Genomic DNA, 144179 nt, shown 5'->3' on the forward strand with positions numbered 1-144179 from the left:
CTTGCCTAAAATTAGCTGGGCGAATCTACCGTGTTCAGTCCTCAGAACTAAAAAATATATAATCAGCCTGAGAATTCACTCCGCTCCTCAACCTAACTGCAACTTCCACGGCTCCTGTGATGTTTTTCTGCACTTTCTGGAGCGCACGTAGATCTTTCTATTGGGGTGAAGCATTCATGGCAGGAGAGCAGCCCATGAATTGCTATGAGCTTGTCACCGAGGCTCTCGCATATGCGTATGTTAACTACAATTGTCCTCATAAAATTAAATAAAAGCACGCGTTTATTATTGTGGCGCTCCAATTAAGGGACAGCTGGTGTTCCTATTACACTTGCATTAGATCGAAACTGGTAATTTAGCTGCCCAGATGCACGTTTTTAAATCAAAATATAAAATTTCATCGGCTTTGTCCATTTCCCATTCACAAGTATCTGGGACCCTACCTTAGGGCTTTTGCTATCCTTCAAACTCCGTCGAAGAAGGGGAGCTATTGGCACGGATCAACCTTTCCCTGTCTGGGGTTCTTAAAGGGAAATAAAGGATTGGGGCTTTTATAGAAGGGAAGTCCCACGAAGGCAGCTGGTGAGTATTTATTTATTTATTTATTGGCCTTCAGTGAGCCGGACACATTTATTGACTAAGGTCGTTTTTGAAATTACCTGTCTCACTTTGCCCGTATCTGCAGTGACTCTAAGCATACAGCTGTGAACCACACTGCATTTCTCATGGGCACTCCAGTTTCTGAAGCTCCAGAAACTTTGCCGCCTCCCTGCCCCCTCGCCAGGGATGTGTGCGAGCTCTGTTTGTTTTCGCTTTTGTAAAACCTGAGCGTTATGATTTGTCCTCCTTTCCCTTAATAAAGAAACGACAAAGAGCGTTTGCAGCGGGGGCTGGGCCGCCGGGTTTGGGGGGCGAGGCGCCACACCCCCTGAGAATAAAGCCCGCGCGGCGCCCTCGGAGAACCACGCACGAATGAACGGAGCACACAAAGAATACATTTGGAGACCGAGCGGCGCCCAGCAGGAAGAAAGTGCCCGCACTCGGCTCGGGAGCGCGACTTTTGGCGCTCTTTGGGAGCGGCGGGAAGGAGGCGAAGGACAGGCGCCGGTGGGCGCGGGAGCGGGGGCGCCCGCCGCCTGACTGCCACCGGGTCCACAGCGGCCAGCCGGGGCCAGGAGCCGCGCGCGGCGAGCCAGGTGAGGTTGGCGGCGTCCGGCCCCGGGCGCGCGGGCGCTACCTGGCCAGGCGGGGCGGGGCCGGGCTGCCGAGGGCCGGCCCCGCGCTCCCACCGCCCGCGCGCCACTCCACCGGCCGGCGGAGTTGCGCGCGAGTTGCCGTTTGGGCGGCCGAAACCCCCTACCCCCCGCCAGCGGCGCGGCCGCCGCGGCGTGTCCCGCTGGCCGGGCGCCGGGCGCGGGACACAGAGAGGGGCGCGCGGGGAGGACCGGCGGCGGCGGCGGCGGCGGCGGCGGCGGCGGCGGGCTCGGCCGGGCGGGGTTGGGGCCGGGGTTGCCATGGCAGCCAGTTAGCCCGGGCGGGAGCCCCACGCCCGCCGCCGTGAGGGAGCCGGGAGCTCCGAGGTGTGCTCCGCGCGCGGACTGAACCAAGAGCCCGGGTGGCGGAGGGGGGGGCGGTGGCCGGGCCGGGCACCCCCTGTGCCCCAGCGCGCCGGCCTGCCCTGGCTTGGGACCCCTCCTCACCGACCCCCTGCGCTGAAAATCTCCTGGCCTCGGGGGCCTGAGGGGAGGTTCGCGGGAGCCCGGGAGCGGGGGAAAGCAGGGGGGGGAGCGCAGGGATCGTCGCCTCCGTCCGGGAGTCCCCGTGCGCGTGTCTCTCGCCTTGACGTTTTACACCCCACAGCGGCGACTCGGAGCAGGGTTGCACGTCCCAGCCAAGAAGTTCTGTAGGTGGGGCGGGCTTTAATTTGCTTATATCTAATGATTTCAGGAGGCTCGCTTTAAAATGGCGGCATTCAGTACGCACCCCTGCTAAAGGCTCTCCCGGCACCGGGGCCACCTCGCGCAGCGCTGCTTTTGCTTCTGCCTCTAACAGATGGCATGTGCCGCTGTCGCTGCTGCTGCCCTCGCCACTGCCGCTGATAGCAGGACCCCTTAGCCCCTGGGTTTGCGCTCGCAGCAGAAGGTAAGGCTGGAGAGGAGTTGGGGTTTGCGAGAGTGGCTGCCTTCCTAGGACGCCAGCGAAAGCAAACGCCTTTTAAACTTTAGTTTTTCAAGTGGCAAGTAGAAGGAAAAGTAATCCTGCAACTTTGTTGCAATTTTAGGGCTTTGATCTTTCTTCTTCTTCCCCTTCTGCGGTTTTTCCTTTCTTCTACCTTTCCCTGCATGTTCTTCTTCCTTTATATATATATGTATTTGTAATTTAAAGGAATTTCTTGCGTGGCATATCATCAGCAAATGCTTTTAACGACTAATTTCCCCATGTTCATGCGCTGTCGTGAGCAGCGCCGCAGCTTCCTTGCAGAACGGTGTCTTTTCCCGCTCTGGATGGACACATTTGGCATCTGAAGGGCATGAGGATAGATAGATCTTAGGAGACTGGTAAAAGGGGGACTTTATTTTTAGCATTCACACACCTTTTATGGTAAGGAAACGCCGTTAAATCAAGAGGAGTAACGAAACTTAATATTCAGGTGTTTGATTTGTGCGGTGTTAACATTACGGTAGTGGACCTACTGTGTGCTTTTCTGACTACTGTCTTTTGATTGATATGTATAGCTACAACAGTGAGAGTGAACTTATTGCATTGCTGTAATTGAGGTAGTGTGTTTTAGAGAAGTTCTTTTTTCCTAGATGTTCCTGAATTGCTTAATTGGGCTCGGATCCCCGCATGTGGGATAACGCCACAGGAAAGTATCAATTAAAACAAAATTATTGCAAGATTTAATTTTGAAATGACTGCTATTTTTTCACTGTGTTGACCGGTTTAATCGATAAGTCTGGGTGATTACTGATGTAATGGTTGGAAAGCAGACTCTTGAAATAGCCATGCAGGTGACTAAGCATCCTTAATACAATTCATCCAAGGTTTTTTTTTTCCCCCCTCCGATAAAAGGCATATTGACAGGCTTAACAGAGACCTCAGATTTTTCTGATTATATTCACATTTTGTATTTTCCTTTTTGCCTATGCAAATGTTTAAATACTTTTTAAAGTTGTTTTTCAAAATTTTTCCCCAGTATGCAGTACCTTTGGGAGGTGCCTTGATGTTTATGGAAACTTCCCTAAACATAGTGTAAAAGGGCTTTTGCCCATAGCCAGCTGGTATTATTCTGCCTCTGTCCACCTTTTACATCTCTCCAAGCAGTAGAATCCACTTGCCTGGCAGACTCTCCTGCTATTAAATTTAGCCAGCTTCTGGGAAGGGGAGAAAGAGATTGTTTTGCACCTATTAAAGAGCAATGCAGTTTTCCTGCCCAGGTGCTGCAGTGTGTCTAGAAAGGAAGAACTGAACTGTTTACAATGAAATTTACTATATAATAAATTTTGTATCAGTGTTTGCAGATCATTGTTGAGAAAAGTGTGTGGGAGATTCATTGCTCCAGGTCGGAAAGGAGAGCTCCCGCAGGTAGAGCAAATAGATAGCTGCATCCTGTGTCCCACCTGCCCGGGGAAGGGGGTTGAGGGTGACCACAACCAACTTCTCCTATTTTTCGTGCTTAGAGACTTAGACCCCCAGTTCAACAAACTTGACCTCCTGATGAGCTGCCTTGTTGACGAATGACTTTGGACCATACGCATTCTTAAAAAACAACAACAACAACAACATCAACAGCAGTGCAAACACTAAACCCTGGGGCCAGAAGAGACAGACACTGGCTAAACCAGTGTCAGAGGCATTAGGAGGAAATTTTGTCAGTTAGCATTCTGCAGCTTTATACAGTGATGAGATGGGAGACCCTGTGTGAAAACATCAGTGAAGGGGTTTGCCAGAAAAAAAATTATTTTGAGAGAGAATTGATACAGTGAGAGGCTAGAGGTGGTGACTGCATGTTTTGCTCTACTTCTGAGAGCTACTTCATTTCTCTAATTTCCTTTGCTGCTTTAAGCGCTCATAATGATTCCCAGGACTATTATAAAGTACCCCTCTCCCCCCTCAATTGTCTATTGCATGCATTTGACAACAGCTGCTTTTTCAGGGGGATAAAAACCTGTGATTATGAGCTGGTATCCTAAGTATCTTTGGTATTCCCTTGTGCCCACCCTTTACCTAAGCAAAGCCTCACACAGAGTAGATACTTAAGAGATACTGAATCAAAAAGAAGAATGAATCATTTGTAAACTCACAAAGGAGCAGATTCCGTGCCCAGCTTTTAATTGCAACAGTATATTTTGGCGTACTTGCAGGAACCGAAAAATTTGGTAAAGTAGATGAGAGGGTCTGCATTCTGTTTGCTTCTCACTGAACCTCGATATTGCATTTTGATTCCCTGATATAATGAACGTAAATAAGGTGCACACGGAGCACTTGGCCTTCTGTGGAAGTAGAGGTGTAATTCATTTTTCTGACCAGTAGGTGTTTGATTATTGGCCCAGCTCTACAGTAGGAAAAAGTAACCACAACAGCTTGGTGGGGGTGGGGGGATGGTTTTGTCTTTAGAGGCTCTACTGCACTGCACGTGCTGAAACAGTGACAGTCTCTTGGCTGCTGTGCAGATGCTGACAGTGTAGTCTAAAATTCAGTTTTGCTCTCTACCCAGCTGTCTTTAGATGTGAGATGGAGGGGATGGGCGGAAGGGGGCAAGAAGCCATCAAGTGACGAAGATTTTCATTCCTAAAATCGTGGGTTTCTCCTACTTAATAGCACAAGACATTCAGGAAGGGGGTGGGATTTTTCTGTTTGGAAATAAATAATGTTGTCTGATAGGATGGCAAACAGGGACTGGGGCACAGCAGACAAGAGTAAGTTACAATACGTGTTTGACAAGTAATCTGATCATCTAATTAAAGGTAGATAATGGTCACTGCTATGTGAAGACTATCAAGTATCTGAAAGAGCACAAGGCTGTGGTCACCTTTCCTTCAGAGTTCTTCCATGCGAGCTGTTGTGTTTCCTCAAACCACATCTCATAGGCTGAACAGGTGGATTCCCCCCACCACCCCTGTTCGCGGTGTACGTAATGTCAGAAAACAGAAATCAGAAGTTGTGTTTCTTTGTGGGCTCTTTCTGAGGTGTGTGATACGCTTGTCACTTTGAAAATAGAAAGATATTTGTGCCTCAGATAAAACGAGATGGCAGTTTTCTTCTTCTTCTTTTTTTTTTTTTTCCCTCTAGGAAAATAAACTGTGTTTGGGAGCAAGGAGTTTAATTTTCATTACAAGCCAAACAACAAACAAACACAAATTATGACCAAAAAGAAACCAATTAGATCTGTATTCATGTGGGCTTTCAGATCTGAAGGAAACCAGATGCTTCCAAGGCACCCTCCTCTTCCTGAATGGTTTTCTATCGCCTCAAGACAGCCAAATGACAGTGTCGGAAAGACGACTTTGAGAATTTGGATAAATAAGATATCTATTCCATTACCAAGTGTTAATGACATCCATGTGACCTAAAAGGGATCAGATAGGTGTTTTTTTTTTTCCAGCTCATTCTAGTAAAAACACAGTATCAATCTATCATTTATTTCTACTTCGTATGAATTGGAGTGACAGTGTTTTTAAAAGATTGGTGGGAAGCATAAGGCAGTCTGGGAAGAGGAACCTTAATTTTAGGTGAGAAGTAAAGGTGTTCCCAAGTGGTCTAGGCACATCCACAGAAGCACACACGTGCATGTGTACCCAAATTAGTTGTCACTTTAGAACAATTTGTACAGCTATGCATTGATTTCTGCCTGGCAGATTATGGGAAAATACCTATTCAATTCCAGGCAGTTAACTTTTGGAAAAAGGATACTCGAGAGGAAGGAAGAATGAAAGAAAGCTTGATTTAAATGCGTGTGTGTGTGTGTGTGTGTGTGTGAACATAATGCGTATATTCACATGTATATTCACATGCATACATCTATGACACACATATATATTCGCCCTCTGTATGTACATGATGCTTTTCAAGAAACTCAAGCACAGTCATCCCAGAACTCGATAACAGCCGTGAGAACAAAGCGTTAAGGGGAAGAAAGGAGCCTGGTTAGAGATTTAGGAATCAATTAGGCATGCTTGTTAAATACTATGTCCTCTCTCAAGGCCCACTTCCATCCGTGCTAAGTTGGCTTATGAGTAGGAGTGATTTGTTTCCCATTTTAGGCAGGAGTTTGTTTTACGCCTGCACAGTGGGTGAAGTCAGAGGGCCCGGGAAGAAAGGGCCTCCAATTGAGAAAGGCAGTCTGGACAGAAATGCGGGGGGTTGACGCTAGAAACTTCCGACAGTCTATTTGATCTCCTGAAGCCATGGGAGCATCCTAGAGCCTGGCAGCTTGCTGGCCCTTCTTTTCCACTTTGGATCATTCAGATGGCCTCCAAATTGTCCTCATCGGCTTCTTTGCACCCTGAGCCTCCTGGCTTCCCCTGCACTTGGTGTGAAAGTTTGAGAAACATTTCTTTGGGCTTATGCAGGGGTCCCTGAATGTCCAGGTCCCTCATTAGACAGGTGGCTGGGTCTTCTGACCTCACATCCTCAGTGCCTGGCACGTAGTAGGGTCTCCATCAAAGTTTGTTAAAGAAAAGGAAGTGTGGATCAGTCTTTCTAACTTGTCCTTAGGTTTGGTGAACACCTCTCCTGTGACTTCAGGTAGCATTATCTCTATCTTTACGGTCCCCCCCCCCACATCGGTAACAACAGCAGCAGACATGCTGAAGTCTAGGTCGAGTGTCCTTTGGTGGCCACAGAAGCAACTGGGATGGGTCCAGGGGAGAGCACGCAGTGGCTGAGTCCTCCAGGAGCAGCCTGCCAGCCCGCTGCTGTGTTTTCTGTCACCTGCGGTGGCATTTACCGTCCCCGCCTCCCATTCCAGGGAAATCTGTCTTCAGCAACAAGTTCTCCAAACCACTGCACCAGGTTAATAAAGAAAAGAAAAAAGCACACAATGAGAAACACTGGGACTCGATGCATTGTGCCATGCATGGTTTAGGCAGTGATGAAGTCACTGACAAAAACCCAAAGGACACTGAGAGCTGTCTCATTTGCAGTTAAACCCTGATTGCCCATTTGGAGGTTGAATTTGCATAGGTGTTTATTTACCAAGATACAGGTATGAATAGCTCCTCTTTTTACTGGCTCCAGAAAGCACTGTCTACACGGTACAAGAGACAAATGAGCTGCCGTTTCAGGTCTCCCACAATCATCTTTTGTGCCCGGAGGACCATCAACCTTTAGGTACAGCCTTTGCAGTCTCCCCTTATGTGGCAGTATGAAGAGACCAAACAAGGGGGTAGGGTTTTTTTGTGGGGGGGGGGGGGTGACGGTGGCTTATTAGCAAAAAAAAAAAAAAAAAAGCGAGTAAAAGAACCAAAGAGCTTGCATTTCACCTTTTGTCTTGCAGTCTTCAACCTTCATGAGGGAAAACAAAACAATGCAAAAGAAAAGCACTGTGTATAATATTAGCTTGGGCATATTTCCCTTAGTATAATTACTATTTTTTGCTTTACAAACCAAGACAGCAAGGTGGACACATCCTGTTGAGGTGGCTGCTTTATTGCAATCAGATGTAGGTACCATATAACACTTTTTCTGAGTTGCTAAAAAATGTATGGAGACCCATTCAACGAGACCCACAGCAAGTGGAGGTCACCCGTGTCCTGGAGAAGTTGGTGTTCAGGAGATGGTCCAGTTGCAGGTGCTGTTTGGTTACCCAGCGCAGTGACATTATTCAAAGTGCTTGCCGTCTGTGATGGATGAGGGTCCCACGGAAGAGGCACGGATTCTTTTCTGAAGGGATTTTGAGAACAGTTTAAACTCTTAACTTGTTTATGCGAGCATTTTCCCTAAGTAATTGGATAGCACGAAAAAGACCTTCTTAGCTCATCCAGAAGTGTGAAGTGGACAAATTATATACATGATAAGGTCACATTTTAGGTCTAAGGGCTTCCAAATGCAGAAAACATGGGGTGGGGGGTGCCAAGTAACCTGATCTGTTTCATGAATGCCCGTGGCAGTGGCCTCAGGTGGAGACAGAGGCCACGGTCAGTAAGCATGCTGCCAGCTTCCCGAGAGCCAGGGTCTGGGCTCTGATTGACAGGCACCCCGAGAGAGGGCCTTTTTGAGAAGGACCTTAGGTTTGGGGTAGGGGCTGACTTTTGCCTAGGCAACTCCTGTGAATCCACTTCTTGAGAGTGCTAAACCTGGTTTTGCTGGGGGACTCATTTGTGTGTACTGGGAGCCTCAATGTAGTGATAATAGGAGGGCAAAATGCTTTTACTTTCTGGCTAAAACTCCTTTGTGTTGAGCTCCTTTGTATTGAGAAGCTGACAGGCTGGAACAATGTGGCATAAGGCTTGGCATTTCACACTGCTGGAAAAAGACAAGAACACCTCCATGTGTGGCAAAGAGTGTGATGATGAGCATAGTAATAAAAGCATCTAAAGTATGATCCCTTTGGAAAACTCACCACGTGCACTTCGACATCCTTGTGGGGTGGGGAGAGAGAGAGCTAGGGCAGAAAGACTGGCTCTAAGAAGTGAGTTCCTCTTCTCTGGGATGCTGGACTCTGCGGTCCTCTCCCTTACTAATAAAATAGTGGTTCTGGAAATTGATCCTAAATGAACAGGAAGCAATGGGGATAGCTAATGTCCGGTTCCAAAGGCTTATTTTACTGATGTGGCCCATTCCTATAGTCCTCAAAATGCACACGTTCAAGCGACTGTCCTATGACCTGCACTAAGTAAATTTTTTTGGGGGGGGAGGAGGTAAATATCACATTTTTTCACTGTCAAGCCTCCTCCTAGTCTTCCATCTACCCCCAAAGAAATTTCCGTATTTTGAGCCATCAAAGAAAACAGTTCAGACAGAGGCACTCTGAAACGGTGACAAGCAATGACAGGAAATGCTGGTTGCACCCCGGTCTCCTTCATAACTTCGCGAGACCACAGCTGCCTGATTTGTTTTCAGCTTCCTGTTTGGGGGGCCCTTGGGGTCAAAAGTAGCAGTGTTTTCCATAAGATTTTTTCCCTCTTTTTTGCTTTATTCCGTAAAGCCACAATAAATCTGTCACTGGACTGCATGTTTTGTATATTTTATGGACTGTATCATGTGGTTTGAGTTTAATTTGGAAGGCAGTGCTTTTATAATCAAGAGTTCCCTCCTCCCCACACACACGTGCAGCTTTAGGGGCTGGGACTGCACGGGGCCTTCGAGAGTTTATAGCTCTATTTACACAATAGTGATTGCCAACGAGGGCATTTCCTGCCAGTTAATGACCAGTTGGAAAGGCCAAAAGTCCAAATCCAGGAGGAGAGGACCGTTCATTAAATGCCACGAGGGGACCAGGGCCCTTTTATCAGAAGGTGGTGAGAAGAAAGTGAAACCACATTCTGCCCTTTGAAGAGCCCAGAACCTCGTTGGCAGAGGCCCCCAGGGAGGCAGGGCCTGGTGGTCTGGGAAATTGAGCCGCTTTTCAGGACAGGAACCAAAGACCTGGCCCCCAGATTGCCAAATCAGGACTCGGGTGGGTAGGGCATTTCCTTTTGGTTGACAACCCAGTGGAGAAGGGACACATAAGGAGGAGGGCCCCGAAATGGCCCACGTCTTAATTAACTGGGAAAATGCTCAACTCGCAGGTGTTAGAGCTACCTTGAAAACCTCCAAGATCCCATGGTTGACTTTCCTAATTCGTTGAATAACGGATCGTTGCTAAGGTGGACGAGAACTTGGGGATGGAAGGGATGATCTCTTTTCAAGGTCGGTTTCACAGGACACCAATATTGCATTTTGATTCTCTGATATAATGAAGGTAAATAAGGTGCACACGGAGCACTTGGCCTTCTGTGGAAGTACCTTAGAGGCTGAGGGCTGTAATATTAACCGTTTAACCTGAGACATTCCCAGGAAGCGGTTTTGTCCCCAGTATAATTCTTGCCTGCTGTAAAGCAGCTGAGGTGTGAAGAGTTTGGCATTGATTTAGAGCAAAAACAGAGTCAGACCGAGATTAGGTTCGCATCCAGGAATTCTGGACTTCCTGGCCTGTCCTTCACTCCTTTCACTTCCTAAGCCTCCAATTTGCCCAAATGTTAAATGTTCGCGAAAGATAAACATCTGTTCCCAGTTCTTTAGTAAATACCACCGCACAGGGGAGGTTGTGTGATACCCCCACTTCTTTGAAGATGGCTTGATCCTTTACCTTGAAATTTTAATTTCTTTCATATCTTCCACATTATTGGGGGAGGGGATGCAGGGGGTAGGCTGGACCTCTAAAATACAGGCCGTCATTACAGGCCAGACCCCTGGCTTTCTTCATGGGATTGGGTCATCTGTCACGTGCACAACAAACCAAATATTAAGTTTCATTTTGGGGTCTGGCAAATGTCATTATATGCTTTTTTAAATATCCAGTAATCCAAGGATTTCTGGTCATTACCAGCTCACAAAATAGAAGAGATTTCTGAAGTTTAAAACACTCTACAAATGTACTGTATACCCATTACTGTTGTGGCTATGAGATGAGACCTCGAAGAGATTTATAAAGAGTGACTGGATGACTCCAAAATATATTTTTTTAAAAAGTGATTTTATTTTTGAACATTCTTGAGTTTGAATGTTAAGATATGCTAAAATTTTGCGAACTCAGGTTAAAAGCAATATTCTGGTCTACAAAATGTTTTGGACTGAGAACAAACCAGGTTTTTCTTTTTTTTGAAGATTTTTTTTTATTTGACAGACAGAGATCACAAGTAGGCAGAGGGAGAGGGAGAGGGAAGCAGGCTCCCTGATGAGCTGAGAGCCCGATGTGGGACTTGATCCCAGGACCCTGAGATCATGACCCAAGCCGAAGGCAGTGGCTTTAACCCACTGAGCCACCCAGGTGCCCCCAAACCAGGTTTTTCTAAGCAGATACTCTGCTGGCCTGAAAATGAACACTCATTTATAATTAGCACAGCTGCATTTAAATAATGATCCAAGAAATGTTAGAAATATCTCATTCCAAGAGGTTACGTATATTCCATCTTGACATTATTTTGTTTAGCAGACTCTTTATAGGTTATTTAAAAATATATTCAAAAATAGATTTTTGATATATACCTCGCTCAGGTAACTACCATAGCCTGTCCCAGTAGGGTCAAAGTTAATGAAAATTTACCCTACTATATAATATATATAGGGAGCCAACATCACCTCGTGGTACGGGAAAAGTCCACTCATTCTGTCGTCAGAGTTTTTTTTTTTTTTAAGATTTTATTTATTTGACAGAGATCACAGGTAGGCAAAGAGGCAGGCAGAGAGGGACGGGGAAGCAGGCTCCCTGAGCAGAGAGCCTGATGCGGGGCTCGATCCCAGGACCCTGAGATCATGACCTGAGCCAAAGGCAGAGGCTTAACCCACTGAGCCACCCAGGCGCCCCTGTCGTCATAGTTTTTAAGTGGTAGGCAACAACTCATTAGCGCATGATGAAATCCGTGTAGTAGGTTATGACTAGCACTTTTTTAAAACAAAATTGAACAAGATAGTAGGAAAATATCAGAATATATCATGTAGGAAGGTTAGATATTTTTGGTAAGACTTTTTCACATCTAGACACATATGCATTTAAGATGTGAAATGTGTTTCTTACTGTTGCTGGCAAAAAAGTTGAAAAGTCAGTGCTCTAGCGGATGTTATTTCAAACTGGGTCGGTAATGTTTTGTCGTCTGTATTTGAGGGGAAGGTAGGGTTCTGACATACTAAGCAAGGTTCGTTCACTACCTTGACAGTCACATGTCTGTTTTGCAAACTGCCAAATGAGACATATTGCCGTTGGAATGCCTTAAGGTTTAATGTCTGTGGATTTTTAGTCCTAAGGAGATGCACTTTGTGTATTATGTATTTACCAAGTGGTATTCCTAAAACATGAGACACAGAAAAGAGTGCTAGCTGGGAACCCAAGGTAGAAAAGGACATCTTAAGGGTAAAAACACACATACAGATACACACTAAAAATCTTGGGATAGTTGGGCCTGAGTTGCTTCTAGTAGGAAAAGAATGTCAAGAAAATTTAAATGAGGGAAAAGCCCACTTCATTTTAAGATGAGTTAAATGTAAGTTAAAAGAGTTCAAAAATTTCTTTTGACTTTTTAGAAATCAAAAATGGTCCCATCCAGAGAGAACATATTTGCAAGAAGAGAGCTGATTTTTAAACAAATATAAATGTACACATTTACCATAGATTTGGAAGAAAACCTGAGCATGGTTATTTTTTTCTGCAACGAACAAATGCACACACTAAATGAATTTGAAAATTGTGGGCGGGAGGCAGAAGCCAAGCGTCTGTTAAATATACCAAGGATATTGATGCAAATGATTACACAAATAGAGAAGACAACAGTCACATAGCCTTTCTCATTACTATTTTATACTAATGAGAATTAAGCCCAGTAGTAGAAAAGAAAAAGATTTACTCACAGGAAGTACTGAGTGGGGTCTCTTAGGAGATTGGAAACATCCTTAGAAGCCTGGACAATCTCTGCATATTCCTTTGACTTAAATAATTGTTAGAGGGGAGGAAAATATTGCCTTCCGGGGCACTTGGAGTCTCCAGTTGGAGCCTAAGGATCTTGTCTTCACCCCTTACCCTCCTGATCCCCCCCCACGCCCCCCTCCGCCGCCCTCAGCTGCCTCCCAGTGTCACTATATCTTACTACTGCTTTCTCAACTCTGAGAATCTGAGATGAAATTAGGCTTTTCATCATAGACATTTAAATGTTAAACTCAAGTTACTGCTCTGCAAATAAAATACAATCTCAGTTCTAATGAGTTGGTAACTAAATTCTGTCATTGTAAATGAGTCTCCTCTCTCTCTTGAGATACACCCTATTTCAAACTTAAGAATAGAAAACGACACAGCTAATGGTTGTGTAATTAGCAATCAATTGATGAAATGAGATGTAAAACAAATTAAGCACAATACTAAAGTGTTACTCCATCATTCCCGCCCCCCCCCCCAAAAAAAGAAACCCGCCAGAAAACCTGGTTACATACATTACTGTATTGACAACGAAAAAAACCAACACAACGCTGTTGGGTGAACCTGCGAAAATTTCTAGATCCTGGGAGTGACAGCTTTTAGCACCTTTTTATTCTGTTCATTAAAGCTCTTTAGAAAGCACAACTATATATGTTTTTAGGCTGGAGAATAACTTGGTTTACAGCATCGATTGCTCCATAAACAACATTTACAGAGTAGCCTGGAGTAGGTGTAATAAGGTGTGAGCATCTAGAGCATGAGTTAGTCAGGATTTCCAGCTGCAGTAAGCATATGGTTGGTCGTGTGTTTCAGGCAAACAAAATTAGTCATTGGTTTGGGGTGTCAGCTCCTTTTTTTTTTTTTCACCTTAGCCTTCTGGGTTTTTGGTTCTGGAATATTTGGCAAATGATTAGTGATAAGAAAAGGCTATGTAAGAAGGTATGCGAAAGCCAACTAAACCCCAGGCTCTTGTTCACGTCACGCAGCGTTCTCCCATTTCTCAGTGTGTCTGTGAAATATTTTGATCCCTCACATGACACGTCTGCCAAATTACCTTTAAAACTTTGAAGTAGACAGAGGATTCAAGACCTTCAGCGGGCGAGTTCCTTTCATTTATAGTGAGCAGAATTTTCCCTCAGAAGGCATTGAGACCATGAGGGCAAACAGACTTCTAGAACGAAGAAGGAAGATGGAAAGGAAGAAAGAAATGCTAGATTTGCTAGTCTTCTTTTTTAAGATTTTATTTCTTTATTAGAGAGAGCGTGCACAAGCAGGGGGAGGCAGGCAGGGGAAGAGGGAGAAGCAGGCTCCCTGCTGAGCAGGGAGCCAGATGTGGGGCTCAGTCACAGGGCCCTGTGATCAGGACCTGAGCTGAAGGCTGACGCTTAATGACTGAGCCACCCAGGCGCCCCTAGATTTGCCAGTCTTTTGCTGGGATAATCCCTTATCACATAGTCCTCATTTTTGTGGAACCGTATCAGCCAGAAGAAAGGGAGGACATTGATACCGCTGTTGGCTTATCCATGAGGAAAATCCCTTGGTCTGAAGCATTGCCGCCATTAGCAGGAAGCCTGCCATGATTAGGCAGAAGGAAAGCAAAAGCCTGGTCATCTTAGTTCGAGGACAGGAGCCAGGACAGGAGCCCCAGCTCCTACTGTTCCTTCTGGTTGGTAACAATTCAAACCCAACCCAACCCTCCTGAAAGGAGAGGTTGGTTTGTTTTGAAGTGAAAATCAGCTGGGTCTCCTTGGGTTCCTATAAAGAGAATAGTGTGAAGTACGCCTCCAGACTTCTGAGGCAGCCTGCTTTTAGCTTCCTAAAGCAAAGCTGATTTGGGAAACAGGAAGTCAGAACATCAAAGCAACGACTATTGCTTTCTTTTGTGGCACTAAGGGTCCCTTTCTGATATGCTCGGGGGAACAGTGGCAGACACCGTCACTAGGCGACATGCCAAGGGCCTGTGACTTCCCTGGACATGTCCTCATGCTGGCAGGCCCAGACGGGGTGACACAGGCTCTCGGAGTTCTTGAGTGGTGGCTTTTACTACCACCTTCACCTCCAGGAATGTCTTGGACTTTTAAATCAATCTTAATATCCGCAGGCAGGAGTTTATATAGGAATAAAATTTGAACCCCCATTTTCACACCCAATAAAAAATCCTATAATAGGTGTTTATTTAGAGTCAGCTGACATTTATCAAACAATTACTATATGCCAGATGCTCTGCTAGGTGCTTTCTTTCTGATATGATGAAATTTCCTTTAGTTCTGAAATACCATGAGTTCTAACCCGGCAAGGACTCTCCTTGGCATCTAATAGTAATTGGGCTAAAAATAGCACCTTCAGTTCCTTGCTCACTTTTCAATACCACACCCCCCCCCCCCCAGCACATGATCATTTCTTCTTTGTCCCTGTTCTCTTCATCTACTCCAGGACCAACTCGAGTCCCATGGGCAGCCTCTTCCATCAGCGAAGGCATTTGTCTCCTGGATCTGGCACTCATCCCTGTAGAACAAAAACACTGGTTTTGCTCTCTGGTGGCTGGTGCTGCAGCCAGATAGGAAGTATCCGGGGATGAAGAGTTAAGACATCAGGACAATTATGTTGAGTGAAACAGCGTATAGAAAGCCCCAGAACAAAGTTGGTTCGAACTTGTGTGCAAGGCAGAGAAAGTAACCCAGCAGCCATGGGAGTCCCTCTCTCACCTCTAGGAGTGGCCAAGGCAGCCTAAGGAGGAACAGGAGGAGGAGGAGGCGGGAATTGGGGCAGGGGAGGGCGGGGGGGGGGGATGATAGGGAGGAGGAATCTCTGTGATTAAGGAAAGAGTGCTGTTGTGTGGTTAAGGCAGGAGTGACTTAGATCATGCTTACTGGCTGGCAGGGAGATGGAGGTGAAGCAGAATTTGATCTTTGATCCTCCTTTCGTTCATCAACTATAGAACATTAATATAGAAGTGTCTGTAAATGGCTAGATATGTATAGCATGGCCCCCTGCTCGTGTTAATATGCCCAGTAGTACTTGTGCAGCCGGATTACGAAAACCATGAGGAACTCTCGCGATTATTCTTTTTGCCCTTAAGGTATAGGATTAGGCTTGTCACCAAATAAATAAATAAATAAATAAATAAAAATAAAATAATAGGGCGCCTGGGTGGCTCAGTTGGTTGGGCGACTGCCTTCGGCTCAGGTCATGATCCCGGACTTCCAGGATCAAGTCCCGCATCAGGCTCCCAGCTCTTTGGGGAGTCTGCTTCTCCCTCTGACCTTCTTCTCTCTCATTCTCTCTCTCACTCATTCTCTCTCAAATAAATAAATAAAATCTTTTAAAAAAATAAAATAAAATAATAAAAATTAAAAAAATATTTTAAAAAACTGGGATGGGGCGCCTGGGTGGCTCAGTGGGGTGAGCCTCTGCCTTCGGCTCAGGTCATGATCTCGGGGTCCTGGGATGGAGCCCCGCATCGGGCTCTCTGCTCGGCAGGGAGCCTGCTTCCCCCTCCCCCTCTGCCTGCCACTCTGCCTACTTGTCTACTTGTGATCTCTCTCTCTCTCTCTGTGTCAAATAAAATCTTTAAAAAAAAACTGGGATAGGTTGGAACAAAACAAAACAAAGACAGCAGAATTCAGCCAAAATAATAGATAAGAGATAAAATCGTTTTTAAATGTCACCTCTCGGTGCTACTGAATTCATGCTTATGTGACTGACATCTTTCTATAGGTGGGGCTCCGGGAAATGAAAGTCAGGTGGGGAAAGCTGTAAAGAATAACAAGGATTGGACTATAACTGCCAAGATTGTGCTTTCCCTGTATGATTTCCTTTTAGACTAGGATCCCGTGTCAGTTCTTCATAAAGTTAGAAATTTCAACACGGGCAGCAACTTCCCTGTGTTGCGTCTGGCAACTTCCGGTTCTCGTGAATTTTCTCTTTTACCGTGTAATTCAAAATATAAGTCTTGGGTCCAGATTCAGTTCTCCTTACTGTGGCCACCCTCCCCAATTTCCCTTTCAAAACATATCTTATTCTTTCTTTCTCAGCAGCTGATGGTTATTGGTGCAAAATATCTTGAATGTAAATCTTGTACGTAATGTCTGGGTTGCTGTTAATTCTAGTCAAAGAGAGAGGGTTGTTGCTTTGAGGTTCTGCAAATGCTTTTTATTCTAAAGGAGAAATGATGCAAATTTGGCAACATGTTGAAAAACTTAAATTTTTGAAGTTATTGTAAAGGTACTAATTATCTAAACCTGGGAATTGATGTTTAAAATGAATACCACATCCCAAGGATTAAATTACATTAAAGCTATATTCCCTACCCCTCTCAAAATGTGTAAATAGATACAAATGTGTATGTGATAGTGTATGTAAATATACGTAGATATAATTTTATAACTTCAACTTTTGTTTTTTTTAATACTACATTTCAAGTCACTGGGCAAACACTACTTGTTGATAAGAATTTAAGAATATTCTATCAACCGGCATCAAAATAGTTGCATCACATCTTCCTTCCAAGAGAAGATACTGTGCAAAATCACCAGTAACTTAGATTAAAAGACACTCCTCCCCAGGAAAAAAAAAATGTTCATTAAATAGATTTCTAAAACAACTGGGAAATCTTTGCTTTTACTTTCCTGTTTACGATTTCTAGTTTAAATGTCTTCCTTACCATTTAACACTGGAGAAAATAGATATCTAGAGTATCCTAAATCAAGAAGCAAGCCAGATGATTTTACATTTAAGTTAGTGAGGATATCTTTGTACTTCGTTCAAGTAAAAATATTCAGCAGATCCAAACTTATAATGATAGCATGAATGGGCTTATTCAGTCCGTGATCAACAATTTTCAACTCCTTGCTTGGTAATTGGAAGGACTGCACAGGAAGGCAAGTTCATATGGTTGGTTGAAATTAAGGCTATTGTGTTGAGGGAATCAAACAGCTTGGTAATCAAGCTGTGAACTCTGTGCCTCTCTTAACTAATTAATTTAGTCTGATACCTCTTCAAAGGTCTTGTTCCATGTTACCAATTAACCACACCTCTTAGGCATCTCACCTCTTCCTCCAGGGTCTGCTCTCTGGTTTATTATTATTAAAATTACTTACTGGATTTAGTAAAAAAGTTGGATTTGCAAGTGGGTCCTTTTTGGGTTTGATTAGTATCGGTGATAATACCTTCTCAGAGTCCTTTTGCACAGCAAAATTGTATTTTTTTTAAACAGTGAGGCTTGCACACTGAAGTTAAAATTAAAATTGTTGATAATTAATATGAAAATAATTAAAATGAAAATAATCTGGAAAAGTGCCTGCTTCCCAAAAGTCAGTACCATGTTATCTTTGTGCGTATGTATGATTAACATTGTAATAAATACCGAAGAAATGATGACTTGTTTGTTGAGCTTACAGTGGGGAAAATTTCCAGTAAGGAAGACAAAAGTGAGTGATGGGAGAAAGCCTTTGCCTCCACTTCTGCCCAGCTGTGTTCTCTTGGCAAGAATTTGATTCTTTTGGTATTCGAATTGAAAACTGTAGCCTTCTACATGTAGAACTGTTGGCACAAAGGGGGAAGGAGGCCAATTTATCTGGCTCCAGTCAACAAGCTACACAAATTCATATTTTTTTAAAAAAGCAAATATGCAAAAAAACACATGGGGAGAAATCAGGTATACCCATTGTGTGTGACTTTTACAATTGACTTCCTATAGCATATCAACCCTGGCATCCCTCCAAAGCAGGCTTTGACCACGTGATTGCTATACCTATAACCATGGAAAATTGCTTGGGCAATAAAATGTATCAGACATCATGTCTTCTTTTGGTTTGGAAAGCATATTTACAGGCTACGTGTTTATTAGTTTATTATAGGGCATCCTAAGTGTTCAGTGCCTTCCCTCTGACACATATGCACACAAACACACACAGGAACAGTTTGACATTCATTCATTCATTCCTTTATAGTTCTGACTTGTATTTAAACCTGAGTTCTGTAGTAGATTGCAGTGGTGTTATAAATCTCTAACAGCTGTGGATCTTTTGCAGTTGTATCATCCCATATAATATCTGGCCTAAAATCAATCAATTATACCTTTTTATTTAAATTTAATGTGAGGTGCGCCTGGGTGGTTCAGTGGGTTAGAACCTCTGCCATTGGCTCAGGTCATGATCCCAGGGTCCTGGCATCGAGCCCCACATCGGGCTCTCTGCTCAGTGGGGAACCTGTTTCCCCCCACCCCTCCACCACCTGCCTCTCTGCCTACTTGTGATCTCTCTCTCTCAAATAAATAAAATCTTTAAATTTAATGTGAACCATCACCAGTTTTTAGTACCAGAGCACGCCTCACTATAGAATAATCTACTAGGGCAGAAAAAAAAAAAAAGGAAAGGAGTATTAAAAAGTGATAGGAAGAGATGATATAATCTTGTGCTCCTTTTTAAAAGTTTATTTATTTATTTATTTATTTATTTATTTATGTAAGCCCTACACCCAATGTGGGGCTCCAACTCACACCCCCGAGAGTCACATGATCCACTGACTGAGCCAGCCAGGCGCCCTGTAGGCTTTTCTCATGGAGACAGTTCCTACTCCGTGACAGGCACTGTGATAAGCACTTTGCACACATCCTCTCATCTCATGCTCACTGGGACCCTGTGACGTTGGTGTTATTATTTATCTCCTTTTTACAGAAGGGGAACCCGACACTCAGAGAAGTTAGTAGCATGCCCACAGACATTCTGCTAGTAAATAGCAGTGTCAAAACTTGAACTTAACCCTGACTCCACCGTCTATGCTTAAAGTCTCTGTGGTTATATTATAGAAATATTTTTTTAAAAGATTTCACTGGGAAGTTGAGTGTGCCGTCTGTGTCTTTTACAATGCATTAGTGACCTTAGACTGAGCGCTGGATAAGGACAGTGCTGCTGGAATGAAGTAAACATCTGGAATGACCCAAAGCTGCAGACTTTCCAAGTTAGAGAACCATAAACTCTTAGAAGTGGAGGGGAGAAAGCATCATTCAATTAACAGCGCCCTTGTGCAGGAGAAGTCTGCTCCACACACCACTGTCGGTAACAGTAACCAGACTTCTAAAAGTCTTATAATGGTGAGATATACTAGTATTCAATAGTGGCGGTGCCTGATATCTTTATAGCAATCTTTCGTTTAGGAGATTTTAATGTAAACTCTGCTGAACGCATGCAGCGATCACAGAATATTTTAAATCCTGGCTTGATTTTTCTGTTCTTTGACCTCCCAGGACTCTTCTGTTTCACTTTCCTTCCTATCCCACTTGTTGCTTTTTTTCTGTCCCTGTCTTTCACTTTCCTTCTTTTCTTTTCTTCCTTTCCTTTCTTTCTCGCTCTGCATTGGTTGCATATTCAACATACCCTTACTGAGCACAGTCCATGAGTCATCTGTGTTTCAAGGTGCCGAGGATAGAACCCTAAGCAAGTATTCAAACAAGTTGTAATCTTAAGGTAAAGAACCTAGATGTTATTCTACAAAGACTTTCAAATGTAGAGTAACAGCTAAACTCAGGGGGTTGTGGATCTATTTTCCAAGAGAGGCAAAAATAAATAAATAAATACATAAATAGAGGCAATGGCTTGAGACAGCTTTGGACTCCCACTAATTCTGTCACCTTTAAGGAGGAAGTTGATTTCTTGCATGAAGACCCACACTCACCATCTCTGTTCTTTGTGGTGCCTCCCTTAGTGGTCCCACCATGTACTGGGCACTTTGCCATGGCACCCTGCATGGAGACCAAATCTTTGTTTTCCCACCAGCTAATGCAATGTCTTGCATACAGCAGGTGCTTACTACTTCCGTAGTTTAACAAGTATTTGTTGAGAATTTAGTACCCATAATGTATTGAGCCAGTGACAAGATGAATAAGACATGTCCCTGAGGTGCTCACGGTGAAGCAGACAGCTGATCTCAAGTTCTGCTATCCCATGACAAGGGTTGATCTGGACATGAGCAGACATGATTGATGGGGACGCTGAAACCCTGAGCAGAATTCTGTGCTGGATCTAATTCATGTGCTCATCTGATATGCACATCCCTTCTGTGACATTGTCCCCTGCATCTGAACCCATCCAATAAGAAGGTACTCATTTCCTTTTTAACAAGACAGGGAAGTTAATCTGCATTTTCCTAATCTCTAATGTCTGCATACTTGACTTCAAATCTATGAATACCATGTAATTAATAGATTTCATTTGTAAATAAGACTTAAGTGGAGCTGTTGTTGATAATGCTTGGCACCTCTAGAAATTATATCTTCATGGAACTTTGAATAACCTTTACAATGATTTATTTAGTAAGCTCTACACCCAGCATGGGGCTTGAGCTCAGGACCCTGAGATCAAGAGCTGTATGCTCTACCGACTGAGCCAGCCAGGTGCCCCAAACTTGACAGTTTTTTAAAAAATTACTTCAATTCATTATGTGCCCAAATCCCTAGTAACAAACCTATAACTCTCAAGTGATGTTTATGCATTTTTGTGCCCACGGGAGGCAGGACAGGGTGGAGATGGACAGCAAGTATTCTGAATTTGATCTCTGCTTTACTACTCAGCCACCGTGTGGTCCTGGACCAAGTTATTTAATCTTTCTGTGTCCCAGTTTCCTCATCTGAAAAATGGGGACATTAGAGGTGCTTGGGTGGCTCAGTCAGTTAATCATCCGACTCTTGGTTTCGGCTCAGGTCACGATCTCAGGGTCATGAGATCAAGCCCTACAATGGTCTCCACACTCAGCACGGGGTCTGCTTGTCCATCTCCCTCTGCTTCTCCCCTTCCTCATGCTTTCTCTGTCTCTAAAATAAAGAAATACAATCTTTAAAAAAAAAAGAAAATGGGACAATAACAGTACTGGCCTCACAGGATTGTTATGAGCAATAAATGAATTAATGTATGTGAAAAAGCTAAGATTCGTGTCAGACACATAGTAAACACTGTGTACATTTGCTGTTATTATATTTTCAGTTCGACTGCAATTACACGCTCTATTCTGTTTTTCATAAATCATATATACTCCTCTTTAAATGGCATACAAATCACTGGAGATAGATGTGAAGGTTTCTCTTACATGGAGTCTCTAGTCCTTTGAGTCTTTCCATAAGAAGAGCCAAGTAAGTTCACAATTCTGTATACTAGGAAATGAGAGGCCAACTTTGACATTCTTTTCTGCTCCTGCTCCATGGCCATAGAGTTTGACAATGAATTACACGACCATCACCTATCAGCTTGGTAAAATCTCCTTAGCTCACATGTTATCCCATGCTAAGGGATCAGTGCTTTTCGAAAGTTCGATGTGTAGCTTAGAAGCTACAAGAAATAAAGCACACAACAGAATTGGATTTACACTTCTTGTCTGCATCGATGTTTGCCAGCCTTGTGATTTATGTACCTGTTTCTTTAGTCGACCAGTAACATCTTTGGCAGGATGCTGTCTGGGGGCCGACATTTAATGGTGAGTTTCAGTCTCCTACTGCTGATAACTGTTTTTGGCAGTGCTCCAGAATTCTGCATGGCCAAGACAAATTGACAAATACAAAGTCATTTAGAATAACAATGAATTAACACTGAGATTACTGTTGGCCTTTCATCTTTCTGTATTGTTTCCTATTATTTCCAGGGCAGTGATGATACAGTCATTTTCAGGATGAAGCACAGGAGAAAAAATGCTGAAAATGGCATGGAGCTGTGAAGCCTATGCTAAGTGCAGCTTACGTAAGCAGTTAAGTTGGGTTTAGAAATTCACCAACAGGGGCACCTGGGTGGCTCAGTGGGCTAAGCCACTACCTTCGGCTCGGGTCATGATCTCAGGGTCCTGGGATTGAGCCCCACATCGGGCTCTCTGCTCAGCAGGGAGCCTGCTTCCCCCTGCCTCTCTGCCTACTTGTGATCTCTCTCTCTCTGTCAAATAAATAAATAAAATCTTTAAAAAAAAAAAGAAAAGAAAAGAAAAAAGAAATTCACCAACAGCCTTTATAACCTACTGTAATTATCCGCAGAAATCAACATGTGTTCAGTGACTAACTCTCCAGAGCTTTTATTAAGATAAATAAACAGAAGCAGCACTAACCAGTTCCCTTGCATTTCCTAATCTTTGGCATGCCTTTTGGTCGTATTTTAGACTTAAGGAGGGCTCTGTCTCTCCTGAGGAATCCAAACTATGCCTTCTCCTCTTTGGCTGGCTGGAAAATTTAGCTCTCCCTCTCGCTGATCAACTTCAGTCCCAAGCTTGTCTATATCCCTTTACATTGTGCATATGTCAAGGGATCTGAACATGTGGTATGTGTTAGCGAGCACCTCACACAAAATAACAGTGTGATAGTCCAACAGTATGCCTCGGTAGATTAAGATACTTACCGGGATACTGCCTTACTGGTTGGAACATAAACACTGACCAGAACACCCTTTCCACTGCACACTTCCTGGACAACCCCCCGCCCCACGGATTCAGCAACAAAAATGTAACCAAGTGCCCAACATATCCTTCAAGACATGACTGGTGTTTCTAACCGCAACCCAGCATTATTAGAAAAAGCATTTCAGAAGAGATCTACTGAGCCTGATTAAAAGAGACAAATATTAATGTTTAAAAGTTCTGGTTTTTGAAATCTCATTTTTATTGATCTCCTCCTTGCCTGACTGTTCCAATAAATGAGGTGTTAATATGATAAGACCTCAATGTGAATTTATGGACTTTTGTAATATTTTCATAGGCCAAAAGTATTAATAAAAATTACTTGTCATTGAAATTATGGTGTTGAGCAAATATATTTTGGGATCAGAACCAGGATTGTAAAGAGGTAGCTACTTTCAGTGAAAGTACTTCCAAAGTCATAGAGTTAGGGGGCAGGGGAAGAATATAGAATATTAATCTCCTGTGTTCTCTTTTTAATGAAATCTAATTGAAGAATTATTTTCTCACCTAATAATAGTCTAAGGGAGTCTGGTGTAGAAGAGTCTAAAAGGAACAGGCACCACCACTTAATTTTTGCATGCACGCCTTTTTTTATTTCATAAATACGCATTTGTATCTGGAGGGAAATTATTTTCTTTCATCAGTATCCTACATGCTTCAAAAATACTTCTGCATTATTTAGAAATAGCAATGTAGACTAAGCGGGTGAAGATGAACACTCTAAAATGTTTTTTGAAGTTCAGTTTGCCAGTGGAAATTTTTCAAATAACAATAACACTTTGCTTATCCTGCAAGGATTTTCAGTTGGCATGTGGCTGCGAATGTTCGCGGCTACCCTGTGTTAGAAGTAGTAGTCTCCGGAAAAGAACACTGTTTGAATGGTCATGTTGCTTGTGTGTGTTAAGGGGAAAGCTACATCATTTTCTTCGGAAGCATGGCTTTAAAAGTTAAGGTCAGCTCCCTACTGTTCAGTGTAATGAACAACGAATATTCTAATTTATTTAAAAGAGTTACCACCATCTTGACAAAATACAGAGTAGCTTACACAATGTGCCCCAAGTAGAGTTTTCTACGTGCAAATATATACACTTAATTTACTTGAGGGAAGCTTTTTAATAGGCTCCATATTTGAGTCTGATATTTATGCTAACATGTATTTTTGAAAACCTACTATGTACTCAGCCCCGAAACTGTTTTGGTTCCCTTTTTTCCACATTACTCCTTTTCCATTTGCTTGGCAATCCTCTTTTATCATTTCAGCTCCTGTGAACTTTTAGAAAATGGCATTTCAGGTGTATCAGATGGTTTTTAAAGCATGCTCTTCTTACCTCTGCTTAGCATAACAAGTGTGTTTGGATAGCAAACTCAATAGGACATTTTTTGTGTGATTTCATCTTTAGCTGAGACACTACCATCCCACTGATGACTAATGGTTTTCCCGATTTTTCTACTGACACGAATAACATGGTAAAGAAATGAGGTACGGAATTATCATTTTCCTTGGGTTTGTACTCTCATTTCTGTACTCTCATTTCCACTAAATGTGAAAATGGAGAATCCCTCCATTCTTTATCTTACCAGCCTTTGCAAGTGTAAGAAGCAGGCTTTCTGGATTTTAGCTAGCTGTATAAGGTATATTTAATTTGGGATTTCTATTGGAGCATCATCTTGTTTCATTTACTATGAGTTGCTGACACAGTTTCTCAAATACACTGAAATAGTAATTAAATGGAACTCAACTGTCTGATACCCATAATCAATAAGAACATTTTATCTGTATTCGATTGTTATGAGAAATGAAATATGAATTTACCAGTGATTAAATATAAGAAAAAAATAACCTGTATTGTAGCCTAAGGTCAATTCATATTGAAGCCAAACCCCAATAGCTTCTACTAACCTTAATAAGAATTGATGTCCAGGGATGCTGGCCTTAAGGCACTATAATAACTCTAGTAATGAGATAAAGATTAATTAGGGTTATTTTATGTTGTTTGGTAAAACAAAAACAGATGGTATTGAGAAGATTTCTACTAAAAGTGATTTCTGGTTACCACGATTTAAAAAAAAATTCTCCCAGTAGTTTCATTAATTCAGTATGTTTTATATGATCTACTGATTTTAGACAACAATGTGCAAAGAGAACTTTTTATAAAACTGATGAAGGAAAGCTATCTATGTCTTCTCATGCATCCAGTCATTATGTTCGCAATCTCATGCCACATTCTTCTTCTCTTATCCCTTAAAAAAATTCAACCAGCCTCTTTTAGTACAGTGAAGGCTGAAACTTTGTTAAATTTGCTATCTATACAGATTATATTTGATTGATTATTAATGAGAAATCCACTCATTTTCTAAACATTATCCATTGTTACGGATTGATATGCAATTGATTCAGCTCTAATAAATAATCTATATATTTTAAATACGACCAAGGTGAGAAAAGCATGGTTTTAGCTATTTGGAGAGATTTTATAGGGTACATATTTCTTAAATTACGCTTGCAAATGTAGCCTTAAGCCGGGGAATCCACTATGCTTGCAATTCTGGGAGTTGCCACCAGGCGGCACAATTAACACCTTTCTCTCACCATCTTTGTTATCTATTAACTTCCCTATAGTCTGCTTTGTAAAAGCAGGCCATTACTCTATTTCTCCTGAACATTTGAAAGCATTAATTTCAGCTTCCCTGAAAGCTGATAATAGTCAAATAAATAGACTTGGTTTGGAGTCGAGACACAGTGGCTTCAGGTCTTGTGATCACATGTCTTCTCATGCCATGGAAATTAAGAGTTTAAATGTGAAGAGAGAGTACAGAAAGAGAGAGAAAGAATAAATCAGACACTAATAAAGGGAGGGAGGGACTGGCAGAGGAAGGGGGAGAGCTATTGAGAGACTGAGTTTAAAGCTTCTCCAAGGTATAGAACTAAGGATTCAACTCTGATTATTAGACCTGAGCTCTCGTGCTGCCAGTGTTACTCTTTGTAACTGTGACCAAGTCATTTCTTCTTTATAGCCCTGCTGTCTGGTCTGAAAAACGAGGGCATTGGCCTGTGGCTCATCATTGCCCCTGTTGTCAGTCTGTGACTTAGGCTCATATTAAAGCAGAAATGTGGGGAATGCATCTTTGCTTGAGATCTTGCTTGGGTTCATGATTGAACAACTCAAAGAACAATAAAAAGTACAGATCATTATACATAATGAAATGTATATGTTCATTCTCTTCCTGTTTATGTCGTCATTTCCTGGTCCTGCTATCAATAAAGCACTCTGAATTTGGGAGACACGGGTAGACAGAACACTTCCGGACCCACATTAAAGGAAAACTAGACCTCTACGGTGGGTCTTTCTTTCCTCCACTTGTGTAGACCCAGTCACTGTGATGGACAAGACATACTACTTTTTTTTTTTTCCTAAGTGGACACAGCTTGTCATTCTAGAGTTCTAGGAGTTTGTAGTTACAGAGCAAGGGAGATTCAGAACTTCTTTGCCTGCTACCTCTAAGAATTTGGGGATGCGAGATTATCTCCCCAACTAGAGAATAAACTCCTTGAGAGAAGAGAATCTGTCTTTTATGCATTTCATGTCACCTGAAGACCAAATGCAGTGCTCCGTACACAGCACACAAGTTCACGACACACTTGCTCGCTGATACCATGATAAAAAGTTACTGACTCACAGCATCTTAGCCTGACATGTGATGTGGGTGTTTCTAGCCCAGTTTCCCAGGCCATGTGACAGAGACCCAGAGAAGAGGATTATACCATATTGTGAGCCAGCTCAAGCCCTCAGCCAGCCCTCCGCTGTGCCTCGCTATGACTCTCTATAGTTTTCACCCAGAGATCCTTCTTGAGAAACAGAAAACAAGTCAACCTCTTGCTTTCATTTTCTCTTGTTCCTCTCCAGCGTTCCTCATTTTTCAAAGTATTTGTATAGGGAAATTGCTGGCTTCAGAGTGAACACGTTGCTAAACATTTCAACGATTTTTTTAATAATTATTTTAGAGTAAGGGAATGAGGTGTGTCAAATTCCTCTTCCCATATTGAACACCATGAGGTGATTTATTTCCGAAGCACTTAATGACTGCTTATTTTGTGTCAAGCGCTGTTGTAAGTCCTTTATAAATATTAACACATTTCAATCCAGAAAACAACCCTATGAGATAGATACTATTATTGGCACCACTTTCTGGGTGAGGAAACTGAAGTCATATGGTTTAGGTAATTTGTCCAAGGTCTCCCAACTAGTAGGTAAGAGGATTGTGAGCAAGTCCTTCTGACTCCAAAATCCTGTACTCAACCACAGTGTTATGGTAGGATAATTTCCCTGGGTTTATAAAAGAGCAGGGACATTTCAATGTTTCTCTTTTTTGTTCCTATAAGTAAATACTCAGTTGCTGAACGGTTCCCATTTCTCGTGGCACTTTATTTACTAATTGTCAAATTAACTTTCCTTTTTAAAGATCTGGGAAAGGTACTGTTAACGATCTGGAAATCATCTGTCCTATTTGTTTTTTTGCCACCTGGAAGCACTATACCTTTATTTGGATTATATAGAACTTTTCCCCATTTAATTAACTGATGTTGCTAATATCTGGGTAAGTTTTACTCTAGCCTCTAAGGTGCTGTTACATCAGCTCTGTTTTCTGTCCCGAGGGCATCTCTACTTTTTTTTTTTTTTCCATCTAGGTCCTTTGCCCTCTCCCACACTGGATTTCTTTAAATGTTTACTTTGGCTAAAGTCAAGCCCGAAACATCAAATAAGTACTGTAATTTGCTCCCTTGTGTATTTTTTTCATTGTCTTCAAATTCCTCACAACCCACATGCCACGTCTAATACAGTGCTATGCCGTGAACTGGGACCTGGGCTTATCATCTTCCTCCCTTACACCTGGGGAGTTCATGTCTGCGGTATGATTTAATCCGCTCGGGAAACCGAGGGGCTGAGGCTAAGTATCTTGACTGAGGTTCAAATGCAGGTCTTTGGGCCTTAGTGTCCTCATCTGTGCAATGAAAACAAATGGGCTGAGAGCCCTCTAAGCATCAGGCAACAGCCTAGGTCCTGCCCTGAAGCAGTTCTCAGAAATAGCTGCACAACTATGACCCAACAGGCTCGGGGTGGAGAGTTCTGTTCGAGCACTGTCCAGAGAGCCCCATGGTCCCTTTTCCTCAGTGGAGTTGAGAAGCTGGCTTTAGGAGAATGGGCTTTCTCCCTTTCTAAGGGGGGCACTGTCCAGAAATCTATACAACCCTACAATTACGTGTCTTTTAAAAACAAATGTATGTGTGTGGCATTGCAATTCTATTTGCTGGGTGATTCAAGTCCAGAGAATAGGAACCATGTCCAATGCCTTGTACATAGTAACTAATACATATTTTTAGAGCAAACAAAGCACAACTCAGTTTTTGTATATGCAGACTCTTTCCTATACACGACTGACCCTTCAGGATCTTTAATGGGCAACTCCTATGTTATGCATACTTACCCCTTTGTTACTTATGTTAATATTCAACTCAGCTCGTATTTATTGAGAACCTAGTTGTGTCAGGTACTATATACTAGGGGAGTTAACAGTAAATATACCTATGGCTCTAGCAATGTTTAATTCAAATTCTTGTTGTTCTTGAATGAAGTCATTGTAGCTAGGATGGTTTGGATAGGATGGTGGAGATGGAAGCCGTATTCTAGTCCGTGCCAGAGTGATGGAGAGTGTGGAAGAGGAGGTAGCAGGGGAAGAATTCCTGCAATGAAGGCTTAGGAAGCCTTCCTTGAGAAAGAGGCAGAGCTGAGGTATGGAAAAGTCACATCACAGAATTGCAGCTTAAGAGATAATAGAGACAATGGGAAGATACTTGAGGATCACGGTCAAGGAATGGGTGAGTTCCTAGTGATACCGTGGTTTGGCTTATTCATCAGAAACCCCTGTGGGCCTGAACATAAGGTTTTCAAAAATGAAAGCTATATAGCATCTGGTTTCTTAAATTATGTCATCCTCTAAAATTATCTTTGGGAAATTTGTTTGAAATTTTGAAAATAAAATATACCACGAAGGGGCTATTGGCTTCTCCATGTTTATGCCCTTGACATCTAGTTATGTGGCCCCAAGTTAGTCCTTAATATATGTTTATGCATGGAGTACATTTATGAAAGGGAAATTATAGAGAACTGTTATCGATATGCGTTCCATAAATGGATATGAGCCGTTTACCCCAAGTGGGTTAAGGTCATTTACTTGCCTGAAGGTAATGAGCTAGATTGATCTTTCAGGACTACTTGTAATTCTAGTATTCTCTAAAGTCTTTATCAGTCCATAAAAGAGTTCTGTCAGACTTTTGACAAACATGATAACCCATGTTGTGTTGTCTCAGTGATTACTAACACGGAAGCTGAATGTTTTTGGTGAAACAGCGTTTTGCATCACACGTGATTGATAATGCTGTCCGTATTCGGACCCCGGAAACGTAAGCTCCATTTTATGTCATTGTGAATGGAAGGAGTTTCTCTTATCCTGAGCACCCTTATGATCTTTTGTGGGATTATACTGTTATTTTAAATAGAACCAAGGCATTTTGGTCTCCTTCATTGCTATAGTAAATTACAGGGCAGTCAAATGTAGCCATTGCAGTCATTCAGTACTCTGTGACATAGACGTGGTAATGCTAACTGTAGTTTTCTGCTGCATCCCTGTAAGGTGTATTCACAGGGTTGCATAACACAACATGGTAACTACAGTATAGACTTTCACCAACTTTGAAGGACATTCTGTTCACCTTGGTACAAACCTAAGTGTTCTCTTTAACTATTGGGCCATTTCTCCTCTTCTGCTTTTGCTTGGCCATTTAAGCTGAGTTGATTTTTTTTTTTTTAATGATTGTTACTTTATAGGTATCTTCTTTCTTCCCACGTATGTTGGTGCCTACTACCTCAATGCGCTGACTTCCTTGCTGGTTTGACTTCAGCATTTTCCTGGAGTTCTCTTTTGAAATCCCTGCTTTCTTCTCTGGTCCTTCCTCAGATCTCATCCCAAAACCCTCACATAAAGAAACCTGTCTATTTTTCCTTCTTTTTATGATTGGCATGCTCCAGATTTTGTTAGAGAAAGCTTAAAAAGGAGCGACAGAGAGAGGAGTTTTTGGAGGTGCTCGATAACTTGTTGTAGTAGGATAGCTTCACAGTTGCTTCAGAATTTCTGAATCTTGCTTCAGAGTTTTCATTTTGATTTGGATAACCTTTTTTTTTGGTACAGAATTTTTATTATTGGAGAAGGGATTTAGTATGCCCAAAGGCTTTCATGCTTCCCTTCTGTCATCTGGATGCCAGATCTCCGGGCCACATGTTTCCTTGAATGCATGATTTTAAACCCAGCATATCAAGCATTTTCTAACTTATTTGCCAGACGTGCATGAGAAGATATATTCAAAAAATTATAAGCAATTCAGGATTCTCTGGTTTCCATGGAAAGACAGTAATTAGCTTTCGCATTATAATTACAGGAAGCTGGGAAGAAAATTGAGACACTGGAGGTTTTTTAATTAGTGTCCACGACTCTATTATTATGACATCTGAGAATTTTGAATATGGAAAAACTCAATACCACTATTTGGTGACAAGTGGGGACTTGAGATTTGCAACAGATTTTGTTTTGAAATTAGACCTAAACGTTGCTCCTTCGTATTGTCTGCTTGACATGGCATTAGAGTGGTTGAATAAGACAGTGTCTGGTGCAGAGTAGAAGTTCCATAAATGTTAATGATTATTTACATCAAGGAATATCAATTGTTTAATAACCAGGATACTGCTTTAGAATACATCATGAAATGTGCTCAGCAAAGCAAATTTGTCTTCCTCATTGTGTTTTTGGTGACTTTTTGGTGATCCCTGAACTCACTCTTGGAATTTTTACTCAATAGAATGCCCCAGTTGTCCCAACTGATGAGAAATGGATGCAAAGAATATTTTTGTTTGTTTGTTTGTTTTATGCAGAGACTATTTTTATGGAATATTTTGTATGTATGTTTATCCTGACCCAAGGAGAGCAGGAGAAATGGGCTTCCGTAGGCAGAAGCAGGAAAAGTGAAGCCCAAACCAAACATTTGGTTAAAAGAGAAACGGACGAGATCGTATGTTTTGGCTAGCAGCCGACGTGGCCTCAAGCGTTAGCCAGTTTGAGGCCAGTAAGCAGAGTCTGATGCTAGAACATTTTCAGAATTAGGATCAGATAGAGTGTGGTAGAAAAGCAGAGTCCACAGTTTAGGCAACCTATAGTAGAGAGGAAGTTGGGACAAAATTGCGTGTGTAAAAAAGGCAGTATTCTCTGACTCTGAAAGAGGATGGCAACGCAGTTGTATTGAAATTAACGGGAGACACAGACTCACAGGGGTCAGTAAGTCTTTGTACTCTCAGAGGCAGGGGCCTGCCTTTCCCCAGGGAGTCAAGACTATGGACAGTATCCCTCTGGTTTTCAGTAGTGTGAAATGCCTCCGTAGCCACAAATTCAAGTCCACTATGTTTATGAGTTGCCAGGGGGAAGAAACTAAATGAATCAGGACGGTGAAGTTCAACTTCTGGGAACTCTGCCTACCCATTCTGATCACAGATCGCCAAGATGTAAGATACGATGTAATTGGATCAGGAGCTCTTCATGTGTACACTAACAATTTCAGGCATTTAAGCCAAGTAGAGGAAACTTTTTGGGCCTCTGTTCAAGGTCGAAGTAATCAGTGCGTTACTTTGTTCCTCCCTGGTTGTGCTAACTGTTGTGAGTTCATTTAGAGTTATTTGGAGCATTGTCATTTTGATGTGAACTTGATTTTCCACACCCTCCTTTTTAAAACCCAAAATCAGGATTTAGATCACGCACCTTACAGGGGGAGGCACATAAGTTATTTCCCCATTTTTGAAGCCAACTGGAATTGAAATTGATAGATTTTCTGGAATTGTTCTTATTGAAGATGAGTATTACATTTCAGAGTTAAGGTGTTGCTTTCCATTCTCATGGCATAAACTAAGCTTCTCTCCACATCCCCTCTACTGGTGGAGGTTGACCTCACCTTTCTTTAGTGTTAGCAGAGGCATTGGCTACTTGTCCAAAATGCAATGAAAACATGTTAAAAAGCCATCCTAGTTTATCTTTCCTCTAAATTTTTCTGTAAAGAAAGGCCCCTGACTCCCAATCCAGCAGAGATCTCTGAAATATCGAGAGAAAAATGGAATTCTTAATTAATTAATTACTTTTAAAGATTTTATTTTAAAGTAATCTCTACACCCAATGTGGGACTTGAACTCCTAACCACAAGATCAAGAGTTGCACCCTCTACTGGCTGAGCCAGCCAGGGGCCCCTGGAATTCCTATTGTAGAGGCTTTTAAAGAAGGATACTCCCAGGTCCATGTGAAGGTTGGGAGAAGTTGAACTTAAGATTCTGTCCTGTGTTCCCAACTCTAAAGCAGCCCGCTTCCCTATCAGCTCCAGGCTATTTGTTTATAGAGATATATTTCGTTCGGGTAGGATATGAATGAGAAACATAATGCGTCCAGCAGCAGTCACTTCAGACACAAAGCAGGAATCACTTCAGAACACTTGGGTACAGGTGCCTAGAAAACTCCCTTTCCCAGAAAACTCCCTTTAAGTCTACTAGAAGTTTTGGCATTGATGTGTTAATGCTTGAAACCAGGATGCATTTGGTTCTCTCCCAACATTTTCAGCCACAAAGCTTTGTCCCCTGTCCTTTCACTAGTTTTATAAGCGCTTCTAATAAGGAGCAGAGGTTTTGTATTGACACTGAGAACCTTAATTTATTGGCTGTAATACCAGTGATGAACTCAGGGAGGGCAGCCCTCACGGGATGTTTCCTAGATAAAGCGATGAATTCCTTTACACCATTAAATCGCTTCGATGTAACTTGTTTGTTTCTCTGACAAACAGCCATCCTTATGTGACTCATAAGGCTGCCTAGAGAGTTACGTGGCCATTTATAAGTATTCGTGGATAAATAAACATTTGGTGATAGCTTTGGATCATTGTTTTGCAGTGTGTGTGTCTGTGTGTGTGTGTATGTGTGTATTGATGAACAGTGAATGTTCAACCAAGTCTTATCAGTGAGTAAATTGGCCCCGAAAATGCAATTGAATTCAACTCACTGTGTACTTTGAAGTCAGACCACTGGGGTGCTGGTTAAAGTCCTGTAGCAGGAATTTACAGAACGCTGGTAGGGCCGAAACAGTGGCTATTTATTTATTTTTTTTAAAGATTTTATTTATTTATTTGACAGACAGAGATCACAAGTAGGCAGAGAGGCAGGCAGAGAGAGAGGGAGAAGCAGGCTCCCCGCTGAGCAGAGAGCCTGATGCAGGGCTCGATCCCAGGACCCCGAGATCATGACCTAAGCCGAAGGCAAAGGCTTTAACAACACACTGAGCCACCCAGGTGCCCCAAAAGTGACTATTTAAACTTAACTCCCCGCCTGAGCTTGTTCTGTGACAAAATGTAACTGAAAAAAAAAAAAAAAATCCTCGTGAAGCTCTCAACTACAACTTTAAAAGGAATTTCCATCATAGAGATTAAGATTGACAAGTATTTGAGTCAATCTGGAAAATAGGAATATAAATTCTGTGTCCGTAATGAACTGGGGTCACCCATAAATGGGGAGTTGATGAAATGCAGACAAGAAGCTGCACTTTTCATGTTGTTTCTCTCACTACTTTTCACGTAGGTCTGACTGGAATCCCTGCCAGGCTTGGCCTAATGTGGCCTGGGAGCAACGACCTTCCTCTTCCTCCCTTTCATCTTTCGTTCAGCACTGGAGAGTGTTGGGTACACAAACTTTGCTCTGACTGTGTGTTGTGGGCTCCTTAAAGAAAACCATTTTAAAACAGCAGATCATTGTGACCACACCACGTTCATGGCCACGAGGTTTCTACTCAGCTTAACCCACTGAGCCACCCAGGTGCCCCCTCTCAGCTTAAAATCTGTGAGTGAGGCCCCTACTTCCATAACAAATATATATTCCTTGGGCCGCTTTCCAGGCCCTTCGGAAACTGCCCAATTATTTGCCTTCGGCAGCGTCAGTGGCCATCCCAGCCGGCCCATCCCTGCTTGCCGTCCTGCGGCAACTAGTGTTCTCTTTTCCTGCCTTCTCCCACCCAGTTTCTGTTTCTTCATTCATTTATTTTTTTAAGATTTTGTTTATTTGACAGAGAAAGAGAGAGCACACAAGTGGGCAGAATGGCAGGCAGAGGAAGAGGGAGAAGCGGGTTCCCTTGCTGAGCAGGGGGCCTGATGCGGGGCTCGATCCCAGCACCCTGGGATCCTGACCTGAGCCACCCAGGCGCCCCTCTTCATTTGTTTTTTAAGGGCCTGCTCCATGTGTTCCTCTTCGAAAGTTCTGGTGACAGACTCCAGACCTGAGTGACATTCTCCCTTCAGAATCCTCCCTGCATTTGTTGTTCATGTACCTGAAGTTGACTCTTAAGTTTATCTACATTGTTGGCTTTTCTTTCTCAGTATGTTGTTCTTGCCTCCCCAACTCGAGAAGCTTCCTCAGTGCAGAAGTGGTATCTTTCACCTCTTCAGATTCCCCAGAAGCTTGGGACACAAGTCTGTGCATACAGTTGGTGTACCATAAATGTTTGTTGATTGATTGATATTCTCACACATGAACATTTTTAAAGGCCTCATTCTCTTGAATTTTAGGGAGTGGTGATAAATATTTGTTAAATGGATAAAGTGAAAAATGGATATGGGTTTTTGTTTATTTTTTGCTCCTCCCCTTCATGGCCAGCCTACATCTATCTAGCACAGTGCCTGGGTCATATTAGATGCCCAATAAGTATGTGTCAAATGAATTTTCAGCAAAATCACCCTGCATGGTATTAAATGCCATCGGTCTTATGACTCATTTTGTATTTCACTCCTCTCAAATGTTTGAGCATCATAGGACTCGAATTGCCAAATATGTTACATTCTCATTGACTTCAAGTTCAGATCCAGTTCAGGAACGAAGAGCTTTTAATGGCACTGGGACTTATGTCCCCTGAACACAAGGACGCAATGAACCAGTGTTGTTTAATAGTAACTGTGTCTAGAATCCAGGTTTTAAGGTATATTTATATTAAATCAGATTTGTTTAAACTCTCTAAATGGCATTTATTAGCAAGTTTTGTGTACTATTGAAAACAGCGATACCTTTTGTTAAAAAAATAAGTAAATAAACTTGGACAGACACAGCCAGTTACATATGTTGATAAAGTTACAGTCAAAAGAGACACGAGGAACCTGTACGATTTTTTTTTTCCTGTGACCCTATGTATGAACTGAAGTGAGGGGGTTCTCTCTCTTTTTTTTTTTTTTAAGATTTTGCTTATTTGTTTGACAGATAGAGATCACAAGTAGGCAGAGAAGTAGGCCATGGGGGGAGCAGTCCCCCTGCTGAGCAGAGAGCCCAATGCAGGGCTCCATCCCAGAACCCTGGAATCATGACCTGAGCCGAAGGCAGAGGCTTTAACCCACTGAGCCACCCAGGTGCCCCTGAGGGCGGTCTCTTAATTGCCTTATGAAATGGAATAACTTGGCTTACCTGTTTTTTGTAGAAGGTATATTGAATGTATTACCCTAGGAGTAGTATGGGGGAAAACTGCAATGACGCTTTAAAAAAAAAAAAACTTAATGAAAATGTTCTGCACATAGGCAAAAGAGCCTTATTTGTCTGGCCTTTTTTTCAGTCAGAAAAGCCCATTTTCCATAGGATGCCTGTGAAGTCATCTGCGGTGCTGAACACTTCTCCTGAGCCTTGAAGAGCATGTATTGGTAGACCACTAACCAAAACAAGTGGGGGAAAGAGAACTTGAAGCAAAATCAAAAACTTGAAAGCTTTTCAACTTTGTCAGCTTGCCAACTCAAGCAGTGTGGGGCAGGTGTGTCATATATTCGTGGAGCCAAAATAAATGGTCACTAGAAATTGCGAGCTAATACAGATGTAAGGGAAGCTTAAAATGGAAGGAAAGCAAACATTGTTTTCGTTGTTTATCCAGGAGCTTGAGAAATGCCACTTCAGATAGTGCTTTAGGTGCCAAATAGTATCTGTGTGATCTTCGGGACGAGGTGTTGGCAGAGTTTCCGTGTTCTGTGCTGGCTTGTGCAGGGAAGGTAAAATTGAGGACGGGACACGAAAAGTATAGGAAAAATGGCCTTGCAACCGGCTTTGGAACAAGTTACTATTTCCATTAGATCACTAGAAAGTATTTATTCTTTTGTTTTACCATCAAGGAAACTTCCACGAGAAAAGGTATGAATCCTTCAAAAAGCCGTAATCTCCTTTTTCTAAGGAGGCACTTGATAGTGAATCTAGTGTGTATATAATTTCAAAGTAAAAACATTTATACTTTATGTCTTCTCGAGAATTCTTTTTTTTTAAGATTTTATTTATTTATTTATTTGTCTGGTGCGGGGAGAGAGGGGGAGAGAGAGGGAAAGAGAGAGAGAACACATAAGTAGGCAGAAAGGCAGGCAGAGAGAGGGGGAAGCAGGCTCCCTGCTGAGCAGAGAGCCCAGTGCAGGACTCAATCCCAGGACCCTGAGATCATGACCTGAGCCGAAGGCAGCGACTTAACCGAATGAGCCACCCAGGCATCCCTTCTCAAGAATTCTTATAGATGAGCATTAATGAACAGTCAAAAATGAACCCTTATTTTCCAGGAAGAAAATGTAAGCAGTGTTTCTTCGTGGCTCCAAGGGAAATCACCAGCCCCACTCCCAGCTCAGTTTCATCACACTGGTTATTGGGCAAAAACATTCCAAAGATTAACCTACTCTTTGAAGATACAGACAGAAATCTTTTGCGTGCCCTGTATTTTTAGTCTAAACCCAGGATGAGATCTTGCTGCAACCAAATGAGCAGGAATAGACCATTCCTGATGACAACCGAATGTTCCATATATCAAGAACCTCAGGTCCTGTTTGCATTTTTCTTTTCCAAATGGGATTTGAAAGCCAGAATTGTGAGAAAATACTCAACTTTACAGGGCCAATTGATTCAAAATTGACAGAGTTGGCCAAAGTTCAGCCAACCTAGACAGAGTTCAACTGACAAAACTTGCCAGCAAGGTAAACAGAGGGTTAATGTTAAATTCCCATTTACCCTTTGACTTCTCAAAATAGGAATCCTGAGGAATGCTGCATGGCTCCAAATTCCCATGAGAAGACTGAGCCAGCAAAACTAAGTAAGACGTGATCTCTACCCTCAAGGAATGTACAGTCTAGTAAGGGAGAAAATTTAAGGGTCTATAATGAAGAAGAGTGTTTACAAATGCACTATGTGCCCTAAGACAGACACAGTATCGTGATGTGGTTAAGAGGGGACTCTGGACTCAGGCTGCCTGGGTTTGAACCATGGTTTGGTCATCTACAGGCTACACAAAGTTGTACAAATTAAATGAATGAATCTTCCTCTACCTCTCTCCTCCCCATCTGTAAAATGAGACAGTAGTACCTCCCTCACCAAGAGGAATCCAGGGAGCAGTACCACCTGGTGTGAGTAATTCTGAGGTCTTCCTTCTGGGGCTGCACTTTGATGCAGTAGTGTTTGAGTGTGTGCTTAAAAGTGTTCTTAAGTCATGGGGCTTGATGGCCCATTCATGGTGAATTAGCCTCCGCCACAGTCGCAAGACCTAGTGTCTGCCTCCAGCCCTTCATAAACTCTCACAATCATTTCACTTCCTGGTACCTTAGGTTTCTTCTCTAGTTAAATGAGCATAGGAAGTCCCATGTCAGCAGGGACCCTATCTTGTTCAACATCTAGAACAGCATCTGGCTCATAGTAGGTGCTGGCTAGACATTGGTGCAGCTCAACTCGGGGAAATGAAGAAGATGTTGATACAACAGACGTAAACGTAATTTTGAGAAGGAGTCATGAGTACTACGCAAAAATGACTAGCTTTCCATGTTTAAGGTTCCCAGAGAGAGAAGAGATAAGACATTTCTCTGCCAGGATCTAAGCATGAGATTTGGGAGCAGGAGATCTTGCCTCAAGTCTTGGCTCTACCACCTAAGGCTTTCTAACTGTAGAAACTTTTTAACCTGTTTGGGTTTCATGTCTTCATTGGTATTTTTGGGTGATCACCCATGTTTCAGAGTGTTCTTTAGGGCTCCCAAGATCAAGGAAATAAAACTAGCAAATACTACACAAGTATAAATATACTAAGAAATGGTGGTTCTTCATGCTTTACATTAGAGGATGATCAATCATAAAAAGAAAAATTATATCCCTGTTACTCAAGTGTAAGGTAGTGATGATAGAGCTGTATTGTCCCCCTGACAAAGTTGACCTTCTTTAAAATACAAGGGAAAATGGCTCGCTCCCTGTCTTGCATACATAGCCAGACAAGCTGAGCTCCTCGAGAGAACTACTCTCCCTGTAGCTGCTACGCCTCGCTGCTTCTGCACCAGCTCCAAAACCTGTTCCAAGTCTGCAGGAAGACATGCGCTGGCTAGGACTGTTTCTGAAGTATTGGCCAGGGTCCCATCAGAGGTTGCAGGCCAATTTCAAACAAAAAAAGAAAATTCCTTCTCCCACTGCTCCATCTGACATAAAATACATGGCCAGAGTCCAGGTCTTGTTTGCATTTTTCTTTTCCAAAAGTTCAAAATTCAAATTTATTATTTATTGCCTGTTTCTATATTTGATGGATTTCTGTAGAAAAATCTTTTTCCAGACCCTCACTGTTTATGTTCTTAGCGAATTTTACATATATACATATACATATACATATATATAAAATATATTTTATGATATATATGTTATATGTTATATATTATATATATTATATACATATATATTACTTTTTGGTTGTTTTTCATTCACATGTATTCAGACAGCCTATATAATTTAGTTGCAGGACTAAATTTGAATATATCTTTAAATATAAATTTACAAACTTGCAGAATGTTCTCTTTTAGAGTATTTTCCATACTACACTAAGTCAACTACCGTATGGAAACTAATTTGCGCTTGAAATTCCACTTAGGAACACTACGTAGAATTTGTGTCTAGGGAGAATCCAAAAAGAAAGCTTGGGGTAGCCAGTCCTATCACTCGGGAGGTTTTTTTGCTGGGGAGGGGGATGCAGTATTTCTTTAGACTTTTTTTTAATGTATGTAATTCACATACTATCCAATTCACCCATTTAAAGTGTACAATTTAGGGAACGGGTTTTAGTATATTAAAAAATTGTGCACCTATCACTACTATCTAATTCCAGAATATTTTCCTCACTCCCCAAGGAGACCCTGGACCCATGAAGCAGTTACTTCACTTTCTCCTCTCCCCAGAGTCCTCACAACCACTCATTTGCTTTCTGACTCTGTGGATGTTTCATCTAAATGGAGACATACTATGTGGCCTTGGTGACTGGCTTCTTCCACTTAAGCATAGTGTTTTCAAGGTTCATCGATGTTGTAGCACATAGTAGTACTTTGTTCCTTTTAATGATGGACTCACTTTGCAGGTATTATTACCTCTTGCATATCCATTCATCTATCCGTGGACACTTGGGTTCCGATTTCTCCAAGTTTTCTGGTTCTCACTGTAGCCATCCTAATGCTGGCAAAGCGGTATCTGACTGTGGTTTTCATTTACATTTCCCCATCTGGCTATTTAAAAATTATATGGTAAATATTTTCCTAGAGGTCATTTGCCTGACAACCTTAATGCTCTAGGACATGAGCCTGTATGGAACATATTGCAAAAGTTCCCCAAACCAGAAAACCTTGCACTTTGCCCCCCCCCCCGAGGCCCACCATTCAGTGAGTAACTCTTATTCAACATTCATGATTGGCTGTTATGTTTTCCAGAAGGGAGCTGGACACCTATGGCAGGTGCTGTGGCCGGAAGACAAGTGACAGTAGAAGTGGCCATTAACAATCTGCCACCAAAGGAGGGAAACTAATACTTTCTATGACGTTTATGACCCCAAGTCTTCCACTAGAGGTCAAATGATGTTCAGTATTTTGTAAGAAGGCAAATATAGCTATAATACATTTTAGAAAGGGTTCTGTGAAGGATGACTCGGAGAAATATGTATTTGCCCTTGGATGGATATGCTTGCCTGAATTTTCTAGATATTTAATTTCCCAATGATATTAGGTGGTATTGAGTTTCATCTTGACTGCGAAAAGACAAATGGAAGATTCAGATTCTGAAGAGTTGTAAAAGATCCTGTTCAGAAATTTAAATGAAATGGGGCACCTGGGTGGCTCAGATGGTTTGGAGTCTGTCTGCCTTCTGCTCAGGTCATGGTCTCCAGGTTCTGCGATCAAGCCCCATGTCAGGCTCCCAGCTCAGTGGGGAGTCTGCTTCTCCTTCTCTCTGCCTCTCCCCCTGCTTGTGTTCTCTCTGTGTCTCAAATGAATAGCTAAATCTTCAAAAAAAATTTAATGAAATGTTTTTAAGAACTTGAATTCTACTTTTTTGATGACGTTGACCCCTGGTTGATTTGACTGATACTCAGAGCTTACTTTTATTTTAGAAAATTCCTGTTATTTCGATACGCTTTGTGGCATGATGCCAATAAATTAACCTTTTATCCATTCTCTCAGCTGAGTTGCTAAAGATTATTGCCGGTTGATGCTGGGTTAAACTGCAAACCTTAAAGCTGCCTGGTATTTAATGTATAACTGAAGACTGCTTTCTGTCTGGCTTACTGGTATATGCTGAAACTTCCTCCTGTGTTAAGTTGTAGTACCCTCTACAGAGACTAGGAACTAATGGGACATACACAGAAAAAAAAAAAAAAAACCAGGGGCATCTGGGTGGCACACTCTGTTAAGTGTCTGCCTTCAGCTCAGGTCATGATCTTGGGATCCTGGGATCGAGTCCTGAGTCGGGCTCCCTGTTAGGCAGGGATTCTGTTTCTCCCCCTCCTTCCTGTTCATACTCTTCTCTCACTATCCCTCTCTCAAATAAATAAAATATTTAACCCACTGAGCCACCCAGGCACCCCTAAATAAAATATTAGAAAAAAAAAAACTAGCATCTTCTCAGAGAATTTTTTTTTTCTTTATCTGAAGCCCATTTTACATCCCCTCTGCCACCTCATCCAAGGTTGGAGTCTGGCCAGTTACCTCCTGACCATTTGCTGTGATCCTCAACAACTACATTTCAAAATGTAAGAGCAACTTATATTTTCTCAGCAATTCCTGTGCTGGATTTTGAGAGCAGATAAGCAAGCCTTCGATCAGACCACAGCGAAGCCAGGTTAATGACAGGTCTTCTCTAGCCTCTAGAAACTGAGGGGCTGTCCTGTCCTGCTCTGGCATTTTCTGTGCAGTGAACCCCCAAATGAATTTCTGTCCCCAAACAAAATGAAAACATCTTTTCTCCTTTTAATTGGGCTTGTATTTCTTTCTCTTTTTTAAGATTTATTTATTTATTTTAGAGAGAGAGAGAGAACATGTGAGCCAACGAGCAAGGGGAGGGGCAGAGGGAGAGAGAGAACCCTTGAGCAGACCCTGCTGCTGAGCGCAGAGACCCACACGGGGCTGGAGGAGGGGCTCCATCCCAGGACCCTCAGACCATCACCTGAGCTGATACCAAGAGTCCCCCGCTTAACCAACTGAGCCTCCCAGGTGCCCCAACTGGGCTTGTATTTCAACAGTAAATTTATGTAGCTGCCTCCTTTTACTCTACACTGGGAAATGCTCTTTTTATTCACAAGGGTTGGCTGTATTGTGTTGCACTGTCAATATCTAGACGCTTCCTGTTTTAAACAGGATAGGGTACTTCGTTTCCAAATCTGGAGTTTAAAACTGAAATATTGCATTCTATTAGCTAATTTTATTTTTTTTTTCTTGCAGGTTTCTGAAAAGTGCCTTTTCTGAACGCTGCTGCTTCGATTCCCCTCTAGAGCTGTTTGCTTACAAACCCCTCTCCCTCCCCAGCCCCCAAACCTGGTTTGCTTGTAGTTCAGTCTCAACAACTTGTCCATTCTCTTTTCCCTTTGATTCCCAGTTTTCCTAGTCATTTTCCCTCCTCCTGACTTTGCAGCACGTTTTATTTTTACAGTTGTCCCATCCTTACCAATCTTAATCATTAAATCCTAGAAATAGGGAGAAAAACATTTCTCCCCTTGATCTGAGACCATTCCACAAATTGAAGGGCAACTAGCAGTGTAAGCTTTTTGCAAGAATAATTGAAAACATCAGCTAAAGAGCACAGAATTCTTTTGAAAGCCTGCCAGCTATTGGAAGTAACTTTGGCAAAGGAACAAATTAAACACTCAATATCTTAACCTTTCTGGTTGCCTTCTTGGGAGTTGGTCTCTCATTTAATTTTTAGCTATTCTGATACGATTTTTATTTTGCGATTGGCTTTTTGTTTGATCAGACCAAATTTTGGCTGGGACGAAAACCTAAGTGCTAACAAAGAAGCATTTCAGCAAAGCAACCTCATCACTTCGCATCTAGCTTGAATTCACTTTTAACCTTTTAACAGCACTGAAACTGTCCTAAAGAGGGTGCACTTGATTCTAACTTCGCTTTCAATATGACGGCGGTCAATGTCACCCTGGTTCGAGACACCCAGTGGCTGACTTTAGAAGTCTGCAGAGAATTTCAGAGAGGAACCTGCTCTCGAGCCGATGCAGACTGCAAGTTCGCCCATCCGCCGAGAGTCTGCCACGTGGAAAATGGCCGAGTGGTGGCGTGTTTTGATTCCTTAAAGGTGAGTCCCATCTACACGCATATGTTTTGTTTAAATTTGTTGATGTCTGTGTGTTTTGAAATATGATGTGCCTTGAAGTTAGTGACGTTAGTAACAGCACAGAAGTGGTAAGTTTTGTTTGTTTGTTTGTTTTAAGACAGGATATAGACTCTCTGCTTGTAGAACTAAGCCAGACTATAGCTCATCTCATCTCCTCAAAGCCCGCTGATTAAGATAGACTTGAAGGAAAAAAAAAATGAAAGAATTTTTGTAGGAATGAGAAATTGCAGCCTCGCCATACTTTACTTTTTTGTATAGGATTTAAATGTTGAATACAGTGATCATAATTCTTGTAGAGCCTAAAGAAGCCGTTTACTGAATTATAGCCCTATTAACTATGTTATCAAAATAACACTTGGCAGGGACCAGGTAGCTTTCAGAGGACAAGTGAAGTCAAACTCAAAGAGTATAAGGTGAAAATCTCACCATCCAGGAGGAAAATGGCCTTTAAAGTTTATTTATTTTAGTAATCTCTACACCCAATGCAGGGCTCGAACTCACAACCCTGAGATCAAGAGTCACACAGTCTACCGAATGAGCCAGCCAAGGGTCCCTAGAATACTTAGTTAAAGTATATTTTGAACCTTTAACTTGAACATGGGTACCAAACTAGGTTCACTTAATTCTCTTCCTGAATAGATTAACTAATTTCAAATTTCTGAGTACCTTTAATAAGGCAAGTCTTACTGCCAAGGTCATCAAACCCAAATATTATGTACTAGACTATAACCAAAATACGAGAGCAAACGAGATATTATGTAGAATAGAACATATGTGATTGCAGAACAAGAAAATGCACTGACTTTCATGTTTTATTCATAGTTATCTTTAAATTAAGGATAAAGATGTATAAATTAAAGCACAGAAGTAAGAAAAATGGTAATTGATTCCTAGTTTAATAAGATTTGCTACGATGTATTTGAGAATTTTTTTTCAAAATACGTGAAAGTGAATAAAGCCTAATAAGAACCTGTTTAATTTCTTGATATTATTTTAGCCTCATCATGACCAATTTTACCTCATTAACATTTTTATTTATGGCTGCATTGGCTGACAGAGATGTATTCCTTTATGTGATCATTTCTTCAGAAAACATTTCATCAAGTGACATTCTCCGTAGCTAGTTAATTTAACTTATTTTGTGGCTACTACTTTTCATTTGGGATCCTCCCAAGTTAAGAACGGAAACTTGTTATTGTAAAAAAAAAAAAAAGCAGTAGTTTTTGCCATTGAGAATGTCTGAATTGCCCTTATTTGCAGAAGATATGATTATAGGGCTTATTCTCTACATCTCACTATCATTCGAGTTTCATCTACAATTATTTTGTGTATTATTGAAATCTCCTGCTGCATTACCCAGCAATGCCTTGAAGAAGAAAAGAGCACTGGGCTAGTTGGGCTGGGGGGAAACAGGAGATGTCTTTCATTCAGTCCAACGAGAGGGTCTGGGATAACACGAGGCACTGTACATATGTTGTTTCAGGAGATCTGGGGGACAGTCCCAGCCTTGCTACTGTGTCTGACCTTAGCTACTTTTTCTGATAAGGCTTACGTTCCTTTATCTCTACCTACTTTCCAGGATTATTATGGAGATAGCATGAGGAGGAGTATCTTCAAAACAGCTCTATTTAGTTAGGGTTTATTGTTGAACTCTACAAACTCATGTTCCAAATGGACATACCCAAATCCAGTTGCCATGAGTGTCATATTAGTTCTTCAAGCTAAGTATCACTGTTTTTATAGTTTACTCTTTGTTGTTGTTTTTTAAAGATTTTATTTATTTATTTGACAAAGAAAGAGACAGCGAGAGAAGGAACACAAGCAGGGGGAGTGGGAGAGGGAGAAACAGGCTTCCCGCTGAGCAAGGAGCCAGATGCCGCTTCGGGGCTCCATCCCTGGACCCTGGGATCATGACCTGAGCCAATAGCAATTGCCTAACGACTGACCCACACAGGCGCCCCTATAGTTTACTCTTTGATCGAGAGTTCCTTGCAGGCTTTGTAAATTCTTTCTTTGCATGCATCCGGTGAAAGGAGATAGGCGATCCTCCAATCAGTGGTATATTTTAGGTCAGTTCTTATACTTAAAGTGCCATAAAGGAAACATTTTGAAGGAAATAATAAGCAAAGGGATTGTTAACAAAACACATGCTGCACTACCACTTTGAAGGTTGGAAAATGTTTAATTCAGAGACTACATAGATAATGGCCAATGAATATTAATAAGCCACTTAATTATTTAACTATACTGTCTACTCACTGCATCCAGTGTTTTAAAAATAATTTTTGCATTATGTTGATATCTTGATGACCAGTCATACAGGATAAAGACAATTTATATAATCCTCACATTTTCAAATTTTAATGAAAACTTTAATATTTCAAATACACAAAGCCTTTCAAACAGTTAATTAATTTGCCATTTAGACAGCACATTCATCCCAGTTCCATGTCTGCCCAAAAGCTTTGTGGTTCTCTGCTTTTATATTATTCCTTATCCACAATATGCATGAACACTATACTAAGTTGAGGGTAATTGACCTGTGTGGATTGTACGAGGACCCTGTCTAAAATACACAAATAACATACCTCAATGTTTATTGCAGCATTTGCTACTCTCCTTGAGGTTGTATCATTGGAACACCTTTGAAATCCATCTGTGCACTCTTTCTATTTCCGTGAGTGGTGAAATAATTGAAGCAATCATTTGATGAGTTTTGGGCTGCTGCTTTTGGTGTTCCATGTTTTGTTTTTCTAAGGATTCCATTAGCACTAGGTACGTTACCAGATGATGATGGTTCTTTGCCTTCATAATAGGCACAATACACACAGTGTTCTATACTCACCTCATAATGAGGAATTGTAAAAATAAGGAGGGCGAGCTTGATGGCTAATCATGCATTGTGCTGAAGTGAATGTTGAGTGTTCGCTGACGAAGGCTGCACCATCTTCAGATAGAGCTCTAGACAGTGCGGCCCACAGACTGATTTCCAGCTACATAAAAAGGTCTCATGTCATGTTGATTTGCAGCTGTTTTTGACTCAATTGCCTAGCCTGCTTGGCATGTTGATTTAAAAATTCTCTCCAAAATATTGCTTAACCTGTTCTTTGCCAATTTCTCAATATGACAGTTTGCTACTGACATATCCTGATACTTTCAGGGCATGTCCCCTACATTTAACAAAAGATCACCCCTAAAAATACCACACTAGAATCTTTGTGATCATTTCCGTAGCCAAGATTGTTATTGTCGTGTATTCTGCTCCGACGATGTCATGATGTCTTGCTCTGTCCCCTCTGTACTTGAAGCAGGGTGGCATCAGCCACGTGTTATCCAGGAAGGATGTAAATGCTGCAATCATTTCATTATGGCGTATCGACGCCCATTACATCTGCCCCCTCTACTCCCCACACTGAGTAGTTTTGTAACAAAAATTTCCTGGCAAAGGTCTTGGCAGCGGACATTGTCGGAGGACAGCCATGTCAACCCATCTACATTCCTAAAACATGGAAACTGGGTCCAGAATGCACATAAACTAGCTCCACGTAATGTCTTCAGACGACGCACATGATCACAAGCATAATCACATTTTGACAAGTGGAACCTGTCGTGTCAGCACACAGATGTGAATCCACCCTTGTAGGTCAGATTGTCCTGAGTCACCTGTATATTCTGTACTATGTCTCACTAGTCACAGTCATTTTCACCAGTTTAAAATTTGACTGAATATTTATGTCATCCCTGTTTGCTAAGGGAAAACTTGCTGGGAGCAGAAGACCTAGCAACCTAATCCCAAGGGTCACTGGATTATGCAAGACTCAGAACCATTTCTAAGCTTTATCAGAGAGATCTGCTTGCACTATAAAGATACATAAATAGCACCTGCCATCCTCAGATTCCAGGAAAATCATATTTTACCTGAGGATCTCTAACTTCAGGAATACTGACCCTGAAAAGGAAATATCTTTGGTAAAAGTCAGTGCCATTTCGGATGTTTCAAAAACTTTTTTTGAAAGAAAAGTGGAATTACAATTAGAACCAAAACAAATACACATTGATAGCTCAACCTAACTTTTTTAATATTTTATTTTGGAATAATTTGAGGCTTATAGAAAAGTTGCAAAAGTAGTACAAGGATTAGGGGCACCTGGGTGGCTCAGAGGTAAGGCAGCTGACTGTTGATTTCATCTCAGGTCATGATATCCGGGTCCTGGGATTGAGTTCCCCACTGGGCTCCGTGCTCGGTGAAAAGTCTGCTTGAGATTCTCTCGTTCTCCCTCTGTCCCTCCCCCGGCTCACTCACTCTCTCCCTAAAGTAAATAAGTCTAAAATACAATAAGATAAGATAAAATAAAATCTTTAAAAATAGTACAAGGAGTTCCAGCATACCCTTCACCCAGCTTCCGGTAATGTCAACGACTTACCTTGTGTAGCCCAGTTATCAAAACCAGGAAATTAACTCTAGTACAATATATTAACTAAACTAGAGACCTTATTTGAATTTAACCAGTTTTCCCCCAATGTCCTTTCTCCATTCCAGGATCCAATCCAGGATCCCGCGTTGTACTTATTTGTCCTATCTCCTTAGTCCCCTCCAATCTGTGACAGTTCCTCAGTCTTTCCTTGTCTTTACTGACCTTGACACTTTGGATGTGTACCAGTCAGTTATTTTGTAGAATGCCTCTCAATTTGGGTTTGTCAAATGCTTTCTTATGATTGGATTAGGGTTGTGCATTTTTGGCAAAAAAAAAAAAAAACACAGGAAAGATGTGCATGATATCTGAGAGTACCTGATGTTGGTGTATCTTATCACTCGTTATATTAACCTTAATCACTTGATTAAGATGGTGTCTGCTGGGTTTCTCTGCTGTAAAGTGATCAGTTTTCCTTTTGTGCAAATTGATAAATATCTTCCTCATTTATTCATCATCTTCTACAATATGCCATTGATTTTAAGGGGCATCCTAATATCTAAGCTGTTAAAATGTAAATGAGTGTCTGTCTTAGAAGTGATTGGGTAGTGCGTTTCTATAATTACGGTCAATCAAGAAGGGGAGGGAAGAGAAAATAGACCAAGAGCATGACAGGAAAGGAAGGAGTGATGGGCCCCCAGAATGGCAGAACCCTGGAGGATGAGAAGCCCAAGAAGTTTTGGGATGTGTGTGTCCCCATCATGTGCTACTTCGGGGTGGAACTTGTGTGGAATAAAATCAGTGCACCTGTCCCCCTTAACTTGGGATCCTCCTACATTGGGAAGCAGGTGTTCTGCCTTTGTTTCCAAGATAATATTTCCCCCGATTGTAAAAGTTATCCATCTCTATGAAGAGAAAGGAAAAGACAAAAAGCAATCTTAAAAATCATATGCAAGATGATAAAAATAAAATGTAATGAAAGGTAGGTAAAGTGTAAACATCATCCCCGCTGTGCCAATATCACCATTAACGTTTCTGTGTGTTTCCGTCCAGTGTTTCTGTCCTTTATATGACTGTCCATTTGTATCATAAACCTTGCCTTACCTCCTGTGTCCTCACAGACCTCTCTCCCTCACTCCCTCCCCCACCCACCCTGGACAGCCAACCTCTCCCTCCATTTACACTTCCTGTTAGTCTCATGTTCCTCCCAGGGTACAAAAAAGGAAAAGAAAGAAAGAAAAGAAAAAAGAACAGAAAAGAAAAAGGAAGGGAAGGGAAGGGAAAAGGAAAGGAAAAGAAAAAACGAAAGAAAGAAAACAAAATCTAGATACTGCCGGATCTCTCATTCAGAGACTTTTAAAAAATATGCCATTTATTGTGGCAATTTTTCTGGTTAGAAAATAAAAATATCATTTCTAGAAAACTATAATATAGAGACAAAGATTTCAAAAAAACCAAATCTGTAAGTCTGTTACCTGACCAACATTTCCAATACATATGTCCTTTCAAAATTTCCTTTAATGACAACTGTTTCCTCAAAAAAAAAAAAAAAGGTTTCAGTCATTCCATGGAATTCCAAAAGCTTTTCATACTCGTGCAAGAATAGTATTTTAGAAACAGACTTAATGTAAAAGATTCTATTTTTCAAATAGTATGCAGCCATCAGAAATTATGTTTGTGAAGACTATGCAATCATAATAATAAGCTTTATCTTCTAGTGAGTGCCTACAATATTCCAGAAACTTCACACATGCTGACTGTAATCCTCACCACAATGCAGTGTAAGCTTTACCACTGGATGGGCCAGGTTTTGCCAGCTGTGTGGTCTTGAATAAGTACCCAACCTCCCTGTCCCTACCTTGCCTCATTTGTGAAAACAGAGAACCTTCTAGCACCTGCCTCTGGAGTTACTGAGCATTCAAATGAGGTGATCCACATAAGGCGCTTGGAACAGAGTGCTCATTATCAGCACCCAAGAAATGTCTATGTTCACCAAATAAATTTCAGGTGCCCTGACAATTTAAACATGAAAAATAAAATTGAACCATGACAGTAGTAGAAGAAAGTGTAGGTGAGCACTTTTGTAATCTTGGGGGTGGGCAAGACCTTCCAAGCGTATTATCAGAGGCAGAGGCAATCAAAGCAAAGGATTATTAGAACTGAACACATAATACAAATCATGGCTGAGAGACAGAAAACACCAAAAAGCTAGAAGATAAGCAATAATTAGGGAGAAATTTTTAACTAATTTGACAGATTAAAAAGGTCTTTAATATTCAACAAGCTTTACCGTAAAAAACAAATAGAATGGTATTTTCCTGGAAAAGTAAAGGATAGAAAGTAAGAAGGTAAAGGATAGAAATAGTCAAGTAAGACAGTCTCATGGGGCCAGTTTATGCCTGAGGACATTTTGCTGAGCCCTCCTAGCATGGCTGCCCTGACACCTGACACAGCCACCTGTTTCCACTGTCCCCAACACGGCGTACCCCTCATCCTCCCTCTCTCCCCAACTCCGGTCCAGAGAACTCTCACCCTGTAATTTAATTCTTTCTGCATTATTTATGTGTTCTTCAACAAAACTGTTACTTCTAATAAAAAAAAATTTTTTAGAGAGGGCTAACCTCCCAGGGGAAACTAAAACCATCTTTATAAGAGAAGTTTCATGATATTAAATATAGTGTTTGCATACTCAAATCCTGAGAAAAAAAGTTGAGAATTTCATTGAGCATTTCCTCTACATTCTGGCATTCTGGAGCTGAGAATAAGGAATCTTACATGTTCCAAATACCTTCCTTCTTTCACTCCACTCAGTGTCCATAGATAGGTAGGTAGATAGATAGATGGATGCAATTTATTCATCCGTTCACTGAACAGGTACTTCAGGAGCACCTGTTGGGTTGCAGGGTGTTGTGCTAAGCAGAGGAATCCAACAGTGAACTACAAACAGTCCCTGCCCCATGAAGCAGACAGTCTAGTTGGGGGAGGGGCAAACAAAAAGGAAGTCGGTATTCAGGTGAATGACATCTTCCGGTATGAAGAAAAAGGAGGCAGGGAAAGGACACAGAGAATGCCAGGGGCTGCTGTTGTATACAGATTGGTCAGGTGGTGGTATTTGAGGAGAGGCATGAAGGAGGTGAGTGGGCGGGTTATGAGGATTTCTGAGAACGTTCCAGGCAAAGAGAACAGCCATAGCAAAGGCCCCAAAGCAGGAGTGAGCCTGGTGTGTGTGTGATGAATCTTGAGGTCACCAGGATGACTGGATCAGAGGGATGAAGGGGGAGAGGTAAACGGGAGTGAGGAGATCAGGTGGAGCTGTGTCTATCATGGTGAAGGCTGAGAGCGTGTCCCAGATGAAGAAGGATCCTGGAAGCCTGTCCTACACGTCACTGGACTCTCCTGATGTAGATCTTTTCCCTGCTGCTTTTGCTCTGTATTTTCTGGTGTAATAAATCTTTGCCAGCGAGTCTTAGAAGTCCTCTGGCGAATCGCCAAGCAAAGCTCTTCTATACATTGTTCTTTTTCATACATTATTTACTTGATGATTTTTTTCTTTTACTTTTGATATTTTAGAAAAATGTGAAGTGTTTTCTTTCCCTTTTGATTTTTTAAATTTAATTTTTGAATGGATAATGTATTTTAATCTTTCAAAAATTTGAACAATTGGCCATCAATTGATGAATAGATAAAATATGTTTTCTACATGCCATGGAATAGTATTTAGCTATAAAAGGGAATGAAGTACTAACACGGATGACCTTGAAAACATTATGTTAAGGGCAAAAAGGCAGTTCAGAAAGATTCCATATTGTATGATTCCATTTATATGAAGTATCCAGAGTTGTCAAATCCATAGACGGAAAGCATATCAGTATTGCCAGGGACATTGGTGGCAAGGAGAGAAGAGGTTGAAGGAGCAGTAGGAAGTAGCTGCTAATGGATAGAATGCTCTGGAAGTAGACAATGGTAACTGTTGAACAACTTTGTGAATAACCTAAAAACCACTGACGTGTACACATTACAAGGGGGAGCTTTATGATATATGAATATCTAAAAAAAGTTAAAAATTAAGTATAAGAGGTTTGCATTAAAAAACCAATAAAGGGTATGCAATGAGGTTTCCCTCTCATTTATTTTTTCCGCAGCTAACCTGTTGACCTTGCAACCAATGTATTGAGTTTTCTCTCTCCCATAAATATTTTATGAACAGACATGCAAATATATATGTACATATTCTCACTTTTTTACACAAATAATGGCATAGAGTTCTTCTCTTTGCTTTTTTTTTTATTTACAAGTGTTAAAAGGAGAGGAGAAGATATACCATGCTGACATTAATCATAAGAAACGTGGAGGTGCTGTATTTGTATTATCAATATATAGATTTATATTAAGGATAAACAGAATTGCACACAAGTACTGGGTTCTAGTTAGTAAATCAGTTACTCACAGGCACATGTAAGTACTTTATATGGATGCTGGGGTTGAACAAGTAGGTGAATAGAGAATAGATAGAGATAGCCGGCTTCCTCACTATCAGAGAAGAGTTAAAAATAAGGAAAAGGGGAGGGCTAGAACAAATCCTGTGGTGTGGATTAGAGTGGAAGCATCAGTATGTTCATTTTCATATGTCCACGGATAGATGCAGAAATAGACATGGAGCTGTGTATGCGGGGATCACCATACATGCTTATTTCTCTCAGCTCTGTCCTAGGAGGACCTACAAGCAAGGGCACCCCAATAGTAATAAACACACCTAACACCCGGATTTTGGTCTCTACCATTCTTCCAGAAAGGATCCAGGGCTCCTCGGAGTAATGGCTGATGCTGGACTGAGGCAGGGAAAGTAAAAGTGAGCCTGTAAGTGTCTTGTGGTGCCAGAAAGTAAGTGCTTACAAAAGAGTGGGGCATAAGAGGTCACGGGAGCCAGTCTGAAGGAGCTCCCACTGGCCAAAGTGTCAAGGTCATGAAAGACAAGGAAAGACCAAGGAACTGTCACAGATTGGAGGAGACTAAGGAGACATTGACAAGTTAATGCCACGTGAGGTCGTGGATTGTGTCCTGGAACAGAGAAAGGGCACTTGGGGGAAAATTGGTGAAAATAAATAAGTCTCTAGTTTCGTTAATATCATACTAGAGTTCATTTCCTGGTTTTGCGAACCCTGCTATGTGTGGTATGGAAGTTGCTGACATTATGGGAATCTGAGTGAAGGGTAAGTCATGGACTCTCTGTACCAGTTTTGCAATTTCTCTGCAAGTATAGAGTTATTTCCAAATAAAATGTTTCTAAAAGTTAGCTTTTATGTTCTTACATGAGCACCTCCTGTCCTCTGATGCTCAGAAATACAGTGGGATATTGTTTCTTTTCATTTTGCCTTCTTTGACCTCGGGTATGGTAATGAGAAAATGCTGATATCCATCCAATGGCTCATCCTGGGCCTGACCCCAACCAGCTGGATGAGTCAGAGAGTGAACTCCTTAAGAAAGCATTCCTACCCAGACTAGCACTTCACAAATGGAGAGGAAAATCAAAAATTTGGGCTGGAGAAGGAAGACCACTGAGTTTAGACTGTTAGCATTTCCAGATAAGGAAACTGGAGACCCAGTATGGGAGAGTTGCCGGCTCAAGATCCCATAAGCAGTTGTCAGAGGGCCCGGGGACTCCAGGGTTCTTCTAATCATTTCCGTTTTTCCCCCTGTGGAGAAGAAGGAAATAGCGATAACATCAATTGGGCTATTATTTTCCTAGACCAGCCCTTCATCATCCAGCCCTTACCTTGGTCAGATTGTGTCACATGACACTGGAGGTGAGGTTGTGGTTCCCTTTGACTTTTTGAACTTCAAAAGGCGGACGGGGTGGGGGAAAGGCCAAGGTTGCCTTTCCTAATGCCTCCCTCATTTATTGTTTCATGACATTGTATTTAGAGTAAGACTTTTTTTGAGAGAGAGGGAGAGAGGGAGCCTGAGCTGGGGAGTGGGGCAGAAGGAGAGAGAGAATCGTAAGTAGACTCTGCACCCGAGGTGAGGCTCAATCTCACAACCCTGAGATTACAACCTGAGCCAAAATCAAGAGTCCGACGCTCAACTGATTGAGGCACCCAGGCTCCCCACATTTAGATTAAGACTTTTTATGTTAAGGCTCATATTTAGTTCTTTGACAAGAGTCGGAACATCAAGCTGTCTGGACTCCCTTGTCCATCTCTCTCCCCAGAACCCTGTGTTGCTAAGTTAGTTAGCTAGAGTTGGGGACTGTAACTGGCTGTGGATCATGGACATCTCGGCTGCATGAAACTCTGGCATCTGATTCTGTTGATTGTATCAATTGCAGTGACAGTTCAGCTTTATTGTGAGTCAAAGATTCTTCTGTCAAATCACTTGGAGTCTAACCCAACCCATTTAAAATGTTTTATGGGAGCACAGCTCAAGATCATTTCTCTCCACCTCAAAGCCACAGTTGCCATTGGTTTGTATTTTTCAACCACATTTGGTGCCATGACGACTGACCCCTTGTCACAGGACCCCCAGATGAGCGTGTGAGATCTGAAAATCAGAAGTTGGAGAACTACTATATGCCAACTCTTTTGTTCAGAAGAGACTCACGTGTTAGAGAACTATATACCTGATCCTACTTGATCATTAAATAATTCTCTTCATGTCCTGGGGCTGTCTGGAGTCGTTACAAATATTGTCTTTTTCTCTATTTCAAGTATTTGTGAAATGTTGATGCTTCTGTGTGTCTGTACTTCTGTGCATCTGGAAATAGCAATTAGTTTTTTTGAGAAACCTGACTTTATTCACAGAACATCGTTTACCTACTGCTCTCTTTTGCCCGTAGAGATTAGCTTTCTGTTTGTAACGTCCCTGAGCTTACCTCTTTTCCTCTGTCTCAATCTTCTGCTTGATTATTGACCTACAGGGTAAGACTTTCCAGAGGAATCTTTTTTTTTTTTTTAAGATTTTATTTATTTATTTGACAGAGAGAGATCACAGGTAGGCAGAGAGGCAGGCAGAGAGAGAGAGAGGAGGAAGCAGGCTCCCTGCCGAGCAGAGAGCCCGATGCGGGGCTCGATCCCAGGACCCCGGGATCACAACCCGAGCCAAAGGCAGGGGCTTTAACCCACTGAGCCACCCAGGCGCCCCCAGAGGAATCGTAATGGTCCGTTTTTTTCTTCTGTCTCAATCTGCTGCTTGGGTTAGATATTCCAGAGGAATCTTAGCGTCTGTTCTTTCCTCATTATCTCTGAGTAATCTTTTCATTTTCTTCCATATTTTCTCCTCTCTGTAATCAGTCTTCAGTTTCTTAAATTAATGTTTTTGGGCGTTTTTGTTTGTCTTTTTTGTTTTGTTTTGTTTTGTCTGTAGTTGATGCTGTAGAATCCAGATTCTCCATCCTGCTTGGGTTTTTGAAACAATGCTTTTATTTCTGTGCCTTTGGTTCCCAACCACAGGGTCAAGTTGTACTGCTAGATGTAATTTGAAGTTGATCGGCTCATTTTCCTGTCTTTCTTAATATTGCTTTCTTAAAAGTCAGTGAACGATTCCATTTATTCTTCTACCTTTTATTCTCTAAACAATCTCCACAATTTGGACTTGGCCGTCTTATCTCCAGAGTCAGAGTAAATCATTTCTTTTAATGTCTTGTCCATAATGAGTTTGTCTAATATTGCTTAATCTAATCCATAATTTAGTTAAGTACAGTGGATCCGTCAATTTTGTGGCTATAGGATCCGTCAATTTTGGCAGGTATAACTTGGCCACGGGCATTTAAATGTTGGCTGGAAATTGGATTTTGTTTTCTATCCTACGTGGGCATATGTTTTTTGCTGGAATTCACATTTTTATTTACCCACCAGAAATGGGTAGAAAAGAAATTTGCCCCTACCCATGTTCTCTTGCGTATGCGGTGGACAGTGAAGGCAATTTCCAAACTGTGAAAACCATCCATAAGTTTGAAAATGTCAGCTCCACAGTGCTATAACTGTTAAATATGCGGTATATATGACAAATTCCCTCAGCTAAGACAGATCCTACGTGTCAGCCATGATTTGCTAACTAACTACAGAGTAGTAAGGTTCTAATTTCTGTCTTTAGCACACGGCAAGGCAAACAAGAAACCTTTCTCTCTGGGACTTGAGACACTTACCCATCTTTTATACGCATCTAGATACACTGCGTAAGCAACCATGTAGTTAGGACCAATCAGCTCTTACTCAGTTCCAAATGCTTTTTGGAGACTCCATTTTTAAAGATGATGGTCTTGGGGCGCCTGGGTGGCTCAGTGGGTTAAAGCCTCTGCCTTCGGCTCAGGTCATGATCCCAGGGTCCTGGGATCGAGCCCCACATCGGGCTCTCTGCTCCGCAGGGAGCCTGTTTCCTCCTCTCTCTCTCTCTGCCTGCCTCTCTGCCTGCTTGTGATCTGTCTGTCAAATAAATAAATAAAATCTTTAAAAAAAAAATAAATAAAGATGATGGTCTTTTTAGACCAGCCACCTTGCCACGTTGCTTAACATTTTTGTTCATTGTATTTGTGAAAGGGTAACACTAAAGTAACACTTTGAGAATGTTTAATGTCTCAAGAACTCTGTGTTCTTGTTTTAAACATTTGGTGATTACCCATCTCAAGCTGTTTCTCTGTTGTTAACGTTCATGCTTATCACGCACTCCATGAAACAAACAAACGAAAGTGTTGCAGCCTTTGTAGGAACATGACCTCTAGAATTTTTGCAATTTCTTGGTCATTTCACTTTTCTATGTGGAAACAAATGAAATCTTAAAATACAAGTAACTGCAACATTTTAAAATTTTGTGTCTATTTTGCCAGTCCTCCCATAGAGGAAGGATTTATATTTTTTCCAGCTTTATTAAGGTATCATTGACATACAACATGGTGTAAATTTAAGGTATACCACATGATGATTTGCTGCAAGTATATAGTGTGATATCATTAGCAACATAGGGTTAGTTAAACACTGTCACTTCCATAAATACTGCTTTGTGGGGAAAATATTTAAAATTGACTCTCTTAGCTAACTGAATCAGTTCACTAAAGTCACCAAGTGGCACATTACATGCCCAGAAATTATTTGTCTTATAACTGAAAGTTTGTACCCTTTGACCAACATCTCCCCATTACCCCTAACCCCCGGCCCCTGGTAACCGCTCCTTGGTTCTCTGTTTCTGTGAATCCATCTTTTTTAGATTCCTTGTATAAGTGAGATCATATAATATTTGTCTTTCGGTGTCTGTTATTTCACTCATCATAAGGACCTCCAGGTCCATTCATGTTGTTGCCAAGGGCAGGATTTCCTTCTTTCTTGTGGCTGAATAGTACTCTATTGTATGTGTGTGTGTGTGTGTGTGTGTGTGTGTGTATCCTTTTAAAGAAGCCTTAGAAGATGTCTTGATAAATGCCTGTTTCTTGGGTGAACTACGGATGTAACCATGGAAATATCCGAAACGAAGCATGGTAGCAGCAAGTAGCATAAATAGAGAAAATGCCGCCTTTTAATAACAAGGATCTCCTTGTGTGGCCTTGAGCAGGACACAGGAATCCTCCTACCTCTGTTTCTCTTCATACAAGAACAAGCAGCCCCACTCAATTTGTAGGGCTATTGGTTGTGGTTTGCTACAAGCATTTTATAATCATTTAATGCTGAAAGTTCTGTTAAATCCATTAAGAATTCTATATACGTTCAATTCCCCAAAGAAATGAGTCATTCAACAAACATTTATGGAAACCTATTACTTGCTAGGCTCAGGGCTCTGTACTGTGCCGGCTACAGTCATGGAAGACTTGATCCCTGCCTGACCCCTTCCAGTGAAGCCGCCTCTGTTCTTCTGTACCCTAAGCAAGGTACAAACTAACCACCAGGAGTCCAGGGGGAGAGGCAGGGGCTGGGATTACATCCAGCTGGGGCATTGAGAAACGCGGTCATGGGAGAGGTGCTGTCTGAGGTATTCTTCCAAGGAAGGATAGGAAGATATTTCGGGTGGACGGCATAATCTGAGCAAAGACAGAGACGGAAAGATGGGATGTGTGGGGAAGGAGTTACGTGGGAAGTCAGCGTGGCTGAAGCTAGAGCTGTGTTGGCCAAGGAGTAGCCTTAAAAGCCACGGAGGAGTTTGAACTTGATTTCATAGCTCTGAGGAGGCTGACCAGTTTTAAGTAGGGAAATGACATCATCAGCCTATTCGAGAGGAGTTGGGAGAGCACGAGAGACTGGCAGTTTGATGGGGGGGGGCATCCTCTTAGAAAGTGGTGAAGTATTGAAGTACGGAATGGTAACCATCTGAGCCAGGTGTGGCAGGGGGAAGAGAAAGCCAGGGATGCGCATGAGGGGTTGCTGAAGTCAACACGGTTAATTAAGGAAGAGGGGTTGATGTTCTTCTCCAGCCCATGGCCACGGTGTACCCTTGAATATCTGATCTCATTGAATTTTAAGTGAACGTCTGCCAGATTTTTCTCAGTTTCACGTCAGATGCCATCTTGTTTACCACGTAGCTTCTGTGCCTAGCACATGTATAGCCTGTATCACAAGCTTGGAAAGTATTTGTTGAATGAAACGCGAGCTTGTCGAATCACTTGACAAAGGGAGAATAAATACGGGCTCACCTGCCTGGTGCCCTGTCAGCTCTCTCTCTGCATCTGTACTTCCACCCCGCCATTCGGTTTTTACTTAAATATGAATGAAAATTGTATACACCCATGTGCTGACTCTCCTCTCTCAACTACATTTTAACCTACGTTTGATGGCTTACACATTGGTGATTTTTGGAAATTTAATTTCATCCCTTAGCATTATAGAAATGTTCTTGGCCGCATGTTGTTGGATGGTCTCCAAATGTTGCATTTTGAATGCTTTTACCCTGTATATGGATTTTTTAAAGTTTTGCTGAGTGGCCCCTGTTAAATATTATTTTAAAATAATTAGTGTGATAATCTAGTAATATTCAAGCATATTTTTTTTGGCCTTAGAATGTTTGAAATAGAATTTTACAGCAGATGGCTAGCTTGCAAATCAAAGTATTCCTGGAAACATGATTAGTGCTAATAAGGTCATTCTGAGTCAAGTACAAGGTCATAATGTGCAGAAAGGGGTTCTGTGTAAAAAGTGGCTGCCTAGTGCAATAAAAAATACATTTGAAGCTTAATTAATAACTTACTCTGAATGTACAGTGATCTTTTAAAAGTCCAAAGAGTTTGAGCATAGAAGGGCAAAGAAAAATTCTCAGAGAGGGAGCCCATGCACTGACATTTTTAAATAAACTTAACTAGAGCCCTCAATAGCTAGAACTGAGTCCAAGTATCGGTTTTTAAAAGAAATGGGGAAAATGATTTCAAGATGTGTTTTTAAAAAGGTTTTCTATGGGCGCCTGGGTGGCTCAGTGGGTTAAGCCGCTGCCTTCGGCTCAGGTCATGATCTCAGGGTCCTGGGATCGAGTCCCACATCGGGCTCTCTGCTCAGCAAGAAGCCTGCTTCTCTCTCTCTCTCTCTCTCTCTTTCTGCCTGACTCTCCGTCTACTTGTGATCTCTGTCAAATAAATAAATAAATAAATAATCTTAAAAAAATAAATAAAAAGGTTTTCTGGACTTATGAGCTGTACCTTGGAATTTGTGTAGTCAAGCTCAATCTCTTACACCTTCTCCATCTTGTGCTCCTTTCTGCATGGTGATACCTGTTTTTCAGGACAGAAAATGCTGTGGGTGTAATCCTCAGTAATCAAGATATAATTCACGTTTGGCACGTAACTCTACTTTCAAGCACAGGAAAGATGCCTGGAATATTTTAGAAAAATGTCTCAATGAAGAAGGAAACTTTAATAATTTTCAGGATTTAGCAGCATTCAGCTGACATCATTGATATCTTGCAATAATATCCGTCATCGTGACTTGCAGATGTTATTAGGCAACTGATGGCTAAACCAAAACTGAGAGTCTCTCATTTCTCCCCAGATCTTAAGGTCTCACTCTGGGGGCACAGGACATCTAGTCCATCTTTGAAGTATTAGCTATAAAACATATTTAATTGTATTTCACTTGTTGCTCCCCCTAACTTCCTATTCTCCTTCCAGATGAATGCATGAGAAAAAATGACATTGCTTCCTAGTCAGAGATTGTAGAGAAGAATGAAAGAGAGGAATGAAGAAAGGGAGGGAGAGAGGGAGGGGCAGGGGGAGGGAACGGGAGGGGAGGGAAGGAAGAAGGAAGAAAATTCAGAGACACTTCTTGGGAAAGGTTTTTCATTCTGCAATACTTCAGCTCAATAATAATGTTTTTGAAACAAAACCAGAATGAAGGTGTAATGAATAAAATAACACACTAATGACAAGGGGGTTATAGAAAAAGTAAGACTCCCCCAGAGAGAGAATTATTTGTGCCATTTTTCATCACACATTTTCCATTATAAACTCCTTGGCTTTCCTTGAAGCCAAAATGAAGAGCTGTGATGAATTCCAGCTCGGAGAAGTGTCCTTCTCCCTCTCAGACATGCTCCTCCTTCTCCGGGGGGGGCATCACTACATGGAGCACCTCAGTGACCTTTGATTTCTACCCTGTGGTTTTTCTGTGGTTTCTACTGCCATTGTGTCCTGGGCTAGAGCCCCTCATGCCTCTGCAGTCCCAGGAGAGATAAGATTTGCAAACTCCTCATGGGCAGGTTCCATGTCCTATTCTTCTGTGCCTTCCAAGGTACCCAGCATTCTTTTTTTTTTTTTTTTTTTTTTTTTTTATAAAGAGATGCTCATTAACCAGTATACTTTCTTTTATCAGGCAGGGAGAACAATGCAGTTCAATCCATTCTCCTATTTACTGGGGTTGCCAGAAAGCCCCAAGTTACATTTAGGGCCCCACCGAAGCAATTAGCCCAAGTCTAGAGTTTTGAAGTTTTTGATGTAATTATTCCTATCGCCCCACCTTCCCCATTACATTGTATCTCTCTTACTCTTTAGGCTTATGATAATGATCTTGCTGGCAATGTATCTTTCTTGTAAGTGCTTTCCAAGTCTTTGGGGGAAGGACGTAGTTGTATAACCAGTGAGAAAGCGAGGGGGCAAGGGAAGGGGCTAATTCCAGCTCTGAATCTAGTATTTGCTGCTTATTAAGCTGTCTGGTTTTCATTTACATGTGTCCTTGTATCGCAGTCAGTCCAGTATTGCAAACTGGGGGCCCCTGTTGGAAATTGACTTGCCATGATACTCAGAAATAAACTGAGTGCGGTTGAGACTACGCATCCTACAGAAAGGGAAAAATTACAAATAGTCCACAGCCGTTACCGTGGTGTTTATTTTCTTCCCATGAAGAGGATGAGAAGTGTTGTCTGAGACGGACGGTTTCCATGGATGAACTTTGTGTTCGGTGCTTGCTTTGAGGTTTGGGAATCTATCAATACCTCAGCTTTTGATTATTCATGCTGAAACACTGCGGTCAGCATTGGGCTGTTTGCTTATTTAATGCAAATGGTAGTTCCCTCCTTTAAGCTTTCTTTTTCCAGATGTCTTTTCAGGGGGTGAGGAGAAGGGGTGATGCTCCCAGATGAGTGCGCTTTCTGCAGTAAGTAAAGATGCTTATTTATTGGCGAGCTGAGAAGAATTCACTAAAAAACACTTTGTGGCTTAAACTTGGGTACATAGCAAACATTTAGGGAAACACTCTGGGGAGGCTTTAGAGCAAACTCAAGCAACATGGGATAAATACACAGCTCTCAGTATACTCACCTTTAGAACTAATAACACTGCTTTGCAAATAGAAGATGAATGTGTTTTCTAAGAGTAATAGAATAGAATTTCAAGAAGCCCAATCCTTCTTCTCCATGACCTGGGCTGGCCTTCTTTTAAATCTTTTTTGGGGGGAGGAGGGGGCGGTTTAAGCCATCTCTCCAGCCAACGTGGGGCTTGCAGTCACAACCTCGAACTCAAGAGTCACATGTCCCACCAACTGAGCCAGCCAGGCACCCCAGGGCTGGCCTTTTGTTTTATATGATGGTTAACATCATTACTGGGGTCAGAGAGGTGGAATTCCCCATATCCAAATCCCTTCAGTCTGACCTTTTAGAAACTGAATTATCGGTAACATAAGACAATGCTTAATAAATAGCTAAATCCATTGTCAGATAGGACAGTATTTCCGCAGAGCAGAACTTCTCAAGGTTCTTGTTGGCACACTAGCAGCCCCAGCTTCACCTGGAAACTTGTTAGAAATGTGAATTCTCAGGCTGGGTCAGCAACTCTAGGAGTGGGTCTGACGGTGTTGGAAGAAGCCCTCCCGGTGATTCTGATGAATGCTGGGTTTGAGAACCGCTGGCTCAGAGAATTCTCAGTGCTCTGCATTGTGCCCTTCATGCTTCTGCCTTCCTTTCTGACCACTTTTATTCCCAACGACCTCAGACTTGAGTTATTTGTTTATATTCCAATCCTGTGGAAAGAAAGCGGCATCTGTTCTGGAAGCCCCCCCCCCATATCTCTGGGAAACTTACTCTATTTCTCCCCTCAAGGAGCACCACGATGCTTATTAGCGAAGATCAGGCTCTGAGTCACACTGCCCCAAAGACGGTGGTTTAGTTCTGTCGAACCCAACGTGTCTCAAAATTCTTTGACCACAGAACCCTCTTTTTGTGGAGTGTCTAGAACCTTCTCATAGGTGTCTGAGTGTATGAAACCAAAAAAGAAAAAGAAAAAAAAAAGTTGGGGACTTACTTATCTAGAGAAAAAGGACGTATATAGTAAGGGTGGGAAATTTTTCCCTTCTGCCCTTCTGGGTTCTCTGTCTCAGGTAGACAAATAAAACAGGCAGGAGACAAATAAAACACACATGAATAATGTGTGTTCCTCCTGTGTACGTGGGAGAGACCCAGGAAAACTGTCATTGCCCCAACTGGCCCAAGCCATCACCTGACCTACCATATTTAGCTAAAGACAAAAGGCGACCAGGAAAAGCACAATAAACAAGGGTCTGATCCTTATGCAGACTTAAGATTCTACAGATTTAGAGTCACCTCCCTCTTCTTGGTCCATCCAACAAGACATCCCCACAAATAGGGTGAAGCTCTGAAAACCTGTGTCTGCTCTTTCTTGAAAACAGCCAGTTTAAAATAATCAATATTCCAAAGAGGCACAATTCGGGGTGGCAAAATCTGCTCCCCTCCCATTATATAATATAATGCCTATAAGTAATATACATTATATATTCACTAGTTCTTTACAATAGCAATAGATCTATCACATATTGACTCTATCACATATTCACGTATTTCACATTTCTATGAGTCAATCTTGGCTTCTAAGAGGTCGACTTACTGAGATGAAAAATAATAAAAATGAGAAATGAGCTCAAACCTAGTTAAAGGGTTTTAGAACAAGATTCAATTTTGTTATTTCTCAATTTATGTAAATAACATTCAAAATCCCTTTGATTGGGGCACCTGGGTGGCTCAGTCAATTAAGCATCTTCCTTCAGCTAATGGTCATGATCCTGGGGTCCTGGGATCGAGCCCCCCACCTCGGGCTGAAGAAGTACTAACCAAAAGTGCAATGCTCCAAATTTTTCGTCTGATTGAAATGACTTTGAATGTTTTATTCATTAGGATTCTAAAGTGAATTTGTATTCCGTGAGATCTTCAGGTAAGAAGCCTGTGATGGTAGGAAGGGGTCTCTTGAATGGATAAACTGGTCTCCCAAGTAGGCCCTGACTTATTGTCAGTTGAAAAGGGAGCAGTAACTTTTCTTGTTTCAGTTATTTACAAGGATAAGATTAAAGCCCGGATCTTGTCTTTTACCTCCGGTCTTTCACTTGCCTTACCACTGAGCGGTGGGAACAGCAACTGTTTAAAGATATCCAGTTCTGAAAAAAAGAAGTATCCTTGGCTTTTTAACATTGTATATAAATTTGGCCCCGGGGCACATGATAATTTCTATTACTCACAAAAGCAAGGATTCCCCATAAGATAATGCAGCATCTTTTGTGGGGGAGCGAAATGCTGAAGCATAGCTTGTAATCTGTAATTTTTTTAATACTGAATTCACAGTTTTATTTAGAATTTAGAATTTTAGTTCTACTGTAAACAACTAATAAGGAAGAATAAACGTAATTTTTTTACACTTTGTCATGATTTTATTTCCAAGGTATACTAAATTGCATTTTCTTCCTTTATTCTCTCCAAGTGCCTGTGAGGTATACATGGACCGGAATTATTCCTAGCCAACCTGATTACTGTAACTGGAAAATAATTTAGCCATGGTCTAAAGATAATCAGAATTCAGAGCACTTAGATCCCAATCTAGAATTCTTTCTGCTAAAATACTGGTTTAGTCTTAAAATTTAGATGTATTACTACCTTGTCTAGTAACAGATGCATTCGAAGTCAAAAGTAGGAATAGCCTGTGACCTGATTCCAAACAGCTGATTCTGTGTCAACAGTGGATTTGTTATCCTTACTATTTTCCCTATCATAGTCTTTTAATTTTTTTTATTTTTTAAAAGATTTTATTTATTTATTTGACAGAGAGAGATCACAAGTAGGCAGAGAGGAAGGCAGGGGTGGCGGGGGGGTGGGGAAGCAGGCTCCCTGCTGAGCAGAGAGCCCGATGCAGGGCTAGATCCCAGGACCCTGAGATCATGACCTGAGCCGAAGGCAGACGCTTAACCCACTGATCCACCCAGGTGCCCCCATGCAGTCTTTTTAAAAAGATTTATTCATTTGAGAAAAAGGGAGTGCAAGAGCAGGGGAAGGGACAGGGGGAGGGCAAGAGAGAATCCCCAAGCAGAGTCCCCACTGAGTGCAGAGCCCAACTCGGGGCTCGATCCCACGACCCTGAGATCACAACCCATGAGATCAGGACCTGAGCCAAAACCAGGAGTAGGATGCTTAACTAACTGAGGCACCCAGGCATCCCCCTATCATACTGTCTTTAAAAGTATAAGTATTCCCTAGTGTCATCAGCAAATACCTGTGATACACTTTTAAAAGCTGTGGAAAAGTCTAAATACTAAGTTATATTGAATAGAATGGGTATGTTCATATTAATGACGTGTTTACCTGATGCATCTAAATATTGATGTGCAGTTTGAAGTCTTTAGTATTCTAGTTCACTAAATTCACAATTTAGAATTGTGAATAATGTGGTTAACCCAAAATAAATTGGCAATATAGAGAAGAAATAAACCTAGTTCATGTTCAAAGGCTGCAGCTGGAGCGTGGAAAAAGTCAAACCCTAGTTCCCAGGTCTACGCTTCATCACACCGCTCTGCACGGTCAGAGTATAGACACACCCTAATCATTTAAGTCAATTCCTGCACTAAAACTGAGCTTTACGGTGGCACAGACTTTCGACAGACTTTTTTGAGGTGGTGTGTGTTGCATCTGTGGAATGAAATGCTCCCGAAGAACACTTGGGGACTGCCTTGCCATAAGGCTGATCTTTTGTCATTGTTTGGAGATTTTCTCTGCTTTGTGATAGTGGGAAACCTCCGACACTCAGACCTTTGTGGTCTGAGGAAACCCGCTTCAGAACAGCAGTAGTCTGCTTTTCCAAGATTCTTCTCTTAAGATGGTAACGGTAGTCACAAAATGCCCACCAGACACTCTCTGGCTGAGCACACTTCCATCCGTTCGGGGTCCATGGGGTTTCTGGTGGACTATTGCTTAAACACACTTGACTGTGGCTTAAACTCCTTTACCCCAACCCCTGATAATAGAACACTGCTCTCCCTTAAACCAACTGGCAAAAATTCTGCCGTGCAAACATTTACTAAAAAGCTGTGCTAAGAGAGGATGTGTATGTATTAATTGTTCTGCTTCGGTAAGGATGAAAGACTTAATAATGCATATAAAGCACTCAGTACAGTGCCTGGTGCCAGGCAAATACACAATAAAGTTAACTGTGATTATTCACGTGGACGTTCGGTGACCTTCTCTTACTCATTTCCAAGTCCCTCGAGATCCCTCCCTAGGTGCTTAACAGAACATCCCACCGCCCTACGTTTATCTGTTAAATCATTTCAGGGCATGCCTAACAGCCAGTCGATGTGCAATCTCTGGTACAATCTTGGAGGGAAAATAGTGGCCCGGGCAGCAGAAGTATTTGAACTAGCTCATTCCTCCGTTTAACACATGCCAAAGGATTGCAAAGCGATATCGTCCTGATCAAGAATGTGAGCTCCCGACCCAGCGCCCCTCGGTTCATATCCTTGTTCTGCTCCATTTGGTCTGTCACTTGGTGGGTGTAAAACACTGACCCAGGGTTATTGTGAAAATTACACGAGGCGACGCACGTAAAGCGCTTTGAACGGTGTCCAGCACCTGGTAAATACACAGTCCAGGCAGCTGTGACTGGGGGAGCACTGGGGGAAAAAAATGCAAACCAGACCGCACTGTGGTCCATAAATCTCCCAAATGGGTTTTGTCGTTATGACCGCTTTCAAGATATTAATGGAAAATATAATTTTACAGACCCTCAACCTGGTCTCCAAATGTGTGTCAACAATTATCACACGCTGAGTAATATGTGCTAAAACCAGAGATACAATTATTCCCCCAGCACCCTCGTAAATGGTCAGAATCCTTTCACATCTGAAGGATCATTTGACCTACTGTACTCGAGTCTAGTATATAAAGTCGATGTAAAACATAAAACAAAATAAAGCTAATTACATGTGCCACTTATCTTTAGTGGAAAAACAAGTGTAAAAGATTGGCAGGCTGATGTGTTGTGCTATCTACTTTATTTCACTGTATCACTTTTTTCTGAAATATTTTTTCTAGAATGGAATTTGATTTACCCGATAAGAGAGACACAAACTGAACTTTGTTTTTTTTTTTTTTTTTTTTTTAGAAAGCCACATTTTCTGAAGTTTTCTAATTTTATTCTGATTTTCAGGGAAGGCACAGTGAAGGTAGAGTAAATTTCTTTTCTTTTATAAGAATTCCAGGAATTAAAAGGCACCAGCTGGACTCTCAGCATGATTCTAGAAACCATGTTGTGCTTAATACAGAGGGTACATATAGTTAAAGAACATGACGCCCTTACAAGTGTACTATTCCCCTAATAACTCTTGTTCCAGCTGTTTAAACTGACTTGGGGAGTACCGTTAATAGATTTTAAAACTAATTAATTTGTGCTATTCTTTGCTTTGTTTTATTTATTTTTTTTTTCCTGTTTTAGATCTGGAGATAGGCATTCTTTGGCTGAGGTCTTATTTCAGCTTCTCCTCTGTAAGGATTATGAGACATTTACGGTTGAGGGATTGATTTATCTGAAAACATAAAACCTCCATTTATCATTTTATCTTCTTTAAACTAACCCCATTTCTGGTTACATTGTTTGTGGATGGCCTTGTTTGGTTCTTTAAATACTAGGAACAGTTTCATCATCATCAAATATTAACTGGTTGCTGTATTTACTAAGAGTTTCATCTGGAACTTTCTCAATTCTGTTCACATCTCTGAAACACATTTCAGATGAAGCTTAATACTTGGTAGATATTCAGGCCACACAGAATAGATCTTTATTTTGAAAAGAGAAAACATTTGTATCAATAAAATTGCTTGTTTTTATGTCTGCAGAGCAAAAACAGGAAGTTGGCCTAGTTTTCAAATACTCTTAAACAATTACTTGCTTTAAAAAGGCCACTTTCTTTAAATACACCAGGCATTTGGAGCTTGGAGGTTTCTTTGGGGAAACTGTAGCTGTTCAAATGTCTGATACTGTAAAATGCCTACAGTTCTAATAACAAGTTAGCACAGAGTTTTCATTAAGACTCTTGATAAAAATATATTACCGTTAACAAAATGTAAACTTCGTCCCTGTCTCAAAATATTTGAATGGCAGTGGGCACCACTAAGACTTCCTGTTTGGAAATTGCATATTTGGTATGAGTCTGGTGGTTGGGTAGGGGTGTGAGGAAAATGCTTATTCCAGGTGGACACATTTGGCCTCCATTTGGGATTTGAAACGGGATTTCACTTTTGTGAAGTCAGCAAGACCCTGCAAACAGCCATTCTGATATCATGCTTTTAAATTTCTTTATCTGAAAAAGGCCTTAGGTTTAGCAAAAGAGGGACTGATTGTCATCTTTGTGCTTCTAATTTCAAAATGCAGAAGGTAAATCAATAACTATACCTGCCCTTTGCATAACCTCTGGGTGGAAGGATTCCTGGCTGGCTATAGAAATGTAATTATTTAATGTATTCTCAGCGGCATACTGAGCCCTGCAAAGATAAATTGTTTAAATATGAACAATAATCAGTGCCTTTCCCACCTTATACTCTTGGTCGATGTTTGCGAGCTATTTGAAATTTTATTTCTTTGAAACCTTCTTTTTACTCAGAGACAGGAAACTTAATTTTGCCAAGTGGAAACTCCAAGGTTTAAGTCAAGTGCAAAACTAAGACCCTTAGGAATCAAGGGATTGCCAACCACCTCCTTACTTCCCAAGTTTTAGTGCGGTTTAAACTCACTTGAGACCCTTAAGTTTTAAGTCATGGAGCACCTAAAGCGCCTGGTTTCATGGGGCAGGAGTCACAGTGTAGGGAAAGTCCGTTAGAGAAGTCCCAAAGTTGTTACTCCCGGACGTTCTCTGGCTGAAGCATTCAAAGAAAGGAAAAAAGCTGGGGAGATGAGCTCCGGATCTTTGTAGCGATCGTAGGGAAAAATCTCCATCTTGTTAGCTGTTGGCACATCTGGTATAGACAAAAATGTTCAATGTCATTTCAACGGACCACCCAGTTCTTGGGACTTCACTGTATTTTTCTAGTTAGGAGAAGAGAAATAGAGCTGAAAAGTATGAAAGAAAAACTAACTTGACCCATCGGTTGCCATGGTTTAGCTTTAGTAGGAGGGAGCATTAGTTCGGCCTCTTCCTTAAGGACATTCTAAAGAAAAACTGTTTGTAAAAGGTGTTTCATGACGAAAAGAGGGGGAGGTTTCTGCGATTCGGCTGTGTTGGGATAGCAGATTTCCTTACTGTGGGACATATAGGACAGGGATCTTTTGATACACTCTGGTGTACTGTCAGGCTCTAAGGAGGAATGTAGTATGCCATTCTTACAAGAATTCCCCCAGGAAACTGGGCTTTTGAGGCTCCTCTCGGGAGCACTGGTCTATGGTACACACTTTGGCAAATGCTTTTCCAGCTTTACTCTTTGCGTTTCCATCCCTTGTTCTCTACAGACATGTAAACTTCCCCAGTGTAGTGTGATTTCATTCCTTCTGAACTGACCTGTTCTGAATCTTTGATAATTCCAACAAAGGCATCTGCATCTTTTCTTTGAACATTTAAGATGGATTTGCTTTTATCCTTTTAATTTCTCCATTTAAAAATGCAGAAGTCATCTATTACATTCTTACTTCTGTTGCACTCATGCGATATGAATGTTTTGGAGTGCACCGTGCAATTAAAAGCATTTTTGTTTCACAACAGCGTGTAAACAAAGTTACAGGAAAAATATGGAAAAACTTAAATGAAGTTTATGAGGTATTGAAATTTGGGGGTCAAAAATCAGTCGGACGAGCAATCACTTGCCAAGCTTTGCTCTGGGCCAAGCACTAACTTCTGCGCTGGGACTAGAACATGCCTAGAACACGGCTTCTGCCTCAAGACAGTTTACAGACCAGAGAATGCTCCTTACACCGGGGATCATTGGTTACTTCAAGGGATAGCAATACTCAAAGTGTGGTCCAAGGACTCTAGAGCATCACTAAAATCGTTTCTGGGGTCTGAGAGATCGAAACCGTTTTCATGATCGTATTAAGATCTCATTTGCTGTTTTCATGGTCATTCTCTCGAGAGTGGAGTTTTCCAGAGACCACATGATAGGTGATGTTGCAACAACTGAATGCAAAAGCAGGCAAGGGGGGAGGCTGCATGCCTAATAACTTAAAAAAAAAATTCAGGACCATGTCTAGTAACGGATTCCTAAATGTTCACAATTACCACTTTTGTGATATGCATTTTCTGCCACGTGGGGCTATTATGGATTTCCATTTTTCCTGAATATATGATTTTGTTCATTAGAACTAACCATGCCCCTTACTTCTCCCTCTCTTTTAATATAAGTAATCAAGAGTTGGCTGGAAAAGACATCTATGCAAATAATGGCTATTCGTGCCATTTTTTGCATGCTTTGAATATGTATCTGCATAGATCTTAATGTGTGCCTATGGTAACATGATGCTTAAGCCATCATTTTCCTCGGCTTTAATGGATGACTTTTGCTTGAATGTGAGGATTTCGCAGACGAGGCTGAAGAAAAAAAAAAGCTTACCCCCTCCCCTGTCCTCACCCCTCCCACCCACAAAACACCCACCTTCAAAACACAAAAGCCTCATCTTCCTGTAGTAATTACTATGTTCCAAAAATGTGTATAAATTCAGAGTCAGGAGTTAGGAGTGGTGGTCACTGACCATGGCCCTCTTTGTCCCCACCTCAAGGAGGAGCCCCGGGCAAGCACAAAGTCATTTGAATAGACGATTGCGCCACTGTGGGTGGGAAAAGTAGAGTGGCTGACGGGTAGGGAGCTGTGTGAAGCTTTTGGTGGGAGGAGCCATGGATTAAAAAATTGCTTTCTCCAGCAGCCAACTTCCTTAAATTCCTTGCAGCTGGTCAGGTAAGCTAGGTCTGGGAGCGTCTTCTGCTTTGCTTGGGGCAGTCGAAGGCCTAGTAGAGCCTGGGTGGATTCCATGGACAGAAATCCTTTTGTCCTTAAGGTAAAGGGAGTAAAATGGGTTTTGGAGGGTTTGACTCAATTTAGCTCAACTCAGCAGGATAGAAGAATGGATAGGGAGAGGGTTGACAGATGATACAGTAAGTGGAGCACGTACTTATCCTAAAACATTGTTCATTGCCTGTCTGCAATTCCAGTTCAGTTGGAGGTTCTGTATTCCCACTTGATAGATCTGGCAACCCTGGATGGGGTTCCAGGCAGAAGCCCTAGCCGGGAAGAAAGGGAGCAAGCAGCTGGTGCCCTCTTTGTCCTGGGTCTGTATCACTATATCACTACAGTAGGTCACTAGGTGGGGTGTCTTAAAAAAGGAAGGTGAAGGAACCCTAAGAACCCAACATTTGACTGTGGGCTGAGAGCAAGCCACCTCTCTTACGTTGTTTCATGACAAGCCTATGTTGCGTGATTTTGTGGGGATTTTATTTGTTGGAGTCACAAATTGAATGCCGTTATGTTCTCTTTCCTGTTTTCTGTATTTTAATGACATTTTATGCTGGCAGCCATCAGACTGCTTTAAAAACAGCCTCCATGAATACTTTTGGTGACTTGGTACCGACATGCTTTCCTTGTCTTTGGTTTTCATTTGATTCTGATCAGCTGCTTTGTAAACACAGGGGGTGCGTTCTTGAGCAGCTTACTATTGAACAGATAACTCAGTTAATATTTTTCTAGCACGATTGAAGGTATTCGATGAGACTGGGGCAGGCAGACGGGGTGGGGGGTGCGGGCAGTGCGGACTTAGAGGAGGGGGCAGGAAGCAGATTTGCGGTATGGGTGAGGCAGGCATGGTTTCCCTGTGACCAGCCACTGTGATTTTTAGTGTTATTTGCTCTTCGGAAAATTTCACGGAAAAATTTAAGCTCATGATTATTTGAAAAACGAATGTTTAATGTGAATACAGTTGAATGGGGAGGTGAGCTGTGGCGGGGGGCGGGTCTTGAAGTATAGCGGGGACAGGTTTCTTATAAGAAGCCAGTGTGTGCCATAGAGATCCGCAAGAAGGCCCCACCCGATGTGACTGCCCTAAAGCCACATATTCTACTCTAAGTAGGTAGCTTCAGGGATTTTGACTTGCAGCCTGTGCACAGAAATGTGGGTTGGGGTAGAGTGGGGGTGGCGGGGAGGTGGGGGTAAAGGTAGCGTGCTGGAAGTTGGCCTTGGGAATGCAGTGTTCGCCTTGGGCGACGCAGATGCCGATTGCACATGAATCTGCTGCAGGTTCCTTTATTCGGCTCTATGGGGCCCTGTGGCCTGGGGGCTTCTTGTGGCTGTAGACCCCTGGAATTAGACTAGGGTTTGTGTCTTTGTGCCTCGAGGATTCCTGACGCTTCTGGCTTCGTTATACTGAACTACCAGGAGAGTTTTCAGCCATCGTGATCACATACACCCCGGAGTATATATTCACAGCAAAAAAAAAAAAAAAAAAAAAAAAAAAAAAAAAAGGAAAGAAAAGTATGAATTCGCCATGTTCTAGACCTGAATAGAATAACCAGTCATTTGGGACAGACTACCAGAACAGCCTTATTTATAAGTTGGCTATGTTCTCTTGTTGGAGGAAGAAGAAAGAACTTAATGGAAGGAAACAGCTAGAGAAGCAAGTAGGCTTCTTAAAAAAAAATGATTATTTGAGAGACAGAGCATAAGCTGGGGGAGGGACAAAAGGAGAGGGAGAAGCAAACTCCCTGCTGAGCAGGGAGCCTGACATGGGGCCCGATCCTGGGACGCTAGGATCATGACCTGAGCCGAAGGCAGATGCTTCACCAACTGAGCCACCCAGGCGCCCCAGCAAGTAGGCTTCTAAGGCAAACTTAGTGTTGCTCCCTATAAAATCATTCTCACAAACTTTATTCATTCACTCAGCAAACTTATGGAGTGACCACTCTTCTCCAGACACAGAAACATCCCTGGAGGTTCAAAGATGAGGAAGATAGAGTCCTGCCTTTGGATAAGCTCAAAGTCTAGTGGGGAGATAGGCATGCAAACAATTTATCGATGTGCACAGTGATAAGTGCTGGGATAAAACTACAAGATGCAGGTGGAGGCTCAGAAGAGGGGGAGGTAAATGAGAGGCGGGGTGGGGAGAGGAGTCCAGGCAGAGTCATTTGAACTGAAAATCCATGTTGGGGAGTTCGAGCCTGGGAACTTGGCTTCTGCCCTTAACTGAGCTGCGTTTAAAGTAGGACGAGTCCTCTCACTTTGCTCTTTGCTTTCTCAGGAAGATAAAGGCACATGGGATGTTCCTTAAAGTCCGGTTCAGCCCTAAATGTTACAAGCTGGTAATCAGGCCATCTCAGCGGACTGTTTGAGAACAAATTGTCAACGCTGAGCCCTACTCCCTTCATCTTTTTGGAGGTCACCATTTGAAAGCTTTCTTGAGGCAGATAGGCAAGAAAGTTCTTCTGCCCTCCTCCCAGCTTCTTATCCGAATTCAGACTTGGTGTCCGGTTTGTGCCAAAGTCATTGCCCAGTGTGTGCGTAAATGGGACCTCAAGAAAGCAGAGTTCAGTAGCGTAAGGAAATGAGATGCTGAGTTGACTGCAGGGGCGGGGGGCAGTGCTTGGCTGGCCTTCTCCATGGGGGTCTGTGTTCAGCCTCATTAATCTTGCCTTCAATATTTTCAGGAAATGGTTTTATTAAAGACTTAAAAAAAATAAAAGCTTTCTTGTCTGCATCCCAAATTTAAATTACAAGTTATATGTAAGATTTAAGGATGCTCTTTATGCATATTTATCAATGTTCATAGATGCTATAATGTTGGAGGAGAAATTGATGCAGATTTTATCCATTTTTAGAAAGACAGAACCCTAAGAGGAAGAAAGTGGGAAATTAGCCATTAGTATGCTGACATCTGGCTAATACTCCGTTTATGTTGATGTCCCCTCACTTTTAGCTCCTTTAGATTGTTCTAGCCTTTAAATAGGTCTTGATGGTGGTAGGAACCAGGCAACCTCAAACATGTGATTTGTAATTCTTGAATCACTGTTACTTCCTCTGAGCAGCTGTGTCTACGCATGTAAGTGTGTGTCAGTGGGCCGCTGTGATCTACAGGATTTTTCATTTAACACACAACCATTAAAAGGAAATAACATAATTTGTTTCATAGAACAAATCATCTGTTCTTTGCCTGTATTTAGCTTTTCACTTTCATTCTTGGTCGCCTAGCAGAGCTGTGAGGTGTCTTTGAAAAGGTAACCCAGTAATCATTGTATCTGAGGGGAGGGGTTCCCCCCACTACCCCCTCCCTGTAATTCCACATGTATTTGAAGAAGCCAGTCATTCTGCAAACAGCTGTTCCTGTTAAGATACTGTGACTGACAAAAGGTAATTTTCAGCTTCCTAGGGTCCTTTTCTTATTCTGATGGATGGTAGAGCTTTCTCTTAGGAACGTTAAAAAGTACATTTCACAGACTTTTTCTACCACCAAGTGCATGGGAAATCTTGGATCTGACAGACTCACCCTCATAACGCCCAAGACTTAGGTGGGATTTGAATCTCTACAATGCTACTTTTCTCTCTCCGTCAAAGGCTTTGTACTCATTTGTCAAAAGCCTGAAGGTAGGAAAAAGGAAAGAGATTGAATTGTGGAGGTTTTACAAATGATCAGCAACTTTTTCCTTTGTCTGTCATCAACTTTTTGATGCAGATGTATTTCAGAAGTTTCATTGACCATTTTCTCCCCCTGCTGCTTTTTGGGTGCAATTTCAAAGCAAGTAGATGGGAAGGGGGAACTGGAAGGTTCATGGGTGTAGTGTGGCTCTTATTCTGGCTAAGAACCACTTTCCTATTGAATCACTTTGCTATTTTCTTAACTCAGGAACATAGTGAAAGGCCAGATGAGAATGGTTTGTTTTTAAGGCCAAAGGAACTGGAAAGGAAGTGAAATTCAGGCACGCATACATGAACTGGCATGCTAATCTCTGTCATTCTTCTTTAATTCTCCGTGTATATGTAGGGGGAAGCAGAGAGAGAGTTCTTTATCTTTATCTTTTTTTTTCTTAAGATTTATTTATTTATTTTAGAGAGAGTGAGAGAGAGAGCATAGGGCAGGGGAGGGGAGAGAGACAGAGAGAGAGAATCCAAGCAGACTCCCTGCTGAGCTTGGAGCCCCATATGAGGCTCAACCCCATGAGCCCAGGAGCCAGAGACCACGACCAGAGCTGAAACCAAGAGTCGGCAGGGGAAGCCTAACCGACTGTGCCCTCACCCTCCCATCCCCCACACCCCCTCCCACCCTAACCCAGGCACCCCATGGAGAGTTCTTTGTCTTGACTAACCTTAGCTGCTGTTTTCTGGGTAGAGCCAGCTCTGCTAGTAGTTGGCAACTGTCAAAGGTACAAGACTTGTAGAGTCCTTTTTGACATGGTCCACTGGGCACATGGCAACTCTGAACCTGTGGTTCTAGAAGGAGGACTTGGGACACCTTTGACGTGGCTTGGGAAACCTGAGGGGTGTTTTTGTTTTTTTTTCTTCAGACCAAGATAGTTTCTGGGCTGTTACAGACCCAGTGTACTGGTAAGATATCTTGTGACCCATTCAAAGTGCTTAGCTGGTCGAAAGAAAACGCTGGAACCTTTCTAGTCTTTAGTTTTCCAAAGTCCAAGAACAATGGGGGATTAGATACTGCGCTGGGCAGTCCCTCCCCTGCCTCCACCCCAACCCATCCCCACCTGTTTACCAAAGAAGGACCAAAAGCAGATGTTAGTAAATGTCAGAAACCAAGTTTATCCCCCGACGACTCCAAACTCCAGTTAAAGTATTTTGGCCTATAATTAAGTTTGCGCCTCTTGAAGAATGAGGACTGTGCAGAAGAGATTTGTTAGCACGGACTGTTGTGCCTATCAGTATGCTAGCCTGAGTTCCAAAGTCATCTTGAAAAAAACTTAAGAGGCTTGGTTTTCTTGGGAAATATTGTGTTCCCCAGGTAACATTGATATTACATTATTTGGTCTGGTCATCTATTGTTTGGATAGAAAATGCAGATATTTTTGTCTTTTATAAGCTTTCTTTAACATAAGCAGCGGTCTCTGGTAAGGTAGTATTGCTATGCATTTGCATTGTTATAGAATTAAATTATGGATTCTGTCATTCAAAAGAGAATGCTTTATAAATCAAGTAAAAATCTCATAACTAAGACAAATAAGTTGTGTTTAAGTCTTCTGGGGCCTCATATTCCATACTTTCCATTTTACAGCTCAACTTGATGTAATTATTAAAGTGTAATTCTCTTTTCTTTTTCTGTGTACTGTTTTTGCTTTGTACAAATGTCATTAGTTTTCCGAGACAAAGCTTAAGAAAAGTTATTATATGTAAAGGACAGTAATATAAAAGTACAAAGGCAGGCAGTGATTCTTTATCTGTAGATTGGCAGAAGATGATGTTAAAACTTGAAATTGTAACAATGGTAAAAAATCCTAATGTATTCCTTTTCTTTTCATTGTTTAAACTGATCCATTGTTTGGAACTCCTGACTTTAAGAGACAGCCCTCATTACAAAGCTTTTTCGGAAGGGGTTACAGACTGCGTTCTGTGCAAGCATCTATGGTTGTGTTTGCCACAGGAAAAGGAAAGATCATTCACAGAGAAGGAAGGTCAGGAGTAAGTTATTGAGACCTGGCGGGGTTGGGGGGCAGGATCTCCAAATGCAGCTGCAGTTAGTGACGGAAAGCCCCGAAATTCCAAAGAGGGAGCAGAAGTAGAGACAGAGATTTACGATCTGAGCCAGTGTGGTGATAGGTGAAACTTTACAAGAACTTTGTTTCTCCAGGGAAGGGAGATTAGAGAGGAGAGCAGAGGATTAGGACTGAATCTTGGGGAAATCTTAATGATAGGGTGTGGGAGGAGGAAGAGGAACCCCCGAGTATAAACTGGCATGCTTGGCCAGCAAGCATCAGCGCTTCCCGCAGGGTTGTTAACTCTGAGCCAGAGAACCTCGGTCACCCTGGGAGGAGGGTGGAATATCTAGGGACTAAAATCCTTGCGACTTTGCTTCAGTGCAGGTTGTGGTAGGCGTAAAATTAAGCTTATGTTTTCTCATAGGAGGCACATTAGTGGGGCGGGGGGAAACTCTCCACTGTTGTGTTTTTGAGCCCATAGAAGGATTTCCTGCCAGTCCTGGTATGTGCTGAAATGATGTAGCCATTCCTAAACTATTTTTACAAAATCAGAACGATTGGGTTAGTAACAATCTCAACTCTTCCTACCAATAAATGCTTCCTTTTCCAGGATATGCAGAGGAATATAAAGGTACGGGAAAGTAAGATATGATTTGATTTTCTAAATCATTTGATTTGGTTAAAATGAAATTGGTCATCGGGAGAAATGAAAGGACGAAACTGACAGAAAAAATCATGGCTCCTTTCATTTCTCAAGCTCTAAGTTATATTCAGCTTCTTATCATGCACACATCCGGGTTTGTGTTCAATGTAGCTCTAGAAAATTTGGAAGGCCACACCTTGATTCGCAGTGAAATTATAGGAATGCCTTAATGACAAGATAACTCAGTGTGGAGGCGTGATTGTGGAAAGGTTTAGCCATCTGAAGTAAGGGAGGTTTCTAGCATGTGTCAAAAACGCTTGATGAACTAACCCGTTTCTCCTGCGGATTCAGGTGGCCTGGGAGCTTATATTACACTCTTGGGTACCTCCCCAGAAAAGCTGCTCTTTTTCTCCACCCCTCTCTCCAATGTAAAGAACTTTAGCATCGGTGGAGAAGAGAATTGCTTGCAGTTGTGCTTATCTGGAAAAGATTATGGGGGGCCTGGTCATACGAATGAGAGGTTCAGTAGCCTCTTTGGAGAGTGCTGGCCAGTTAATCGAACACAACAGGTCACATTTGACATTGTGATAGATCTCTATCCATTGATGTCCTTTGGTACCACATAGTAGACACCGTAATTAGCAGCCATGTTAGGATTTAGGCAACACCAAAGGCATATTTGATGGCCCAGGACTGACATATTATCCTGTCTGGAGGTTCGTAAAGCATCAAAAAAAAAAAAAAAAAAAATTGAAAGAGCCGAGGCTCCAAAATACACTTTGGTCTCAATTATCCAAGTGATCTAGGGCCATTGCCTCTGGAACCTAAGGGACAACATGACTGTCATGTATAAAGATGTATTCTCTGATGAACAGAATGCCAGGGGATTTCAAGATGTTTCTCATGTTGTATGGATTCAGGAAAAAGAACTTTAAAACTGCCCAGAAAAATGGATCTAAAATTTATCAGGTATATTTATGTGTATATAGTTCTCTAACATTTTCCCTTAATTTTCTTGATGGTTTCTGTATGCAGATCCAAATCCTAAATCTTATTTAACACACATGATTTTACATGACAGGAAATTTTTATTTAATCTGTAACATTATGAGAGTATCATAGTATTCCTAATATTTTATGTTTAAAAGATTTATTTATTGAGAGAGAGAGAGTGGCCGTGGGGGGTGCAGAGAGAGAGGGAGAGAAAGAGTTTCACGCAGACTCCCTACAGAGCAAGGAGTCCGCCCTGGGGCTCAATCCCACAACCCTGAGATCACGACCTGAGCGGAAACCAAGAGTTTGGCCCTAAATTGACTGTGCCACCCAGGTGCCTCCTAATATTTTATGTTTTAAATATAATTTGATGCATATCAAAGTAGGGCAGAGCAGAGTGGCTAAGAGAATGGGTTCTGGAATCAGACCAATCAGGTTTTAGTTCAAGTTTTGTCACTTTCTAGCTGCGCCAGCTTCTCTAAGTGTCAGTTTCCTCACCTGGAAGGTGGAGCTTAAAAGGTATCTATCCCAGGGGGTTGGTACGAAGACTGTTAATTCGTGCATGCAAAGTGCTTATTACAGGAATCCACACATGCTTGGGACTGCATAAACTTTGGTTACTTTGTTGCCGGATTTTGAGAAATACCAATGTGCATTCATCTAATTCTTCATTTTCAGGGTCGCTGTGCCAGAGAGAACTGCAAGTACCTTCACCCTCCTCCACACTTAAAAACTCAGCTGGAAATTAATGGACGCAACAATCTGATCCAACAAAAGACCGCCGCGGCCATGTTCGCCCAGCAAATGCAGTTTATGCTCCAGAACGCTCACATGTCATCACTTGTAAGTCACGGCTATGTCTTTGAGAAACTGCGTATGTGTGTCTTTTTTTTTTTTTTTTTTTTTTTTTTTTAAAGAATATAGATCTATGCCGGAATCCCCTTGCTGGGCTTTCGGGTGTGTTGGGTTTAACACCTGGGTTGCATTTACCGTGAATTCAGTTTCTAGAAGAATAGCAATAAAGGAGCAGGGGCATTTTAAGATGAGGAGGAGGTCTGATTGTTATTACAGATAAACCGTTGAATTCTCGCGTATTAAGCCAAAGACATTTCCTTGCTCTTTCATGGCGGTTTTGTTACTTTTTAATGGCTTCTTATTTTGAAATAATTATAGGTTGAAGGAAAAGTTGGCAAAGACAATACAGAGAGTTCCCATATTACCCCTCGCCCAGCTTCTCCCTCTGTTAATTTCTTATGGCATATTTGTCAAGGTGAAGAAACCGACATTTTACGCATTGCTATTAATTAAACTCCAGATTTTATTCAGATTTCATTAGCTGTTTTTTTAGGGTCGTCTTGCTGTTCCCGTGTCGAATCCAGGGTACCACGGACATTTATTCGACTCCTGTGTCCCCTCTCTCTTTTGGTCTGCGACCGATTCTCGGTCTTTCCCTGTTTCCCATGACCCTGACATTCTTGAGGAATCCTGGCCAGGTATTTGATGGTGGTTTAGCTTAACCCAGCCACTGAGTTTCCCTCTGCAGGAATTAAAAAGGTGATGTCGCCATTCTAGACCAGCATCTGGTATTTTTATAGATCAATGAGTTGAAATGGATCCTTGACAAAATAATTTTGTCCTATTGAAAATTCATTTTGTCCTGATACCTTACAATATAAAGTTGCAGTTTAGTCTTAGAACTTCCATTATTGAGATACTAATTGGAAAGGGGTATGTTGTCTTCATCTGTTACCCATTTGGTCAGTGACTATGTAGTAAACTCACTGAAAGCTAAAGACCATGTAGCTTTTCTGCTATGTCATATTTAGATGGGTACAATGAAAATGTGGTCTCAGCAAAGCCTATTTCATTATAAAATCGATTCTCAGAATTCGAGGAAATCCGTGTGGACAGGGCAACCCCTTCACTGGTACATCTTTATAGGTAGTCGGGGCATTGATGAGTCGTTGAAATTTTGCACCATGATCCTCTTTTCCCAGAAGGGCCAGACAGCTTTAAGTAAAATGAGTAGATTTCATTCCCCATACTAGAAGTTTGCCAAAAACATTTGCCTCAGAACTCAGTGCTGATTAATTACATTGATAAATTAGTTCCCAGAAGGTCATCAGTGAGCTCTGAGCTCTTCTTTAACCTTTCATAATGCTTCATACAGTTGAACTCCTTCTTCCAACCCTTTCGTTAGCTTTCACACAGTGAGCTGTTTTCACTCCTCCCTGTTTCTAAAGGGGTAAGGAAGAAAAGGTGTTCTAGATTCTGGGAATAGTATGAACAAAACCACAGAGAAATGAATGTGCATGGTGAGTCCAGAAAAACGTGAGCAGTAGGGGAATAAAGCAAGGGAGCTTTTCACCCACCGTCATTACCACTCATGGCCTCTTGTGGATGTCCCAATTTCAGAAGAAGCAAAGAATAGAGGCCAGATTGTATTACACACCTGAGCCCAGCATGAGTTTTTTTTTTTTTTTCTTAGTCAAGAGATAGCACCGGGGCATCAATCAAATGCCCAGTTTCAGGGAATCAGAGAGCAAGGCCTGGGATAAAGTATGGGTAAAAGCAGAAGGCAGACTAGTCATCTTCTATTCAGCCTCCAGGAGAGTCTTTCCATTCCCCATCTCAACCATTCATGCATTATTGATCGTGCTGGCTCACCCTGGAGACGAGGGAGTGGCTTTTTTTTAAAGTCCAATAAGAGATCCGTTGAGTTCTCCAGCCTCTTGTGCTTTCTAATTGAATTCTCCATGCTTTCTATAATAGAATACATTTCCCTTTTTTTTCTTCCATGAGGGTAATTTCCGATTTCAGACTGCAGAATATGACTGATATGACTCACAGGAGTACAATTTATTTTATAGCATGTCGTAAGATACAAGACATTACTTAGAAGACCCCAGGGAACAATTGGAAATTGCTTTTCTACCTTGTAGATTATTTAACAATAGCTGTTGTGATGTGATAAACTGATAAAAGATTAATTTCTGCTGTTATTATGTATACAAAAACTAACCCCAAGATGATTGATATGATCCTAATTTGTGGTCTAGAAAGCTTTGTAGGCGTGTTGTAATTGCACTAGTGTGAGCAATTTTAAGTGACATTTACCAGTCTGATTTGAAAGAAATGTTCTTTATTATGGATCTTGATATTACCGTAGAAGTAACATATGATTTTACTTGACTTTTCTGGTACCTTCGCTCCCCAAACAACTCTCTATCCCTTTTAACCCCCCACCACCCTGATAATCTGATTCTTCTCCCTAGAATAGTCAAGGCTTTGTTTAAATTTCCAGTCCTGATATTTAGATGGTTGCATATTAAGCCCCGTTTGGTATCACTGGCTTGAACTTCACGTCTTTCCACAAAGCATACTTTGGTCTGTTTCTAGGATACCAAGAGAGCACATCTGCTTTCGGAAAATTGAGTATGGTTTGCTTATTATGAGCCCCAGATAAAGGGAATGTCAACCTAAATGGGATGTTCAGTGTGACTGAACAATGAACAAAAGCCACACCTAGTCAATTTCGGGGAATGCTTGCCGTAGCAGTCAAGTTTGTTCACCGTATTTAACAGGTCTGAATTGACATTTGCTAGTATAAAATTCTACCCCTGAAAGCTTTTGTTAGCTTTATTAAGGAAGTTTAGCGAGTGAGACAAGGAGCGTGACTCCCCAGTGTTTTTCGATGCCATTAAGAGATAGTTTCTGATGTTCACAGAAAAAAAAAATCATGTATAAGAACTCCCCCTGGCATAATTAGAAGGCAAACAGGAGCCCTGTTGAAGAATTTTAAGGAAATCAGACACACTGGATTGCTCTCAGGCAAACTGATGTTTTTAAATTTCAATTTCACAACCGGAAATTTTCATTACGGGAGGAAGGGTTCTCACGGATGGATGTAATGTTTGCATATGTGAAGTGCATATGGTGTTGTCAGCTGATTAGAAACACTTCTGATTTAGACGTTTTGCATAGTCTAGATCTATCCATGTCTAGTAAACCCCTTTAGGTTCTATCTTTGAATGTGGTGATGCACGTGGAAACAGTTCTTTATACGCAGGTGAACTTGACTGACCCAGTCAAGTGTATTCACCTGATGATTTATAATAGAGGTTATGGGTTCAGCCGTTGGGGTGTGCCAAGTCCCCTGGTCTGCTGTTTTTTGTGACTTGCAGTCCTGCGGCCAAGTTAGGGTGTTTCAAACCACAGAGCCTATCAAAAAACGGGTTCCACTCCAGACCTGTCCTTCATTGCAGATAGTATCATCTAGTGTATGTCTGAACTCTCCCCACCTTTTTACATCATTTCTATAATTCTCTGTACCAGGTACGTTTCCCATAAACAAGCTCATATGTTTATCTGACATTAATATAGCAAGGAATGAAGGTTGAGGTAGCACCTCAGAATATAAGGTTTTGTATTATTCCACGGGACTTTGGACTGCAACAGTGTTAAGCAAATAGAAGCTGAGTTGCAAAATAATTTATTTACTTTTTCATTTTAGAAAATGTTAAGTACTTCAGTGTTTCAGTCATTAAAGACAAAGAATAGCATCCCTCCTTAACCGTGGTACCTTCTACATTTTGCTGATTCCCATCAGAGTTACAGGTTTTCTAGTTTATAGAGTTCACATATAGTTCATACACAAAACTAACTTCAGTGGCTGAAGCATCTGCTATCTCCCTATTGTCATGGCTCTTTTATTAAAGGTTATCATGAGGGGTGCCTGGGTGGCTCAGCTGGTTAAGCATCTGCCTTTGGCTCAGGTCATGATCTCACAGTCCTGGGATCGAGCCTGCTTCTCCCTCTCCCTCTGCCTGCCCCTCCCCTTCACACATGCACGCACACTCTCTCTCAAAATAAATAAAATCTTGGGGCACCTGGGTGGCTCAGTGGGTTAAAGCCTCTGCCTTCAGCTCAGGTCATGGTCTCAGGGTCCTGGGATCGAGCCCCGCATTGGGCTCTCTGCTCGGCGGGGAGCCTGCTTCCTCCTCTCTCTCTGCCTCTCTGCCTACTTGTGATCTCTCTCTCTCTCTCTCTCTCTGTCAAATAAATAAATAGATGTCTTTAAAAAAATTAAATAAATAAATAAAATCTTCTAAAAAAATAAAAGTTATCATGACAAAAGGTGGGCAAGCCATTTTGTAGACTTAGTGGAAAAGGAAACCATGTCCACATTCCAGATGACCAGTCTCATGATCAGTACAGAAATTACAGTGCATTTTAATGAAGGTTCTCAAGAGGAATTTTCAGCTTATCTACTCTCTAAAGGATAAATGGTGACATTTTGTTCTTTCATCTCGATATGCTTACATCTACATGTTTTGTAAAGTGATTTTTGCAGAACGTTTAAGTTGGTGACGACAGGCATTATTTAATTATTAGATGAATATGCTCCTAATATAATTATGACCGTCGTTATCATGTGACGTTCCACACGGACCGAGGTTGACTACATCACACCACAGGAGTGTGTGGAGTGCAGCTAGCCCCAAATTCCTGTGGATTTTACCATGTTTGCTAAAAGGTTAGCCAAGATTTCACTTTCAGATACTGCAACTGAAGCCTAACATCATTTATTTGTTCAGCAAATTGTTCCCACGGGTAGGCTTACCTTGAGGTTAGTGAAGGCTCAGGGCCCCTCATTTGCATGGTCTCCATCCGAGGCCCTGGGAGGAGCCCTACCGGTGTATTTACAATGTGTTTGTAAAGTTTGCAAAATACATTTGTGTACTCTTTGTTCTTAAGGCTCCCCTCCCGCACCCAGCTGCCTAAACTTGAGGCTCTACAGATCCTAGATTCACTCCTGATTGCAATTACTGGTGCAAAGTGGAGTCATTATTCCAGTCCTCTCCCTAGGCTGTGTATGTCACACAGCTTGAAGCTCCTTTTATAGTCAAGCAGAGTAAGTCCCACCAGCAGTAAGTTCGCGGCCTTGCCCCAGCTCTGTTAATCCACAATGTGAAACCTTGTTTGTTCAAAGGTGAAATGGAAATGCTACAATTTTGCAGCTAAACAGGGATCATTTGTACATGATTATCTTTTATGATGCCCCATTGCTCCGATAGTAACAAATCTCAACATTCTTCCGTTAGCCTCCCCCATATATTCTCATGGGATAAATGCAACATAATCTCCTCTCCGCCCATTTCGTGTCCTCCTCCTGGGGCCGCTGAACTCCAGTGACTAGAGCCTGGAGCTAATGAGACCATGTGGGCCCGTTAGCGTCTCTGTTTTTTTTTGTTTGTTTGTTTTTATTTTTTTTTTAGCGTCTCTGTTCTTGATCACAGTCTAAGGCACAGCGAACTATCCCAGAACTGCTTGTTGATCACAGTGAGTTGAAGGCAGGAAGTTTGGAGGGCTCTGTGAAAAGCTTTTTTTCTGACGGAAGATAAAGCAACAGCAGTGGCCAACAAAATCAATGCCTGACAATCTCACCCTATTGGGGATAGTTTTTTTCCTTATCAAAACCATCCCCTACAGAGTTCACGAGAGACGGCCATTAGGAGACCTCAAGTAAAGCCTGTGGTTGCCCCCAGCTCCTGATCGTGATCTTAAACTGGTTCCCCCCAAACGATCCTATTTTGCCTTAGTATACTTTATGCATCTATTAAATTTTTTTAAAGATTTATTTATTAGAGAGAGAGAGAGAGCACGCGAGAGCAAGGTGGGGCGAGAGGGGCAGAGGGAGAGAGTGAGAGAGAACCTCAAACTGACTCCCCACTGAATGTGCAGCCCGGTGCAGGGCTCGATCCCACAACCCTGAGATCATGATCTGAGCCAAAATCAAGAGTTGGGCATTTAACCGACTGAGCCACTCAGGCACCCTATATCTACTAAACCTTTTAAACTCTTCTTTAGCTGGTCTCTGCTCTTAAACCATTCTGTGGATGCCAGTCACATTAACAATTTGCTAGTCCCCTGGTACCACACATTTTGTAGTAAGAAGTTGCATCTTTTGGTCTGTAGTATCACTAAGCCATTTTTCCCAGAACTCTGCATTGGATACCTTCTGCGACTGATGATTTAGCCACTCCAGTTTAAAAATGCACACATGGGGGCACCTGGGTGGCTCAGTGGGTTGAGCCTCTGCCTTCAGCTCAAGTCATTGTGTCAGGGTCCTGGGATTGAGCCCCGCATCAGGCTCTCTGCTCAGAGGGGAGCCTGCTTCCTCCCCTCTCTCTGACTGTCTCTCTGCCTACTTGTGATCTCTGTCAAATAAATAAATAAAATCCTTTAAAAAAAAATAAAAATGCACACATACGGGCACCTGGGTAGCTCAGTGGGTTAAGCATCTGCCTTCAGCTCGGGTTAGGATCCCAGGGTCCTGGGATTGAGTCCCACATTGGGCTCCCTACTCAGCAGGGAGCCTGTTTCTCCCTCTCCCTCTGCCCCTCAACTGCCCCCCCCGCTTGTGCTCACTCTCTCTCTCTCTCTCAAATAAATAAATCAAAAATCAATCAATCAATCAAAATGCACACACACATATATTTGCGTTTGTTTGCACGGGCAGCCACGTGTGTATAAAGTATCCCGTGCTTCTCACCCTGTTTTTACCCAGCATTTCCCATCTATGTGAAAAGACAGTTTGGGAGCAGCCTTCTGCTTAAAATCTCCCTCAGCAAAACTGATGGATTTATTCAATCTCTGTGTTGCCATTTTGGATCCCTGAGTGTTTCTTTTGTACGGTGACGTTTGAATTGGATTTTTCTAACTGGTAAACCTAAAAGTAATAACGGCTTAGAAATCGGCTTTCATACCACTCAGTAAATATTTATTGAGCATCTACTCCATGCCAGGTATTTCAGAGGGTACGAGGTAGATCAAAAGATAACCTAGAAACAGTCTCTACCCTCTAGGAATATATGATCTAATAATAGTAAGGTGGTGAATTCATGTTCTTGTGATTCTCTTAATTTCTGATTTCTACCGGATCTTCTGTATTTTTTTTTATAGCTTTGGCCTTTTCTTCTTTTTTTTTCCCCTCTATAGAGTTCTCTTTCTATTAGCCATGCAAAGTTTTGCTTTAATTTGTGTTGGTGGTGGTGGTGGCGGCGGTGGAGGTGGTTTGCTGAACTGTTGATAATCCTAACCCTTAGCATCCATTTATCCCGGACTCACATGGAAATGCTTATAGTCTTCAGGCTTCTTGCAGCTTCTTTGCTTTTCTCAGCTCTTGTCATCGCCCCCCTCATCCATATTTCCTTCAATACCCTTTGTTAAAATTGGACAACACTTGATCTCTTTATACTTTTCCTTTCCTAGTGGAGTACTGGTTAATTGTCGCTATTATTACACGATGGTTCGCCAACAAATAATTTTTAGGTCAGCCCTTGTTCACTTTTCAGGAACAGTCAAAGTGGCCTTGCCCGTCTAAAGAAGAGGTCATTTGTTCTCTTGCCAGATTCGCACCTACAGTAAGCACGTCGTGTTATGCAGACCTGTGTCTAGGCGCTCCATTCTAAGTGCTGGCCGATGTAGCAGCTTCTCTTCCACCAAACACAGGCAGATCCAGACCACGACATGTCCTCCCTTGCACTCTACATTTTTTTAAAAAAATTTTATTTATTTATTTGTCAGAGAGAGAGAGAGAGAGAGAGAGAGATCACAAGTAGGCAGAGAGGCAGGCAGAGGCAGAGGGAGAAGCAGGTTCCCCGCTGAGCAAGGAACCCGATATGGGACTCGATCCCAGGACGCTGGGATCACGACCCGAGCCGAAGGCAGCCGCTTAACCAACTGAGCCACCTAGGCGTCCCTGCACTCTACATTTTACACCTTTCACACTCATACTCCTTTGCCTGCCTGCCTACCTGCAGTGCTTCCTCTTACTTGGACACTTCTGCGATTAAGATCAGAAAAGCCAGACCTAGATGAGAGCAACTCTTCACTTTTGACCCTTGAATTTTTTTTTTTTCCCTAGCTCTCTCTTGGGCTACAGTGACTTATTCATTAACAAGTGTGATTAGAGCATAAACACCACTATCAGCTTGCATCTGTTTGCAAAGTCAAGTCTCTATTATTAAGGGACCAATTAACTAGTCTGGAGGTTCCAAGGGCCTCCTGCAGTGTGCCTTTTGGCCATCTCAGTCCCCGCAGAACATCACTCGGAGAGCGTAGAGATGACCCAGCAAAAATCTGAAACCAAGATTATTCAGTTGTGCTCCACGTGAAGTTAGTCAAGTCTGAGGGAAATGAAAATTGTTCATTTCAGTGTGCTTGGGGATTATCTAAGGACAGAAATTCATATGGTGACAGCAAACAGGGCTTCCTTTTATACTATATAAATGCTTGCCAATGAGCAATAAAATTTAGGTATTATGAATGTTAGTCAAAGTTAAGAGTGTTATTTTTCTGGTATTAAAATCAAGTCAACAAATTGTTACCAAATGTTTGCCATCCTATAAATGAAAATGTTTGGTCGTCTACCTCTAGACAGGAGCTCAGAGAGAGAATGCCTCAGTTACGTTGACTTCAGGCCAGGATTAGCCTCAGTGAGTTAAAGTATTTTGCATTCATCCAACGATAATTGTAATTGACCGTGGATATTATTGAAGTAGCTACAAACATATCTAAGCTATTGGGCAGACACAAAGTTTGCTTTAGCATAGCATTTCACTTCTATTTCTTTGTACTAGATTGAGGGATAACCCAATTTAAATAATAAGTTAACATTCCTTGAATGTATTTCAAGCATAGTCTTTTATTAAATTCTATTACAATGCAAAGATTTTTCAGAATCCTTTAAGACCCAACACGTGAAGCAACACTCCTAAAATTTTACCTTTACAAGGTTCCATCTATCTTCCCATTGTTAGTTACCAACTAGTTATCATTGTATAAAGAAATAGTTAAGAATCCTAATTTAGTAATAATTTAAAAATATTTTAGTGAATCCTGTAGTATTAGTTTCAACTTGCAGAATCTTGCCAAAAGTATGAAATTTCTATACGTGCACATAGAAAATTAGTGCTTTACTCCAGAGACTGACAGAGTGCTTTACTCTTTGGAATCCTCTAGAATGAGGGTCAGCAATGGTTTCTGTAAATGACAAAATTGTAAATATTTTTTAAAGATTTTATTTATTTATTTGACACAGAGAGAGAAATCACAAGTAGGCAGAGAGACAGGCAGAGAGAGAGGGGGAAACAGGCTCCCCGCTGACCAGAGAGCCCGATGTGGGGCTCGATCCCAGGACCCTGAGATCATGACCCAAGCCGAAGGCAGAGGCTTAACCTTCTGAGCCACCCAGTCGCCCCGACAAAATTGTAAATATTTTAGGCTTCATGGGACAAGAGGCAAAGTTGAGGATATTATCTACAACTTTTTGTTAATACAAGTCTCCTAATGACAGTGGAATTTATTTAGGGATGCTGAAATATGAATTTCATATACATATACATTTACTTTTTATGTGTTACGAAATATTATTCCTCTTTTACTTTTTTTCAACCACTTAAAAATGTAGAAAGCATTCTCACCATCTGGCCATCCAAAAGCAAGCAGGCCAGATTTGGCTCAGGGGCTGCGGTTTGCCAATCCTTACCCTAGAACATAAGCTCTTAGATAGTGGGTAGTCCGGAGCCGAGCACCAATGGTGAATTCCGCGAGGGCTTTAAATTTCCTGAGGAGTTTCATAGACTAGTCCACAGCTTTCCAGGAAGTCCAGGATTAAGGCAGACTAGGGCCCACCATTCTAGAGACAATCACTGACTTCTAAGAGGCATTTCCTTAGGCTCTGGTCATTCCTAGGTACTGTGCATTCACTCTTGGGAATTCCTACCCTAGTAGCTAATACTGTTAGAGACACTGAGGGTAAATAAGTGTCTAGATGATCTTGTTATTCATGAATCAGTTGTGTCCACCATTCTTGTTGGCGTTTAAAGACTCAGAGGAAGCTGAAATTCCACACCTCTGGTTCTCAGAGGGAAAACCTTCTGATATTTTCAAATATTTAGGAAATAATTTAAGTTCGAGTGAATATCTGAAACATATTTAAGTGTCCAGACCATTTCAGGCTATAAATAGAAATCAGATTCAACCCACTAGGAATTTTTTTCTTTAAAGCCCCATGGATGGGTTCTTATTAGCTCCCCTGATGGAAAGGACTATAATAGAGGTATAGGCAGGATGAAAGAAAAAACTGAATGTGTGGGCCATCTGGGTGGCTCAGAAGGTTAAAGCCTCTGCCTTCGGTTCAGGTCATGATCCCAGGGTCCTGGAATCGAGCCCCACATAGGGCTTTCTGCTCAGCAGGGAGCCTGCTTCCTCCCTCTCTCTCTGCCTGCCTCTCTGCCTACTTGTGATCTCTGTCTGTCAAATAAATAAATAAAATCTTAAAAACAAAACAAAACAAAAACTGAATGTGTGAGCTTACAGGCTGCTTAACAGGTAGTTGTTAGCCAAAGCTAAGCTGTTCAAATTCATGAAATGGAGTAGTTACTCTGGAGCAGAGGTGGTGGTGGGATAACCAAAAATGTCTATTTGAAAGTAAGTAAGGGTGGGCCCGGGTGGCTCAGTTAAGCATCTGCCTTCAGCTCAGGTCATGATCCTGGGGTCCTGGGTTCCAGCCCCAGGGCAGCCCCGTGCTCAATGGGGAGTCTGCTTGAGGATTCTCTCTCCGTCTCCCTCTGCCCCTCCCCCTACTCAAGTTGCTTTCTCCCTCTCAAATACATAAATAAATCTTTTTTTTTAAATTCAGTAGTTTTTAAAGAGAATTGTAATAATGGTTCTCACATTTATAAAATGCAAAAAAGCAAAAAGTATCCAGGAGAAAGAGTGCGGTAACTTCAGTGGGAAATTTACTATGAACGTCAGAGAGAAAAGAGACTTAAAACAGAGTACTCTTGTGTGGTTCAAATACAGAGTTTTTACTCTGGGAAAGAGGAGAACCTGAAGTCGGCCTGCAAGGCACATTGCCTGCATGTATGATATCATTGGTGGCATGGTTTTTAGGTTAAAAACAGAAGCACAAGGGAAGACACCTTTCAAAGACATTCCATCAGGAAGACTTAATGTGGCTAATTTGTGACTTAAAATTGTGTGCCTGGTTTGACCAGTTTACCAATAAATTTGTTACTCAATGAGATTTGTTGGTTTAAAGCAACTCCTATGTGGGAATTAATATGAGACGAAAAAGAAACCAGAAGAAACAATGGTAAATTTGGATATGACTTAGGCTTTTCGAAAGAATGTGTCCTTGTGTAAATAACAGAAAGAAACTATTTACCTCTAATACCTTTTTTCTCTTTTAAACATACAGACTTCTTTTCCTATGAATCCATCACTTGCGGCTAATCCTGGAATGGCTTTCAATCCTTACTTACCTCATCCTGGGATGGGCCTGGTTCCTGCTGAGCTTATACCGAATGCCCCAGTTCTGATTTCTGGAAACCCGCCTCTCGCATTGCCAGCAGCTGCTGGTCCCAAACTGATGCGTTCGGATAAACTGGAGGTATTGGAGAAATATATAAATACCTATAGGGTAGATACTAACCTCATGCACAAAGCAACATACTCAGAGCCCGGGGTTGGGAATGCCTAAAATAAGTGCACCTGGGTTTCTAGCTTAGGGAGTACAGCCTCGGGAAAACGGTAAAGGTGTTCCTATGCAGTTGTACCCTGCTGTGAAGGACATTGATCCGCTTGTACAACAGGTCAAACAATGTTTTAGCGTGCCCAGCTGCGGACTTGCTGTGGAACAGGAAGCCTGGTGGGAACGCTCCTTTCCCCCAGGCTTCTGCTTTAGAGACTGCAATGACCTGCATTTTTAATGAGTCTCTACTTGCTAGAATAATCAAACTGGGGGGGGGGGGTGGATAAAAAAACGTAGACTAACTCTATGAATGCAGAATGTGAAACGAGTATCATAGTGTCTAAATCTTTTTCTCCATCTTAAGAATGATGGACTAGATAATAAATCTCCTCCCACCCACCGCCTGCCTACCAAAAGGCAACGTAAAAGAAACTTCAAAGAGCATTTTGATTTAAGGAAGTCCTTCAGTCTTCTCTTGTCATTCTTCATAGATTGAAAGAAATAACTAGTCCGTTTCCTACAGAGTCAACGCCATTAGCTGAACTTGAGTGCCTGCCAGTGTATCATAGTACAATCTGATTGGACACGTAGCTCAGTCGTGATCCACGATTTTGCTGGGAAAGATTGCGTGCTTGTGTGATAAAGACTCATCTTGGACTTGAGCAAAACAGCCCCCTCTTGCAAATTTGGCTAATTACACTTCAGGCTGTGAATTAACTGGAAGATTATAAAGTGGTTTTCCACAGTCCTTTTAAGCACTTCTGTTTCAACGTAAGGAAAACAGACAACTTTCCTTGGGAGGGAGCGGAGTGTTTTTTCCCCTAGGACTAGAAATGTCTAGGTTTACATCTCACAGTGACTATGGCTTTACCTTATCCTTCAGCTTTGTAGATTTTTCCTAAATGGATGACAAAATCATGTAGACTACTGCTCTTGCACTCGCTGGCAAATAAATAAAAGCTAATCACCTTCCAGGCATCAGTGTGATGTGTGTTTTGTTTTGTTTTAATTTCAGGTTTGCCGAGAATTCCAGCGTGGAAATTGTACCCGTGGTGAGAATGATTGTCGCTATGCTCACCCTACGGATGTTTCCATGATTGAGGCAAGTGATAATACTGTGACGATCTGCATGGATTACATCAAGGGGCGATGCACCCGGGAGAAGTGCAGGTACTTTCATCCTCCTGCACACTTGCAAGCCAAACTCAGGGCAGCTCATCACCAGATGAACCACTCAGCTGCCTCTGCTATGGTGAGTAGGAAGGAGGCAGGTGTTGTGGGCCATTGTGGGGTAATGATAGTATGTTCCCCAGCTTGTCGAATACCCTTGTAACCACGATCTTGGATGGTCATGAATGGATCTCACTCTGAATAGGGTTATGAGCTGGAGAAGAGAGAACCTGTTTATTCTGCTTCATTCACTGAAATTTTCTCAAAATAATCATTTCAAAGCTTTACTAATGATTTTTCATCGACTGTGCTTTTTTCCATCTTTAGAGGAAGGCTAAATTATATAATTTAAACAGGAAATTGTTTTTGAGTGGTTTTTGATAGCCTGACTCATTCTAATAACCTACAAAGGCAATAAGTTACCTCTTGGCCCCATGAGGGATGCTTTGCTAGTAACGCACAACACTCCAGTGTGATGGGTTGAGAAATAGGAATTGGGGTTATTTAAGTTGGTCATAGCTGTCCGTGACTTTGATAAGCAACTTGCAGTTTCTTTTTTGATGTGAGCCTTTCCTCGTGTTATAGGGTATAATAATCCCCATAAGGGACCAAACCCTGATGAAATCTCATGTTTCTGGGCTGTAGAGGGGAGGAGGAAAATACTCACCCACATGATCCTGAAGCCCATGACAGGAACTTGCCTCTTCCTAAAAGAGATATATTTATTTTCAAACATCTCTATTTGTGAAGAAGGTTTTCCTCACCTTGAGTCAAAATCTACCTTGCCATCACCAGAACTTAACACTTATTTCATTATACAAAATAAGTCAGTCCCTATTCTGTAGGAGTGGGACTCTCGTGTCTTTTTTCTAAAGCAAATAGTCCAAATTTCTCTCAATTTTTCCCAGGGAGGGTAGATGGAAGGACACAGCACCAGTTCTCTCTCTTGATCTGGAAATCAATCTCTTGATGAATTTTGAAAAAACTTTACCAAGTGGTTTTTGTCTTAAATTCTTTCAAATGAAGGGATTTTAAGCTACGAAAATAGCAAGGTCTCCAGAATGTTCAGTGCAGGTTTCAACCCTCCCGTTCTTTGATCACTTCTGTTGGTGGCATAGAGTTTAGAAGCAGTGTGGGTCTGTAACAGAGAGGAGGAATGCAGTATGCCCCCAAGAGGAAAGGTCCTCATATGCCTGGGATGTACAAGGAACTTCTTGCTTACCGCATTGAGCACCTGTGTCGTGCTCAGTCATAGGGTCTTCCTATGTATGTGTCTATTTCTCCTGACTTGGGTGTGTTTGGTAGAAGACATAGAAGTCAGCCCCAAATTTCCATGTAGAGAGTTAGCTATTTATTACCTGATAGGCCTTCATTTAGTACTCGTGAATATCAATATAAAATTCCTTTCTGAGTAACTGATCAGAGAAGAATCTTAGCAGTAAGGGCAGATTGGCCACCAGAATTGGTTTAAGGTAAGATCAAGTAAAGGAGACTTCTTGAAGTAATATAAGCTTTCTGGAATACTACTCAGTCAGCAAAAAAAAAAAGAAAAGAAAAGAAAGCAATCTTGCCATTTGCAATGATGTGGATGGAACTAGAGGGTATTATACTAAGCAAAATAAGTCAGAGAAAGACAATTATCATGTGATCTCACTGATATGTGGAATTTGAGAAACAAGGCAGAGGATCATAGGGAGGAGAGGAAAAAATAAAACAGGACGAAACCAGAGAGGGAGACAAACCATAAGAGACTCTTAATCATAGGAAACAGACTAAGGGTTGCTGGAGGGGAGTGGGTGGAGGGATGGGGTAACTGGGTGATGGGCATTAAGGAGGATGCATGATATAATGAGCACTGGGGGTTATAGAAGACTGATGAGTCACTGACCTCTACCTCTGAAACTAGTAATACACTATATGTTAATTTAAAAAAATAAATTTAAAAAATAAATAGAAGAAGCCAGGCATAAAAAAAAAGAAAGAAATGTAAGATTTCTATATTTTCAAAGATTCAAAGCTGAAATGCTTTGTAAAGTTTTTTTTTTTTTTTACCTTCTTCATGTTCACGTGCATAGCTCAGCTTGACTTCACCGAAAGCAGTTTGCACGCATTTAAAAGCAAAAGAGGGGAAGGGTAAATATTTAGTTCCCGGAGGAAAATAGAGATAACTTTAGATTTTAAGATCCACAGGAAGAAGGAGGTCATGGCTTGCCCTCTTTTTGGCATGTATAATGCTAGTCACTCAACACAAGGGTTCCTGTCTCCTTAAGAATTTGGAGCATACCTGAGTCTTATCGCCGGGACATTTTTTTAAGTCACGTGTAATTTGCTGACAAAAAAAAAAAAAATGTAAAAAGTCATGTCAAACTTCTCCAGTGAATCTGATCAGGAACAAATTTGACTGAGTATTATAAGCACAGTGGGATTTTGAAAGAAGTGTAGACATGAAAGAAGGATTTTAAATTCTAATGCATTTTAGAATTAAACCTGACAAGGACTTAATGAAGCCAGTGATACATCTTGAAATGCACAGCGAGCATCTATAAATGAGAATTGCATGCATTTTGCTAACTGTATCACCTGGGTGAGGCGGGTGGTGGGGAAGAAAAGAATTTACTTCCTTTTCCCTTACATGTTAGTTGGGACAAGCACAGTTCTGGATTTGGACCCGAAGCTCTTCCATAATTTGGATTTTGTTTTATGGAACTACAGTATCAGACTCTGAACTCCTGACATCTGTTTTATCATCTATATACCATTGATCTCCTAGATCCGTGTTGGAATTTGAGCTGGCAAAAATCCCTTCCTGCTCTATCTGTTGCTTCTTCTCATCTCATTGTAATAGATTCAGGAATGAACATCCCCGAGGTGTTAATTTCAAATGATTATTTGCTGTTAAGCTTCGGGTCACATCTTGGTCAAATGAGGAGGCCCCTTTTTATTTGCCTAAATGAATGAAGTTGAAAATCAGGATTTTTCCCCTGTATGTTTATTTCCCATTTGGAACTAAGTACTCATCTAGTTAGTTGCTCAGTGGATAGGCTACCGTGGCAAAGGGTTCCCGGGCCATGCCTTATCTAACTGCTGCTTGCTCGCTTTGAGTACATTTTTTTACTTTCTCTGGTGCTATGTATTAATCCCTCCCTCCCTCACAGGCCCTCCAGCCTGGTATGCTTCAACTGATACCAAAGAGATCGGCACTTGAAAAGACCAATGGTGCCACTCCGGTCTTTAACCCCAGTGTTTTCCACTGCCAGCAGGCTCTGGCTAACCTGCAGCTCCCGCAGCCAGCATTTATCCCTGCAGGTGAGAACAGGGCTCTGGGCCGCGCGAGTCTAGCAATGTTGTGAATGTGTACAGTGCACGCCAGCTGCCAAAGAGCTTTAAAGCGAACACTGTCAGCGGGAGTTTGGGTTGGAAATAAAATAAGGCTTTTAGACTTGATCTGCCAGTCTATAGAACCAAATGTTTCTATGATTCCTTAAGAGTAATGGTTTGAAATCAAATGAGGAAAAACTGTCAACATTTTTCCTTTTAGCATTTCTTAGTTTTTGCTTCTGATGATTGTTTCACTTGGTTCGGTCTCAAACTAATTCCTTGACTCTTAGGTATCCCTTGAAAAGACACTGGTCACCCCTCAAAAAAAAAAAAAGTGTTTCCCAGCTTCAGCGTTGCAACGATACATAATCTGTGTATCTTTGATATGCCAAAGATAGTGATAATAAAACTACCCTTGAACTTATAATGTAGTTATAAGACAGTATGGCATGTGTGTGTGTATGTGTATGTATATCTCACATACTTTTATCCTTTAACTCTTATATCAATTAATATAAAAAAATAGAGCAGTTTAACATATTTTCCTGATACTGTGCAGGAAATTTTGTTACCTTCTACATTCAAATGTATGTAATAGCATAACGGTTTTGTGCCAAATTGAACAGAAAATTTTGTTCAAATAAATATCATATATAAGGGGAAATACTGTTCTTCCTGTGGTTCAGTACTTAAGAATGATCATATAGTCTCTTAGGAATAAATTGAAAATACTAACCACTGGGAGTACAGTAGATTTTTTTTTTACAAGAATCATAAATGCCCCAGTTGGGAAACTATTATTAAATGAAGCTGACATACTTTCAAATTAGGTTGGAAAGCCTTATTAATTACATAAACATACTAAACACATGGCATTGTATACCTACACTTGAAAACACCCATTGGTTAATTGGTAAATTAATCAGCTAATTAATTTAGAAGGAAACCATAGAAACCCAGTCTTTAGTTACTAACCACAGTAGTTCTTTATTTTAAAAACAGAAGTTTTATAATTTTTAGACTTTTTTTGCTGGATATGGCTAACGTAAAGTCTAGACTTAGGAACGAAATATCAGAAGAATCCCTTTCCCCTCAATTAATAACAAAATTAAAATCTGTCAGTCTCTGTGCCCCCTCTTGATTAAAAGCCTATGGTGGACGAGGCTGTGGTAATTTAAATGCAATTTAAGCGAGGTAATTCCTTTAAGGAAAAAAATTAATGTTCATTTTTATACCTAAGAATCCAAGAATTACTTTGATTACCAGGGTTGGGGAGCTTAAAACTAAGCTGTAATTGTAAGCATGGGGTTTACTGGATTTGCATGTGCTCATTAATTAATATTGCAAAGAATATCTTTCTAGTTAAAAATGATTTCTCTCTGTAAAGATTTAATAATGAAATCTCTCTCCTTTACTTTTCACGCTTTTCTGCATGGTGTACAGGGCCAATACTGTGCATGGCACCCGCTTCAAGCGTTGGTAGGTTTTGTACAAACATTCTCACCTTTTTTTAATCCAAAAAAGTGGTTTTTTGTCATGACTGTGAAAGAGATGAGTGATTGGGTGATGTGGTTCACGGGCCACTGGCTTGGGAGGAAGGGTCATTTGGAAAGCGTCAGGGCACAAAGAAGAGAGGAAACAACGTCAAGAAGCTTGGAAATGGTATTGTGGTCTGCCTTTGCTCTATGGAAGGCCAAGCATATTAACAACAAAACTTCCAAGAAGGTACTTGCTTCTCACTCTAGTTTCAACACTGTGGCTAGGGACCTTTCCCTCTCCTGCTATTATAATGCAGATAGACCATGATTGGAGTCATTTATATGTATATACATCCTAGAAAGCCAGTTGCATGCTAAGCTATAAGCAGATTAGGGTACTTCGTCCCAAGTAGGAAGAAAGTAAGAGAATTCTGCACTTTTGTATTTTAAAGCTGATAGTTTAGCACCGTTTGAACATTTTCTGGATAGTGAAGATTTAATAGGGTGCTGTCTGTTTCACATCTCTGTAGAATGACAACAGTGCTACACTCTTGAGTCCTAGGTGATCCCAATATGGAGGTGAGCCCAATATGGACCCTCTCCTTTCATCCTAAAAACTGCAGCTGAAATATTTTGAAGCATTTCCTTAGCCAGCCAGAATGGGAAGTTTCATTCTTAGCTTTACATTTGTTGCTTTCAACGTGTAATTTGTAAAGTCTAACAAAACAGTTCTTCCCCTCCTCCTCCCACCAAAGTTATCCAGGAGATCTTAATCATTCAGTACTCTACGTTGACAAGGGATGAGTTAGGCAAAGCTAGAGCCTTCTCTGGTGTTCTGGGATGAATTCCATGGTGTTCTGGGAGGAAGTGCCAGGTGCATGGGAACCAGGCACAACAGAATCGTTTCAAAATGACTCTTTGGGGATATGTGATTCTTAACAATCTACCCACGGATCCTTTAATCAGTCACCAATACATCTGGTAGCCATCTCAAGACCATTTTTACCGTGACTAACACTGAAGAAGAGAAGAAAGAGACTTGTTTGCATTGTAGGAGTTCGCAGTTCCACCAGCCCATGGGCACAGACACAGGGAGGAATTGTCCCACCACACCCCTCACCCCCCATGTCCTATCCATCCAAGACTTTTCATAGTTTTTGAGAGTTTGCCACAGCCTGACGTCTGTCCTGTTGGTTGACCAGAACAGATGCAGAACCCCAAAGGGACAAACAGGTTTACTGAAACAAAAAGATCAAAATGACACACAATAGTAGCACTCACGAACATAGCAAGGGTTGACCCCTGGCCTTGGAGGTGGGGCCTCAGTTATGGAGCGGTTGGCTGTCCCCTGTAGAAGGTAAACCATGTCCACTGATACTAACAGGAGCATCACACGCGTATGATTAGAACAGACTTCTGCAAGTTGGTAAACTGCATCTCTGTCTTCACATTTTGTGACTCTGCCCCCCTATCTTTTCACCTAAGAGCTCTGTGTAAGAATGCAAACTGCATGCTTCAGTGGCGCACTGCTTCTGGTATAGTTGGTGTGCTCCGAAAGGGAAAACGAGGGTGGTTTTAGAATCGGCAGGTGATACACTAAGTGATGTCTGTAGGTAATGGGTAACTGGAGATACGCTTAAGGGGTGACTACAGGATTTCTGTTAATCACCGCTTGGGGTACATTTGTGGTTTCTGTGACATTGTTGTATATTGATTTTCCTCTCTCCAGGCCATTTACTTACTCTGTAGACTTTCAGAAAATCTGAATTCAATAGATGTAGACATAAATTATTATATATGCACGCTCGCCATTCGCGCCGTACCATTCACACGTTAATTCCTTAGTTTGCTTTCCAGAATGAGCTAGAAACGAGAAAAGCATCCCAAAAGCTTCTAAAATAAGATACAAACTAGAAAAAGCGGGAAAAAAAATCTGAAAGAGATGTGACAGCTGCTAGCCCTACAGTCCTTGCTTTAATAATTGCAATGAAGACACGGTTTTGTCGAATGTTTACGAGGAAGGACCCCATGTGTGTGTTTGACAAGCAGCCTAGGTTTCCAAGGGATTTGCCAGAGGTGGACTTTAAACACCTGTGTGCATAGCCCACTGTATTCTTCATATACTTGCCCACCATATACCACCAATCAAACTGCCATTTTTGTGTGTGTGTGTGTGTATGTGTGCGTGTATGTAGATCAGGTAAGTCTACCTGTAACTGTCTCTTTGCACTGCCAATCTAGTGATGATACTCAGGTCTCTAAGTTAGTGAACCCAAGCACCAATTCACACTTTCCCACTCACATTTCAGATGTGCCTCCCAGTCACTTGTCTGCTTGACTAGGTATTCTGATAGCTAGCCTTGGTAAAATCAGCTTTTGTCGTATGCGCTCATCATAACCCCTTCTGACAACGTGGCCTTTTAAGTCAACTATCTAATGGGATTCTGCTGAACAACGAGCTGTTGAGAATGATTCCATTTTCTTCAATGGTGACTATAATTGGCTTTCCCCTTTTCTCTTTTTAAATTTTTCCCCCTTCCATGCTGTGTTGCTTTGCACTGACTGTGATTGCATGTTGCGTCCCGGTGTGTCCATTACGATGATGTCACATGGCTTGTTGCTGTGGTACCTACCACGCTCCATCCCATCGTTTCTGTCCTGGTTGCATAAACCCTCCACCCTCCCATGTGTTGCTTCCATGGTTTCCTACTGAAAGTGCCCATGATGCACGGCGCGCCTCCTACCACTGTGTCTGCGGCAACAACACCTGCCACCAACCTTCCGTTCGCTGCGGCGGCTACAGGCAATCAGGTTTGGCTATTTCTTTTACCTGTTCAGACCTAGACAACGACCGTATGTTGGTAAGGCCCCGTATATGCCTTTGGGATTGGCGAGAGACATTGATCCGTCCTTCTGTGCGTTTCTTAAGGAGTCATTACATTTTGTGTATCTTCCTGCAACGAACCAGCAGTTTCCTCATTTTGAATTAGTTACCAGAGGTCGCTCTTTCTATACTATGCTCACGATCGCTGCTGTCACACCAATCCTCAAACACATATATGAAGTACTCCTTGAATGCTTCCTCATTGGTCAAGAGAAGAATTTGCTTTATTTTATTACCATTGTTTTGGTTATTGTGTTTGAACTTGCACTGAGTACTATCATCGCCTTTTACCTTCACACCGGCTGGAAAGAGCCAAATAATACACTTCTTTCCAGGACTCAGATATCCTTACCATTACCCCGTGATGACATCAGAGATGTCACACTGACACTCTGACACTCGGTGACACTCAGTGATGACATCAGAGATCTCACACAGGCATTAGATGTGCCTGTGTTGTTGTGATTTTCATTTGCTTTAGGTATTTATAGGCAGAGTCCCAAAACAAATTTTAAAGTGGGGGAGAGTTCTCCAAATTGTCATGAGATACATATAACAGTCATCATGTAACATGAGGGCCATTTTGCCTTATTAAGGTGGTATCCGCGCTTTAAGACTGCACATTCCACCGCTGCTTCAATTACAAGTGTGATAACCACACAGCACACAGAGCGTTAATCCACTGGGGGAATAAGCCACATTCTAATCCATGCTTTGCAAAATTAACTATTAGTGGATATGGTTAATATGTCTCAATTTTTCTGCAAAATTAATTATGCTTTTTAATTGCCATGTCCAAACAGTGAACAAAATAAATGGGATTCTTTCAAGAAACTATTTTAATCTACAATCTTTTTCACTACTATAGATACCCCCATTATCAATAGATGAACTGAATAGCAGCATGTTTGTTTCACAGATGTAGAAGTTACCAGTAGAACAGTAAGTTTCTTTAAGTATTAATATGAATATTATTTATAGATATCTTTTATTTACACAATTGCATTTGCTAAAGGCTTTGGTAAATATTTTCATTAGTAGGCATTGCTTATAACTTAGAGCTTGAGTTTAGCACTCCAAATTTTCCAAATTGAAATGTGGAGAGCAAATACGCAATTTTTTTCTGTGAAAAAAATGACAGCCAGTACTGTTTTCCCAGTGAGCTTACAAATTCTGAGATGTTTTCCTGTTATTAAAGGAGTGTGAGTTGTCAGCCCAAGGCACAGATCACTTTTGAATATTAATTCCTTAACACTTTTCTAGCTTCGTTGTGTTGCTGTTGTTGAAGCAAAGTAATTTTGTCACAGTCTGACTACAATGAATATCTTAAAAGACAGCAATATGCTTCTCCCATGATGTCGTAAAAGATCGTGCTTTTTATGCTCTGCCATTTTGTGTTGCTTTCCATGTAAGTCTATCAGAATTGCTCCAGCTGTTTTGAATTTTGAGTGACATAATTTAGTAATGTAATCATTATTTTCATCAAATTGTGGCTTTTTAAAAAATTGTTGTTTTTGGATTCCCTCCCCAGCCCCCACCGCTTTGATCTCCCATTTGCTCGGTCCAGAGCCAGGCAAAGCACACACTTAATTTAAGCAGTCCTTCACTTGGAAATGTGACTTTTCAAGCCAATTAGGACTCCTAGGTATCTTAATTAATGACTGATAGGGACTTATTAAGCAAGTGTATGGATTCTGAATTGCGTATATTAGTCATTGAAAGTTTGAGGTTCTCAGGGCTGGAGTGTTTCGTTTAATTGACAGAGGTGATGGTTCTGTTCTCTTGGTGAACTAGTTCCCCAGAACCTGGCTTAGAACATGAACTCCTGGACAGAGCCTATGGCTGACTGCACGTTAGACCATTAGACAAACAAGTCCTTTCAAGCATAAGGAATGTTTTTAAAAGATACCTTTGAATACATGGAATAATGGAATTAGCTATAAATCGTAGTTGTTTTCACGGGAATCATCTGGGATGGTGGCAATTTGGGATTAGCATCCAACATGAGCATACAGGTTTTGCAAACATCTGCCTGATTCTCATGGGCTGCTCTACAATAAAGTAAACAAATGTTGTCGAATACATGGAATAATGGAATTAGCTATAAATCGTAGTTGTTTTCACAGGAATCATCTGGGATGGTGGCAACTTGGGATTAGCATCCAACATGAGCATACAGGTTTTGCAAACATCTGCCCGATTCTCATGGGCTGCTCTACAATAAAGTAAACAAACGTTGTCAAATATCATGACGAGCTTTCCAACAGCTCCTGTTTGAGAATCGTGATTCCTTTTCGCTAGATTCCATTGGAAACTTTGGATGTATTTGGCATACCATAATCACTTCCGTGTGTAATAGATCTTGACAATTTCTCCAGAGTTCAAAAACATAGTTTTGTAAAATGCTATATTACCTAGATCTCACACCTTGGCTATTTCTGCATGGCTCCAAACCATTCAGATAAAAAAAGTTTCAAGTATATTTAATATTTGCGTGTTTCAAAATGGTGCGTATCTAACGTGTTTTCCCAATGTACGTTTGAATGTACATTGGAGAGATGGAAGTGGAGAGATGGGTGGCTGTTCATCCACACATTCAGGCATTGTGTGGATGACATCTTAAATGCCTGAGCACATGTCTGTCACCTTAGGGCGATTCTGAGCACTAGCACTCAGTGCGGTCATGAACTGTCATGCCGTATGACTCTCTGGGACCCTTTCCAACAGCCCCATTTTCACAGATGTAGGATATGAAACTCGAAGTGGGGGATATATTGGCAGTTCACATACAGAACTCGCACAAGAACCAAGTATCCTGACTCCTACTTCAATAACCCATTAATATTTCTCACTCTTTCTCTCTTTTTGTTTTGTTTTGTTTTTTTCCATTTCAGTTGAAATTCTGAACAACAGAGTTATGGAGTATCAAGATCTCTCCATGAGAACCTCCATATGGCCTTTCCATGTATATTCTCATAGGTCCTCTTCTACCAACGCAACAATAAGTGTGGTGCGGTCAATATATTAAACAAAATGCATCGACCAACCAACAGATTCAATTGACAAAACCAGTAAAGCATTAAACAGTCAGTGGAGATGTTAAAACAGCATAGAAAATGAGTAACTACCATTTATCTTATTTGAATTAGTAGGTAGAACGTGACCGTAAAGTTTTGTAGTTTGTTGCATTATTCTTTGTGATTTTTCCAATAACCATTATGCTGAGTGAATCTCCACAGTGGGTAAATGTTCATCTGTTTTGAAGTGTTACCTTACTGTTTTGTTTACACAATAGTCTATTGGGTTGATTTAGAATGTAACAAAGGTAACCAGTACCATTTTCCTCACTGTTGTATTGTATTGTATTGTGGTGTGTTGTGTTAGATTTTTACATACTATAGTGTTTTCCTCTAGATGTGTGGTGTTTGATTTCAACTAAAATATTACTAACGGGAAACAGAAATATGTGCGTTTGAAAAACATAACAGATTAATGTTAATATGCTTTCTCTCCAGAACATTTCTGTAAGTTTCTTGGGGCAGACATTCATTATAAACATGCATGTGTATAATTTGTACCTGCCCAACTGACCTTGCATAATACAATCACATGACTAGGGTTTTTTGGGGGAGAGAGAAATAATTATCTGCAGAAAAAAAAACAGGGAACTTCTGAAAACATGAACCCCTAATGTCACTCCTCAAAAAGCTTACAGAATTACAGTTCACCCTTAAAGGAATTTCTCAGCATTTATGTGAACTGCCCATTACGTTTCTTGTGGTTCAAGGATCCTATCTCCTAGGTTAAGCATCTAAAGCTGAACCAATTGTCAACTTCAGCTGAAGATTGGTATTTGGAGCTTTAAAAGTATGCTTGATTGTAGGTTATAAATTAAACTGGAAGGTGAGGGCATGGAGATGGTTTTCACGTTTTAGAGGAAAGTGCGGGAAAACCATTGCAACGTGACCTTTAACACAAGTGCCATTCTCTGGCTGAAAATGGTGCATTCTCTTTAGACTACTCTGAATAATAAGAGGCAGTCTTGCAAAAGTCAGGGTGAAAGGGAATTGGTTCCAAGTGAGGCCTTTTCTTCCCAAATGGATAGCCTTCCCCGCTGATCACAGCTGGAGCGTGAATATAGGTCTGGAGAAACAGTGGGGGTGAGGAGGAGGGTAGGAAGGCATTTCAAGTGAGTCTTTGGTTTACTCACAACTGCTAGGAAGGCCGTCCACAGTTGACTTTAGCTTCTGTTCACACGAATTTCCAGTTCCGTTGTACACTTCAACAAGGGAGCCAGCCTCTGTGTCGAGTTGCCTTTCCCAGACTTTATTGACAATAGAGCCATATCGTAACCAAGCCTTTTTTTGTTTCTTCATTTAGATTTGTTTGTTTTTATATGTATTTGAAAACTGTAATAGAGAGGTTCTCAGCACCCTTTGGTTGAGACAGAACAGCTGTGCTCCGTGGAGCTGAGCTGAATTCACATTACTAATCCTCCTGAAATAATTGTGTGACCAAGTAAAATGGTTCCCTAAGATACTTCACATCAACCTAGGTATAATATTTTCTACTAAATACATATTCTTTCACTAGAAAGCATACAGTCAGCAAATTTAATACATATAGCGGATTTGTTTTCCTTCGTGAAAATGAGAAGCCAAGAGAAAATCCGATTTAGGATTCCTTAAGCTGGCTAGCAGCATTTGAATCACAGAACAATGGAGTTGGCACAACCTCAAGAGGGATGAAACTAGGGCCCGGGGCACGTGACCTGCCCATGGCTACCTACCTAATCGGTGGCAGTGAGACCCAGAAAAATCTCCCAACTTTCGGTTGTTCCTCTGTTTCGTGCTGTTGGTGCTTCAGAACATTCGAGACTCTAATTCCAAAGTAGATCCATTCTGCTCAGAATACGAAAGAGCAAAATCAGCTGCACGGTAGCTGACATTCTGTTGTTCTTGATGATCAATCCCGAATCACGGTCATCAGTCATTTCTAAATGGTCTTGCTTGCGTCAAGACACTGTCATCTGTTAACAGTATTGCCTGGCATTAGAGAACGAGAGGGGTCCAGACTTTGACCTGTTGATTCTTTGAACCACTTCATTTCTGTTTCCCAAAATCTTAACCTTGTGAAATAACTTGTGTATAGATCCTGTGCCAGTGCCTCTCCAGAAAGGCAGAGCTAAGCCCACAAACCCAGGAAGGAAGCACCCAAGCTAGTCTGGGCTTCTTCCTTAAGGGGGATAGAGATGTCTTCAGTGCAAAACGAACTCTTTTGTGTAGTTTTGATGTTTTGATACAATATACTGTCTCATTTAACCCTTTAAACTTCTGAGGAAGATGTACGTAGACCAGAAGCATAGCGTACCATGGTTTTTATGATGCTGTGAGCACTGGAAGACATCAGTGATGACTTATTTTTCAGTAAGAGGTTCAGTGAAGGATATTCAGGTAGTTGGAGTTTTGGGTGCCACAATATTTGAAAGAGTTGGCATTGTAAAAGTTAACTTTGTAAGTGAATTTAAAGAAAGAAGATTCAAGGCTCTAAAGTTTTGATCAGATGCAAAAGAACGCTGACAAACATGCAATTGTAAGATAGCACTCTTTAAACTAGTTGTGCAATGACTTAATGCAGATTCTCTTTATTCAAGGAAAGAAACGAAGAAACGAGAGTCATTAGACTATAAATTTCCAGTTAAAAAGCCAAGTCACAAAACTAATCAGTGACTCTAAACAATAATTTACTGGATGAGTTGTATATATAAAATTCTAACCACTTGTGATTCTTAGTTGACATTTTATAAGCTTTGTATTGTACAAGGGCTTCTTATTTATCCAAAATTATTGTTTTTGTCCGTTTCTCTCAGCCTTTTGCAAAAATAGGCAAAAGTACTGAAACTTGGGTAAAACAGGTCAGGTATACAGAGAAAACAATCTAATCTAAAAGTTATCTGTTAAGAAGTTTTTAGTAGTTCAAAAAAATTTTGAAGGCACTATGTGAACAGAAGTATATTTTAAAGAGGGATTAAGATGAAATTAAAACCAAATGGATTCATAAAATCGCTATTTAAATACAGTATTTACTTTTGCAATTGGAGCATGATTCTCTAACCAGCTGTTGCATTTCATCTCACTTGTCTAGACTAGAGTCTAATTTGTAGTTCATTGTCAAGTGAAAAGCCATCTTCTCCCTCCTCCATCAACCTTTGCCATCTGTTTTTGTACATGCGAAAGCACTTTGATCTTGCCATTAAGTGTTGTCCTGTACCACGGGGCTGTGTTCACTAAGGTTCCGACTTACTTTAGTCTGTAGGGTAGGCTGTAATGCACAGTGTGATTAGAAACTGGAATCCTTTTTCTTTTTGTCCCTTCTCCATTTCTACACACATTGAAATAGAAGTAGAGAAATAGGCTCTCTCCCAGTTGTGTTGACTAGATGTAGGAAGATAGTGACCTCATTGTTGATTCTACCAGTGCCTGTTGAAGGCACCAGAATGAATAGTATCTAAAAGAGTATCACAAATTTTTTTGCAAACTTAGTTGATACCATTATCAAACTGTAGATAATAATTGCAAAGATAGGTTCTGAGCACCAAGTCACTAACTGGTGCCAGGTTTTCATTTTTCTTTTGAGTTTTTAAGGTTTTTATTAGACTTTTTTATTAGACTTTTATATCTCTAAGTCACTAACAAATTTAACTTTGCAGGAAAGTTAGAGAAGAGTTTAAGATTTACTACATGTACTCAACCCACCTAGATAGTTCTAAACTGACACCGAAACATGACAAAATGTAGATTATAGTCCGTAACTATTCTTTACAGTTCACAGTTTAAGAACAAACTTAACTTTATATACAAATAATAATTTTAACTGATTATATTTAGTTGTTGCTTTAGCAACAAAACTACAACATGGCTACCTTTAGACACGTGGTTTTTTGTGATAATTTTACTTGTTAACTATACATGGTTTTTGACAGTATGAGCATGTAGAAGGTACAGCTCAAAACTCAGAGAACAGATCTGGCTGAATTTTTCTTTAATCCCACCTTGCCATGCAAAAGCTGATTTTGTGTCTTTGTTTGACTTTCTCATCAAAAAGTTTACAACACATGGATTCTAGAGTCAGGCTTTATAGCTAATAGAATTTGTTGTGTGGATAGGGTTATTCCACAGTATTTCAACTTCAAAACGTGATCATTGCACTTCTAATCTATTACCTGACCTTTTTTCATAACATTACTTACTCCAAATTATTCTATGCAGGAGGCATAGCTGTCCCTACAAAAATTCTCTTTTCTGGAATTACGTACCCACCCCAACACATCCAAATGAGGATTAGAGAAAGATGGATGTGTATTTTGAAGTGAATTCATTCATATTTGTAAAACCTTGTGTAAAAGTACTGTGGAATGACCCCTTAACAGTGTTTGAGAGACATATGCTGCAGTTAACTGACGGTCTCAGTTAGGGTGCGACTGTGTGAGACACACCTTTTTTGCACTTCTGTACATAGTCCATGAACGCTATGCTTGGAGCTTTTGTTTTTTAAATATAAGAGATCTGTGATAATAGCGAAAAAGTTAGTAAGATAGAGTTATTTCTAAGGCCTTGAGAAGGAGGGGGGTTTTGCTAGAAGACTTAGCTAAAGCACGATGTTGCTTTGCTGTTGAGGAGGCTTTCTGGTTTGCTATGGTTCACCAATAGAAAAGACTGGTAACAGGTTAGGGTCACCTTCAGCTAGCTAACAGCACTGACCAAGAGCGAAGATCCCTCATTTTTTTTGCAAAACCAGTAGGAAAGATTGTTGACTTTTTAGATTAATCTCCACTGTAAACACACACACACACACACACACACACACACACACACACACACCAGGCAGGTTTCTGACAAAGGTTTTCTTTTTTCAATGGTTGCAAGCACTGAATTACCCTCTCATTTTGATCAACTTAGATTTCATCTTTCACAGAAAATTACCAATTGAGAGGTATTCCTTACATCAGTTAATATCCACTTAAGTGACCATTAAAAGTGTTAACATTCATCACTACTTCTTTAAAATGCAGATCCCAAAACCCAACTGGCAACCATGGAAAGACTTAGTTTCACAGTTGTGTACGGCCAGCCCGGGGCATTTCATTCCCTCCAACAGAAGAAAGAAATGCTCCTGGCTCAACTTTATAAATGTTTTTACTTACCTTATACCTGTTCAGTGGAAGCTGTCCTCTGACTTGCCTTTACTGGATTAGAAAGTGCTTCACGGTGCCATACAGCCTCTTACTGTTTTAACTAAACAGAAGAGAACCAGCCCAAATCTCACATATGTAGGAGTTGGAAAAGGATGATTCAATCAGACCATCTCTGTCAATTTCAGCTCCCTGATCACCTATCATTCCCCCATCTAACTTTTTGTTGCCTCCAGGCAATGAGGTCAGAAAGGTATGAGGTTAGGTCACAGGAGGAAGTGAGAAGGAACACAGGTTCCTTCCTTGGAGAAGGACCCCACCCTGGGATCAGGGGAGCTGGTATCAGTATCGCTACCCATCTTGCTGGTTCTCCCTTACAGAGAGAGGAAAACGAGCCAAAGCCAGAAAGCAGTCCAAGCCTTACAGTTGTCCAATAGCTCAGGGCCATTTGGTTAGAAATTTCTGTCTTTTTTTCCCCCCCTTCAGCCCTTAATCACTCAAGAGTCAGCTCTGCAACTAACAGCCTGACCATCTGACCAGCATCTGCGCTGGTCCACTTGTAAGCATTCACACATTCTATAGTTAGGGACTCCAACTTCCACCTCACCACCAGCATATTTTCCCTATTCACCCTGTGTTCTTGTTTCGATAGTCCCCTGTGAACCTGTAAGCCACAACAGTATATTTTCATAAAGCCAAGAGAAATATACAATTTTAAGTGAAGAATCATCTATAATATAGTAAGTATGAACCTAAAAGCATCACAAAGGAGAACGAATTAATTGATGACACATTATCCATGCTGACCACCATTGGGTCATACTCTTTGGAGCTGAAACACAGGGGCTGTGTTTCGGTGAGTCAGATTAGAGAAGGAAACATAACAAAAGGTGAATGACTTGAGGCCCAAAAAGGACCTCTGCTATTAAATCCAGGAAAGGGCTTCATTGGACTAGTCCATAGAGTTTCCAGCCCCTCCACTTGGCTTTGCCTAGGAAAGAACTACCCAGTAATACTCCAAAGCAGGCTGATTCCACAGAAATTTTATCTTTAAATAGAACCCATCCTCAATAATAGTAGACCAAAAAGAAAAAAAATGTATCACTTTAAGTCCCAACTATTTGAAGTTATTGTAAAAATTCTCACTAGTCACCTTCTACATCATAATCCTTTAATTTTTTTTAAAAGTACCTCTGTAACAAGACCTAAAAGTAACCCCACTTTGGGCCATGCTTTTTCTCCCAAAACACACAACATACAGATTTATCTGTCATAGAACTGCATGGTTGCAAAGCTTTATTTCTGTATATGGATGCTGTCTGTTCATGATGGAAACCAAATTATTCTGTGTTGCTGTCTTTTGTGTCTAGCAGTTGAGAGAATGAGACGACCATCCTATTGTTGGGTTCTGGGGTTGACCTTTGCAAAATAAATTTCCTTTTATTATTGTTGTTGCTGCTTCAGTTATTAGCAAATGAACCATTTGTTATCATACCCCCAAATTACAATCATTTAAATTTTAATAAAAGAAGTTTCTCAATGTATTCTTTTTTTTTTTAAGGGCTAACATTGTGCATTTATGTAACAACAATCCAGTACAATGTAGAAAATGAAGCACAAATTTGGGACAAAAGAATGTCAATTTAAAAATACCTGTAGGTAGGAAAATTATTAGCCATGTGCAACAATTATGGATTTAAATAATGACCACGATATTTTACAGATGAAAACTCTTCCCAACATATTTTGCCTCCAAAATGCCATAGTTCATTCCCTCAACTGCTATCAATAGGGTAGATGCTTTGATTTTTTTTTCCATCCCCACCCCCAAGTTATAGTGCTGTACTGCTCATTTGTGTTTAAAAGTGTGCTTTATGCGAGTCATTTTAGTATGCTACTTGTGTTGTTTATTTTTTGGTTCTTTTAATAAAACGCATAAATTTCATGGTTCTGCCTTTTTTTTATGAATCCGTACTCATACATTAGGAGTTTACTTAAAAGCTATTCCTGTTCTAGTAGATTAATCCTAATATTTAGTAATTCTAGTATAAAATTTCAATTTATGACTTGGTCCCAAGTTCTATTTCATACATAGAAGAAATTTATTTCCAAATATACCTGAAGTATTATGAATTATATAGATGATACACTCATTGTATTAGATGTATTATTTCTCTGATATTGAAGTTACTAACACAAAAAAGGCACATTTGTATTTTAGTAAAAGAAAACTAAACATTTTGAGATAATGCTTGCTGGCTTCTATTGTGCTTCAGAAATTCTGAGGCATTTCCTAAGATATGTTATTATAAGTTCGTATTTTCCAGTTATTTGTTTCTATCTTGCATCTTCAGTGGAACATATGAAACCCGAGTTGTTCGTTCCATTTTCTTTTCCCTCCAAGATGGGCATCAATGGTTTTGTAACAATGAGATGCGTGAATTTTTCCATCACAATGTTTTCTCTCATTTAAAATTGCTTTTCACTAACAAATGGCACTGGAAGAAAAGATAATCATTTTTGTTCCTTAAGAAAGCAAAATGTAACTCGGTAATACTTTATTCTGTCAGATTTCTGAATACTTAAAAACATTGGCCACTATTTGGTAGTCAAGCTGATAGAAAACAGAGGTGAAGAGTCTTTGGAATACTCGAATCTTTCTTCACGTGTCTAGAACTTTGCCGGGGGCCAAGGAGGAGGTCCAGTGTCGGCTGAATCCTACAGAGCTAAGCGCTCCCTTGTCCCCGGTGCCCCACTTTACTCTTTCTGAGCATGGTTCCCATGGTGGCATTTCCCAATAAGCCAACTTGGAGCCCTCGGGTGTACTGTCCATGTTTCTGTGAGTCTGTGATAATCCCAAAGTGAAGACCAGTTCAACATATAGACATTAACAAAAGGTCTTTGGCCTCTTCGGAATTCAGTTTATGTCTTCTTGGAAACTGGCGTGTGATAGGTAAGAATTCAGGGCAGGCATTCCCAAACCCCATCAAAATGGAGTTTCTATCAGGCCGAAGGGAGGTTGACCCTCAGGCAAAACTGGCTGTACACTGTTGACTTTGGCACTTTTCAACCTCTATTCAGCAGCCTTCTAGGAGCCTCCTTTTCTCATCCCCCATGGTGGTCTCTGGCTCTCTAGAAGCTCCATGGTAGCAACTTATCAGACCTGCTCACCCAGACAGATCTGGACTTCATTCCTTCAGAACTTCCCCGCTGGGCATCTCAGGCTATGGAGAGCAGCTCAGAGCTGAGATCTAGGAGACCATTCGCACCACAGTGTTAGACTGGCAGTGTTTATGGGCTGCCCCCTGGGAGTGTTTGTATTTAAAAAGTCATGACTCAGGACACCTGGCTGGCTCAGCCAGCAGAGCTACATGATGCCTGATCTCGGGGCCCTGAGTTCTAGTCCCACATGGGGTGTAACGTTTACTTAATAAATCAAAAAAAAAAAGGCATGACTCTCCGGTGGCCAAATACCAGAAGGTCGCATGTCTAGATAAGGGGTATATGTTTTTTACCAGAACAAACAGCATTTAGCAGCTATCACATTTCCTGTGGATTAGTGGCACAGTCATTCACCACCTCAAGAAGGCCCAAAAGGAAGATTCTTGTAATTTGGTTATTGTCAGGAAAGTTCTGATAGAATAATGAACCTAAAATACTGACCAGATAGTAAACGTTCCAAAATTCCACAGGCCAGAATCCGCTCCTGTGGTCAGTGTCTATGATAAAGAATGTGACACAGGATAGGCCTAATCCATGATCCCATTTCTCGAGGAGTCTAATGCTGACACATGGCTGATATTCAACAGAGGGACACACAGATTCTGATGTTTTTCTTTACTCTTTCTTGTACGGGCCATGCTCATTTAACTGAGTCCGCCCAGATTTTCCTTTCAGTGCTCAGACTTAGCTTTTTCCCTTAGGCAGGAGGACTATGGTATGTGGGAACTAGGAGCTGAGAGCTCCAATGAGAGCAAGGACAGCCACCCGGATGGAAGGGTGACGTTTGTGAGAGGAACAGTGGGTCCAATTCCTGTCCTCACAAACAGATGCCCGACGCAAAGGGACAGCATTCCAAAATGGAACTCAGAAGAAGAAATCCGTGTGAGAAGGAAGTTCTGGTCAGTGTAGCCAGCATTTTAGTGCCATGCGTGGAAATGGGGTGCAGTACAGAGGCAGGCAGAGCACCTGGGGCAAAGCGGAACACATGCAAGAAAAACTGTAGGTTTTCCTGATGAGAATGAGGGAGGTTGCCTCCCCTACCCATGAATGATTCAGCACATTGCATGTATGTATAGGTACAAAGAGGGAGATGGGTGAACAATCACAGGGTAGCAGTGTGCCCCCAGCAGAAAGCAGTGGCGACCAACACTGGCTAAAGCAGACACCTCGGCCATTACCAACAGGACCCGAGAGAGTGCCGAAGGAATCTGGAGAGTCTCTGCAGTCAGCCTGCTTCTAGAGATGCTATGGCTACAGAAGATGATGGTCAACTCATTGAGGGTCAATGTCGGTCTTAAGGAGAGGGTAGAGAAGAATGGGATTGGGACTGAAACATTGCCTTTAGCCTTCATGAACTGAAGAGTTGAACATTTCTTTTCTTGGGGGAAATTGGCAGTTAAGAAAGAAACACATCTGTGTTAATTATATATATATATATATATATATACACACACACACATATATTTATGTATATTTAGTGAGTAGTTATTGATGTGCCTTTGTCAACGATTTAATAAACATATGTGTAACTCATTCAACGTGTTTTGGCTCTTGTCAATGTCTATTTACAAGCCCCATGTTAAAGAAATCTTTTGATGCGTTGTTAGAGTAGGAAAAGCTAAATTCACATGAATCCAGGCATTGAATGGTCAAAATTTGGGGTCCCAGGTAGGGGCTGCTAATAAATGAGACTTTGGTACCTCACTGAATCTCAAGAGAGTGTTCACCATAACCTGAGCACTAGCCAAGGGTAGAGACAACTGTAATAAGCAACTCCCTTCTCCTGAAGGACACCGTCAGAGATCTTATAGATCTTGAAGACGCTTGGGATTCCAGAGTCACTGGGATGAGATTGTGGGGCCAGAGAGGCACATGAACCATTCGGGAAAAATGGCCCAGGAGGGGCAGACATGCGGCTACAACCACAGCTTTTGCCCTCTACTCTCCACATCCAGGAGAGAAGCCCCTCTGGTGGACATAGACATACACAGGTCTAGATAATGTTATGGGGCTTAGGGAAAGTTCAATCCAAGAATAATCTTTGAGTAATAACAAACTAAGAAAAACCTTAAATAGTATTTTAAGATTATTATCTTGCCCACAGTTAGTGCTGTGCCACTTGACCCTTCTCCCTCCCAATCCACCCTCCGCATTACTACTGGGGTCATTTTTCTAAGATGGAAATTCATTATTTCTCTTCCCTGACTATAAATCTCCCAGATCTCTTCACTGCCTCGTGGGATAAAGCCTACACTCTTAACACAGCAATCTTCTGTGCTCAGGCCTTGGGCTTGCCCTCTGTACAACTCCAGACAAACCAAACTACTGTTGGGGAAATATAACAAAGAACAAGACCTTCCAACCCAAAAATCCTCTCCACAAAGGGGACATGGGGACATGGGGACACTGGAAAGCTTAGGCCAAAGGTAGTAGTGAAAGAAAACACTTTTGTTATTGGATGAACGTTGAGCCAAAAGGGGATGCACACCATGGGCAATCCACTAAGGAAATTGCAAAGGCAGAAAGGAATCACCCCCTTATATGGCCAAGTGGATGGAACCCAATACATCCATGTTTACAAGGTCAATAATTACTGGTCCTCAGGTAAGAAGACTTGACAGCACCTTTTGCCATTCGTAGTTGGTTCTAACTTTATCCTGTAACGGGGGAGACCACCGGTGTTGACTTTCTCCGTAGGAGAAATAAACTTTTCATATCTTTACCCCTGAGAGATAGTTTTACGAATTGAAGCAAGGTGTCCAGGAAAGTTAAGCTGTGACCCTCCTACAGGAACAAAGATCTGGGGTTCTATAGCCCTTGGTGTTTGCATTTCAAAGAGGGGGCTCCCAGGTCCCTGAGGAAAAGTGGGGGATTGTGAGGCTAGGGAAAGACTTGTTTAGCCATTACTAAGATTTATGTACACTTGACAAGGACAGAGGAAGAAATTTAGTCAGAAAAGGGAGGGGTGAGGAGAAGTCCCTTCTCTTATTTCCAGCAAGGAAAACTAAGCCTCTTCTTTTTAATTTGTATTTGCCCTCTCACCACTCACGTTTCCCAGACACATACTACAGTTTCCCATACCTTTGTGCAAATTTCTCTCTGCTCGAAACACCTTCCGTCTCCTTCCCCTCTTTCGAAACTCATTATTCAAGGTATAGATCAACTCTCAAGTCTTCCTTGAAGTCTTCTCTGGTTATCAGATATCACTGAGATGCAGCTAATATTTACTTAGTGCTTATCAAGAAAACTCAAAGCTCAGTAACCCCCTTCTAACGTTGTCTATATTCATCCTCCATAAAACTGGGCTTCTCAAGGGCAAGAACCAAGCCTCGTTGATCATGGTATCCTCTATGATGCCTTGAAAAGTAGCCATGCAGTAGATGCCTAATAGATTTTGGGGGAAATTATCAACTAGGGAATCAGAGCACTTTTACTGTAAAACGAGACAAAACAAAAAACAAACCCAAAAAACCCTCATTCAAATAAAAGGGATTTGTGTAATGATACAGGGATATTTTACAAATTCCTATCACAGAAGAACAACAGGACCTCACAGAACTGGAAAGTCAACACGTAGCTTGTTTCTTCTCTCTCTGTCTCTCTCTATACATCTGTACCTGTCTCTTTCTTCTCTTCCACTCTCTCTTTCTCTCTCTCTGTCTCCCCCCAACCCCTCCAGTCTCCTGCTTCTCTGAAAACCAGCTTTCTCTGCTGACTTATCACACTCAGGGCTTCTTCCAGAATCATGGTCTTATCCTAAGGGTCCATATCAGTGATAGCCTGCGACAGAAGCAGCTGGAAGGCTTGTAAAACATAGGTTGCTGGGACCCACTCAGGAGTCTCTGATTTGGTAGCTATGAGATGAGGTATTCAAATTTGCATTTCTAACAAGCTCCCAAATGGTTCTGATAATCTGGGGACACAGCATGAGAATGATTGATCTATGGGAACTTGGTTCCACACAGCTGACTCAGTCACCAGGTCCCAATGCCTGATTGTCATGAGAGAGAATTTGATTGATGGGTCGGGTATTCATGCCAGTAATGTTCCGAAGTTGTGTCCAAAAGGCTGCAGTCACATGGTACATATGAAAGGCTGCCTGTTTGAAGCTGTGGGCTGGGAAACATTTCGAAGGAGGTGGCTCTCTAGCACAATCACTCCCATGGTTCCTTTCAAAGCTATAAGAATTTCCACACTGAACTAACTCCTGAGTCTATACGGTTCACGTCGCTGTAGCCAATAGAGCCAACAAGGACATGATGACCATCTATTGCATCTCCAGCCACTCGTCTCAAAGTAAATCTTTACCTCATCCCTAAATGCATAATCTCCCTAAACATGCTGCTCTTCCATCCAGTTGTCTGAGCAAGATCCTGGGAATCTCCCATTTGACTCCCTGCCCCCATATCCTCTCTATCAAGTCCTACCAATTCCACCACTGAGGTATGTTCTCTCTCCCCAATATACCTGGTTAGTTGAAATCGACACCCTGACTCTGGTGCTGTTTTCCTGCAATGCATCCTTCATCTGACTGTCACAGTGATCTCTCTAAAACCGCTTCACAATTTCAGCCCTCGGGCCAGCTGTGTTGGGTTGGAGGCAGCAAATCCTGGGCCTGTCATTTCCAGCAACATGCAGCTGCAGGTCTAGTTACCTCCGTGCCCTACAAGAATTCTCATGCTGTATGTACTTTGATGGAATAAGAAAAAAGATTGGGAAGCTCTGATCTAAAATCCAAGTTTGAAGATGTTAACTCCTCTCCTTAAAACCTTTCAATCACTCCCCATGGGTCTCAGGATAAAGCCTAAACACACCTTACAATAGCTTCTAACATCTGGCATAATCCAGTCCCCGTCTACCTCTCCAGCCTCATCTCTTGCCACTGCCTGCCTTGGACTTGCTTCTTCAACTGCAGGTAGATGCTTGTAGTTTCCAGAACACGCCCTGCTATTTCATGCTTGCAAGCCATTGCTCATGGTTTCCTTTCTGGCTGGAGTGTTCACCCTCTCTCTTTTTACCTGCCCAGGATCCTTTGAGACCAGGATGGTGTTAAAGCACCATATCCCTCAGGACAACCTCCCTGTCTGTTGCCCACTAGCACTAGTGTGCCCCTCTTTGAAATTCTCATAATACCTTCACTATATAACTGTCATTGGATTTACCACTCTGCATTAGAATATGGTCCACCTCTCCCACTAGCCTGCAAGTGTCTATTTCCAGCACCTAACACAGTGATGAAAAAGTATTATCATACAACTCAACAACAACAACAACAAGTAAATGACTGGATTCAAAAATGGACAAAGGATGGATGGCCTTGAACAGATATTTCTCCAAAGAAGATACATAAATGGCCAATAAACACACAAAAAGATGCTCCATATAGTTAGTCATTAGGGAAATGCAAATCAAAACTACAATGGGTGACCACTTCACACTCATTAAGATTGGTATCATTTAAAATTGGAAAGTACCTAGTGTTGGTGATGATATGGAGAAATTAGAACCCTTGTGCATTGTTGTAAGTGTGTAAAATGGCACCACCATTATGGAAAACAGTTTACCAGTTCCTCAGAAAGTTAAACATAAAATCCTATGAATCAACTATGAGAATAGACCCTAAAGAATTGAAAGCAGGGACTTGAACAGACACTTGGACACCCATGTTCATAGCAGCATTATTTACAATAGCCAAACTGTGGAAACAATCCAAGTGTCCATCAACAGATGAATGGAAAAATAACATGTCATGTATATATAATTTATAAAATTATATAATATATAAAACATATAAAATGTGTGTATATATACATATATGTATGTGTGTGTGTGTGTGTGTGTGTATATATATATATATATATAATGAGTAATATTCAGCATTTAATAGGACTGAAATTTTGACACATAATACAACATGGATGAACCCTGAGACACAAAAGGGAACATACTGCATGATTCCACTCATAGTCAGCGTTAGAACTGGCAAATGCATAGAGACAGAAAATGCTATAGAGGTTGCCAGGGGCTTGAGGGAATTGGGAGTTACTGTTTAATGGGTAGAGAGTTTCCATTTGGGATGGTAAAGGAGGTCTGGAGCTGGATTGTGATGACAATTGCACAACATTATGAATATATTTCACTGAATTGTTAAAATGGCTAAAATGATAAATTATATATATATATATACATATATATGTATATGTATATATATATATGGCCAATTTTTTAATGTAGTATGTATTGAATGAACAGATCGTAGAAATGCCCTTTTGTCCTCTCTGGCTGCTTTAGACTTGAGATTTGTCACAGATCTCTCTCTCTCTTTTTTTGTCACAGATCTCTTAATGGTGTTTCATACAATTAACCTTTTTTGAATAATTCTCCTATAGAGAATAAAAAGAAATTATTCAGACTTAGATTCTGTTATAAAGGAAGTTAAAAAAACCAAGAGAAGAGGAAATATGTTAAGATTAAGTCTCATTTTGTGGCAATGATAGAAATTTGGTTAAATCAGTGCAGATGCTATGAAGATACCCCACAAAATGGGTCTATTATTTCTCTAATTTAAATTAAATTTTCTCTGAGTGTACACCTGATGGACTGACTTGCAGAGAATTTGAAGCCTTTTCCTCTATCTCTCACCAGATGCTCATTCAAGGAGGTTGAGGGTTTTACACATTCGTAAACATTCTAAGAGAGGTATTCTGGTTTTATGTTCATACTACTCAATGTGCTCAATGTCCAAACTTGCATGTTCCTTTACCTTTTTAAAGGCTTTATTTATTTATTTGAGAAAGAGAATGTGTGTGAGGGAGAGAGAGAGAGGGAAGGAGAGAAAATGTGCCCGAGTGCGCACAAGCCAGGGTAGGGGCAGAGAAGCAGACTCCCTGCTGAGCAGTGAGCCTGAGATGGGACTGGATCCCAGGACTCTGGGGTCATGACCTGACCTGAAGGCAGGTGCCTAACCGACTGAACCACCTAGGTGCCTCAAATGTTTCTTTAAAAGCAGATGACTCAATTGAAAGCAGGGGCTCAAACAGATATTTGTACACCCATACTCATGGGATGACAACAGCCAAAAGGTACAAGCAACCCAAGTTTCCATCGATGGATAAATGGATAGACAAAATATGGTCTACCCATACAATGGAATATTATTCAATCTTAAAAAGGAAGGAAATTCTGACACCTGGTATGATATGGATGAACTTTGGGGACATTGTGCTAAGTGAAATAAGTCATTCACAAAAGGACAAATACTGTATGAGTCTACAAATATGAGGTATCTAGAGTTGTCAAATTCATAGACACAGATAGTAGATGGTGGGGACACTTGGCTTGCACAGCCAGTCAAGGATCCAACTCTTGGTTTTGGCTCACATTGTGATCTCATGGTCATGAGATTGAGCCCCCTGTTGGGCTCCATGCTTGGTGCAGATTCTGCTTGAGATTCCCTCTCCCTCTTAGCCTCCCGCTCATTCTCTCTCTCTCTCTTTCACATACATAAATCAATCTTAAAAAAAAAATAGATGGTGGCTTCCAGGGGTTGGGGATTGGGGACAGGAGGAATGGGGAGTTAGTGTTTAATGGGAAGAGAGTTTCAGTTTTGAAAGATGAAAAGAGTTCTGGGGATGGATGGTGGTGACAGCTGCACAATATGAATGTACTTCATGCCACCGAATTATACAATTAAAATTGATTAAAATGGCCAAATTTTTCCAGCTTTATTGAGGTATAATTGATATATAACACGTGTAAGTTTAAGGTGTACAATTTGATGATTTGACACATACATATTGCTAAATATTTACCACAGTAAGATTAGCTAATGTGTCCTTCCCCTTCCATAATTGCCATTTTGTTGTCACTGTTGTTATCATGAGAACATTAAAGCACAACTGTCATAGCAACTTTCAAGGATACAATATAGTATTGCTAACTATAGTCACCGTGCTATACATTACATCCCCAGAACTCATTCATCCTGTAACTGAAAGTTTGTACTCTTTGACCAACATCTCCCCATTTCCCCTACCCCTCAGCCCCTGGCAACCAACATTTTACTCTGTTTCTGTGACCTTGATGTATTTTGATTCTATGCAGGAGTGGTATTATACAGTGCCTTTGTTTCGCTCACCAAAATGCCCTCAGGGTCTATCTATGTTGTGGCAAATAGCAAGATTTCCTTCTTTTTTGTGACTGAATGATATTCCTTTCTTTTCTTTACCCATTCCTTTTATGATGGTGACTTGTATGTCATGTGTCTTTTTCCACAATTAAAAAAAAAAAGAAGCATGTGACACTGCCCCTACAGTGCAAAGTATGAACACGAGACTCCCATTTGCAAGACCAGGAGCCACAGGTCCGGGGATCAGCCTCTCTAATTGTACTCCCCAGTCATTTCCCCCTGAGGTTCTGCCATCTCCCCCAGAGCACTGAAAGGTTACAGGGCACACAGTAAAATAGCAACAGCCTCCTGATGGAATGCTCTGCCTTCTGTTCAGTCCTCTAGGTCTGCCTGGGAGTTTCCCAAACCTCTTTTTCATTTTGCCTTTTCTGTCATTTCCATTCCCCACACCTTCACCTCTATTCCTTCCCCTTATGGGACTATCTGGAATAGTCCTTAATAATTCCTTAATAATACCTTCATTGGGCAATGCTTAAAAAAATAAAAAGTATCAACAAACAGAATGGGAATTGGCTTCTCAATGTGGCTCAAAAGCAGATCAGACAAGGCAGAATACATACAGGAGGGAAAAAAATACCTAGAGCACTGAGGAAAAACACTCACAAGCTACTATCAGTAAATGATCATTAGCAGAAGTCAAATAGGAACAGTGGTACATTATAAGGATACAGGTGTCTCTTTGTCAGACTTCTGGTTATAACAGAATTCAAAATAAAAGTGGTTTTAGAGGACATAATAGTATCAGGTCACATAGCTGAAAGATAGTGGATGGGTTGGCTTCAAACACAACTTTACGCTGGCATTCAGTCTGCAAGGTTAGAGATAACACTCTCTTTTTCTCAGCCCCAATTCCCTCAGTTTGTCATTGGAAGGTCCACATGACATCTAACTACAAGGTCCACTAGACATCTAACTAGGCATCTAACTAGATTAGCATTCTAAAAGAAAGGGCTGTATGGTTTTTAATTTTTTTAAGGAAACTCCATATTGTCTCTTCCACAGTGGCTGTACCAACTGACATTCCCACCAACAGGGCACAAGCTTCCCTTTTCTCCACATCCTTGCCAGCATTTGTTATCTCTCAGTGGTATTTTTTTTTTGTTTTTTTTGTTTTTTGTTTTTTTGTTTGTTTGTTTTTGTAATCATCATTCTAACCAGTGTGAGGTGAAACCCCACTGTGGGTTTTTAAAAATTTAAGTATAGTTGACACACAATGTTACCTTCATTTCAGGTGTACAACATAGCGATTCAATTTCTCTATCTGTTATGCTGTGCTCACCACAAGTGTGGCTACCACCGGTCACCATACAACACTATTGCAATGTCATTGACTATATACCCTATGCTGTGCCTTTTATCCCCGTGACATATTCATTCCCTAACTGGAATCCTGTATCTCCTAATCCCCTTCACCCATTTCACTCATCCTCCACCCCCTTCTCTCTGGCAACCATCAGTTTGTTCTCTGTATCTGATTCATTTTTTGTTTGTTCACTTGTTTTGTTTTTAGATTCCACATATGAGTGAAATCGTATGGTATTTGTCTTCCTCAGTCTGACATATTTCACTTAGCATAATATCCTCTGGATCCATCTATGTTGTCACAAATGGATGGCAAGATCTCATCCATGTTTATGCCTGAGTAATATTCCATTGTGTTTATATATGTGTACATGTAAGCAATATGACCATAATATATTATGGTCACATCTTCTTTATCCATTTATCTATTGATGGATACTTAGGTTGCTTTACTATCTTGGCTATCATAAATAATGCTTCAATAAACATAGGAATGTATATATCTTTAAAACTAGTGCTTTTCATTTTGGGTAAATACCCACTAGTAGAATTATGGGCTCATATGGTATTAATATATTATTCACACTATAAAGTACATAAAAAAAAACTAAGTGTAGATGAATGGATAAAGAAGATGGTGTGTGTGTGTATAATGGAATATTAATCAGCCATGAGAAAGAAGGAAAATGCGCCATTTGCAACAAAATGGATGGGACTTGATGACACTACGCTAAGTGAAATAAGTCACAGAGAAAGAAAGGCTGTTAGATCTCAGTTATATGTAAAATCTAAAAACACTGAACTTACAGAAACAGAAAGCAGAATGGTGCTGCCAATGGCTGAGGGGTGAGGGAAATGGGGAGATGTTGGTCAAAAGGTACAAACTGTCAGTTCTAAGATACATTCTGAGCATCTAAGGTAGAACATAATGACTATAGTTAATAATACTTGTATGCTTCAAAGTTGCTGAGAGAGTAGAACTTTAATGTTCTCACCATAACAATAAAAACAAAATGGTAATTTTGTGAGGTGGAGGATGTGCTAACTCACTCATTGTGGTAAATAATTTATAGTGTATACACACATCAGATTGTAACCCTTAAAATTACACAATGTTATGTGTCAATTACATCTCAGTAAATTTGGGGAAAAATAAAAGAAGAGAATGGGGGTGCCTGGGTGCCTCAGTCGGTTACATGATTGTCTTCAGCTCAGGTCATGATCCCAGGGTCCTGGGATCAAACCCTGAGTTGGGCTCCTTGCTCAGTGGAGAGTCTGTTTCTCCCTCTCCCTCTGCCTGCTGCTCCCCCTGCTTGTGCTCTCTCTCTCTCTCTCACTCTGTCAAATAAATAAAACTTTAAAAAAAAAAAAAAAGAAGAGAATGCATTGCTCTCAGCAGTGCCAGCATCATTCCAATGGCTGATTTGTTGGCCTAGTTTTGGGCTCATGATTATACTTGCTTAGATCACATACCCATGCCTGAAGCCAGGAGATAAGACATTCTAATGGGTCAGGTTAGAGTTTATGTACCTACTCTTTGAACCAGGGAATGGGACACCTCTGCTTGGAAGTTGTGGATTGAAAGAGAAAGAGAGAGGGTGTATGAGATCAAGAGAGAGCTGGTCCCTCAAAGGGAAGCCAAAGTACTATTGCCAGAACAATCGGGAATGTATGCTGGATGGACAAAAGCAACATATGAACTTGATAGCTCATTTGATTTACAAAAGGTCTTCAACTAAAATAATGCTACTATACCATACATAAATGAAAACATACTCATGCCTTCTATATAGAAAGACAATCCAAATTCACATATCCCAAGTGCACCCAACATTAAGCCCAAGATCCTTCAGTAACTGAGTCATCTTGGGCAGGTCTTGATGTAGTTCCCCATGATTTCACATCTATGGGTAAATGGTACATTTGAGCACATCCCAAACACCCAGTGTCTAATATTAGAGGGAAAACAGGATGAATTAAATAAAACCTCCCATTTGGAAATGGAAAAAAAATGGGTACAATATGTGAAGATAGCCAATCAATAGTATATTGATTTATGTATCATATAGGCAAATAGCAAGAACTCTTTGGCAGTAGAGTGAGTTCTTGGTCATCCCAGCTGGATGTCTCAGATTCTCTTCTCTCAGATCATCTCCCTTGGCCTACTTGGCTACTCCTGAAAGGGGAAATTAGGGAGGTTTACCCTTCTGGAGACTGCACCTTCAGCAACCCTCTTCCTATGGATGTGAGTTCAGTGTCTTGGGGATTACCTTAGGGGTTGAAAATCATAAGCCTTCATTTTTTTCACCACTCTTGGATTTTCTCTAGCAATATGCTTCCTTGGGTATGGTTATCATCCTCAAGGCCCAGGATGGCTGACAAAACTCCAGCCATCATATCCTCATTCCAGGAAGTAGGATGGGGAAATGTGCAGAAGGGCATGCCTCCTTTTTTTTTTAAAGAAAATCCTCAGATGGCCCATGAAACACTGTTGTCTATGTCTCATTGACCAGAACTTAAGGAAATGGCCATGCCAAATAATAAGGGAAGTTGGGAAATGTAATCTAGTCTTTTATTCCAAGTGGTAATCTGCCCAAATAAAAATTGGGAATCTGTTACTAAAGGAAGAGAAAAGAGATAGTGGGGTAGGCAACTGGCATTCTACATTCTACCACAATAAGTTTGATTTAGATTCTATTTCATGGGTGGTAATCAAAGGAGAAGATGTGAACTCATGTCTTTGATTCTTCACACTAGCCTAAATCATTCTTTCCTTTGACAATAGGCTTTAGGACTCTGCCTGGGCCCCCTAGTCCCTCAGTTAAATTACTTCTATCTTGGCTTTTGCTTTGGGGCTCACAAAAAGTCACCTTAGGTTAGAGGGAGCACAGCTAATCTTCCTCTTTCTTTTAATATGCATCTGAGTTATCAGCCCTTCTTTTAATAGGAGTAGGCCCCTGGGGAGTACCTGGGGGGAATCTGGATTTTCCCAGGCTCTATTCTTATGTTCCACTGCGTTTCTGTTTTTACATATTTTTTAAAGTTTTCTTATCCTTTTTGTATGTACTCATCTCTGCATTCTACCCATTTCCCTAGCCCTAAAATAACCTTAGTTAATGAGACATCACTCATAATTAGATCACTGTCAGTGGTTTTTCTGTTGGTACTGACAGAGAGTTGTGAACAGAACCTGCTTGAGAAAGACATAAACGACCAATTGTGTCTTTGGCTATGGATACCATTTCTTTGCCACTGACTGTACCAGCTTCACTTTTTTTAAATTTTTTTATTATTTTTTTAAGATTTTATTTATTTACTTGACAGACAGAGATCACAAGTAGGCAGAGAGGCAGGTAGAGAGAGAGTGGAGGACGCAGGCTCCCTGCTGAGGAGAGAGCCCAATGTGGGGCTCGATCCCAGAACCCTGGGATCGTGACCTGAGCCAAAGGCAGAGGCTTTAACCCACTGAGTCACCCAGGTGCCCCCCAGCTTCACTTTTGAGATACAGAAGCCATTGGCTTTTTTCAATCCTGTAAGTCTCCAAATTATGGAATAGTAAGTCAATTTGGACCATAGTCCATAGGCAGAAAGCACTTACCATAGACATGCTGTATTGTTTTTTATATTTCCTTGCAGACTTGGGTCAATTCCTTTCTTGTGATAAAGCAAAAGGAAGTAAGTAGTAAATGTCAACCTCCTGATTTTTCCCTGTAATCTCTCCTACCACTACAGCCATTCCCCTTTACACATCTGCTTCATTCTTCTTTGGTCAGAACAACTTTTTTGTTCTTCTGTGCTTTCTGCTGGCCCTATCAACTCCTGGATTAACATATCCTCAGTTTAGTCAAAAGCACCGTGACTTGGCAGAATCCTGGAGTTACAGATGCAGATTTCCTAGGGAGATAATCTTACTGATTCCATGCGGTCAGTCGCCCAGCCATCATTAAATCAGGTACGAAAGGGAGCAATGATTGGGTACTAAGAATGTGGCAAAAAGAACTCTCCCCTGCTGCTTTGGGCTGTTATTCCCAAGGTAGAGATTTGGTTGCCTGGGCAGACAACTGAAAAGCCGTCTACTACAGATGCAATCATGAAAAACTGTGATGCAAGATAAATACCAAAGAAAGATAAGAATTAGATGCCATACCAGCATAAAAGAAGAAGAGATTTCTTACAGGGAAGAAGCCTCACGGAAGTAAAGATGGAGGCAGAGATTGGAATGATGGATTGACACAGCAAGGAATGCACAGGATTACCAGCAAATACCAGAAGCTAGAAGAGGGAAAAAAGAATTCTCCACTACAGTTTTCAGAGGGGGCATGATCTCACTGAAACCTTGATTTTAGACTTCCAGCTTCCAGAACTGTGAAAGAATAAATTGCTTTTGTCTTCAACAATTCAGTTCATGATACTTTGTTACTGCAGCCCTAGGAAACTAATATAAACCCTGAAGTGACAGATACCATGTGCCCCAAAGCCTTACCTTACCTCTCAAGGACATCGTAATTATTAACTTCACCATTACAAACAATGAATGACTTCACACGGGGAAATCCTCTCCGCTACCCACTCCACCCCTCTGGCCTCTCATTCCCTTTAAGGATCTTTTCCTTGTAACTTCTTTCTTAGCACAAAATTATACATAATTTCATCTTTCTAATATTATAAAGGAAAGACCCTACCAAAAAAAAAACCCCTGAATTACTTTTGGGAATGCTGGTTTCTTGTATAATTGGTATGAACAGTACTCCACAAACTCGGGTATGCGAGAACTATCACATTTCTTCATTTCCTTTAAGTTGAATTAATTGCAACTCCACATCTCTGTGCTGCCAGACTGGCAAAAAGAAAAAAAAAGTTCCAATCACTTTCTGGAGTTTTCTATGATCCTTAGGATCACACAAATACCCAGGATCTCTGTGTGGCAAGTGTCGAATAGAGAGAACAGCTCTAATCATCAGGCCATCATGCTTTCTAGTCCAAACCTACGTGCTCGTGTAAAAGCAAGCACTTCTCCCATGCCTAGGGGAAAGCTGCAGCTCCTAGAATCTAGCCCCTAAAGTTGACCACAGATACATTACCCTCCAGGGGTTCTGCCAGGAAGTGGTCCCAGATCTTACTATTCCCCAGCTGGCAGTTGTCAGTCCTTCCCAAACCTTGGAGAGCTCTCACTCCCTCTTCTGTCTACTCTAGAGTCAACTACTTCCTTCCCTTCCTTTGAGTGTAATCCTTACAATATGCTCAGGATTCTAGGTAAACCAAAGCTAGGAAGACAGACTTTGGGCCCTGCAATACAACTCACTCTTTCCCCCAGGAAAGAAAGCACAGAAGGCTTCATTCCTCTTTGGAATACAAGAAAGGACAAGTAAAAGGAGAATGAACACAGTATCTTGTCAAATTACTCCATCTCACTTAAGTACCAGGACAAAATAATGCTAAGAATTTGTATTTTTGAGTACTTCCTATGTGGCAGACATTGTTCTAAGTGCCTGGCATGTATTAAGTCATTTCAGACTCACAGTTGATTTGGTAGGTGCTGCTAGTATTCCTGGTTTCTAAATAGACACCTAAGACACAGAGAGTTAAAGTCGCTGGTATAAGGTCACAGAGCTTCTAAGTGGCAGGGCTAGTTTCAAAACATAGGCAATCTGGTTTCAGAGACTACACCCAACTTTATGCTCTACTGCCTCTCAGTGGAACATATCATCTTCTTATCCACATAAATATTTTAGACCCCAATAATTCCTAGATTTGGATGATTATCAGGTTTCATTCAGAACCTCAGAGTTACCTCCTTCTTCCTTACCTCCTCTACATCTGTAGGGCTTCTAAGAGCTGGGTTTCTCAATAAACCACAAGGACACATAACCTTCTTTGTGCCCATTCTATGGATGTTAGCCCTTTTCATCTAGAACTCTATTATAAGTCAGTGTCTCAAGCAAAACATCTTAAATAACAGTTGGCTATGATCACGTGCAGATCTCTGGTTCAACCTATCATGGCTGGAGTTAACAATATTCCTAGCATTAGTTTCTCTCCATGTATATGGTGTAGGCTCTAGCAACTTCATGCGGAAAGAATGCTGGGGCTGATTTCTTCATAAAAGGGCTGTGGGAGTGGTGGTCACTAAGACCGTCAAGGACTACAGGCCAGGATCATGCTAAATAATGAAGATGTAATAAATTGGCTGGAGCTTATCAAGTATTCTAGTGTCACAAGGCAGGCCACATAGTGAGTCAGGCCCCACTTTCCATGTACCTTATGCTAGTGAACTGCTATCTTTTCCAGAAGGAACCCTGAACCAAATAGCAGGCTCAAATGGTGAGTAAGCGCCTTCTTGCCATTCTCACTCCTTCAAGTGGTGACTATGGCCACATCTAAGAGTTCCTTGTAATCAGTAAATCGATAATAAAAACACTAAAGATGAATGTGAAATATGTCTCTGAGTATATACTCGTACAAGCCAGAAGCCTTCTCGTTAGGAAGTTGAAGCTTTTGCCTGAGAATATGAAGACACGATGAGACATGATCAACCCATTCACAGCCTTTCCAATGCGTGTGATCCACCCAGATGGGTCTGTCAGAGCTCTTAGGTGCAGGACTTGAGGAAATAAGCAAGACATATGAGCCAAGGTCATATTATATATACCTATATTATATATACATATATTCTGCATCTAAAATATCTTTTATTCTGTTTTCTTTTCATTGCCCCATGATAATCTTGACATGTTAGATCTAGAATCAGAATCAAAGATAGGACAAGGTCAGAGAAGCCAGATAGAATCAGTGATCAACTCATGAGTTGGACCTGAAGGACAAAAAAGCTACTGAGTTCATTGGACAAGGAGTCCAGTCAAGAAAAGGCATCACAAGTGGTTAGTTCATGGTCCCATTCCTTTGTTATTCTTTAAGATATAAATGATAGAGATTTAAATATATATCTTTAGTGATTTTTTTCTTCCTGCTTAGAATCTTTATGAAGATTGGACCAGCTATAAGATCAGTAGAGGATTTTTCAAGTCATGCATCAGTGAAACTCCTCCTACCTGTGATTATATCAAATCCTCTATATACTTTTATGTACATAAACTTAAATGGTTGTCAAGGTAAATCATCCCACAAATGCCTGGGTTGGAAAAATTGCCCTCTTTCTATTCTTCATATTTACCATGTTAACTCTTTTTTTGATGCTTTCATCCCTGTGAGCCTCTCCCTAACTCTTCTCTTCCTTCTTGTTAAAAATCATGTATTTCCTTCAAGGATCAGTCCACTGCTCAATGATAATCATGACATGTTAGATCCTTAGGGCCTTCAAAGCCCACTCACTTGTTTTGTAAATGAGGAAATTGAATCCCAGAGTAAGGAAGTGACCTATCTACTCATCCTAAAACCTAGGGAATCTCATTCCCAACTTGGTACCCTTTGTACCCCTGTCCACCAACTAAGGAGGCATTAGTCATGCTCCTTTGCCCAGCTACACTTAGAAACAGTTGGGAAAAAATAGATATGGAATCAGAGACAAAAATATCAGCTTTATCACTGATACGGCTTGGAGAACATGGCCTGGATTCATGGCCGCAAATGGATCTCCAATACCTGTTACTTCAACCGTCCTTTACATCAAACTGGCCCAACTTGGCACCAAGACAAAGAGCCAAGATGCCAGGACTCGGGGCATTCACCACATAGCAATATCACGGTGAGGGGAGGCAGGTTTGATCCCCCACATGCTCAAACTTTCTTCCCAATTTCACCAAACGTAAAAGTCACCCCTCCTCTTGGATAAAAACAGTGAGTGAGAGGTAGAAAAAAAAAGCATAGGCTCTATGCAATATTTATAAAGGGATCAAAGTCCTTCTTTTATAGATCAAGTTTGGAAGGAAGACATGAGAAGGAAAATGGCTCCCTCTAACAATCTTCTATTCCCAGTGACTTTGTAAGAGAGACAAATCTGGGACTATGTTTTGTCAATAGATACTGTGAATGAACAACTACTATTTCAAAATGCCCAACATTATGGACATTGGGGAGGGTATGTGCTGTGTGAGCGCTGTGAAATGTATAAGCCTGATGATTCACAGACCTGTACCCCTGGGGCAAATAATACATTATATGTTAATTTTTTTAAAAGATCAGAAAATAAAAAATAAATAAAAATTAAAAAGAATAAAAATGCCCAACATCTTCTACTTCCTGATTTCCTTTGGGGAAACCACAACTCCTCTTAAGTTGTTAATGGAGTTGTAGTAGAGCTGATACCCCTACCCCATGTTGACCCACGTCTAGGGCTGGGTATGTGACCTGGGCCAGACCAAACAGGCACAGCAGTGGATTGAGAAATGGGCCGGTAAGACAAACTGTACCAGTATGAGTCAAATTGAGACTTTGCTGGAATTATTAAGAAAGAAATGGCACTCTCTCCCTGCTGGGCTTGTTAAGCCTAGAGAATATAAGCCTAGGGTTGCCGATTATCATCTTTGTCATCATGTGGGAAGAGTCTGCCTAATAATGGTGCAAACATAGGGGAAGTTGAGCTGACACACAGGCAATGAGAGGGAGAAAAGTAGGGAGATCCTGATGATATCACTGAGCCCCGGGACTCGGTTGTTCCTTAAGCCAGATTGACCTCCAGACTTTTTAACTAGGTGAGCAAATGAAAGACTTTTTCTACATAATATTTTAGTAATCTGGAGTAGGGTTTCTATCATAACTAAAAGGCTACTGATGAAAACACCTTCTCTTTTGATAAAGCTAGAATGACTCCTCTCACTTTCGTGGTTTTCAGATCCACGGTCTTTGCCTATCTCAAAATCCATTAACTTAGTATTGGGATGACACAAATGAGTTGTTTCTTTTTACACTCTTTCTTTATGATTATTTTTTAAAGACTTTATTTATTTATTTGAGAGAGAGAGAGCATGAGCAAGGGTAGGGGCAGAAGGAGAAGCAGATTCCCTGCCGAGCAGGGAACCCAATGTGGGGCTCAATTCCAGAACCCCAGGATCATGACTTGACCTGAAGTCAGATGCTTAACTAACTGAACCACCCAGAAGCCCCTCTTTTTTATTATTATTTTTTATTAACATATTATGTATTATTTGTTTCAGAGGTACAGGTCTATGATTCATCAGTCTTACACAATTCACAGTGCTCACCATGGCACATACCCATAGCACATACCCTCCCCAATGTCCATAACCCAGCCAGCCTATCCCTCCTCCCACCCCCCAGCAACCCTCAGTTTGTTTCCTGAGATTAAGAATCTCTTATGGTTTGTCTACCTCTCTTGTTGTGTCTTGTTTCATTTTTCCCTCCCTTCCCCTATGATCCTCTGTCTCGTTTCTCAAATTCCTCATATCAGTGAGATCATATGATAATTGTCTTTCTCTGATTGACTTATTTCACTTAGCATAATACCGTCTAGTTCCATCCACATTGTTGCAAATGGCAAGATTTCACTTTTTGATGGCTGCATAATATTCCATGGTATGTATATACCACTTCTTCTTTATCCATTCATCTGTCGATGGACATCTAGGCCAGGAGCCCCCCTTTGTGATTATTCTTAATGCATGCATTTCCCCCTTCCCAGTTACTTTGTAAGTATTCACATGCCAGGAAAATGTTTTATTCCTCTTTTTCTTTTCTTTTCTTTTTTTAATTCCCCAAATTTACTGAGATGTATTTGACATATAACATTATGTAAGTTTAAGGTGTAAAACTTGATATATGTATATGTTGTGAAAGGATCACCAAAATAAGGTTAGTTAACACAAATTTCTCTGTGTCTATGAGTTCAATTTCTTTTAGATTCCATGTGTAGGTTATATTATACAGTATCTGTCTAGGCAAAATTTAAAAAGCAACATATAGAATGGGAGAAAATATTTTCAAATCATATATCTGATGAGGGATTAATATCCAAATATATAACAAACCCATACAACTCAATAGCCAAAAACAAAAACGTGATTACTTTTCTTTAATCTTTACATCGATGGTAACTCGATAGATCCATTGAGTCAACCTACTAAGAGCCTTGTAAAGGCCTGACCATGCAAATAAAGTATTGGGACTACATCAAAATAAAAAGTGTCTGCATAGTGAAGGAAACAATCAACAAAACTGAAAGACAACCTACTGAATGGGAGAAGTTCTTTGCACATGACATTTCTGATAAAGGTTTAGTATCCGAAATATATAAAGAATTTACATAACTCAACACCAAAAAAACCTCCAAATTATCCAATTAAAAAATGGGTAGAAGATATGAGCATACATTTCTCCAAAGAAGACATCCATGTGGCCAACAGACACATGAAAAGATGGTCCACATCACTCATCATCTAAACCACAATGAGAGGGGCACCTGGGTGGCTCAGTCACTTAAGTGTCTGCCTTCGGCTCAGGTCATGATCCCAGGGTCCTGGGATGGAGCCCCGCATTGGGCTCCCTGCTCTGCAAGGAGGCTGCTTCTCCCTCTTTGGCCCCTCCCCCATCTCGCCCCTTCTTGTGTTATTTCTCCCTCTCTCTCTTTATTTATGTCAAATAAATGAGTAAAATATTTTCTAAAAAAAATTAAACCAAAATGTGTAAGCCTGATGATTCACAGACCTGTACCCCTGGGGCATATAATACATTATATGTTAATAAAAAAAACAACACTAAACCACAATGAGATATCACTTCACACCTGTCAACATAGCTAAAATGAAAAACATAAGAAAGAAGTGTTGGTGAGGTTGTGGAGAAAAAGGAACCCTTGTGCACTGTTGGTAGGAATGCAAACTGATGCAGCCACTCTAGAAAACAATATGGAGGTTCCTCAAAAAATTAAAAAAGAACGACATATAATCCAGCAATACCACTACTGGGTCTTTATGCAAAGAATACACAAACACTAATTTGAAAAAATATATGCACGCTTATGTTTATAGCAGCATTATTTACAATAGCCAAATTATATGGAAGCAACCCAAATGTCCATCGATAGATGAATGGATAAAGAAGATATGGTAGATATATACAATGGAATGTTAACCATGGAAAAGAATGAAATCTTGCCATTTGCAACAATGTAGATGGAACTAGAGGGTATAATGCTAAGTGAAATAAGTCAGAGGAAGACAGATACAATATGATTACACTCACATGTAGAATCTAAGAAACAAAACAAACAAAGAGAAAAAGAGACAAAGCAAAACAACAGACTCTTAACTATAGAGAACAAGCTGATGGTTACCAGAGAGGAGATGAGTAGAGGGGCGGGGGGAAGACACGATGGAGACTAAAGAGTGCACTTGTCGTGATGAGCGCTGGGTGAGGTACGGAAGTATCGAATCACTATATTATATACCAGAAACTCATATAAAACTGCATATTAATTATACTGGAATTAAAAAAAATTTTAAGCAACTAAAAAAATAAACAAGGAAAAAGATAAATAAAGAGCCAAAAACAACCTAGAACTCTAGACACAAAGGAAAGCTGAAAAATTATTTTAAACAAATATAGTAAAAAAAAAAATACTAAAAAAGTTCTTGAAAGCCAAAAGGAAATTATTCCAGATATAAACATAGAAGTGAAAGAAAGAATGAACAGGACTGGAAAGGGTCAATATCTTGGTAATTATAAAAGATGATTGACTATCTGAAACAACAATAGTGGTGTTTTGTGGGGTTAAATGTAAAATATGCTATGTAATAACCAGAAGGGTGGGAGGGAGAAATAGAGCTCAGCTGTTTGGATGTGTTGGCAATTGCTCTGGATGAGGTAAAAGTACACATTTAAGGTAGACTGTCAAAAGCTACAGATGCATTTTGCAATTTTTAGGATGACTTCTAAAAGAATAATACAAAAAAGGATAACAAAAAGGCTAATGGAAGACACAAAATAGAACAACAGAAGAAAACACTTCTTTAAAACAAGAGGGGGGGAAAACGGAAGAAAAGGGAAGAATAAAGAAACAAAGACTGGGTGACACCTAAAGAGTGCAGGTAGCAAATGGCAAGCTTAGGGTCAACTGTATCAGTAATTATATTACATATAAATACACAAAACACTCTAACCCAAATAAACTAAATTATCAGACTGGATTGTTAAAAGTAGACCTCCCCCGACTATGGATATTTACAAGAAACAAGCAACACACATAGCATTTATAAATGTACGCATGTATGCCTTTAGACTGCTGCTAGAAAACATGTAATTTGAATCGACTGGCTAGGAACCAAAACAAGAGATAATAGTGAATCATGGTCCTCAACTCTGGACCAACTCCCATTTAAGGATTTCCATCTTTTTGAAACAAGAGTCTCCATCTCTGACAAATGGGCTGGATTAGAGACAGGGATAATTTATTCCTTGTTCTTAGGCTGTATTCCAATGAATGGGTCTTCACAATAGACACCATTATTAAATTGTTTCAGAAAGGGAATATAGGCCAGTGTCTGGGATGGAGCTAAGGAATCAAGTATGTCTCAATTTGCAGACCCACCTCGTCCCAGTCCGATTTACCAGTATTTCCAGATTCCCTATTTTTTCTCCTCTCTCCAACTTTAACATAGAACATGGACTTACACATTTACAAGGACTCTCAACCATCTAAAATTTTTGGCAGGGGGAAGACATGGCCTCATTGAAGAAAATTTTGTTTTCTATCAAAGCTTCTATCATTGTAGATACTTACTGAAAGCTACAAAAAGTAGCAACCACCTCAGCATCTTGATCTTGTCCAAGATTCAGACCAATCGTTACATGGACTAATCTACAACATGCAATAAAACCAGCTTTACCAGATGGTTTGCAAATTTATAATAAAATTGACCATCTTCCCAGTTGGAGATGAAGGATCTTCCTGCCCACCTTCCTATTTCAAAGCAGCAAATTTCATATTGTAGGTCTGTCACTTTCCATAGGCCAGTTCTGTTTCCAATTTTGATTTAGACAGGGCTCTTTCAGATAAAGACAACAGAAACCAATTTCAAAATAGTTTCAGCAACAAAGAGATGTATTGACTCCTATAACTGGGAAATCCAAGGGCAGATCTGGCAGAGCTAGATCCAGGGGCTCAACAATGCCATCTGGGTTCTTTTGTCCTCTGTGCCTCTCTTCATGTTGCTCAATTCTTTGCTGGGCTCTCTCAATTTGGCAGGAGAGATGGTGGCTGGCAGTTCTCAGGATGGATTTTTACGACCCCAAATTACAAAGGTAAATAGACCTTTTTTCCTCTGCCTCAGAATACTCCCAGAAAATCTCACGAAAGGACTCTCATTGGCTTGTCTTGCTTCATGAAATATTCTCTGTACAAATCGCTGTGTCTAAGGGAGATCTGGTATAAAGATTGGCCTGGTCCGGGTACATTTCTGTGTCCATGGGAGAAATGTGTCATTTGTGAAAACAACCCATATAAGGCAGCGAGGGAGAAGCAGTTCCTAATGCAAAGTGTTGCTGGGCCATCAGAGAAGTGTCCTGTTCACTACAGACCTTGATCCTTTTTCTACTTACAAAAACAATACAAGTTCGCTGTAAAAAAAAAAAATCACAGTTTACAGAAACAGCGTAAGATTTTGGTGAAAAGCTTATCTCTGATCAGATAGTTCTGGAATTGAAATATGACTCAAACACATTCTATTTTGTGACCTTATGTAAAATACTTCCCTTTTCCAAACCTTAGTTTCTTCACTTGTAAATTGGGGCAAACAGTAATACTGACTTCATAGGTTATTTATAAGAATTAAGCATGATAATGCATGAAAGTGTTAAGAACATTGTGTTTTTATTTAGGAAAAAAGGACACATAGTCTGAGGGTGCCTGGGTGGTGCAGTGGGTTCAGCATCTGACTCTTGGTTTCGGCTCATGATCTCAAGGTTGTGGGATTGAGCCCTGCGACCAGCTCTGCTCAGCAGGGAGTCTGTTTGAGTTTTTGTCTCTCCATTTCCCTCTGCCCCTCCCCCACATCTCTCTCTCCTTCCCCCCTAAAATAAATAAGTCATTTTTTTTAAAAAGACATATAGTAAATATAGACATGTAAAAATAAAAGCACATAATAAGCCCTTAATCAATGTTGGTTAGAGTTATTCATAGCATAGAATATCCAGGTCATCCATAGTTCCATCCTCTGGTCCCAACTTCAGCCCGCCAAATTCTTTGCAATCTGGAGTATATTTTCTGCATTTTTATTTAATATTTAAGTTGACACACACTTAGTCTTTCATTTCAGAAGTAATCATAGGATAGTATCATATATGCTGTCTTGAACCCTGATTTTTTTTTTAATCTGCAATTCCCCATTCCTTTGTATAACAGTAGAGAATATGTCCCATCTCCCGTGTGAGGCAATCCCTATTCTTGTCTTTATATTCGCACCAGGCTAACAAAACAGCCCTTCCGAAAGTCATCAGGGACCTCCATGTCACCAGCTCCAATGGACACTCTACCATTCTCATCCTATTTCATGTCTGGGCAGCAGACATGAAATAATTAATCATTTCTCCTTCTTAAAAAACGCTCCTTTGGCTTCCATAATACCACATTCTAGTGTTTTCCCTTCTATCACTCACTTTGCTCCATTCTTCCCAGACTGCTCTCCGGGTCCATGCTCTTATTTCTAGGCATTCAATGTTGGAGTTCCTTAAGGTTCTGTCCCAGTATTTCTGCCCTTATACTCTCCATACTCACTCCCTAAAGTGACCTAATCCACATCAATAGCTTGAATTATACCTAAGTACCAATGACTCCCAAATTCAATCTCGAGCCTAGATCTTGCTTTTAAGATCCACTTGATAAATCCAAATTGATATCCTGAAGATCCTTTAACTAAACACCCCCAGATCTAATCCTCCTTTGGGGTTAACTGTCCTCTGTCCAGTTCCTAGAACCAAAAAGCTAAGGGTCATCCTTGACTCTTCCTTGTCCTTCATCCTCCCACATTGACTACATGATGAATTCCAGGTAATTTTACCCCCTAAATAGCACTAAAACCCATAGAATTCTCCCCATGCTGTCTGCCACAAGCCTACTTTAGCTGAAGTACTGCAGAAAACCTCCTATCTTGTCTTCCTGAAAATTCTCTGGCTCCCTTGTCATACATCTGAACTGTAGCCAGAGCCCTCTTTTCAAAAAGCAAATCTGATCAAATCACTCATTTCTAAAATAACACTTGAGTGGCTTTACATTGCTTCTAAGATAGAAATCAGAGTCTGTGATGTGGTTGCATAGCTTCTCCTAGGCCACCCTCCCCAGGCTCGTTGCTTGTCATTTCCCATCTTATCAGAGCCTATTCCTACCCATGAGTTCCTCCTACAATAGGGCTTGGGATGATTCCCAGTGTTCTTTCCTGCTACTCTTTCATTATTTAACCCTTTCTTAGCATTCAGACCACAGAGCAAGCGCCCACTACCTGGTCCACTCCACTTTCCTCTAGGCTACATAAAGGGCTTTTTGGTATATGATCTTATGGAAACTTCATGAAATTTTTAGTTGAGTTGATTATTCTATTGAGTACCTCATTGGATCAACTCTTAGAACTTACTGGTTTTGGGGGGTCTTTGGGGGGGCTGTCCATCTACATCCTTTGGTTTTGTATATCAGATTCAAGGTGTATTTTCATGTATCTCAAAGCTTTCTCAAGGATATATTTTGGAGTATTGCTTTTAATTTTATTTAACTTCGTGGCCTTTTTTTTTTTTTTTTGGAGGTTATTTTCACCACTTCTTTTCTGATTGGTTTTACAATCATTTTGTATGTGTGTGGTCTGCTTTTTGGATGTTCTATTAATTTCATGGACAGGATTCCTAGTTAGAAAATGCTTTTCTCTCTGCCTTCCCCTCTTCTGTGAAGATTCTTCTCTGGATGGCGTTATTGGTGCAAGGGAGAGACAGGGGTGGGGGAGGGATGGTTGATGTGTCTTGTCCTCCTTTCTTGACTGCAGCAGCCTTAATTTTCCCTCTGCTTTTCCTCTCTCCCTGCACAGTTTTATCTCTAGAGAGTACCAACACCTCTCTCTCTCTCTCTCTTTCTCTCTCTCTCTCTCTCTCTCTCTCTCTCTCTCATTCTCCCACAGAAGGGTACGAGGCTGCCCTTGCTGGTTTCCCACTCTCGCAAGCAAGTTGCTTCTTGCAGTCAGGGCTGTGAACTGCCCAGTCCCAACCTGTGTTCAACATTTTGTCATTTTAATGTCAAACGTTTGCATTCAAGGGTGATTTTATCTGTGCCTTGTCTAACTCCTCTGGTCACGTCAACTCTTTTTCGAGGAATTTCTTCAACTTTCCCTCTCCTGTTTTCTGCACCCACAGGCGTTTGCAGCCAGTGTGCAGACAGAGCTATGCTGGAATTGATGATTTTGTCTCTGTTTAAGGGTAATTTTACAGTGACAGTGTTCTCTGTCTCCTAGACATGCTGCAGGCAATGGGTTATGTATGCTTTCATACGTTTTCCTTGTGGCTTTTATGCATGTTTGAGAGGACGGTATGGAGAGGAGTCAAACAAGGGAGTCATCATTGTTGTCTAAATCTGTTTTCCTTGCTTTTAAAAAATGGTTTAATCAAAAAAGTAGTTGAATTGCAGATGTTTGCTTCCCTGTAAGTTACTTTGCTATCTTTTGCTTATATTGAGTTTTATAAAGATATAGTCATACTATATATTCTTTTAAGAATTGCACCTTCACTCATCACTGCTAATATCCATCCACATGGTTGTAGGACTATAGGTCATTCATTTTTTACCACCATCTAGTATTCCATTATAGGACTATTATTCATACTGTCATTGATGGCTGTACAGATTATTTCTTTCTTTTGTTACTACAGTCAGGGCTCCTATAAACATTCCTGTACATATCTCTAGGGTAGGAAGTAACTACATTTCACTACTGAGCATCTGAAATGGGTGCGTAAGAATTGTGATACACGGGGCACCCAGGTGGCTCAGCCAGTTAAGTATCTGGCTCTCGATTTTGGCTCAGGTCATGATCTCAGGCTGTGAGATCGAGCCCTGCTTCAGACTCCACACTCAGCACAGAGCCTGCTTAAGGTTCTCTCCCTCTATCCCTCCCTCCCCACTCTCTCTCTCTCAAAAATTAAAAAAAAAAATACAAATAGTACAAATAAAATAAAAATGCTTTTTAAAAAAGAATTGTAATATGCTCTAAGTATAAAATACGCCCTGGATTTCAATTACTGAAAAACAAAGGATGTAAAATATCTCACTGGTAATTTTTATGTTGATTACATATTGAAATGCATGGGCTACATTGTGTAAGTTAAATATATTATTAAATTACTATATATATATATGTATATATGTATATATATATATGTATGTATATATATATGTATGTATATATATATACTTTTTAATGCAGCTCCAAGAATATTAAAGATCACATTTTTACCTGAACCTGAGTATCATGTTAGATTTCTATTGCAATGTGCTGCTTTAGGGTAAAAACTAAGGAATAGAATTTCTGGGTAGATGATTGTGTGAATCTTCACTGTCAATGATAAAGCCAAATTATTTTTCAGTGAGATTATACCAATTTATAACATGAGCAGTACCGCACAAGGGTTCCCAATGCTCCTCATACTCTCCAGTGCTTGCGATTGTCAGACAGTTTAATCACTGCCAATCAGATAATTATAAAATGACACCTTATTGAGGTCTTGATTTTCATTTTTCAGACTACTAATGAGAGAGGACAAATTCTCATATTTTTAAATTGCCACTTGTGTTTCTGCTAATACAAAGTGCCTATTTTGTCTTTCTCCTTTCTCCCTTTCTGATTCTGTCCACTACCTTTTTTGTGCATTTTTCTTTCTGATTTGTAGAAATACTCTCCCTATTTAAGACACCAAAACTTTGTCTGTTATACATGTTGTACATACCCTCTCCCTATTTATGGTTTGTATTTTCATTTGCTTTATGGTATATTTCTATAAACAAAAAGTCTCCATTTTAGTGTCATTGAATTTATCACACTTTGTTTTTAGGATTGGTAGTTTATTTGGGTCCTGAGTCTAGCCTAGCCTGAGATCATAAAGATATTTGCCCATAGTTTTCTTCTACAAGTGATGGAATATAAACATGAAATTCATAGACATGTAATATATCTCCATTTCTTTAAGCCTTCCTTAGTATCTTTAAATGTAGGTTCAGAAATTTCACCATGTATATCTTGTGCGTCTTTTGTTATATGTATTCCTAAGGACCTTGGTAGTATTTTTAGCTATTATAAAATGTGTCTTTAAAAAAATATGCTTTCTGTTGATTGCTAGACTATATACAGTTACATTTGTATGTTGATCATATTGTGAGCCATCTTGCCAAACTCTTATTATTATTATTTGTAATAATTTGCACATTGATTCATTCTGGTTTTCTATATTTAAAAAAAAAGTCCCATGGATTGCAAATAAAAATGGTTTTGTTTCATCCATTTCACTTTGTTTCACATCTCAATCCTTAATCCATATGGAAATTATTTAACTGTAGGGTGCGAAGTAATGGCTTCATTTCATTTTCCATATGGATAACCAATTTATTTATTGAACAGTGAAATCTTCCTTATCCAATGATTTCAATACCTCTGTCAGATACCGAGATCCCATTTATACATGATTCTGTTTGTGGACTCTTTTTTTTTAAGATTTTATTTATTTATTTGACAGACAGAGATCACAAGTAGGCAGAGAGGCAGGCAGAGAGAGAGGAGGAAGCAGGCTCCCCGCTGAGCAGACAGCCCGATGCGGGGCTCGATCCCAGGACTCTGGGATCATGACCTGAGCTGAAGGCAGAGGCTTTAACCCACTGAGCCACCCAGGCGCCCCAGGACTCTTTTATTATTTTATATCGATTATATTATTTCCTTTCTCTAAAACACTTACGGGATTTCTTGCAAGGTAGGTCTGCTGGCAACAGATTCCCTCAATTTTTGTTTATCCAAGAAAGTATTTATTTCTCCTTCACTTTAAAAGTACAGTGTCACAGGGCACAGAATTTTAGGATGGTGGGGTTTTTTCACCCAACACTTTATTATTTTTTTAATTTTTAAAATATTTTATTTATTTACTTATTTGTCAGAGAGAAAGAGAGGACAGGCAGAAGGAGCAGCAGAGGGAGAGAGAGAAGCAGGCTCCCCCTGAGCAGGGGGCCCAATGTGGGGCTCAATCCCAGGACTCTGGGATCACAATCTGAGCTGAAGGCAGATGTTTACCTGACTGAGCCACCCAGGCATCCCCTCCCAACACTTTAAATGCTCCAGTCCCCTCTTCTTGCTTGCATGATTTCTGAGAAGTCAGGTATAATTTTTATCCTTGCTCTCCTATACATGAGACATTTTTCCCCGCTCTGGATTCTTTCTGGATTTTTTTCTTTATCTTTGGTTTTCTAGAGTTTGAAAATAAGATCCCTAAGTGTCTTTTTTCAGGCATCTATCCTGCTTAGTGTTCTCTAAGCTTCTGGAATCTGTAGTTTGGTGTCTGACATTAATTTGATGAAACCTGCAGTCATTACGTTTCAAATATTTCTTCAATCCCTTCTCTTTCTTTTCCTCCCGGTATTGCCATTCTGCATGTTACACCTTTTTAAAAAAGATTTATTTGCTTATTTGAGAGAGAGAGAGCAAGAGAGAGAGAGAGCGAGTGCATGGGGGGAGAGGCAGAAGGAGAGGGAGAGAGAGAACCCCAAGCAGCCTCCATATTCAGTGTGCATCCTGTCAAGGGGCTTGATCTCATGACTCAGATCATGACCTGAGCGGAAATCAAGAGTCAGACGCCTAACCAACTGAGCCACCCAGGTGCCCCTACCTGTTTCACCTTTCGTAGTTGTCCTTAAGTCCTGGGATATTCTGTTCTTTTTTTTTTTTTTAAGTCTTCATTCTCTTTTATTTTTAATTTTGGAAGTTTCTTCTGAGATACCCTCAAGCTCAAAGATTCTTTCCTCAGTCATGTCCAGTCTACTCATAAGCCCATCAAAGGCTATCTTGATTTCTGTTCTCATTTTTTAATCTTTACTATTTCCTTTTGGTTCTTGCTTAGAATTTCCATCTCTTTGTTTACATTGCCTTCTGTTTTTGTATGCTGCCTACCTTATCTATTAGAGTATTATTCACTGTTTTCTTAAATTCCTCATCCGATAATTCCAGTATTGCAGCCAATTCTGGTTCTGTCACTTGAAATTGTGTGTTTTGCCCTTTGGTAAGCCTTAGAATTTCTTTTCTATTCAGACATGATGTACCAGGTAAAGAGAACTGTAGCAAATAGGTCTTTAGTAACACTGTGGGGAGGCATGTGGGGCAGGTAAACATTCTATAGCCTTATGATTAATTCTGTCTTCCAGGGAGCCCATACCCCATGACCGTGAACTCCACAAGTTCTCCTCAGTACCTTGCCCCATTTGGGTGGAACAGGTTCCCTAGAGGGGCCTGTGACTTCCATTCATCCAGATCAGTTAGGTTCTGATCATATGCCAGCAGGTTAGGCTCTTGTTAACTAGTTCCCCTGAGAGCAGGCCTTGTTAAGAAAAATAGAATGTTTGACATATTTCAGTATGGCTCCTTTTTCTCTGTCCCTGCCAGAAGCTCATAGAAATTTTTCTCCAGTATTGTCTGTGAGAACCTGGCTGATTCCTGGATGCAAAACTCACAAAAGCATGGGGCCTCCTCTAGGACTGGGTTCCCTTGGACTTTTTAACTCTCAGACTCATCTACACTGAGCCTCTGGCAAATTGTCCATGACAATTCCGATTTTCCTACTCAGGCACTGCTTCCCGCAGCTGTGTCACTCAGGAATTTGCTCTAGTTAGCCACCATTCCTTAGTTTTGCCTTTTTGTCTCTTCAGTTGTGGGGAGAGTGGTTTGCCCTGTGTCCTTACGTCTCTTCTGTATCTAAGAAGAGCTGACTTTCTCGGGGGCTTGGGTGGCTCAGTTGGTTGAGCATCTGACTCTTGGTTTTGGCTCAGGTCCTGGTCATGTGATCGAGTCCTTTATCTGGCTCTGTGCTCAGCAGGGAGTCTGCTTGGGATTCTCTCTCTTCCTCTCCCTCTGCCCCTCCCTCTACCTCTGTGCTGGCTCTCTCTCTAAAATAAATAAATTTCCTGGCTTGTTAATTTTTGCCATTCTAACTGGTGTGAGGTGGTATCTCAGTGTGGTTTTGACTTGAATTTCCCTGATGGCTAATGATATTGAGCATTTTTTCATGTGTCTGTTAGCCATTCATATGTCTTCTTTGGAGCAGTGTCTATTTATGTCTTTTGCCCATTTCTTGACTGGATTACTTGGTTTTTGGGTGTTGAGTTTGAGAAGTTCTTTGTAGATATTGGATACAAGCCCTTTATCTATAGTGTCATTTGCAAATATCTTCTCCCATTCCGTGGGTTGCCTCATTGTTTTGTTGACTATTTCCTTCACTATGCAAAAGATTTTTACCTTGATGCAGTCTCAAAAGTTCAGGAAACAACAAATGTTGGTGAGGATATAGACAAAGGGGATTCCCCCTTACACTGTTGGTGGGAATGCATGTTGGTACAGCCACTTTGGAAAACAGTGCAGAGGTTCCTCAAAAAATTAAAAATAGAGCTACCTTATGACCCAGCAATTGCAATACTGGGTATTTACCCCAAAGATACAGATGTAGTGAAAAGAAGGGGCACATACACACCAATGTTCATAGCAGCAATGTCCACAACAGCCAAACTATAGGAAGAGCTGAGATGCCCTTCAACAGACCAATAGATAAAGAAGATATGGTCCATATATACAATGAAATATTACTCAGTCATCAGAAAGGACAAATACCTACCACCATTTGGGTATCGACATGGATGAAACTGGAGGGGATTATGCGAAGTGAAATAAGTCAAGCAGAGAGAGACAATTATCATATGGTTTTGCTTATATGTGGAACATAAGGAATAGCATGGAGGACATTAGAAGGAAGAGAAAACTGAAAGGGTGGGGGAATCAGAGGGGAAGAAGAACCATGAGAGTGCTATGAACTCCAGGACACAAGCTGAGGGTTTCAGAGGGAGGGGGTTGGGGGGTTAGGTGAGTCTGGTGATGGGAATTAAGGAGGGCATGTATTGCAATGAGCACTGGGTGTTATACACAAACAGTGAATCATGGAACACTACATCAAAAACTAATGGAGTACTGTATGGTGACTAACCTAACATAATAAAAAAATAAAAATAAAATAAATTAATTAATCTTTAAAAAATAATTTTTTTTAAAAAGAGTTGGCTTTTTCACCTGTTTAACTTTTTATCTGTTGTTTGGGTGGAGTAGTAACTTCCAGATTCCCTACACAGGAAACCAGAATCCAAAAGTTTAGTACCAATTTATTTGTTTTTAATATTGAGTTGTGAGAATTGTTTGTATATTTAGGATACAAGTCTTACCAGATATATAATTTGCAAATATTTTCTCTCATTCTGTGGGTTTACTTTCACTTTATTGCTAGTGTCATTTGAAGCTGAAATGTTTTTAATTTTGATGAAGTCCAATTTAGCTACTTTTTTCTCTTGACATTGTGCTTGTGGTGTCATCTCCAAGAAATTACTGCTTATGACAAGGTCACAAAGATTTATTCCTATATCTTCATTGAAGGTTTTTATAATTTTAGCTCTTCCATTTAGGTCATTGATCTATCCTTCTATTTTTGACCTATTTGTATCTTTGAGTTTAACGTGTGTTTTTTGTAGATAACATATCACTGAATTGTTTTTAATCCATTCTGCTAATTTCTACTTTTTGTTTGGTATACTTGGCTAATTACATTTAATATAATTACTAATAAGGTAAACATTAAGTCTGTCATTTTTCTATTTGTTTTCTTTTTTAAAGATTTATTTATTTATTTATCTGTCTATTAGAGAGAGCACAAGCAGGGTGAGTGGCAGACAGAGAGATAAGCAGGCTCCCTGCTGAGCAAGGAGCCTGATGCAGGACTTGATCCCAGGACCTTGGGATCATGACCTAACCCGAAGGCAGATGCTTAACCAGCCGAGTCACCCAGGAATCTTGCTATTTGCTTTCTATTGTTTTTTCTTTCTCTAGCCTTCCATTACAGCTTTTTCAGGGCCATATACATATGAAAACAAGTTAAGAATTACTATATATTTTGAGTCAAGTTAGCCTTTTATTCTGCAGTTACCCTTTCTATCCATAATAATGCTTCCTGTCTTAGTCTTTTCTTATTTTTTAGTAATATTGCTATTCTAGCTTTCTTTTTGTTCGCTGTTTTGCCTGGTGCATCTTTATTCTTCCTGGTGTACTTTTTGGTAATCTATTATTTCAACCTTCCTGGAGCTGTTTACTTATTGAGATTATTGATATATTTGGACTTGTCTCTGTCATGTTACTGCTTTATCTCTGTTCAAACTTCTTTTTCTATACCTCCTTCTAATTCTCTCAATCCCTCTCCCATCCAATTAAGTTACAACCCAATTCTTGTATTTTGTCTTTTTCATATTCCATTCTCTTTTCCAGTAACAGTTTGTAATTTATACAACAGATAATATTCTCTAAGTGGTCATCATTAAAATGTTGTTTCATAACACAGCCTAAAGTTTTTTTAAAAATAGTACTTCATGGGGTGCCTGAATGGCTCTTGATCTCAAGGTTGTAAGTTCAAGCCCCAAATTAGGTAAAGACTATTTAAAAAAAAATCTTAAAAACCATAGTAATACTTTACTCTTTCTTCCTAACAAAACATGGATGTTAGTACATTCTAACACCAAGCAACCCTCTTCCCATCCCTGCCAACCACAATAACCACTTACATGCCATTTGATCCAACATTTTATTTTTGTCCTTTTTATAGGCCAATAAATTACGCATGATTGATATTTCGTACATAAAATGTTTCCTTAGATTGACAGGCATGCTTACCATCTACTCTGCTCAACGGTTCTATCCTTTTCCAAAACAATTTTTTGAAGTATAACTTAGAAACAATAATGTGTACATGTTGAAAATACATAGTTTAATAAGTTTTGACAACTCTGTCCACACAATGTTGAAGATGCAGCCATGTGCACATCCCCCACAGTCCACTCCCTGCCACCAGCTGTGGGCAACTTGGTTAGTAGCCGGTGGGCCATGCTGAAGAGGGCTGGGGAGTGGGCTAATCTGGAGAGCACATGTTCCCTTCTAAATGGAGAGGCTGCTACTTATTCAGCTGTTGCCATGAGGGCCCAGTGCTGTCAGTTCTTTGGATTTTTCATGAGATGCTGGAAATCCATATATTATGAAAAATACCTGATTTGTAATTGATGGCAGTGGATTCAAATGTCTTAAAACAATGAGCGGGCCAACACAAACTTCTTCTACAAGCAGTACCTTCTCCTTTGGATCACTCTGTTTCTACTTTGCCAGAGATAATGGAAGTCCTTATATTAGGATGGTGTTAGCTTCCCTTCAACTTCAAGGTGAGCTCCATCTGTGGAATGAAAATACATACCTCTCAACCTCTTTCAATTAAAACCAAAACTAGATATGGAAGAAGAGGAATGAAAAGAGGGGCAATCACAGTAACTGAGAGAGTCATGGAAATACTCAACAGGGTCTTCTCTATAGGGGAGAGAAGATGAGAACTTTGAGTGGCAGAAATGTGCCCTGACAAGGGCCCCTTGGCTCTCAGAGTTAAAGAGACAGATACCACTTAAGGGTGTTTGGCTGTAGTAATGGTTTTCTCCTTCTCCCCTTACAAGGAGTTTGGTGGTTGTCAGCCCGGGGT

The 144179-nt window shown here is 40.9% G+C and overlaps 1 protein-coding gene across 6 annotated transcripts; it reads left to right on the forward strand.

Annotated features, from left to right (window-relative positions):
- Positions 1 to 1962: 1962 nt before the first annotated feature.
- Positions 1963 to 102192, forward strand: MBNL3 (muscleblind like splicing regulator 3). Of its 6 annotated transcripts, none has more exons than XM_047716280.1 (9): positions 1963 to 2142; positions 41877 to 42741; positions 77829 to 77993; positions 89419 to 89610; positions 90707 to 90943; positions 94017 to 94167; positions 95623 to 95658; positions 98374 to 98468; positions 101436 to 101569. In XM_047716280.1, exons 2-9 carry the CDS (start codon positions 42565 to 42567, stop codon positions 101445 to 101447), a joined length of 1065 nt encoding a protein of 354 aa, XP_047572236.1. In that variant the 5' UTR covers positions 1963 to 2142; positions 41877 to 42564; the 3' UTR covers positions 101448 to 101569. The 6 variants fall into 6 exon arrangements, with proteins under 6 accessions (XP_047572236.1, XP_047572235.1, XP_047572237.1 ...); XM_047716279.1 differs by lacking the exon at positions 95623 to 95658 and adding an exon at positions 99410 to 99483 and having other exon boundaries at positions 101436 to 101524; XM_047716284.1 differs by lacking the exons at positions 1963 to 2142; positions 41877 to 42741 and adding exons at positions 69745 to 69788; positions 99410 to 99483 and having other exon boundaries at positions 101436 to 101524.
- Positions 102193 to 144179: the final 41987 nt, after the last annotated feature.

The sequence above is a fragment of the Lutra lutra genome, chromosome X (genome assembly GCF_902655055.1).
Source record: "Lutra lutra chromosome X, mLutLut1.2, whole genome shotgun sequence".
In the NCBI taxonomy this organism is placed as follows: Eukaryota; Metazoa; Chordata; class Mammalia; order Carnivora; family Mustelidae; genus Lutra; species Lutra lutra.

Coding starts and splice junctions, on each gene's coding strand:
- MBNL3 (XM_047716279.1), top strand. CDS start 42,565: ATGACGGCGGTCAATGTCACCCTGGTTCGAGACACCCAGTGGCTGACT. Junction 42,742..77,828: donor CGTGTTTTGATTCCTTAAAG/GTGAGTCCCATC, acceptor CTTCATTTTCAG/GGTCGCTGTGCCAGAGAGAA. Junction 98,469..99,409: donor CGGCGGCTACAGGCAATCAG/GTTTGGCTATTT, acceptor TCACTACTATAG/ATACCCCCATTATCAATAGA.